Genomic DNA, 135,910 nt, shown 5'->3' on the forward strand with positions numbered 1-135,910 from the left:
TCTGCATTCACCTAAGTTGTTCAGGTCAAAATTTAGAAAGCATCCTTGTATTATCTTTTTCCCTTGAGTCGCTGTCCTCAAATTCTCTCCCTACTATTTGATCCACCAGCAAATTCTGTTGATCCTACATTAGAAATATACCTAAATCTATCTACAGTTCATTTCTCTGCCTTCCACTCTAATCTAAGTCACTGTCACTGACTATTCTTCTTGTCTCTAGCAATTCCTTCCTAACCACTTTCCCCGCTTCTATCTTGCTCAAAATTCCATTCTCCAAACAGCAAGATTGGACATAAAAAAGATATATATTTTGAGATCATGCTATTCCTCTGTTCAAACCCTCTGATAACTTCTCATCTCACTTAGAATAAAATCCAAATTCCTGCCAAAGCTCTGTATTAGTTTCCTATTGCTGCTTTAACAAAATTAACACAAACTCAGTGACTTACATAACAGAAATGTATTACATTGTCTTATTTCAGACCTTATTCAATTTGTTGTCGTATTTTATTTATTCGTTCATTTGTTTATTTTTTAGGCTGCTTCAAGTAGCATGTGGGATCTTAGTTCCCAGACTGGGAACCAAACCCACGGTCCCCTGCAGTGGAAGCACAGAATCCTAGCCACTGAACCACCAGGGAATTCCCTGTTGTCTTCTTTTAGACCTGTAACTTCCAGAATTCACTTCAAGCTGTCAATAGGGGTGGTTCCTTACAGACGTGCTAGAGAGAACCCATTCCTTCTTTCTTCCAGCTTCTAGAGGTAACTGGCATTCCTTGGCTTGTGATCACATCACTCCAAATTCTGTTTGTGTTGTCACATAGCCTTCATCTCCTTCTGACTTCCTGCTTCCCTGTGGGTGCTGTGATTACCTCGGGCCCCATCCTTAACTTATTCATATCTGCTACGTCCTTTTTACCATGTTAGATAACAAATACACAGGTTCTGGGAATGAGGACATAGACATCTTTGTCAGGGAGGGGGTATGACTTAGTCTGCCACATTCTATACAGAAACCATGAAAAAAACCATTCATCAATAAAATCTGGATTTGTTAAAATTGCTGTTAGTGGGGAGCACCACAGTAATAGAGTCCCAATAACATCTCAAAGGGGGTGATAAGGGAAAGATATTTACAGAATTGGGAAGGGGGCGGGTATTAATCATAGGGTGTCTTGGTGGTGGATATTAGGAGCCTGGGCAGAAATTGGTTAGAATTTGTAAGCTAACTGAATTACTAGAATCTATGAATCTGTGCAGAGTTACAGTCAAACCACTTCATATGTGGTCTTATATTGTAACAAACAGCGTAAACAAGCTGGTGTTAAACAGTAGGAGCTTAAATAGCTTTTGTTACATATCATGGAATGGTACAGTAGATCATTTCAGTTTGCACTTCATTTCACTTTGCACATAATGATCATTCTTGCCTCATTTCTCAGTCCTCATTTTGATCGGTTTTCACCCTAAACTGGGAGAAAGCCTTTTATTTTTCTGGGGATGGGATCAACGCAGATCTGCATTGCTATTTTGTAAGTTGCAATTATGTATTGAATTTTTCACCAGTCATATCGACCTCTACAAGCATCAGAGTTTTTTGTTCTTTTTGCTGGTTGATCATTTGTAAATGATCAATGTAAAGCCTAGTGCAGCAATGGCTGTGCAGCAGCATTTAAGACACTGAAGATCATATATCTGGTAACTGCAATGCAGATAGACACTAAGACAAAGATTGTTAGTTTGAAAGGCATTTCAAATCCATAGTCTTAGATTTTGGTGTGACATAATCTATTTGGATGTGTGCTAAGTCGCTTCAGTCGTGTCCGACGGTGCGACCCCATGGACTGTAACCCCCAAGGCTCCTCTGTCCATGGGATTCTCCAGGCAATAATACTGAAGTGGGTTGCCATGCTCTCCTCCAGGGGATCTTCCCAACCCAGGGATCGAATCTGCGTCTCTTATGTCTCCTACATTGGCAGGCAGGTTCTTTACCACTAACGCCACCTGGGAATCCAATCTATTTGGCTTCCTTACATAAGGAAGGAAGATCTATTTGGATCTTCCTTACATAATCAAGTTTCTTTTTTCCTTTAATATGGGTAGGGTTTATTCAACCTTACCAGTATATTAGGAATGTAAGTCTTAGGAATACCAGTAGTCAAGGCCACAGATGTCCATTAACTGTCTAGGACCTTAATCTAGAAGTTGGGGGAGAAAATAGCTGACAAGATAAACATGCAAAGCCAAGGGGATACATGCACAAAGAATAATATGGTGACCAATGGGGTCTTGTTCCAGTTGTCTTGGCTGGAAGCAGCCAACTTCATGCAGTTATCAGGTTGTTCCAAGGATCTAGGGTTGTTTGTCATGGGATAGCTACCTCTAGATGTTACTTAGACTCCTCAACATACTTTATGAAGCCGTTCATAGTCTAGTCATATCTCTGAGATCATTTCCTAAATCTTTTTTCTTTTCTTCACTCTTTCTTCAGTGGCCACACTGGCCTTACTGTTCCACAAACAAGTTAATCTTGTTCCTGTCTGAGGGCCATTGTTTTCACTGCTCCCTGCACACAAAGTGATCTGCCCAATATTTGCACTGCTGATCCCACAATTCACTCAAGTCACCATCTTAGAAAGACTTTCCCTTGTCATCCAGCTTAAGGTCCTCTTCCCCTGTCCTTCTTGATTCATTTTGCTTAATTTTTCCTCATAGCATTCTTCTCTCCCTGTATCTGTTTCATATTTATTTGTTCGTTATGTGTCCCACTTGAATATACACACAGTCAAGAAGGCAGAAAGAACACTTTCCCACTTTGTTCACTGATGTGTTTTCAGGGCCTAGAACACTATTCAGCATATATATGTGCTTAGTAACCACTTGATGATTGAATGAATAAATAAAAACCTCACATACACTTAATGTTTCAGCCATATATAACAATTTGTAATTCCCAAATGGCTCATTCTCTTGCATTTGTGGTTTTCCTCTGCCTGGAATAACTTTTCCTTTATTCCCTCACAATTTCTAATCACCTTCAAGACTGTTTACATGTCACTGTCTCTGATAAACCTTTATTGATCCCACCAGGAAGAACTAGGTGTCATCTTTCTTTGTTCTTATAGTACTGTAGGCTTACTTCTATCATACTACTTAATACAGTGAGTTGACTCTTGAAGAAGGCAAGAGTTACCCTCTGCCTTCCACCCCACTGCCAAGCTGAAAATCCAAGTATAACTTTCCAGTCAAACCTCTGCACTGTAGATTCATACTACCAAAGATTGTGTAGCCCTGTAGGTGTGTTGATCGAAAAAAATCTAGGTATAAGCGGCCTTGTGAAGTTGAAATCCATGTTGTTCAAAGGTCAATTGTACATTACACTAACATTTTGTCTAATCTATGTCTACCAGACCACCTGATCTGCCTCTTGAGAAATTTGTATGCCGGTCAGGAAGCAACAGTTAGAACTGGACATGGAACAACAGACTGGTTCCAAATAGGAAAAGGAGTACGTCAAGGCTATATATTGTCACCCTGCTTATTTAACTTATATGCAGAGTACATCATGAGAAACACTGGACTGGAAGAAGCACAAGCTGGAATCAAGATTGCCGGGAGAAATATCAACAACCTCAGATATGCAGTTGACACCACCCTTATGGCAGAAAGTGAAGAGGAACTCAAAAGCCTCTTGATGAAAGTGAAAGTGGAGAGTGGAAAAGTTGGCTTAAAACTCAACATTTAGAAAATGAAGATCATGGCATCTGGTCCTATCACTTCATGGGAAATAGATGGGGAAACAGTGGAAACAGTGTCAGACTTTATTTTTCTGGGCTCCAAAATCACTGCAGATGGTGACTGCAGCCATGAAATTAAAAGACACTTACTCCTTGGAAGGAAAGTTATGACCAACCTAGATAGCATATTCAAAAGCAGAGACATTACTTTGCCAACAAAGGTCCGTCTAGTCAAGGCTATGGTTTTTCCAGTGGTCATGTATGGATGTGAGAGTTGGACTGTGAAGAAGGCTTGAGCCCCGAAGAATTGATGCTTTTGAACTGTGGTGTTGGAGAAGACTCTTGAGAGTCCCTTGGACTGCAAGGAGATCCAACCAGTCCATTCAGAAGGAGGTCAGCCCTGGGATTTCTTTGGAGGGAATGATGCTGAAGCTGAAACTCCAGTACTTTGGCCACCTCATGCGAAGAGTTGACTCATTGGAAAAGACTCTGATGCTGGGAGGAATTGGGGGCAAGAGGAGAAGGGGATGACAGAGGATGAGATGGCTGGATGGCATCACTGACTCGATGGACATGAGTCTGAGTGAACTCTGGGAGTTGGTGATGGACTGGGAGGCCTGGCGTGCTGCGATCCATGGGGTTGCAAAGAGTCGGACACAACTGAGTGACTGATTTGATCTGATGTCTGTATCCTGAGACTCTAGTAGAGGGCTTTGCTCATAGCAAATTCTGAGTAAGTGTTTATTGAATGAGTTTATTTCCTGAGTAACAACTGTGTGTCAAGCACTGTACTAGTTTTTTATGTACATTTCATTTATTTTTTAAAATCTTTATTGGTGTATAGTTTATTTACAATGTGTTAGTTTCAGGTGTACAGCAAAGTACATCTCTTACACATAAACACATATCCACTCTTTTTAAAGATTCTTCTCCTGTATAGGGCTATTACACAGTGTTGAGTAGAGTTCCCTGTGCTATACAGTATATCCTTAATAGTTATCTGTTTTATATATAGTAGTGTGTACACGTCAATTCCAATCTTCCAATTCATCCCTCCCTATCCCTTACCCACTGGTAACCACAAATTTATTTTCTACATGTATAACTCTATTTCTGTTTTGTAGATAAGTTCATTTGTGCATACATGCAATGGAATATTACTCTGCCATAAAAAAGGATGAAATAATGCCATTTATGGAAACATGGATGGACCTAGAGATTGTCATACTGAGTGAAGTAAGTCAAACAGAGAGAGACAAATATATCGCTTATACGTGGAATCTAAAAAAGGCTACATATGTACATTATTTTAATCCTGACAAGAAATCTGTAAGATATCTGCTATGATTCCTGTTTTATATATGAGGAAGCTGAGTAACTTGCCCAAGTTTTGAACTTAAGTGTGTCTGACTCCAAATCTGATATTTCTACCATTGCCTCAAATGAATGAATAAATCTCCTTAATTTTATTGACACTTACTGGTCAAAATTTTAATATACTAATTTTATTATTAACATTGAAACTCTGATCTATTTTTGCATCTACAGCATGCAACATGATCAGTGTTGCATGCTATAATACAGTTTTACTTTATTCAGCCTCTTTAGATTACAGAGAAGAATGGACCCCAGGTACCTTAACAGCTCAAGTATCCTATTTTCATTCTGCTTCACGATTAGAGTTTTTGATGATGATTCAGGGTAAAGGTTTGGTTAGTCTTCCCTTTTAACAGAAGGATTATATTTAATAGCTAGTCCACATGTCATTTTCAAGAGGTATAAAAGGTCCCAATACACTGTAGTTCATATTGAGATTATATAATTAACATACCTGGAAGAAAGGAGAATGTGGCAGGAGTGGGTTAAAGATATAGTAAAAGATCCTCAGATACGTAGAGGAACCTGGTGGTCACCCTTATTACTGTCTTTTCTGCATGCTACGTGTAGCAGTGTGTACTAAAATTTTAATAAAACTTTAGAAGTACATAAAATAGTATCATGAGAAGCTCAAGCAGTGAGATGCCAGCCTCTAAAGTAAGACAGACCTGATATTTAACCCTTGCTTTCCCACCTAATAAAAGTGAGAAAGTGAAAGGTGCTCAGTCCTGTCCGACTCTTAGCAACCTCTTGGACTATACAGTCCGTGGAATTCTCCAGACCAGAATACTGGAGTGGGTAGTCTTTCTCTTCTCCAGGGGATCTTCCCAATTCAGCGATTGAACCCAGGTCTCCCACATCGCAGGCAGATTCTTCACCAGCTGAACCACAAGGGTGCTTAACTTTTCCTAAGCAACAATCTCTTTATCAGTAAAATGGAGAGAAGAGTATTTGGTAGGGTAGTTAATTACTACTGTGATTTTGTTGTTGTTCAGTTGTGTCCGACTCTTTGCGACCTCATGGACTGCAGCACACCAGGCTTCCCTCACCTCTCCCCGATTTTGCCCAAGTTCATGTTCACACTGCATCAGTGATGCCATCCAACCATCTCATCCTCCTTTCTCCTTCTGCCCTCAATCTTTCCCAGCATCAGGGACTTTTCCAATGAGTCGTCTGTTCACATCAGATGACCAGAACACTGGAGCTTCAGCTTCAGCATCAGTCCGTCCAGTGAATATTCAGGGATGATCTCCCTTAAGACTGACTGGTTTGATCTCCTTGCTATCTAAGGGACTACTATAAAACACAGCATCAAAATTTTAGAGGCGTAATTTAATAAAGTAAGTAAAATCCAACACAGGTGTTCCTGCTCATGCAGTTCTGTGGGGCAGGATTCCTCTAAAGATTAACTTGGGGCCCCAGGCTTCTATTTTTCCATTTTGACTTCCTCTAGATTCTTTGAAATCTTCATTCCGCTGGTAGGTAAATAAAGAGAATATGATGCACTTGCAGGAAGTTTTAGAGGTTTTGTGGGTTGAACCATAAATGGCTTTCGTTGTTTCTGTCCACACTCCACTGTGTATCAGGGCAGTCACATGACCCCAGCTAATTACAAAGGAGATTGGGAATCATATTATGTGTGCTCAGCAGAAAAGGAAACAGACTTTGGGGGAATTCAAAGGTGTCTCTGCTACTTTCCATCATGAGGTTGTTTCAGGGTTTCACTGAGAAAAAAAAATGTAATGTGCTTAGCACAGGCTAAGGAATCAACACAGTAGCATGTTATTATTAATATCACAAGGATGTAGGCTGAGAGCCTGAATAAGGAAGTCAGGTTGGAAGTGAAGTCCTTGCTTGGAGGTGCTAGCCAGAGAACTCAGTCACATTCAAAGAAAAGTACTTACTTTTGTGTAAGGTTATATAAGATTATAATCTTTAACTGATTCAGCAGCATCAGGAAGCATAAACATAAAAAGGCAAGGGGTGAAGAGGTTGCCAAGGTGTTCATGTCAGCTTAGCTAACAGAATGTCAAAAGATTATAATTTAGTTTACTGTTAATGTCTAAAAAGAGTGGGAACAGGGAACTGGTAGATTCTTTGGATTTGGGCACAGGCTTAACTGAAATAATGAAGGGTAAAAATTCTGGTTAATCTTCTCTTCCATATTCTTTTTCTCCTTCACTTTCTTACTTTAAAAGTTATAGACCTCATAAAGATTCTTTAGGTACAGCGTATTTTCTTCTCCCCACTTATTTTTCTCCTCTGTTGCTATCTAAAATAGTGTAAGAATCCTGAGAACGGAGACCATGTTTGCCTCACACATTATTATATCTTAGCATCTAGCAATGCCTAGCACAGATAGGCCAGCAAGTATTTGTTGAATGAACTTAATCTATATGGTAGTAACTTCAGTCTCAGTGAAAGGATCTAGATAAAGTAAAGGGAAAGACAATGAGGTTTGTTGTTGTTGGAATATAGTTGCTTTACAATGTTGTGTGAGTTTCTGCTATTGTTAAGTCACTTCAGTTGTGTCTGACTCTGTGCGACCCCATAGCTGGCAGCCCACCAGGCTCCCCTGACCCTGGGATTCTCCAGGCAAGACCACTGGAGTGGGTTGCCGTTTCTTTCTCCAATGCATGAAAGTGAAAAGTGAAAGTGAAGTCGTTCAGTCATGCCTGACTCTAGCGACCCCATGGACTGCAGCCTACCAGGCTCCTCCGTCCATGGGATTTTCTAGGCAAAAGTACTGGAGTAGGGTGAGTTTCTACTATACAGCAAAGTGAATCAACTATATGGATACATATATCCAATCTTTTTTAGATTTCCTTCCCATTTAGGTCATCACAGAGCACTGAGCAGAATTCCCTGTGCTATACATTAGGCTCTCATTAGTATTCTATTTTATACACAGTAATGTGTATATAAGACAATGAGTTTTTAAATCTTGCTTCTATCTTAAATCTTGCTTCACTTGAGTATTTGTGGAATTCTGAGACTTTTAAGATTCTTTTTAAGCAATAGAGTAAAATTGCATAAACATTTAAACTCTAAGACTTTTTCTCTCCTTGTATTAAGTGGCACAAAACTTTTTAGAGTTATAGTTGTTGTTGTTGTTTATTTGCTCAGTTGTGTCCAACTCTTTGCGACCCCATGGACTGGGTAGCCTGCCAGGCTCCTCTGTCCATTGGGTTTTCCAAGCAAGAATAGTGGAGTGGGGAGCCATTTCCTTCCTTTGGGGATCTTCCTGGACCAGGGATTGAACTTGAGTATCCTGAATTGGCAGGCAGATTCTTTACCACTGAGTCACCAGGAAACCCAGAGTTAATAGTAATGAGAGTTAAATGAAAAAATTCATGTAGTGTTCCTAGCACACAAAAAGCATTCAAAAAACTGTTTCTCCCTCCTCTGTCCCTCATACCTCTCTACAATATACTTTATAATTTAGGGAACCTTAGGAAATATCATGTTCTATTCAAATTCTTCCTTTCTTCTGTTTTTGGTTCTGTTCATTTATAATGAAAGCACAAAGACTTTCAAGTTGATGATCAAAGTTGAGTTATTAGTTCCCAAAGAATTAATGGGTTCTCTGTTAGAACAGTGCTCAGCACCCAGAACAGTGCCTTACACACAACAGCTGTTCAATACATATTTTTTGAAAGAGTGAATGAATTAATACAGTGCTGAAATATGGATGATGCTCCATATGGATAATGATAGGATGGACATAACTACGTTTTCCTGCTGCCCATAATACATAATTATTGTCCATAACCTAACAATTATGCTCTAAGTGTGAAAAAATGGGCAGGTTTTATTAAGTGAGAGGTTTGGAGTGGTGTTTCCCAATGGGCGACTTCAGAATGTTTTCATTCATTCATTCAACCAGCATTTGACTATATCTACTATGTGTCGGGCTTCCCAGTTGGCTCAGTGGTAAAGAATTGGGCTGCCAATGCAGGAGACGCAAGAAATGTGGGTTCGATCCCCCTGGGTCAGGAAGATCCCCTGGAGGAGGAAATGGCAATTCACTCTAGTATTCTTGCCTAGAAAATCCCGTGGACAGAGGAGCCAGGTGAGCTACATACAGTTCATGGCATTGCAACAAGAGTCAGACATGACTGAGTGACTAAAACAAACCTAAAAACCTACTATGCATCAGCCACAATGCTACCAAGAAGGTATCTCTGCCAGCACCCCTGCTAGTACAATCAGTGCTCAGTTACTCAGTGGCTAGTGCAATAAAAATTAAAATTCGATAGCAGAAGGATGTACAGAATACTACATGAGCAACAAAAGGAAACTGCTGAGTGCATGGCATATCCAAGTATGACCAGTAGTGTGATACTGGCTGGAGTGCATGTGGAGGCCTGGAAAGACATGACGCTCAATGAGCAGCAGTTAGGCAGGGGCTACTGATCATGAAGGGCCTGTATGCCAGGCTGAGAGCCCTGAATTTTTATCCTGTAGAGTAGCGACAAGGATTATATAGAAGGGTTTTCATGAAAAGAAAAGATAATCAGATTTTAGGTTCAGAATGATCTGGATTGGAGAGTTGAGGTATGAGAGAGATAAATCAGCTAGAATGGTCTACATGGGAAAGAGATCATAGGTTGGAACTAAGGCGACAGAAGTGGTGTAGGAGACAGAAGATGAGTTAGAGGGAACGGAAGTAGCTAGATGAGAAATAAGAGAGGAGAGAGCTGAGAACGAATCACAGTTTTCTGGCTTGGTCTTCAGGCCAGGTGGTGAGGCCATTAACAGAAACAAGGAATACAGGAGATCACTATGGATTCAGGATGTAAAATGGGCAAGGGCAAGAGAAATTCAGCTCTGGCCATAGTGGGTTTGAGGCACCCCTGGGACTTCAGGGAGAGCTATTTCTTGACTAGAACAAGGAAAGTGGAACATACAGAAAAGCATAAAAGAAAGAGTAGGTCAATAATTCCTATTCTTATAGCACTTCTCCACCATCTATATCAATTCATATAGTCCACAATTATACATCTCTCCAATGATCACTAATTATTTACATATTTGGAAATTTCTAAAATATATCCTTGAAAAAGAGTATGGTGATATTTCTAATAGAAGCTAGTTTATTAGTAAAGGGAATATGTCCACAGTTATTTGAATAAAGGCGCTTTGTACGAATCTCTTTGGTAGAAGTAATGGTGAAATACTTTGCTAGGATGTCACTCTTGGCGTGCAAAACAAAAGTGTTGCCTTCTGTGTGTTTAGGAATAACTTCTAGATTTTCCCTAAAGATGAAATATTTATCTACTGATTTAGCTCCTGTTGACCTCACTGTGGGAGAAGGCAATGGCAACTCACTCCAGTACTCTTGCCTTGAAAATCCCATGGGAGGAGCTTCGTAGGCTGCAGTCCATGGGGTCGCTAAGAGTCGGCCAGGACTGAGGGACTTCCCTTTCACTTTTCACTTTCATGCGTTGGAGAAGGAAATGGCAACCCACTCCAGTGTTCCTGCCTGGAGAATCCCAGAGATGGGGGAGCCTGGTGGGCTGCCGTCTGTGGGGTCGCACAGAGTCGGACACGACTGAAGTGACTTAGCAGCAGATCTCACTGTTGGTGTACCAGCACAGAGGCCATCCAGTAACTTATTAAATAGAACCCGGAGAAGAATAGCAAGGATGTCTTGAAAATTGGGTAACTCCATGGCCCAATGGACACAGGGCAGCAAACTGGGCACCAAAGCACAGGCGGATTGCAGATGCAGTGAAGGAAGTCATTACAGTTTTGAGAAATTTGGGTTGGCTCGACAAAGATGAAGCCTGCTGGTTTAAGTACTTTATGTTCTTGGCAAAAGCACAGTGCTGCAGAATTTCACCAGCCATCATGAAATAAAAGAGGGGAAAGGGAATGAGAAGAGACCACAAAATTCATGATGACACACAAAATGTTAACTATCTATTAGCTTTGCATCTTCTGAGAGTCACCAGACTGAAGCACAGTATTCCGGACTTGGCTGGCAGATGGTGTACACAGACTCTCGAGTATGTTAGCATTTCACATGAAACTAGCAAGACTACAAAGGACTACATGGTGCATTAACGTTCACAGAGGTTTAAAAATTTATCCTTAGTGTTGCAAGTGGGGCCCTAATAACATTTTAAGACTTTAAGAGGTCTGGATCTCATGTAACAGATTCACAGGATATAGTAACTCTTCTAAATGCCCACAGGACGGTTTAAGCGTCTTCTTTCCCTAAAAATCTGGTTTATGCAAGAGAAAAGAGGCCAAAGAGAACAAAGACTAACCAGGGGCAGATGCCAGGTGATGATGTCTGGGTTCTCTGAATGGGACGTCTCCATTTACCACCTCTCACTTCCTTCTATGGTCTGGACCTTTAATCACCACAGCAGTCAGCCCTTGTAGGGTCAAGCTAATCTCTGGTGACATCATCCTACTACTTCCCTTTTGAAATTCCAGTGAAGCTATGTGTTTCCTGTCGTATTTGACGCCCCAAGAGAACCCTGGTCCATTAGTATTCAAATATAGACTGGCAATCAACGCGTCGCGTTTTCAGAGGAGCGATAAACAAAAACAGGTGGTATTTCCAAGCGTCTCAAGAAAAAGGGTGGGGAAAGAAAAAAAAGAAACAAAACACAAAACCCAACCTTCCTGGGTCAGGAAGCAGGGAGAGCTTCAGTGCCCACTGAAGGGAGAGACATGAGAATGGGTCGACGGAAGCATTGCCCTTAAAGTCAGGAGAATGGCTTCGGAGGGGCGGCGGGGGGCATCACTGAACACCCCGTTCTGATTCTACAACGAAAAAAAGCCCCGGGAGCTCCGACACCCGCTTCCTCAGGGAGGGGCTGAGGAGGCGGCCGCACCTCCTCTTTGTCACACCGTCGCTTCCGACCCAACGCTGGGACACCCAGGAGGCGGGCGAGGGGCGCAGCCGCACGCCCCGCCTCCTCTCCGTGAGCCCGCCCCTCTTTGTGACCCCGCCCCCTCACAGTGACCCCGCCCCCTCCCTGTGACCCCCCGCGAGCCCGGCCTCGGGCGACCTGTTGGCAGGGAGCGTCACGTGACGCGGCGGGCCGCGCACTCCCCCTCCCCCCTCCCCCGCGGGCGGGCCTCCTGTTGCGCCCGCCGGGCGGGTTCCACCACGTAACGCGCGGGCGCCGCCCCGCTCTGCCCTCGCCGAGCGAGGGAGGGCGGGTGCCGAAGAGGACGGAGAAGGGAGAAAGGGGGCGGGAGGAGGAGGAGGAGGACGAGGAGGAGGAGGAGGAGGAGGAGGAGGAGGAGGGGCGGCGCCCGCGTCACGTGACCCGGGGCAGCCCGGAAAGCTCCGAGGAGGAGCCTGGCGCCGCCATTTTCCTGCAGCCGTCTGTGCCTCTCGCCCTGCCGGGCTCCAGCTGACCAGGGGAGGGCTGGGCTGAAACTGAGGCGGGGGCCGGCGGAGTAGACGACGCCGCGCCTGACCCCGTGGCGGACCGGAGCCGGCTCTTTCCGGTCCGGGTGGCGGCGCGCGGCCCTGAGCCCCGCCCCGGGCCGGCAGGCGGAGGAGGAGGGGGGCCGGTGCGGGGTTAAGGGGGTGCGGTGGGGGCGGGGGGCGGTGGGGGGCCCTCCGGCGCTTGGGGGTGCCAGTTCCCCGCCGGCTGCCGAGCGGGAGGGCTGGCGGAGGAGCCGCAGAGATGTCCGGCCAGAGCCTGACGGACCGGATCACCGCCGCCCAGCACAGTGTCACCGGCTCCGCCGTGTCCAAGACAGTATGCAAGGCCACGACCCACGAGATCATGGGGCCCAAGAAGAAGCACCTGGACTGTGAGTGACGGCCCCCGCGCGTCTCACGCTGCCTCTTCCCTCAGCTGCGGTCTCCTCGGGGCCCGGCGGGTCCTGGGTTCCCCTCCCGGAGCCGTGTTCTCTCTCTCTTTCTCGCCTCCATCACACCTGCCCTCACGGCTTCCGTTCCCGGTCTGGACCGTCCCTGACTAGCCCGTCGCCCCCCGGGTCCCCTGGGCCCCGCCGCAGCCGGCCGCCCGCCCGCCCCCCACCTCGCCCCTCGCCCCTCGCCCCTCGCCCCCCGGCCGCCTCCGGTCCTGGCGCAGCCCTCTGTCCTCTGTCCTCTCTCCGCGCCCAGCCGCCCGCTCCCCGGCGTCTCCCCGCCGCCCTCCCGGCCTCAGCGCCCCATTGTTCCCGCAGCAGCCTCCTCGGGGTTTCCGTGAGCGCCCGGACCCCCCCGTTTCTCCGCAGCCCCCGAGGGCTACCTTCCCTCCGAAGGGACAGTCCCCACTCTCTGCTCCGCCAGCCTCTCCCGTCCCTTCCCTCCCCCCCGCTTTCTCATCCACCTTTCCTCCTTCTCTCGGGTTACCTTTCTTCGCCTCCGTAGCTTAAGTTCCCCTCGTCTCATTGTAAATATTATAACTCAGTCCCCGACTCCCCCCCCCCCCACCCCCCATCTTCCCCTGGACTATTTTTCTTTTTAGAATCGTGAAAGTAAAGGGATTCCGTTGGTGTGGGGACAGCATTGTGGGAAATTCGGGATTTTTAATCACCCCTGGTGGAATTTAGCCATTGTGTTTTCTTGCTTCGGACTGGAATAAGTTGTGAATGTCAGGCGCACCCCCCGTCCCTTTTTTTTGGTCTGATGGGGATACAGAAAAATGTTTGCTGATTTTGGTGTCAGTTCGAGTAGAGCTGTTAAACCTGGCGGTTTCAGTTTAAACGCTTTAGTGAAGCGTAGACTATTGGAATTCAAAGTGGATTAGTAATCAAACCCACAAATAACATACGTCTTTTAAAAAACTGGTGAAAAGTATTTGGTGATGCTTGAGTTTGGACTCCGCTCTATTTTATGCTGGTTGTCTTTTGGGACACTAGCTTTTCTTACACGGCATAACATTACACCGTTCACTGACAAATACAGTTACTCCAGATAACTCCTCCCAACTTTTTCCAAACCTGGAAGCCACCTGTAATATCCTTTTTTATTCCACTCCTTTACCTCAAGGTACAAAGATCAGTGGATTACTCAATCTTTGACACGGTGGAGCTTTGACCTGAAACTTTAAGGGAAACATGGGCGAAAAGGCATAGTTAAGAAATAAGTTCCTTTTTTTTTTAATGGCTCTTGGACACAGAAGCCTGACTGACTTTTATCCTCGATGAAAGTTACTTTGCTTTACTGTTTGAAGCAAGAGTGAGCATGTCCTGAGAGAGAATTCACTGACGGGAGTCCTGTTTTGATTTCTCGCTTGGACTTTGGCCCTAAGGTTTGCGCTTTTATTAAAAAAAAATGCACAAAATGTGAATTCTTCCAAGACGCTTTGCTCGTGAAGTACTGTTAGAACAAGTTATTGCTACAGACAAACCCATTATTCATTGTGACTTGTTCCTTCCTTGTGGAAAAGTTTAAAAAAACATTATTACTGCTCGGTGGTTCTTTCTGATGTGCGGTTCTTGCAGGTTGCTTGTTAAACCATCAATCCTAGACTGTTTTAAGGAATTCAGAATGTTATTTGGTGACGCTTTCGTAAACGGAAAATTGTTTAAAATGCATTATGAAGCCGTAAGTGCTTTTTTGATTATCTGATATTTGGAATAGACATTTTTACTGTTCACTTCTCTTCAAATAACTACTTGGATTTCTCTATTCAATCTATGGTTGCCCTAACAGTTCTTTTGTGAGGTTGGTTTCTGTTGCTTTTCAGTGTTAAAGAAACTACTTGTGACTTTGTGAACTGTTACCCTCGTCTCTCATTTCAAAATGATAAATTATAACAAGAATAGATACCGGTTTTAAAAGTCCTTTTAAAGATTTTTGTCTTATTTCAAATGTTGCAGTTCTAACACATTGTGGAAAAGGTCAGAAAATAGGCTAGGTAAGTTTAGGAGAGTGAGACTTGCTTGTGGTTTTATGAATGTGAAATGTTGGCCTTTTCTCTTATAATGGAAGCTACTGCAGAATCGAACTGGGATTACGTTTGGTATGGGTAATGGCACATTTGTAGTTCTTTTTCTCCACCACCGCTGTGTTTATACATTCCTACTTGTTTAGAACTTGAATATTGCTGATAATGCTTGATTTTTTTTTTTTAATCTGTGTAGATAAGGTGCCACTACTCTTATTTCTTTCAAATGAAGTTTTAAAAATACACTAATACTGTCTTCCCTATATTGTTTAAAACACTTATATAACCAGTTCCATTAATAAAGTACACTTAACTAAAGTTTGACCAATGAGTGGCTTTTCTAAACACCCTCTTGCCTTACACACTTTAACATAGTTTGAGGAAATTCAAAAGGCTTTCACAAACACTTTTGGGTTTTGACATCATGGACTCTTTTTCCCCCCAAACTTTAAACTTTTTATTTCGTATTGGAGTATAGCCGATTAACATATGTAATTAAAAATTATGGTAGTTTCAGGTGAATAGTGAAGGGACTCAGCCATATGACACCATGGACCTTTAGGGCTTTAATGCAGATATAATTTTTCTTCTTTTAGGAATTTTTCTAGTGAAGGCTTAGTTCTGTTGTTGCACCTTTTAATATCCTGAGAAACTGTTGCCTAATTAGTTGAGCCTAATGAAAATGGTTTCATTTTTTAAATGTTAGTAGTTAATAAAAATATGCTTAGGACTGGTTTTTTTTTTTCTCTAAGCCTTTAGAGTGTGGAGGTGGTTTCTGTGCACCTTGCCAAGGTCTGTCCATATTAGGAAATGATTATTGTAATCCATGAATTATGGCCTAATGCATACTGCATTGTATATATGTTTAAGAAAGAGCTTTTGCTTTGCTTATAGAGGTCAATAGATAATAATGTTAACTAGTGTCCACTGTGGGAAAAGAGTTGTCAAACCTCTGAAACACATTTTTAAAAATAAACATGATTTGCATTTAATTCCAGGCCTCTAATGTCCATAATCAAGGTAGGAGAATAGCAGCCCTTGTACCTGAAGGACTTCTGTTTGCCAGGCACTTATTAACCATTATCTAATTTAATCCTCGCTCATAGCTATGGGATAGGCAAGTCATAGGCATAGAAGGTTGTCTCTTACTCCATTTAAAGAGATGGATGTAGAATGCTGAACACATTGATTGAAGTACACAGAACAATTTTATAATTTATAATTTCTTAAAAACATTCTTAGCAGATTTCACAGCCTTCACTCTGCTTTTGACAAGAACACTTTTCTTTTTTCTATACTAGTTTTCTTTCCTTGGGCATTTATGTTGTGACATGTTTCACTGAAATGAAATACTATGTTAACAGATCTAATGTCTACACTTTTATATCCATGTTTTTCGCGGTCAATTTCAAGAGGCATTTCATCCTAGCCACCATCTGCCTTCCATTTTGCACAACAAAATCAAAATCACATTCTTATTAAGTATTCATTGTAAGCATATCTCTAAGGTAGATACAGTGTGGGTATTTGTGTGTTGTGTACTGGATTTAGACTCAGCCTAATTTTAATTGTGAAATTTGTGCATGCTTTTAAAGTAAGAATTTGTGAATGCTTTGAATTTATAGAAGGTGTAATTTGTATTTGGGTTAGTGGTTTTTATAACATTGAAAATACATATAAAATATTGACATGCAGCTGAATAATGGTCTTTTAAAGCAAATTATTGGTTGATTTTTAATGTCTTAATGATATTCAGTGGGTACTTAGTTTTTGTATTATCAAGAAGATGTCTGGTAACTGAAATCTAATCTGCAAGAAAATACATGCGAAGAAGGTAGTAAGTGGAAGATCTGCCTTTGATGGCTCTTGTTTAGAAATTAGGAAGCTGAGGCTTTCCAAATGGACAGTTATTTTGTATTTATGTTTGGGCTTACTGTTCTTTCTCATAAGAATCACCATAAGAATTGTGGTTTATATTTTCATTTTCATTATATGACTTATTCTGTCCCTTATTCCTTTAATAGTTCTGAAATACAAAAAATGGTGATTGAGTCATCAAAGTGGTAATAGTAAGATTTGACTACTTCTGTCAATGCAGGAGGTGTACAGTAGAACTCCACAAATATAAGTTTTTTCCTCCTCGATATATTTAGTTCTATTTCTGGATAGTATGTATTCTAAAAGAGAAACCCAGAAAAGAATCTGATCTTTAGCCATTTCAGTACCTGCCTTATTTGTAATTAGCAAATTAATTATAAAATATCTTTGTAAAATAATTAGGCATCACTGGTGGACTTGTTATTTTAAGAAATAATGTTTAGATTTTATTCATCTATTTTTTATTCGTGTACCAGTGCTTTTTATGTTTGTGTGTATGTTTATTCTGTGTATCTGAATAATTTTTAAGATGTCTTTGAATTTAATTTTGACTCATTTGATTATCTCTCCTTTGATTTGTAGAGTACTTGTATTTAATTATATGTTTTATTTTTTTAGCTTTTGAAAGCTCTTCTACTTAATCCTTTAGTTTTTTGGCTGTGCTGAAGGCTTGTGAGATCTTAGTTTCTCAACCAGGGATTGAACCTGTACCTCCTACAGTGGACGCGTGGAGTCCTTACCACTGGATAGCTAGAGAATTCCCTAGATGTTTTAAAAATACATTAATACAATTTATTTGAAATAGTCAGAATTGCTTTAATTTAAATAAAATAGTTTATTTTGATTGATTATCACTTAGAATACTTAATGTGAAAGTTCACCTTTGTAATACATGGAAATCTCTTTTGTTCTGTGTTTTTTTTTTTTTCAGTTTCAAAGTGCCTAGTTCCATGATTTCACCCTTAAAATCAAAGAAGTAAGAAAAATAAAGATTTCTTGGCCAGAGGTTACAGCCCTACCAAGGAGAAGTAGGGTTAGATTTTCAAAGTAAAGGCTTACTATTTGCTCTTCCTGTTCTTTTGGTGGCTGAAGTGGCATTTCCGTTACTTTGTGTTCTGTCTCAGTATGTTCCCTGTTAAATGGCTTTATATATTTCTCTAGAGAATTGAAGTTTTGGATTTAACCTTTTAGAATTTTGTATATTCATTGTGTGTGTGTATATATATATAGTACTTTTCATGGAGAATTGTTTGTGGGCAGTTAGAATTTACTAATGATATTCCTTGAAAAGGGTATTTTAATGACCCTAAACCTTTGTGTTAAAAATTACTTTCAGGATTGTAGTTTGCCAGATTATAAGAATACCAAGGATTTTTGAAGTTACATTAGAATATAGTAGCAGTACTCATAGCTAGGCATGTGCTTTGTGCTTATGCCTGGATTGTGTTTATATTTATTTAACAAATGTTTATTTGTGCGTACTTTGTGCTGGGCACGCACATTACTGAACACTTTGTATTTATTAACTTGTTTATTCCTTTCAACAACTTTGTGAGAGAGATTTGTATTATTATTACCATTTTGCTGAAGAGGGAACTAAGGCATTGAGTTTAGAAATTTGCCCAAGGTTGCATAGAACTGGGATTTGAACCCAAGTGGTCTGGCATCAGGTCTGGGTTTCACCTTAGTGTGACTTTTTATGTAATGCTTTTCTATTCCAGGAAATGGATAAGCCATATTTATTTACTCAAGGCAGTGTTTTTCTTTTTCCTGGCCATGCATGTGGGATCTTAAGTTTCCCAACCAGGGATCAAACCCATGTCCCCTAATGTGGAATCACAGAGTCTTAACCACTGGACTGCCAGGGAAGTCCCTTGCAGTGTTTTTTGCAGTGTGGTCCTCTGCCTCCTGGGAGTCCCCAAGACCTTTTCAGCATATTTGTGAGGTCAAAACTGTATACATATGCTGAGACATTGTTTAGCTTTCCCATTTTCATTCTTCCACTATTGCACAGTGGAGTTTCCTGGAGGCTATGTGATATTGCAACAAGTTGAATGTAGTAGCAGATAGAAGAATCTGTTTTTTATTAAGCCAGATAGTAAAGAGTTTTGGAAAAATTATGAAACAGTGCTACTGTTCTAAATTTTGGTTTTGGAAAATAGTTATTTTTTATGAAAAATGTTAACATGATGAGTTTTATTATTTTAAAATGAATTAATCTTTAAAAATTTCTGAGTTTTAATTTCTAACCCTCACAGTAAATATCAGAGAAAAACCACATAAAAGCTCTTTGGAGTCCTTAATTTTTAAGATTGTAAATGTTCTGAGACTGAAAAAAAAATGCAACTTGAAGGAAGAGTGTATGTTAAGATGGGAGGAAAAGAAACTGAGTAACTAGATTTAAGTGGTCCTTGCAATTCTCAGAGTAATTTTGCATTTGATTTGATGGGTAACAGTGACCCAGTCATTGTTAAGACTGAGCAAGAGATGTGACATAATCCTTTGATTATGCCATACTGTTGAGTAGAGTGGAAAGAATGTGATGTGTGACTTTCAAAGGAGACTGCACTGGGGCAAAGAGTTCTAACAGTAATAATGTAATTTTTCCTAAAAGACCTTGATAAAGTCCGTCTTTAGTTGACACTCTCGATCCTCTTTTTCCTCACTTTTTGGTTTTGTTGTATTTTGTTTTAAATATAGCTGAGCTGTTTATTTTTCAGCTAAGCAGGTTGGGTACCAGTTGTGCCAAAGTAAGTTCTTGACTCCAAAACTGTTAGCCATCCTTTGCAGATACCATTCCTAGGACACAAAATATCTTTGCGCTCTGTGTCAAAACAGATCCATCCTTCCTCTTTAACCTTCTTTAAATTAACTTGCTTTTGTTAAAGTTCATGTTTTAAATCACCTCTTTCATAAGGACACTACTGAACAACTCCCCCTGGTTATTCTGATTCTCTGTATATTTTGGGTTCATGCGTATTTTAATTGTGAATAGAAACTGTTCTTTTTTGTACTGTTGTATATCTCTTCTCACAGTACCTAATCAGTGGTGCTTTGGGTACTCATTAAATACTGAATGCACGCTATCTCCTGTCACAGCTCAGGCTATTGAATGAACCACTTATGGACATAGTAGCATCGAGATCTATTCCAGTAGATATTTTAACAGTGTTTTTATGGGCATTATCTTAGTTCCAGTGAATGATAATCACTTGGTTACAAAATTATATATAAAGTCGTTCAGTAGCATTGATAAAAAACATATCAAATTGCTGTATTTCATGGGACCCATGAGGAATTGAGGTTTAGTTTTGTTTCAATATTTTGTGATTTTCCCAAAGTGGTGGTATAGTAAAGAAAAAAATTTCATGGTTACAGCTACTCAGTTTGAAAGCTCTTTTAAAATGCATGACTTTGAGGATGTGGTCTTAAAAGAAGAAATGAATTTTAAGAATTATATTTGAAATATGTATCAGAGTTGCTTCCTTGTACAGCTCCAGGAGGTGCTGATCACATTATAATCTATGTGGAGGCTGCTTCCTGTATATAACTGTATCGCAACTTCACTTTAGATATAGGAAAGGTTGCAGTACACATTAAGTAGATAATGTCAGAATGCAAAAGAGATGACTGTTTTAGAATGGAGGTTGGAGTGATAATAGTGATGGCTGTGATAGTAAGACCACTAAATCTAGATCATCAATCAGTTGATTCCAGGGGCTGGTACGAATTGCTGAAAGTCTTCTCTGAATGCTTGGAATTCCAGGAGTGATTTCTGAAATGGTGCTGGTATTTATAGTCATAAACTTGGTACTTGAAAGCTTGCTAGGGGCCCTGATTTACTCAAGGGAAATTTTTTCCAGGTAGTGATTGAAGTGCTTTCCAAACTTCTATCCTCACTTAAAGAGAGCAGGTGTACTTTACAAGTGACTTCATAGGGTCTACTTAGTTGCTGTATTTTAACGTATGGTGGTGGTTTAGTTGCTCAGTCCTATCCGACTCTTTCGTAACCCCATGGACTGTAGCCCGCCAGGCTCCTCTGTCCGTGGGATTTTCCAGGCAAGAATATTAGTGTGGGCTGCCATTCCCTTCTCCATAGCAACTTCCCAACCCAGGGATTGAACCTGAATCTCCTGCATTGGTAGGAGGATTCTTTACTACTGAGCCACCAGGGAAGCCCCATTTTAATGTATTGGTTCATCCAACAAGTTCAGCCTACCCAATACATTTTTCTGCTAATTATAGGTCTTTATAGGTCTCCTCATGTGATTTATAAGCTCTAAGAAAAAGCGTCATGATGTGTGTGTGTGTATTAAGATTTTTATGTGCTGGTAATAGAGTTGGACTGTGAAGAAAGCTGAGCGCCGAAGAATTGATGCTTTTGAACTGTGGTGTTGGAGAAGACTCTGAGAGTCCCTTGGACTGCAAGGAGATCCAACCAGTCCATTCTGAAGGAGATCAGTCCTGGTTGTTCATTGGAAGGACTGATGCTGAAGCTGAAACTCCAATACTTTGGCCATCTCATGCGAAGAGTTGACTCATTGGAAAAGACTGATGCTGGGAGGGATTGGGGGCAGGAGAAGAAGGGGACGACAGAGAATGAGATGGCTGGATAGCACATCGCTGACTCGATGGACATGAGTTTGGGTGAACTCCGGGAGTTGGTGATGGACAGGCCTGGCGTGCTGCGATTCATGGGGTCGCGAAGAGTCGGACACAACTGAGCAACTGAACTGAGTAGAGTTCGTTATCTTGTGAAAGCTTGAGAAATACAGAAGTAACATTTTAAATACATCTCCTGTGCAGAAATATTACTTTAGTTCATGCATATATCAAAAGTAATTACAGTGATATTCACTCTGGAAAGGGTTTGCAGACCTTTTTGTTGTATTTGAAACAATTCTTTACAGAAATTTGATTTCATGCACGGTATTGAACAATTTGAGATTTTGTCATTTAAGTCATACAGAGCTATTGTGAAAAGGGGGATTGTGAGGTAAAGGGATTCTTTTATGCAAAATTTTTGGGAAGTGCTGCACCTCATGGCATGTGGTATTTTAGTTTTCCAACCAGCGGTCAAACCTGCTCCCCGTGCAGTGGAAGTTGGGAGTCTTAACCACTAGACTGCCAGGGACGTCTCTTGTATGCAAGTTTTAAATTGAGATGTAGTTCACATAACATCCGATATTCACAATGTTGTGTGTAACCTTTACCACTATCTAATTCCAGAATATTTTCTACCACCTCAAAAAGAAAATAGCTATCTGTTCGCAGTCAGCTCCCCAATCTCACCACCCTCTTTCACTGGCAACCAGTAATCTGCTTTCTATCTATGGATTTTCCTTATCTGGACATTTCATATAAACAGAATCATACAATTCTTGGCCTTTCATGTCTGGTTTCTTTCACTTAGCATAAAACTTTCCAGGTTTGTGGATGTTGTAGCATGTAACAATACTTCATTTTTTCTAGAACCCCTAATAATATTCCCTTTATGGATAGACCACATTTTGTTCTTTCGTCCATTGATGGACATTTGGGCTGTTTACCCCTTTAAATCCACCAAGGATAGTATTGCTATGAACATCTGTATAAAAATGTTTGTGTTAACACGTGTTTTCAGTTCTCTTGGGTATGTACCAAAGAGAAGAATTTCTGATAGTTAAATGTTTAACTTTTTGAGGGTTTACCAGGTTGTTTTCCACAGCAGCTGTACCATTTTATATTCCCAAGAGCAATGTATAAAGGTTTCAGTTTCTCTGTATACTTTCTAACACTTATTATTTTCAGGGTATTTAAAATTTAATTAAATTTTTTTCGTTGTAGTCATCCTAGTTAAATACATACATACGTGTGTTTATGTGTGTATAATGATTTTGCTTGAAGTGAAGTGAAAGTTGCTCAGTCGTGTCCGACTCTTTGTGATCCCATGGACTATACAGTCGTTGGAATTCTCCAGGCCAGAATACTGGAGTGGGTCGCCTTTCCCTTCTCCAGGGGATCTTCCCAACCCAGGGATTGAACCCAGGTCTCCTGCATTGGCGGCAGATTCTTTACCAGCTGAGCCACAAGGGAAGCCCGAGAATACTGGAGTGGGTAGCCTATCCCTTCTCCAGTGGATCTTTCCGACCCAGGAATCAAACCTGGGTCTCCTGCATGGAAGGTGGATTCTTTACCAACTGAGCTATTAGGGAGGCTGGTAATGATTTTGCTTAACATTTTCCAAATGACTAGTGATGTTAAACATCTTTTTAATGATGTTGAGCTTACTGTCCATTTGTATATTTTTGAAAATATGTCTATTCAGATCCTTTGCCCATTTGAAATTTGGCTCTTTATTTATTTGGAAGCCCAGAAGAGTTCTTTGGTATTCTGGAGAGTAGGTCCTTATGTGACTTCTATGACTGTTTTTTCGCATCCTGCGTTTTACCTTTCTACTTTTTTGATAGTAATCCCTCTACACCCTGCCCTTTTAAAAATTAATTGAAGTATAGTTGATTTACAATATTTTATTAGTTTCAGGTATGCAGTATAGTGATTCATAATATTTTTATAAATGATGTGCAAACCTTTTTAGTTTTGAAGTTCAGTTTTTTGTATTTTCTGTTATTTGTGCTTTTGCTATTTCATCTTAAGAAACCGTTGACTAGTCCAAGGTTATGCAGATTAAGGCCCTAACTACTCCTGAGAGTTTTATGTTTTTTAGCTCTTTTAGGTTTGCTCAGTTTTGAGTTAATTTTTACATATGGTGTGTGGCGGCAAGGTGATAGTAAGGAAAATGGAGGATATTTGAGTTTTTCCCCTTCTTTTGAGGTTGACATGGGGTACAACTCTGCTTCTTCTGTGTGACATAGAAGTAGAGACTAATGAGGGACAAAAAATTTTCCTTAATGCATTCTCCAGTACTGGTATAATTCATTGACTGTGGAAAATTAATGTCAAACATTTTTAATTGGGTAGAGCACTTAATCTAATCCAACAAACTTTTTTTTTTTTTTAACGTTTTCAGGGTAGTTTAAATGTGTGAAGAGATAACACATAGTTGGATGAGGATCAATAAGCAGTTACTTTTGTTGACACAGAATGGTGTGTATGATTCCATAATATCTTACACTTACCCATAATGACACTTTTCATGTGATGCAACGCTCTATAGCTTCTATAATTATAAATTTATAATTGCATGTCTTCTTTACTGTGCTAAAGAGAGCATATAGCAAGTTTGTAATGAAAAGATGCTTAAAGAATGAAGGAGGGATAACATTTTCTTGGGGGATTGCTAATGTGTTACCAAACAATGTTTTAGGTTTTTTCTGTGAAGGAAGAGAAAGATTGTTGTAGGGGTAATGTCTTCACTATGAGTAGTAGTTGTTCGGTTAACCTTTTTTCTGTTTTCATAATGAAGCTACTTTTTATTCTTTATGGTTTGAGAACATGAGGAATTATGGATGTTAAGAAGTAGACTTCCGGAGTTAGATTATATAAAATTAGGGTAGTTTGACACACTTAAAATATTTATTCCAGGACCTATTTAATATTGATATATTTGACTTCAAATGTTTCTTATGCTTTTTTTTCCCCCCTATTATGAATTTTATTTGCTAACGTATGATTGTTGTGAGTGTATTCCTGGCAGCCTTTGACTTTAGACTCTGTGTTATCTGCAGTAGTTCACTTGACCGCAGAATGCTGTAAATGCTTTCCTTGCTACCTGCTTGTGTGTCTTGTTGTAAGACATTGGCAGAACATGTAAAGTGCAAAGGAAGATAGTTAGAAATGAAATATATAACTTTAATAGGCTATATAATGAATGAACTGGATGTTGACCTTGATTGACTTGTTGAAATCCAAATTAATTTTTTGGAAAGATAAATCTTAATTCATTTGTGTACCCACAGACTCAAGAACTGAGCATTTTGTTTGACTTTATGTTTCTTGGAGAAGGCCTTGAATGGAAAAAGAATTATATGAGCAGATTTTTTTTTTAAATTTCATATATTTTAGTAAAATTATCTAGTAAACTATATTATGATCTTTTGCTTGTTCTATGAGCAAGACTATGGGGTGAAGGTTCAGAGATTGAGTTGTGTTGAGTTGCACAGTGCCAGCAAAAACCCTGGTTAGAAAGAAGCATTAAGTGGGTGGAGTGGTAAAGAAAAGTGATTGAAGTCTAGGAAATATTGGAAAAATGAATGACACTTGGTCATTACCCTAAAAGGAACATGAGAGCTAATGGTGAAAATGTGTAAACAAATAACTAATACATTGAGATAAATGCGTAATATTATTTACATAAAGTATGAGAATATGGGATGGAGTAATTAATTTTGAAGGAGTTAGTGACAGCTTCGTAGAGGAGGTAACAGATATTTTAAGGATGAACAGAGATTTGCCAGACGGACAGAGAAATTCCTTCTAAATAGATTAGCACATGCAGTGACACAAAGGCAAGAAAGAGCATTTTGGTGTGTTTGGTGAAAACTGTGAGTAGTGAGTGTCATATGGTGGAAGGTAAACTGTTAATGAGAATGGGGGGTGATGAGATTGGAGAGAGAGCCCTTAAGTGTCTTGAAACGGACAGGAGTTACCTTGATAAACTGGTCTCTTCTGCCCAGATCTTCATTTTAGACTCCCTTTCCTTCTGTTAGCTGCTCTCACAGTTTTCCATGACAGTGTCAGAGAACTGCAGAAGTACTGAATGTTGTTATATGTGGTCGTTTGGGTTGCTGAATGAATAGAACCAGGTACACTGATTGAATGACTTTTGTGGGCTTGTCTGCAGGTAGAAGTTTTTTTGTTTCAACTTTATGAATGAACTTAAACACAAACTATCTTATTATCTGATGACAGTCAGTGTGAATAGGAAAAGTTTGCTAAGATTCTTGGGGGCATGTTTGATTTATGTGATGTAACAATTGATAGCAATTTGTTACATAGGATACATTATTAGTTTCTTTAGCTTTTTAAAGGTCAGTTTCTCACGAACAAGACTTTATTAGTCTAATGGAAATTAATACTCATTAGCAATTACGTGTTGTCTACTAGTATAAACAAGCTACTGTGTTGAGATTATTGAGAAATCTAAAAGTGAAATTATTTGTTTGATCATGTCCTTGGTCTAGTAAGGAAGACGACATATACAGATAGTTACATTATGGGGCAACAGTGTAAGATAAGCTCAGAATGGATGTCATTGAAAATTAGAGGGGAGAGAGATAATTGCTTTTGATAAAGGAGGAGAAATGGACCTTAAATGGCAATTAGGAGGGGTAGGCATTTCAGGTGGAGGAAAGAGCATGAGCAAACTTTGTAGGTAGCAAACCTGGAACTGTGTTTGGGAAACAAAGGAATCTAGATGGTAAACAGTAATCTACCTTCCTTGTAGATGATAAATGGGCTGCTTTGAGGCCAGAGGAAGGACAGGTCAGGCTTGAGGGGAAGTATAGTTGGAACAACTGTCTGGGATGAGATTGTGGAGAGAATATGGATTTTAATCCTGTGACCTTTAGATATTTCTCATTTCCTGGCTTCCCTGGTGGCTCAGAGGATAAAGCATCTGCCTGCAATGCAGAAGACCCAGGTTTGATCCCTGGGTGGGGAAGATCCCCTGGAGGAGGGCATGGCAACCCACTCCAGTATTCTTGCATGGAGAATCCCATGGACAGAGGAGCCTGACAGGCTGCAGTCCACGGGGTCGCAAAGAGTCAGACATGACTGAGTGACTTCACTTTCTTTCTTTCACTTTTGGCTACTGTAGGTAAAGTGATGAATTTGTGAATTAATGCCTTAAACCTTATTTTTATCCCTTATTTTTATTTCATAGAACTATAGAAATCTAAGCATTATTTTTGTTTCAAAGATTCTTTGTTTGATGGAGAGACTATTTCTTGAAGTATATGTATACTGTGAATATATATTGTGGATGGAGGTTGCATCCTGGAACTTATATTAGGCCAACACTGCATCCATTTTTGTGATTGTAGCTGCTTACTCTTTTTTGGTCTGCAACCATCTGTGTACTTGGGACCACCACTAAGAGAAGATCAGGGAGTTTCCTGGCTGTGAGGTTAGGACTCTGCACACTAATTGCTGAGGACCCAGGTTCAATCCCTGGTCAGGGATCAGCCAAAAAAAAAACACAGAGTTTGCTTTTATTTGCAGGTACATGTATGTATAGTTGCTCTTGAGCTAACTTTTCAAATACAGCATGAGCTATCTTTATTTTTGGCAATATTTTCACCTTTTGTGACTTTAAGCAACTTATTGGTATCATTTAGAATAATCCTTAGTTGTATACAATCTGAATTATATTAGGAAACTTGTAATATTTATTGTGCTGCCATCCATGGGGACACAAAGAGTTGGATATGACTGGGTGACTGAACAACAACAACAGTATTTATTGTACCTTTTTAAGTGCAGTTTGCCTATCTTCACATAGCAGTTTTGAAAAGGGAGGGGCAAGGTTTTGGAAGTGTGTACCATTTTTATCAGGAGAGTAGAAAACAAAACATCTCACTAATTGTAGTTCCTAGCTTTGTTTCAGGTGAGATACTGAGAAGTTGGTCTAGTTTTGATTTATAAGGCCACTGTGAAGATAAATACAAAATTGAATGGATTGCTCTACATGAATTTGTTTTTAAGAACTGAATATCCAAGAGGGTTACAGGATAGCTGCATTTGATCTTTTGAAGATCTGGCTTGTTCTTTACATGAAAGACATTATCTTCTGTTTTCAAATCTGGGAGATACAATCACATTATCCTTATTCCCATTTGTACATTTGTTTTTAGAAGTAAAACCACTCTTTAATAATCACTGAGAAGTTAAGGTTTAACAGGCAGTATTTCCTTTTTTATTTTTCTTTTCTCAACATTAGCTTTTATAACTTTTCTTCACAGAACTGTATAGTTGTATATTAGTTAGCAGGTTTGGAATTAGTGTTAGGTGTTAGTTTAGTATGAGGTTTTAGATTTGGTATAGGATAAACCCTCCTTTATTTTTGTTTTGCATACTCTTGCAAAAGGTTGTTTCGAATTGGTGACCTGGAGTGGACAAAGGCATTGTTTTCAGGTGACTTGGGTAGCACATCTCAGAGACACTGCATGAACATAGCTGAGTGGCAGAAACAAGAAGGATAAGTACTGACGTAAAAGTTAGTTATAGAAAAAGAAATGAATTATAGAGTTGCAACTGGCAGCTAAGTTAGAAAGGTATTTATAAAGCAGCTCAGGCGCCTGAGACACTCCTTGACTGATTGCAGAAAGAAAACCGCTTCTTCCTGTCAGGAGGTGGAAACGATTTTAAGAGTAGCTTAAGCTGCTTCTTATCTTTATGCTTGTAGACTTAACCTAAAAATGCTTTTTCTTTTATTTTCCTCATCAGTTAGGTTTTCCTAACTTAGCCAGTGACCAACCAAGAAGGTGTTGTAGCTTTTGAGGCCCTTTATAAACATAGTTTACTTGCTCTCCTATTATTTAGAATTAGTAATGATTACATCTCTGGGGCCGAAACCTTGGCTTTTTAACCTTGCATATAAATGAAGGCTTGTAGTAGTTAAGGCATTTTGAGATGGGAATACCAAAAATCTTGAAACCTGTTTCTTGTGAACTTGGGTTGAATATTATGATTCCTTCGGTATACCCTGTCAACTTCAGTTTATTGCAGTCAGAATGAAAATGAGGATGCCAATGCACAGAATATACATACCAGATAAGTGGTTACTGTCTGTACTAGAAATTAGGTTTGTGAGGGCTAAAGAGAAATGTGTGAATTTTAGAATAATTGGAGTAGGTGATGACAAGACTTGAACCATGTAGAATAAACAGAAGGAGAATTCAGAGAAAATATGTATATGTCTTCATCTATTCTCTAGTGGAAAGATTACTGTTTTAAATAATCAGCTATTGGTTTGTGTTAACTTAAGGTAGGCAGGTATTTAAAGTTTTTCAATGGAGATAACAGCATCCCTTGTCTTGTCAAAGTGTTAGTTGTTCTGTCGTGTTGGACTCTTTGCCACTCTGTGGACTGTAGCCCACCAGGCTCCTCTGTCCATGGAATTCTCCAGGCAAGAATACTGGAGTGGGTAGCCATTCCTTTCTCCTGGGGATATTCCAGACCCAAGGGTTGAACCTAGGTCTCTTGCATTGCAGGCAGATTCTTTACTGTCTGAGCTACCAGGGGAAGCTCTTTGCCTTGTCAAAGGCACCAGTAATACAGAATTAAAGGACTGAGAATTGAAAGAACTTTTTGGCAAACCCAATATGAAGAAATCCCCACATATAAAGATTTTGCCACTCTTAAGATTGAGTGCAAATATCTGGTTAACATTTCTCAGTGGGAAGAGGTTGGGCTTTATAAATTTTCTGAGGGTTTTGTAAGACACCTTTTGGAGGTGGTTTCATAGTACTATTGGAGAAGGAAATGGCAACCCACTCCAGTGTTCTTACCTGGAGAATCCCAGGGACGGGGGAGCCTTGGTGGGCTGCTGTCTATGGGGTCGCACACAGTCGGACATGACTGAAGCGACTTAGCAGCAGCAGCAGCAGCAGCAGCAGCATAGTACTATGTTGGAAAAGTGATGGAGGAATAGTCTACTAAAGTTGACTAATAAAATATGATACTAAATAAAATAAGTGATATCTAATATTTCATGGTGCTTTAAAGTTGTAAAGTATTCTGAATATGTTGTCTTACAATATATTCTTGTGAAAATTAATGACTGCTATCCCTGTTTTTAAAACAGAGAACTTGAAACTGGGTGAGTAATTAACCTGCCTTGAAGTTATAAAGGTGTAGAATAGTGACTCTAGAATTTGGTTCTAGAGCCTCTAGTTATTCTGAGTCACTTCATCCTGTAATAGTATAATCCTAGCACATGGAAATGGATTTGACCAAGCACGGAAGTGTTGGAGAGACAGTGTAGAGCAGAATTTTAGTGACGGGTGGAATTAGCATCCTCATGATTACTGTTCAAAGCAGATTGGAAACAAATTGGATATCTTAGGACAGACTGTCAAATAAGTGTGCGTCAGAGAAGGACTCTTAATAGGGAAAAATGAACTTCAAAGAAATAAAAAGAACTAAAAACCAGACACCCCCTTCTCCCCACCTGCCAATCAACCCTTCTGGAAGGTAGCCAGTATAGCAGTGAAAGGGAAAGCTAATGTTCTCCGGTATTTGTCAAATTTAGGCAAGGATTATGCTCTAAAAGTAGCAGTCTTCACAGTAGTAGTGTTTTAGTTGGGTAGAAGGCTATTTGGGGAGTCCTTGTCACTATAGCGGAATGAAGCAGGGCAAAGACTAAGAGTTTTGCCAAGAAAATGCACTGGTCATAACAAACACCCTCTTCCAATAACACAAGAGAAGACTCTATACATGGACATCACCAGATGGTCAATACCGAAATCAGATTGATTATATTCTTTGCAGCCAAAGATGGAGAAGCTCTATACAGTGAACAAAAACAAGACCAGGAGCTGACTGTGGCTCAGACCATGAACTCTTTATTGCCAAATTCAGACTTAAATTGAAGAAAGTAGGGAAAACCACTAGACCATTCAGGTATGACCTAAATCAAATCCCTTATGACTATACAGTGGAAGTGAGAAATAGATTTAAGGGCCTAGATATGATAGATAGAGTGCTTGATGAACTATGGAATGAGGTTCGTGACATTGTAGGGGAGACAGGGATCAAGACCATCCCCATGGAAAAGAAATGCAAAAAAGCAAAATGGCTGTCTGGGGAGGCCTTACAAATAGCTGTGAAAGGAAGAGAAGTGAAAAGCAAAGGAGAAAAGGAAAGATATAAGCATCTGAATGCAGAGTTCCAAAGAATAGCAAGAAGAGATAAGAAAGCCTTCCTCAGCGATCAATGCAAAGAAATAGAGGAAAACAACAGAATGGGAAAGACTAGGGATCTCTTCAAGAAAATCAGAGATACCAAAGGAACATTTCATGCAAAGATGGGCTCGATAAAGGACAGAAATGGTATGGACCTAACAGAAGCAGAAGATACTAAGAAGAGGTGGCAAGAATACACAGAAGGACTGTACAAAAAAGATCTTCACGACCCAGATAATCACGATGGTGTGATCACTGACCTAGAGCCAGACATCCTGGAATGTGAAGTCAAGTGGGCTTTAGAAAGCATCACTACGAACAAAGCTAGTGGAGGTGATGGAATTCCAGTTGAGCTATTCCAAATCCTGAAAGATGATGCTGTGAAAGTGCTGCACTCAATATGCCAGCAAATTTGGAAAACTCAGCAGTGGCCACAGGACTGGAAAAGGTCAGTTTTCGTTCCAATCCCAAAGAAAGGCATTGCCAAAGAATGCTCAAACTACCGCACAATTGCACTCATCTCACACGCTAGTAAAGTAATGCTCAAAATTCTCCAAGCCAGGCTTCAGCAATATGTGAACCGTGAACTTCCTGATGTTCAAGCTGGTTTTAGAAAAGGCAGAGGAACCAGAGATCAAATTGCCAACATCCACTGGATCATGGAAAAAGCAAGAGAGTTCCAGAAAAACATCTATTTCTGCTTTATTGACTATGCCAAAGCCTTTGACTGTGTGGATCACAATCAACTGTGGAAAATTCTGAAAGAGATGGGAATACCAGACCACCTGATCTGCCTCTTGAGAAATTTGTATGCAGGTCAGGAAGCAACAGTTAGAACTGGACATGGAACAACAGACTGGTTTCAAATAGGAAAAGGAGTTTGTCAAGGCTGTATATTGTCACCCTGCTTATTTAGCTTATATGCAGAGTACATCATGAGAAACGCTGGGCTGGAAGAAACACAAGCTGGAATCAAGATTGCTGGGAGAAATATCAATCACCTCAGATATGCATATGATACCACCCTTATGGCAGAAAGTGAAGAGGAACTCAAAAGCCTCTTGATGAAAGTGAAAGAGGAGAGTGAAAAAGTTGCCTTAAAGCTCAACATTCAGAAAACGAAGATCATGGCATCTGGTCCCATCACTTCATGGGAAATAGATGGGGAAACAGTGTCAGACTTTATTTTTCTGGGCTCCAAAATCACTGCAGTTGGTGACTGCAGCCACGAAATTAAAAGGCGCTTACTCCTTGGAAGAAAAGTTATGACCAACCTAGATAGCATATTCAAAAGCAGAGACATTACTTTGCCAACAAAGGTTCGTCTAGTCAAGGCTATGGTTTTTCCTGTGGTCATGTATGGATGTGAGAGTTGGACTGTGAAGAAGGCTGAGTGCAAAAGAATGGATGCTTTTGAACTGTGGTGTTGGAGAAGACTCTTGAGAGTCCCTTGGACTGCAAGGAGATCCAACCAGTCCATTCTGAAGGAGATCAGCCCTGGGATTTCTTTGGAGGGAATGATGCTAAAGCTGAAACTCCAGTACTTTGGCTACCTCATGCGAAGAGTTGACTCATTGGAAAAGACTCTGATGCTGGGAGGGATTGGGGGCAAGAGGAGAAGGGGACGACAGAGGATGAGATGGCTGGATGGCATCACTGACTCGATGGACGTGAGTCTGATCAACTCCAGGAGTTGGTGATGGACAGGGAGGCCTGGCGTGCTGCGATTCATGGGGTTGCAAAGAGTCGGACATGACTGAGCGACTGATCTGATCTGATCTTATCTGTCACTATAGCAAAAGAGAAATTGGTGCAGGGTTGGTATTGTGAAATGAAGGGAGAAAGGGGATTAAATTTTCCTGCTGCTTGTCTGGACCATTTTAAGATTTATATCATCTTAACAATCAAATGAAAGATACATTCTTTCAAATTTGAGGAGTTCCTCAGATACCCATTCAGAAACAGAATGTGAGTATTGAAAACTATTTGTGATATTGCTGCTAAGTTACTTCAGTCAACTCTGTGTGACCCCATAAATGGCAGCCCACCAGCCTCCCCCGTCCCTGGGATTCTCCAGGCAAGAACACTGGAGTGGGTTGCCATTTCCTTCTTCAATATTTGTGATATTATCTGTACCTAAATACAGATACTTGCATGAAAGAACAAACTTTTTATTCTTACTCTTTTATTATTAGTGTTTTTGAAGTTGGTACATAAAAGCAGAACTAAATAAAAACCTACTGTAATTACTATGTACAATATATGTTGTGTTAAATCCATTGTTTCCAAATACTGTAGTAGTAGAGGTCAGTTTATCAAAGTGTCTTATATTGAGAAATACTTAAAGTCTATATTTAGGGGAAATAAATCCATGATTAACTGTTCAATGTGCAGAATAAGTTATGATTATGTCAAATTTTAATAGAACTATCTTCAAAACACTGATTTTTGCTTTAAAATACTTAGGTTAATGACTTTTAAACATAGAGTGATTCAGATACCTTTATTTTGGATTAACTTCCCTATTCTCTTGCATAGTTCTGAGAAAAATGTTTTCAGATCAACAAACATTTAAACTGGTGGGGTTTTTTAATTCTTTAATATTACTGAAGCATAGTTTACATGGGATTTTTAAGTTGAAAAAATAATATCTTCAATTTTAGCAGTTTTATAAAGTAGATTTGAATCTCAGAATATATTATGCTTTGTATGAAATTCATTTGTCATGAACTTTTCAGATTCTTTTTTTTAATATGAGAAATGGGCAAACATGGGTTTATAGTGAATTTTATAAAAACAGCTGTATGGTTATGAAATGTATGAAAATGGAGATCTTTTGGCTGAAATGCTCCTAGTAATCACTAGGAAAAATACTTTGTCCTTAGTTTAGAGTGATTTATTAATAATGTATTATTTCCTCACATTTTTCACTTACAGAGCATTATTTCAAAACTTAAAGGCATGTAGATGGGCTGTTATTTGGTGGTTACTATTTTGGGTTGTATCTGTCATTACTGTTTATATCAGTTAGAAAAAAGATTTTTCAGAAATGGCTTTTACTCTAAGAAGGGTGCCTGCTTCATGAACTGTAGTAGATGACTGGTGCTGCTTTGACTCACTGAAGGGGAACATACTGCTCTGCTTTAATTTTGAAGTGTGTGAATAAATGAGATTCCCACCGTCTCTTACTGAACTATCTGGGTAATGCTAGAGGCTTTTGCAGGATCAACAAGGTTGCTGTTCATCAAGACTTAGGTTTGGCAAGGGTGAAGCAGACAGGTGATGGAATGAATGCCTCCGTACTTATGTGTTACGTGGATGATGGTAAATGATCATGGCAGTCAGTTCCATAGGCCTCCAAGCCACTGGAGTAACACTGTCATTGTTACTGTAATTTTCAGTAGTCTTTATCCAAGGCTCCTGATTATCGTATAAATAACAGCCTCCGCCTAATACTTGGCCCATTCTTTTTAAGGGCTAAGAAATCCTTTGCACTCACCATTTGACATGCTTTTGTTCGTTTATTGATTGTTTCTCTCACTAGTATATAGTGGCAGAAACTTTGTCCACTATTGTGTATTTCTTAAATATTTGGCATATTATGCAATGAGGGTTGTTGCTGTTCAGTTGCCCAGCCATGTCCAACTCTTTGCGACCCCATGCAGTGAGTATTATAGAAGAAATGAGATTTCTGTTCATACTGAGGTTTGCAAAGTTGTGGGAAGATGGAATATAAAGATTCTATTGTTCTAATTGCATTGGAGACATGAAACTTGTGTTTTCTGGATGAGGTAGATTCTGGCACAGAGGCTAACTACAATTTATTATTCTCTCTGTCTAGACAGATTTAAATTCTTAAGAGAAGCCATTAAAATTCTTTTGGATTCCTACTTTCTAGAAGTGGGCTTGGCTGTTACTGAGTAACATTAATCTAGCTGTGGGGAGGACTTTTTGCCTCCTCGTCTCTCCTCTCTGGATCTTAGGGTGGGGAAACGGACTTTTGTTTCACCTGTAAATCTACAAGTATTTATCCCATTATATCAATGCATGTACAAAATAGCATGCCACACATGTGAACAATAAAAGCAAAAAAAGATTACTGAATTTATTTTAACAAATCGAAGAATGAATCTTGATCACTTAAAAATGGTGGGACAGTCTTGTAACAGTTGAGATTATATTTCTGTTTTTTAAACATAAGATATTTTTGGACATAGAGGTGAAAATTTCTAGTATTTACAGTTTCCCAGAGAAGAAATCTGAGAATCATTTACATAGAGGTTTTTGTTGGGGATGAGAGGACAAAATAGACTGGAAGCATGTTTGTGTAGGAAGGCTAGGACCAGAATTTAGCCCTCAAAGAAAGAAAAATGCAAATACATTGGGGGTAGATGGTGATAGTGTGTTAATTCCTTAGCTGCATGTAGACTTATTAGGTCACTTATAACTAGGGTGACATACAATTTATATTCCAAACTGGGGCACTGTTGAGAGTGAAAGTATATGCTGTCTGAATGGAACACTGGGACAACGGGTGTAAACCAAGACTGTTTCAGGAAAACGAGGACATTTGCTCACCCGCTGGTAATAACATACTTTTCTCCAGACTTAGTCCCAGTTATTTGAACTTCTCCATGTAATTTGTTTTCTCCTTTAGTGAACTCTAACGTGCATTCACAGAGTCTCTTACGCTTTGGTTCCTTTTACCTGGTCTCGGTGGAATGAAAGAATTCTTTGCATATTTTCTGCAGCCCTGGACTGTTCTGACTTACAGCATTGGTAGAGGTAAGTACAGAGCTTGTTCTGTGTTGTTAGCTAACCTTTTATTCTGCTTAGGAAATCAGCTTTTGTGTGTTTCTGATCCAGTGTTTGATTGTTTTGAGAGCTGTGGTATGTCTCCTTAACTGGATTGATGAACTGTTATCAAGTTGTTAGAATGTAGTAAAAAAAAGAGTTTGTAATTTTGGCATTTACTCTTAAATTGCTTGGTACATATTTAATAACATATTGTTTTCTTTTCTATAGGTGGGATTGTAATTCTGAAATTTCAGATCTTCAGAGAAGGGAAGGAGAACACCTTGTGCTTATACCACGGACATGTAATTTTTTTTTATGTTGGAACACTGTAATGCTTTTGTTTTGTTTTCCTATTCAACTTAAATAAAAATTTTTATTCTTATATTAAGTGATGTGTTTTTATTCTATTAAGTAACTTCTTATTGTTATCTTACATTGTGTGGGAAATTAGACATTGTAATAGTACCTCTGAGATAGTGCTTACCAAAATGCGGTTCTCCTCACCTATGAAATCTTATTTGAAATCTGGGTTGGGACTAAAGTTATCTAGGTTTGGAAACCGCCTGAAATCCTAAACAGTCTAAAAATTAAGGTGTTTGTTTATAGCTAAGCTTGGAGCCATGACTGTTCTTGTGTGTGTGCGTGCTCACTCGCCCACTTGTGTTCAGTTCTTTGTGACCCGGTCCGTAGACTGTAGTCCACCAGGCTGCTTTGTCCATGGAATTTTCCAGACAGGGATACTGGAGTGGGTTGCCATTTCCTCCTTCAGGGGATCTTCCCGACCCAGGGATCAAACCCGTACCTCTTGCATCTCCTGCATTGGCAGGTGGATTATTGACCCTCGTGCCACCTGGAAAGCCCCATGTCTGTTCTTAACAGAGGCCTATTGTTTCTCTTTACAGTCTGCCATCTAGTGGTAGGAATGCAGAGTACACCACAACAACATGGTTTTCAGACTTTTCCTGTTACAAATGCTTTACATAGGAGGCTGAAGCATTTTCATAGGGGTGAAACGACTATTTCATTTGAAAAAGAAGGTAGTGGCTTTGAATTCTGAGAGTGTTCCAAGACCATGTTTTTCTATATAATGCTTTCATGACTTGAACTTTCTTCTGTTCTTGTGAGATTTTTATGTATTCATAACAAGTTGATGTCATAAAGAGACAAATGCCTAAATAATAATAGATAATTTTAAGAGGCAGTAGTTTGAGCTGATTTGAAAAATATGCTTTGTGTGTGATTAAAATTTTAAGGCAACTGTTTGATGATGGCATTAACAAAAACAATTTATTTTAAACTTTATGGACAGTTCAGCGAACTTGGCTTGTATAATCGGTGATACAAGAGGTAAATTTCAGCAAAGTATTAATGTAGAGTACCTTAGGGTTGGCTTTGTTTACCTAGCTCCATCTGAATTCTTTCTTCTCTTAGATATACCTTTGTTAGTTCTACTTCTTTCCTTTGCTACAGATGTACAGGAGACCAGTCCTTTCTATTTTTTAAAGTGTTCTAAAGATGCTAGTAAAGTAATGCTCAAAATTCTCCAAGCCAGGCTTCAGCAACACGTGAACCGTGAACTTCCTGATGTTCAAGCTGGTTTTCGAAAAGGCAGAGGAACCAGAGGTCAAATTGCCAACATCTGCTGGACCATGGAAAAAGCAAGAGAGTTCCAGAAAAACATCTATTTCTGCTTTATTGACTATGCCAAAGCCTTTGACTGTGTGGATCACAATCAACTGTGGAAAATTCTGAAAGAGATGGGAAACCAGACCACCTGACCTGCCTCTTGAGAAACCTATATGCAGGTCAGGAAGCAACAGTTAGAACTGGACATGGAACAACAGACTGGTTCCAGATAGGAAAAGGAGTCCGTCAAGGCTGTATATTGTCACCCTGCTTATTTAGCTTATATGCAGAGTACATCATGAGAAATGCTGGACTGGAAGAAACACAAGCTGGAATCAAGATTGCCAGGAGAAATATCAATCACCTCAGATATGCATATGATACCACCCTTATGGCAGAAAGTGAAGAGGAACTCAAAAGCCTCTTGATGAAAGTGAAAGAGGAGAGTGAAAAAGTTGCCTTAAAGCTCAACATTCAGAAAACGAAGATCATGGCATCTGGTCCCATCACTTCATGGGAAATAGATGGGGAAACAGTGTCAGACTTTATTTTTTTGGGCTCCAAAATCACTGCAGATGGTGACTGCAACCATGAAATTAAAAGAGGCTTACTTCTTGGAAGGAAAGTTATAACCAACCTAGATAGCATATTCAAAAGCAGAGACATTACTTTGCCAACAAAGGTCCATCTAGTCAAGGCTATGGTTTTTCCAGTGGTCATGTATGGATGTGAGGGTTGGACTGTGAAGAAAGCTGAGTGCAAAAGAATGGATGCTTTTAAACTGTGGTGTTGGAGAAGACTCTTGGAGAGTCCCTTGGACTGCAAGGAGGTCCAACCAGTCCATTCTACAGGAGATCAGTCCTGGGTGTTCTTTGGAAGGAATGATGCTGAAGCTGAAACTCCAGTACTTTGGCCACCTCATGCGAAGAGTTGACTCATTGGAAAAGACCCTGATGCTGGGAGGGATTGGGAGCAGGAGGAGAAGGGGAAAACAGAGGATGAGATGGCTGGATGGCATCACCGACTCAATGGATGTGAGTTTGAGTGAACTCCAGGAGTTGGTGATGGACAGGGAGGCCTGGTGTGCTGCGATTCATGGGGTCGCAAAGAGTCAGACACGACTGAGTTAGTGTCTGAAATGAACTGAAAGATACTCAACACTTCCTGAATCTTGTTACATTTTTTATTCCTCTTTCTAAAAAAGTTGATTTCTTTTGGTGGTCTCCATAAGCACCTGAAATTGCACTCATGAAGGTGTTTTCAGGTTAATATATCTTCTTCAAAAATTTTGTTTAAAATTGAGAGCTAGATGATGCGAGAATTTGTGAGGATTTATAGCAGCTTTTCTGTTGAATAGTTTTTAAGGGGGGGCAAAACCTCTTATATGATTTTTAAAAAAACAGTTGAAAGAAAAACTTACTACTCAATAACCAGATTAAATATAACTATACTGTCATGCTCTTAATATAGCTGTCAGTTCTGTTCAGTCGCTCAGTCGTGTCCGACTCTTTGCAATCCCATGAACCACAGCACTCCAGGCCTCCCTGTCCATCACCAACTCCCGGAGGTTACCCAAACCCATGTCCACTGAGTTGGTGATGTACTGATATATAATTATCAAACTATCAAGTCATCTTTACATTTTAGTTTTCGCCAGTATGAATCTTAATTTTCACCAGTGTGAGTCCTTAGTCCATTTATTTTTGCAGAAAACACACTGGCAGAAATAGCACACCTAGTTGTGCCAACAGGCTGATTTCTCCCTGCAGCTGCAACTTGTTTTTTTTTGTTTTTTTTCAGTAAGATGGGAGTTTGCCTTACTTTCTTTGTTGGTTCTAGAGTTTCCTCAAGACTCACCTACATTGGTGTGAGACTGAACTTGTATTCAGAGTACTGGTCTACCTCTGCAACAGGGGCTACCAGATTTCCAGCTGTTATACTTGCAGCTGTTGTGCTTATACCACCTCTTCCTCATCCTTGAGGAAATAAAGGAAGAAATCAATGCTGTCTTTTCTGCCAGTGATCATGATATGCTCTAAAGGGTCTGGAATTAGTTACAGTACATGTTTGCTGTGTGATGTGAGAGGTCCTTACTGAAATTTGTGAAAATATGGAAATAATAGTGATATAGTTCCTTTACATACTGGTTTTAACTAGCCGTTATACATGTAACTTAGTTGCTGAGTGATTTTGAAAGTGTTCAATTCTTTTGGCATCACCCCATATTTGGGCAAATATGCTATACATCAGAAAATGGAGTATATCTGAGATCTTAATGTTACTCTGCATTATTCTTTAACATGGTTTTGGTATAATATACCGTGAGCATTTTCCCCACTCAGCTTTTTTTCTTTTCTGTGTATTTGTTGGCCTCATAGTATTTCACTACCAGACTGCTGTCATTTAATGAGCTAGTATTCCTCCATTATTGAACGTGTCCACTCACATTGTGACTTAGGCACCTTAGCTTCATAGTACCCTTATCAAAACTTTTGGGATATCATTGTCATTTCTTTTTAGTGCTTTGAATGCGTCTTTCTCTCCTCTTTCGAGTTAACTCAATCCTTATTATTTGTACTGAGTGTTCTATATTATGTGAGTCTTTCCCTAGTTTTAATTTTAAATCCAGTTAAAATGTTGGTTAGATTTGTTTCTTAAGGTATAAATCAGTCTATAAAGGTTGTATTTTTGAATTAATGTGAAAGTCTAACACATTTCTCACAGAGGATCCCAGAAACTTTAAAGAAAATAGCTACATCTTAATTTGGACCATATTTTGTGACCGTTTACACAAAAAATTGAATGATGTAAGATGGTTCATTCTGTTTCCCAGACATCTTTTGGCTGAGGTCTGATTTCAACTTGCATGTTTTCTAAATACTTTCAGACTTTTCCTAAGTGAAAAAAACTGTGCTGATACTTTATAGCAAAAGTTCAGAAGCTTTATCCTCTCATTGCTGTTTCTTGGTGAATATTTGTTTGTACTCCTACCCAGGAAAAGTTTCGAAGATCTGATCAGCGAAGCAACATATGATGAACCACTTAATTTGCCTTCCAAATTGAGTGTGTCTCCAGTTTTCTAGATGATTGAAGAGATCAATCTTATGCTACTAAAATAATTTCTGAAGGCAGTTGCAAAAGGAATGTCTTTCGAAATGACCCCTTTGAAAGAGACAGTAATATGTGGCTAAATGATTGTGATGCATTGTGCTTTTTTAAAAAGACTAGCTTTAGGCAAGCTCTTTTATTAGAAAATCTACTTTGGGTATCAGTGTAGTTTTGATATAGCCCAGTGAGTGCCTGTTTAGATGAGAACTTGAGGCTTTTACATTCTGCTAATGGTGCATGTCACTGACTGGGTTGCCTGACTTGTGGAAATCTACCCTTCGACAGGTCAATACTGATCTGTGGCTATCTGGTAACTGGCTGTTCTTAATTTTTGTACTTTACTGAACATGTCCTGATGAATACAAAAATATATATTTGCATTTCACCGCTTTTCTTATTATTTTTAAATTAGCTAGAAATTTAGAACCTGCATTAAATTGGCTAGTTGGGTATTTGCTTTGTATATGTTTCCAAGCATCCTTATGTTTTACAAAAAATGTAATTCTGTTACTAAGTCTGGTATTTAGTAGTGAGCTCCTGTGACCTTACCTATGGGTCAGTACGTTACCTGTGTTAATGCAGTAAACATTTATTTTATCTACCCCAGACCTTGTTTGTTGGAGAGGCATATTAAATAATAAAATTGAGCATTTTGTTTTAAAAGTTTAGATTGGTTCCTTCTGCTGTCTCTGTGTGGAAAAATGCTCTTCATTTCCATAGTAGGCCTGTTTTCCTCTGCTCTTAAATACTAGAAATCCTCATGAATTCTCACCTATACTTAAAGCAGAGAACCGATATGCCATATAGTTTTTTTTTTTTTTTTGAGTGTAGAGTTTAGGATTTGTTACTAATGTAATATTAAAGAAGGTTTTACATTTTTTATATTCTCAAGGTAAACAGCTAAATGAAAATATGAGTTTCTACTTTGGAAGCCTTTTGATGGTAAAGGAAGTTTACTTTCAAGTTTGTGCTTTTTAAGAAATGAAATCTGAATTGAGAATGAGAAAAGCAGTAGCTATCAAGGTTTCCATGATATGCTTGATATTTGTTTGAAACAATTGGCTTTTGGTTGATTAGAGGTGTGGAAAACATTTTCCTTCCTGAATTGTTGGGGCTCAAGCTTAGAAGCATTTTCAGGTTACTACTATAGTAGAAACATTGTTCAGAGGAAAAATTACCCCTGCAGAAAATGACTGGTTGAGTTAAAGTACTACGGGCAAGTGTGTTCTGCAGGGTTTGTGTGACCGTGCAGTGTATTTTCTCCCAGAAACGTTTGTATATCTTTGGTTTTTGCATTTGGTCTACTCTGAATTTATGCATGAACTCTTATCCTATTTTTCCTGTTATATATGAAGTGTTACATTTTAGCTTCTGGAGTTTCCTTCCATTTTTATGTGGTCATTTCTAAATGCTATGAAATACAGTTTTCATAACATTACAATAAACCATTACTTGTTGGATCCCCTTTAACTTTGAAGTTGAGAATTTTCTCATGTGATGGGCTTAGGTCTGTTTTTAACCTTTTGGGGATTGCAGGTTGTGCAAAGAGTTGTAGATCATTGGTGTAATTTGTGTAAAAAATACATTTTGAAAGGTCATGTTAGGGCTGTTCAAGTGCATGCTAAAATAAATGTTATTTATTAAAAAAGTGTGAGTGACCATTGTATGCATTGCACTATTCTTAGGAAATCCAGCAGAGAACATAATAGAGCCCTCCCTACATGGAACTTATACTTTAATTAGGAGAGAAAGACATTAAACACGTTATAATGAATTAGGTGATAAGTGCTTTGGAGAGAAATAAAGCAGAATAAGAGGATATAGTGAGGGTTTGGTGGTAGAGGATTGCCTTAAGGCTTTGTTACTTTTTATAAATATTCAGAGATGTTCATCTGATAGGTGACATTTGAGCAAAGATCTATAGTAATAAAGGAGTAAGAGAAGTGTGGATATCTGGGAAAAGAATATTCTAGGCAGAAGGAACAAAATATTGAACACCTGAGGTTAAGAGTGCTTGGCTCGTGGAAGGCATTGCAAAGGAGACATTAGTGTAACTGAAGCAAAGTGATGAGGAGAGCTGATCACAAAGGGAATATACCATAGATGCAATATACGTAATCTACTGTATAACATGCTCATTGAAACTGAAATCTACACTTTTCCCTTCATTTAGAATCAGGCTGTCTCTGACTAATGCTCATTGAAACTGAAATCTACACTTTTGGCTTCATTTAGAATCAGGCTGTCTCTGACTAATCCAGCGATTTACTTACCTCCCTGATTAAGAATATGGAAAATTACCAACAAAAGTATTTGCAAATTCTTTTTAAAATCTCTGATTCTAGACGAGAGTGATGGGGAAGTAAATAATAAAAGTATAGAATTGTGTACCAGCTTTAGTGTCTGTGTGGTGGGTACCTTAGTCTGTGGAGAGGAGAATTTCACAAAGGAAAATACATCATTCATTTTGAGGAATGAGCAAGAATGGAAGGATTTGGGTGTGAAGCAGCAATATGTGTATGTGTGTGTGAGAGAGAGAGTCGCTCAGTTGTGTCCAACTCTATGGACTGTAGCCCTCCAGACTCCTCTGTCCATTGGATTCTCCAGGCAAGAATAATGGAGTGGGTAGCCGTTCCCTTCTCCAGGGGATCTGCAGGACCCAAGGATTAAACCCAGGCCACCTACATTGCAGGCAGATTCTTTACCATCGGAGCCACCAGGGAAGCCCATCTTGGAAGTTAAGGTTCAACAAGGAGGATGGGAGATCATTGAGGTTAGTCAGTGTCATGGCCAGTTTTTATTTGGGCATGTGGGGTAGGTGATACCCCAAATGAGATCTCATTAGAAGTGAAGAGGCCAGTCAGTCCAGCATTTTCTTAGTGGGGACGATTTTGGGTGGAGCAGCTTTTTTTCTTTTTTAATGTTTGTTTATTTTTGGCGGTGCTAGGTCTTTGTTGACTTGGGGGCTGCTCTCTGGTTGAGGTGCATGAGCTGCTCACCGCGGTGGCTTCTCTTGCTGCGGAGTGTGAGCTCTGGGCGTGCGGGCCTCAGTGGTTGCGGCTCCAGGCTCTAGAGCACAGGCGCAGTAGGTGTGGCGCACAGAGCCGTGTTGCCCAGCGTGGGGGAGATTTTCCTGGATAGGGACTGAACCCGTGTCTCCTGCAGGTGGATTCTTTACCGCTGAGCGGGGCGGGGCAGCTTTTAATTGCGGAGAGTCAGTTGTGCATGGCATGCCAGTCTCCCTCAACTTTGTCCTCACATGCCAGTAAAGCCCTTCAGAGGGTATGATAATTCCTCCCTAACTTGGTTCTAAATACTCCCAGGACTGGTTGACTTCTAGTTAGCGAAACATAGGATCTTCGCTCTGGCTTTGTCAGTGATAGTGGGGTGGAGAGGAGAAGGTGGGATATCTAGAAGTTCAAGAGACTTGGTTCTTGATGGGCTCTAGGGAGTGTTCACAAAAACATGTGGGTGTGCGAACACGTACACACATGTAGAAGTGCCCTTGGGCAAGTATTGTGACAAAAAATTTTGTGACAGGTTCAGTTTTGGAAAGTAAGATTCTGAGGAGTAAAATGATTATTGACATCATTGTGAGAAGTAACTGTTAAATGAATAACTTACAAAGATAATTTCTGGAAGGATAAAGAAAAATACAGATACATAAGAATAAATCCATGGGAAAACAGGAAGCTAGGAATATAATTTCATATAATTAAAATCAAAACTTGATCACTGTGCTTGACGTTTTAAAGGGTTCAAAATGAGCAGAACATAGATAGGGCTTGCTCCCAGTAAATTATATTTTGAGAGAGAATATCTTTGGAATAAGGCAAGTACAATATATTCAGTGTCTTGGGGCAGGTATAAAGTACTATTTAAGATCAAATTTAAAATAGGAGAAGTAAAATATCAGAAGCTGAACCATTCAAACCAAGTTGGATGAACTATTTAATTTTTGTTGCAAGTAGTCTCAATTGTGAAAGCCTTGTGTTCCATGGGCATTCTGTTTGACTGTCCTGTGCTTTGTTCTTCAGGCATTGTTGGCCAGGGTAACTGCTTATCTAAAATGCATTTGCTTATCAAATGTTACTTTGTACAGAAATTGGCCCTATTAAACAAACATTTTTGAAAGATTATAAGCAGATAAACGGTCATAGTTGCATTGTTTCTTTTTAGCAATCACAGCCAAGTTAGATCACTTGAGTTCATATTTAATCATTAGGTACTAAAGGTGAAAAGTGGACAATCTTTTAATGAGTCACAAATAAATAATATTTTCCCCCTTAATGGTACTTACAACTGAGGTAGTTATTATACATTTTGTTTTATGCATACTTTTAAAACAACTCATCTCTTGATCTTCTTCATTACATGTCTAAATTGGATCATTTTGTATTTTCTTCATTGAATTTGCCAATAATATCTGTGAAGCAGATATGAGGTGAAATTCTGAGAGGTATATTAACTTTTTCTTTTAGTTTTGGTGCTAGAACAATTGTAGATTAGACTATTTTATGGTAATGTTTTCCAGTTATTTATATTTTAAAATATAAAGTTAGAACTTACATTGTTTTACTTGTTTTCAGAATAATAATTGAGTAGAGTTCCTGAATCAGTTCTTTGGAAATTCGTTGCACTGAGAAACTTTCAGCCATTTTCAGTTTTGTCAATATTAGCTAGTTGCTATCAAGTGAAAACTGAGCTAACTCAGAACTGAAGGGAGAAAAGAATGAGAATTGTTTTCTATAAACAAACTGAGAGTTCTGTCCACTCACAGACCACATATCTGCTCTATTAGTACAAGCACAGCATTCTAGGGAGGATTTTAATAAAGGTGTTCGACCTTCAGCTTGTGTCTGTTTCTATATGTATGAGTTAACTGTAAGGATGAATATTATTAGTATTGTAGTTCTAAATTTTTATAAGAAGTAAGAGAACTGAGAGTTACTCGAGGCCTTGAAACAATAAAATGTGCTTCAGGGTGAAGGAAGTGTGATTTACTTTCTGGTATTATTGATTAATTATGTGATATTTATCAATGCCCTGTTTACTTCTCAGATAGAAGTTCTGTCTCAGTTGTTCTCTTGGGAGGATTTTTTAACAACTTTTCCAAACTATCCATTTTTGTTCCACTCTTGTTAAACGTTTACTCTATTAGTATGCAGACCTACCGTTAAAAGTAAAGCAGAGTAAATTAATCTTTTTTTTTTTTTATTGCAGACTTAATTCAGTGCACAAATGAGATGAATGTGAACATCCCGCAGTTAGCAGACAGTTTATTTGAAAGAACTACTAACAGTAGTTGGGTGGTGGTCTTCAAATCTCTCATTACAACTCATCATTTGATGGTGTATGGAAATGAGGTAAGCAGTATTTTTGGTTAACAAGTGTCCTGGGGGTGTTGACTGGTTCAGGTTGCTTCTCCCACTGACACCTCAGAAATGCCTATAGCAACTGAATAATATATATAGGTCAAAAGGGCAGAAATAGAATTGTAGACCCTACACTTTTTTTTCTGCCTTTTAAGTCAGAAAGCAGAAAGTGGGTCAGAGCACGGGGGACTTTCAGTAATGGGATCGAGAAGCAAAGATTAGTGCCTGGAGATGGGTTCTGTAAGCAGCTCTGGTTTTGCAGGCCTTTGTGTATAGCTTATATGTTTGTCTCTGTTCACTTGGTTTTTCATTACAGCCCAGTCAGGTTTCTCTCTGATCTCATATAGTTGTTTGTAGAAGCCCTTTGCCTAGTTCAAGGCTGTGATATTAAGGACTAAGATGGCATTTTGCTGAGAGGGTCTGATTGAAGAATACCTTCTTCAGCAGAGTTGTGTCTAAAGTCTTCATTACCCAGAAAGGGTAACGAATAAGATGCATAAACCTTTGCAATTTAACGTCTGGAGAGAATCATGTTGTTTTCCATGATAGCCCAGTAGCTAATTTTTGAGTTCTTGATTTTCTCAGCCTAGTATGCTTACTTGTAAAATTGTGTCAAAAGGAGTATTTAAAACTGTGTTTAAAGAAAGTTTGAATGGAATTAGATAAATCTAGGACCTTGGTATGTGCCTTAGAAAAATGCAGATCACTGATTGCTAGGAAATAGTTCCCAGTGAGATGAGGAAGGACTTGTTTGATTATATTTGTAGTTTTTAAATTTTAAAAGTTATTTTCAGGAGTGCTACCTGAAGTATGATTACTTAAGTAACACATGTGACCCATTTTTAGGACATGTTACTCAGTTGCTTTCTAACTCATTATTAGCAATATACAGAGTCAGTAGAAAAAATTGAATATACTAGCTTCAGTGTAACCTAAAACATTTTCATCTTAACTAGAATAATAGTTTCTATTTTTATTCGGAATGTTTTTACCTAAGATCATGATCATCTATTCAGAAGAATTTCAGGCTTGTATATATTTTTTTACCTTAAAGAATAAACTATGCAATGCTAAAGAGGCAGACATTCAGTGGTGACTTTCAGAGGTGAATAAGGTAATAATTTGCCCAGTGCTCAGTCATGTGCAGCTTTGTGACCCCATGGACTTGTAGCCTTGCCAGTCTCCTCTATCCATGGAATTTTCCAGGAAAGAATACTAGAGTAGGTTGCCATTTCCTGCTCCAAAGACGTTTCTGACCCAGGGATTGAACCAACATCCCTTGGGTCTCCTGCGTTGGCAGGCGAGTTCTTTATCGCTGAGCCACCTGGGAAGCCCCAACGGTGATAATACCAGAAACAAAACCTTTTTAAAAGGCAAAGAAATAGAAAGTTGACTGTCATTCCTTACAACTGACTGACAGGAAGAGAAAGGTAGCATTTCAGTAGTGGTTTTCAGATAAACTGTTTGCCTTCAGTAGCTGAGAGAAATTTGGCGCTCTGCTCTTTTTTGGGTGCTAGTTTGTACAACCCTCAAGTTTTTGCATTGGCAGGCGTTACTGGTCTGTGAGAGTATGCATAGAGTTTCACTATGCTGTGGTGATGGAGATTCTCTAGAACAGTTGTTCTGAAATAGGGCAAGGCAGGCAAGTAATTTTCACCCTCAAGGGACATTGGCATAACTGGAGGGGATGCTACTGGCATGTAGTAGGTAGAGGCTGCTGGCATGCTGAACACTTACAAGTGCACAGCACAGCCCCTCACAAAAAAGAATCATCAAAACTTACGAAAATCATAGAGTGTTACATTGTCTTAGGATTTTTTTTTTTTTGGGTCTGAGGATATTTGAATGCATTTTGAAACAAGTTGTTTTAGGATAAGTGATGAAACAGGAGTCTTTGATTGTCAAATTGTTGTTCAAAATCATGGTTGTTTGTGGTGATCTCTGATGAACACTATTGAGTCAGAGAAGTGATCATGTACATAAAATTGATAGTAATCCTCTGCATACATTTACAAAAGTAGTCCTTTTAAAATTTGTCCTACAAAGTTGAAAAGAGTTTCTTTAGCTGTTTTAGAGGTTGTGTGTAAAAGGAAATTAAGGTGGTGTTCTATGGTAAGCATTTCGGAGAGGGGCTTGACAGTATTTTGAGAAGATGAATTTTTATACACCTTCTGAGCCAACAGTTCAGCCCTAAGTGTATATCATGAGAAACCCTTGCATGCCTGCAGGTGGAGACCAGTACAAAGACGTCAGTGAAACATCGCTAATAACAGTAAAACTGGAAAGAACTTAAGTGTCCATGTAGAAATGGATATATAACGGATGCAGTAGTTTGTTGAAATACTCACACATTGTTGAAAATGAGTGAACTAGATGTGCATATATTAAATTGATAATTCTTGGGAAGAAGTTATTAAAAAACACATTGGAAAAGAATGAGTACAGTATAGAATTTCTGTAAATTTAGGATAGAAACCAAAATTATGTACTGTTTTTAGATCCTTATATATGTAGTAAAATTTTAAAAAACATTCATGAGAATGATAAAAACCTACTTTAGAAAAGTGATTGCCTTTGCAGAGGGAGGAAGAGAAGGGAATGGTGTTGAAGGTGTGTGTCTTTAGTAGTGTGTAATTTGATTCTGTAAGGGGATCTAAAGTGATCTTTAATATGGACTGTGGGTAAGAGGATGTCTGTTCTGTTATACTCCAGTATGATTACTGATATTCTGTTTTTAAAAAGAAATAATAAAAATTTGAATCACTAGATACCTGTTTTAAAATAAAGGCACCATCTGAATATGATTAGCTGTAGCTATAATATGCTATAGTAAAGCGCTTCTAGTTAAAAGTGCCTGTTTCCTTTTAACTTTAATACCATAGCTGTGGGCATTAGACTTTAATACATTCCTGCATGCTAGTGAAAAATATATTTTATGTTTTTGGGAGGACTGAAGATGATAAATTTAAACTAGATAAGATTAATGTGTTAACCACCACTTTCCCCCCTAATTCTCAAGTTAAAGTTTCTTAGATGGCAGTACTATTTGACATAATCATTTGTTGTCTTTTTTTCCCCCAGCGTTTCATTCAGTATTTGGCTTCAAGAAACACGTTGTTTAACTTAAGCAATTTTTTGGATAAAAGTGGATTGCAAGGTAAAGACACCTTATTCATTACAGAAAAATCAAGAGTGACCCCATTTGAGGATTACTGCAAAGTTGAACTCTGTTCTTTAGAACATATGCTATGGAGGAGCCTCATGTTTTAGTGACGGTTGTAGAGAAGAAAAAAGTATCTTTGCATAAGAAGATTGATTGACTTCACTTCTTGCCACCCAGAGCTCTTTGAGAAGCAGTATAAAGTAGCAGCTTAAGAGCATGGGTTCTGAAAGTGGACTGCCTGGATTGAATCCCATCTCTAACACCAATTGCATAAATTTGAGCAAGTTACTTTACCTCTCTGCATCTGTAAAATCAGGAGTAATGATAGCACCCACCTGTAGGATTATCATGAGGTGTAACCTAGTTATACGTGTAAGGTGCCCAGAATGATGCCTGGCACATAGGAAACACTACTTACATTCTGTTACAGTTGTTCTAAATCATATACAACTAAAGATTAATAAGTATGAAAAATACTAAATTGATTAATGATTTGAGGAGTAGCATTTTGGTTCCATAGGATGTTAAATTTGAGTTTGGTGTTATCAAGTAGTATAAGAAAACAAGTTTTTTAATTCCCAGCAAATAAAATAAATAAAAGGAATGTTGGTCGAATAAAACAGAATTATTTAGTGAAGTTCTAAGGGGAAAATTTTTCTAAGCCACATATGACATATCTAACTTTAAAAATGTAAACTTAGGATGTAACTTTACATATCTGTAAATGTAGAAAGTAACTTTTAACGTATCTGGTTTCGTTGTTGTTTTTGTTATTATTTTATACTTTATTCTAATAAATGTTGAGAATATCATACATTTTAGTAGCAAAGGTAAGTATAATATGTTTTTCAGATGAATTACTTATTAATACTTACCAGGTATTTTATTTATTTTACTTTAATTCAGTAACATGAAATTGCTGTAGTCTAGTACTGTAGCCCTCCATGTTCGTACTGTCTTAACGGGATCTGTTACACTTAGCCAGAGCGAGACTGTTAGCATTATAGAATAACTCTAGGAAGAGCCTCATAAAGGACATACTAAGACCATACTAAAGGAGTACTCAGCAGTAAGTTTCAGCTGGGAAATATCTTTAGAAAAGGTAAGATTTGTGCTGTGCTTTGAAAGATGGATGAGAATGTGAGCTGACTTAAACAAAGGTACACAGATGTATGTGGATGGTAAAGAGCATGGGTGTTTATTTATAGAGCAAATGAAAATGAATAGAGTGTAAGATGAGGTGTTGGAGAATATGTAATGGCAGATAACCCTTGGAAAGCTGTTTGGGGCCAAAATCACGCACAAAGGATTTTGATATATTTGGGATTTTATAATGCAGTGAGAAACCATCAAAGTTTTTGAGTTGAGGGAGGAGGAGAGAAGGAACATGTGTTATTAAAAAAACCACTCTAGCCTGTTGTATTTGAGTGAGTAACATCTTAAGGACCTTGAGACTGCTCTGGTCATTATTTTGCTCATTTAGTAGAGAGTTAATGAGGGCTTGAATTGTGGCTTCTGTGGAGATGAAAATCAGTAGAATTTAGTGAGTAGCTGTGTATGTGTTTATGAACTGTTCAATACTTCTTTACTTTTGGCAGTTGAAAGTACTAATTAGAATTGAATACTCAGTCTTTCAGAGATTCTGGAAGATCAGTAATCTGTGCATAGAACCAGCTGTTACAAGGTTGATTTTACTTTAATGAGAGATATCATGCCTTAAATAAGGGGGGAAAAATGAAGCCATGAAATCCCTTTTTCAAGTAAAATCTTCAGTAGAAGCTATCTGTATATATAATAGGTGAAACTGGAGCTGTTTTGTTTTCTGGAACATGGATAAAACTACCTCATCTTTTTATTTTTGCTTTCAGCCTTATTTAGTTCATTTGAACTGTAAGAGTCTGGAAAACAATATGCAAATCACTACTCTAGAGCAGAATATATGCATATGTTCCAAGTGGGTTTTTTGTGTCTCATTAACTACTGATTTTCTACTTTCTTGAGATGGAAATTAAGCACTTCTAGTGACAGGGTTTTAAGGTTTTCATTCATTTATGTAGAGAACAGTTTTTAGGCCTTTTATTTAAAGCTTATATTCAAAGATATTATAAAGGTTAGACTGAAATCATAAGTTATAATTCAGTGATGTTTTTGTAATTTTGATTGCTGATGTATTTTGTTGGGTGGAGTCTGGTATATTTTATTCAGTATATACTGGCTGTTATACTGGTTGTATATATTATAATTAAACTTAAAGTACGTGAGATAATTGTATACATCTAATGGCTGTATTTGAAGTAAGAATAATATGGGTACACAAAGAGTTCAGGGAAAGTTTTAGAGACCGAGCCTTGAAGGATGAGAGATGTTTCTCCCCTTAGTGAGGATCTAGTAGAATGTATTAGAGGGAACAGTATTAACTAAAGAGCTGAAAAATGCGAGTATATAACACCTTATACAATACACTAATAGCTATGAGAATATCTGAGGGCAGTGATTTCTTTCTGTTCACTGATTTTTCTCCAGTAGCAAGTTAGTGAAAGTGAAGTTGTGTCCGACTCTTTGCAACCCCGTGGACTGTAGCCTATCAGGCTCCTTCGTCCATGGGATTTTCCAGGCAAGAGTGCTGGAGTGGATTGCCATTTACTTCTCCAGGGGATCATCCCGACCCAGGAATTGAACCCGGGTCTTGCACATTGCAGGCAGACGCTTTACCATCTGAGCCAGCTACTAAGAAATATTTGCTGAATAAATGAATTGGTGATTATGTTAAATCCAGTCACTGTACTTTGTGTGTGTGTGCGTACTTGTTTTGGTGTTATATCTTTTTAAAGTAGCAGAGACCATCAACTAAAATTAAATTTGTTAGATGAAGATGAACTAGAGTAGAATGGATCTGCTTTTACAGTGAAGGTGAAAGTCGCTCAGTCGTGTCCGACTCTTTGCGACCCCATGAACTGTATAGTCCATGGGATTCTCCAGGCCAGAATACTGGAGTGAGTATCCTTTCCCTTCTCTAGGAGATCTTCCCAACCCAGGGATCGAACCCAAGTCTCTGGCATTGCAGGCAGGTTCTTTACCAACTGAGCCACAAGGGAAAGAGCAAAAATTTGTAGACTTCTTGAGCCAGGCAGTAGCTAAAACATAAGTTTGTTTGTTTGTTTTTAATAATATTGATTAGATTTTATGGTGCTGAAGTCTTCAAATCTCATGATTATGTTGAAGCAAAATCTTAGAATGATTTAGCTATTCACTTAGAAAGTTTCATTGAAAACTGTCATAGAATTATTTTTTGTTAGGCCTTAAATTTGCATATTGCCACTTATTTCATTGTACAATGCAGTCATTTTCTCTGCTACTTACAAGGTTGGCACCCATAAGTTGTGCTAAATCATATGCAACTAAAGATGGAAAAGTATGAAAAATATTAAATTGATTAATGATTTTGAGGAGAGGGATTTTGGTTCTGCAGGATGTTAAATTTGAGTTATGGGGTTATCAAGTAGTATAAGAAAGCAAGTTTTTCAATTCCCAATAAATAAAAGGAATGTTGGTCAGAATAAAGCAGAATTACTATTTTAGTGAAATTTTAAGGGGGAAGATTTTTCTAAGCCACGTAAGACATACCTAACTTTAAAAATGTAAAATATTATAGATGTTAATGTCACTTAATTCATATCACTAAATTGAAGGTGGAATATCAAGACATTGTGGCCACTGGATAAAATGAGTTGGTTTTCTAAGCTAATCGGGTTTTTAATATTTTATGAAATCCTTTTATGTTTCTTTTCTTACAGGATATGACATGTCTACATTTATTAGGAGGTATAGTAGGTATCTAAATGAAAAAGCAGTTTCATACAGACAAGTTGCATTTGATTTCACAAAAGTGAAACGAGGGTGAGTTAAGCTTTCTTTCATTCTTTTTCTTTTTGACATCTAATGAACTTGAATATTTTAAAATGTTAACTGCAGGCATTATTTGGCAAGCTCCAGGAGATGGTGAAGGACAGGGAAGCCTGGCATGCCACAGTCCATGGGGTTGCAAAGAGTCAGACACAGCTGAATGACTACACAACAATCGGCGTTCTTGATTATGAATTACAGAATTTCCAGCCAGTCTTAAAAAGATGAACTTCATGTTTTTTTAAGTATATCAGATACTTTTGCACTAGGATTTTCGAAGTTCTTATTAAATTTTTCAACAGCTTTATTGAGACAATTCACACAACATAAAATTCACCCTTTTAAAGTGTACATAAGTGGTTTTTTTAGTATATTTACAAACTTGTGCAGCATCACTGCTGTCTAATTCCAAAACATGTGTTTGCTTTTCTTCTGGACCTTGGCAGTCACAAATCTACTTTATATCTGTAAGGATTTGTCTGTTCTGAATATTTTTTAGGTTTATAAAAGTAATAAACTATTTTTTAAAAATTCAGGCAACATAGAAATCTGACTTAAACTGTTAATATTTTGCTGTATCTCATCTGTTTTCTGTGTGAAAATAGAAATAAAAATAGGTGTATGAAGACACATAGAAAATCACGTTTGGATCACACTATTTGAAGACTGCTTCCCTCCCCTAATAGGTATTTTAGATATTCTCAGTATCTGTGCACATAGAACCAGCTCGTTCTTTTGAATGGCTTTAGAATTATGTTCTAGATGTACCTTTGATTTATTTCGTTTTTTTAATCTTATAAAAGAAATGTATTGAATATTCTTTTACATATGCTTGCATTTTTTTTTTAAATTTATTTTTGATCACACTGCTTGGCATGTGGGATCATAGTTCCCCAACCAGGGTTGAACCCGTGCACCCTACAGTTGAAGCACGGAGTCTTAACCACTGAATCATCATGGAGGTCCCTGTGGTTGCATTTGTAAGTGAAATTTCCTGTAGAATAAATTCTTAGAATTGACAAGTCAAACTATATATATACATGTACCATTTTAATTGGAGAAGGAAATGGCAACCCACTCCAGTATTCTTGCCTGGAGAATCCCATGGACAGAGGAACCTTGCGGGCTGCAGTCCATCGGGTCGCAAGAGTCGGACACGACTGAGTGACTTTGACTACTTTGACTACCATTTTAATAGAAAACACCAAATTGCCTTGTATAAAAGTGGTACCAAATTATTGAGTTAAATATAGTTATAAATACCTCTTTCACTATATTATTCCATCATCATGAAAATGTATCTCATTAGGTATTTATTTTGTTAGTTGATTGACTAACTTTTAAATGGTGATATTGAGCCTCTTTCTCTCTTTGTAAAAATACCACTCTTGCTTTGTTAATTGCTTTTTAGTATCCTTTGCCCATTTCTCCATTGGACTTTTAAAATTCTTCTGTATTAAAAGCTTACTGGCAGTTTAGTCAGATAAATTTAGGTTGGATTTCTAGCTTTACTCCAATTAGATGAGGGATTTTAGTAAGATACTTCAGCCAGCTTGCTAACTTTTAAAAAATAATTTTATTTGAAATAATTCACTTCCTGAAATGCTGCAGGAACAATACAGATAGCTCCTATACACTCCACTCAGATTCATCAGTTTTTAACATTTAATTATTCTTTGTGTATGTGTTTGTTTACTTTTTTGTTTGACCCATTTGAGAGTGGATTATATATAGGGGAAGGGAAGTCGCTCAGTCGTGTCCGACTCTTTGCGACCCCATGGACTGCAGCCTACCAGGCTCCTCCGTCCGTGGGATTTTCCAGGCAAGAATACTGAAGTGGGATGCCATTACCTTCTCTGATGAATGAGTCTACCTATTTGTAAAAATGTGACTGATGAAAACAGTGCAATCACTAGGTTATCACACTGCGAGTTCAGTTGTCAAGAGGGAGCAACTCAAAGGACATCACACAATCTATAAACCAAGCTGGAAGGAGCCATCCAGACTTTGCCCTGCTGAACCCTTTCTGGGCGATGATTAGACAAGTGCTCATATACCTCATGCCGTTTTACAGTTTATAGCTCTTAACATTTCAGTGCCTATTTCCTAAGAAAAAATATCTTTTATTACATATCCATCAATTGGCTAACTTTTTCCACATCATGCCGCACAAACTGATGCTATTTTTACAGGACAGTATGTTACACAGAAAGGACTACATGAGACTACATGAGAAGGACTACATGAGAAGGGTTTGGGATTAATGTGCTGGCATACGTATAGCCCATTTGTACCATAGTAGTATGATGTGGCACAGTTGGAGAGCGTTGACTTAAGCTTCAAGTTAATTCATCTGTGAATTTTTAAAATTTTATTTATTGTTATTGTTGGTTGCACTGGGTCTTCGATGCTGTGTGTGGCATTCTCTGCTTGCAGTGAGTGGGGCTACTCTCTGTTGCAGTGCAGGCTGCTCATTGCAGTGGCGTCTCTTGCTGTGGAGCGCAGCTCTAGGTGTGCGGGCTTCAGTGGTTGAGCACACGTACTCAGTGGTTGTGGCTCTCAGGCCCTGGCGTGTATGGGCTGCGTTAGTTGTAGCACACAGGCTCGGTAGTTGTGGCCCATGGGCTTCGTTGCTCCATATCATGTGGGATCTTCCCGGACCAGGGATTGAACCCATGTCCCCTGTGCCACTGCAAAGTTTTGTAAATATTGTTTCATTTGTAGAATGGTGATGTTAATAGCATTTATCTATTAGGATTTTTGTGAGAATTAAATGATTTATTGTGTATAATGCTTATTAGCACATGACAAACTGACAAGCTTTTGGATTTATTGGGAAAATAAATTGTCACAGGTTATAAATACTGCCCCCCCTCCCTTTTTTAGCATTTATTAAAACTTTTGAAAAAATCTATGTGATAAAAATTGTTATCTTTATTTTTATGGCTACGGTCTTTTAAGCAAATTCGAGTGGGGTTTTCTACCCCGAAGTGATCAATTGACTATGTTTTCATTGGATATTTTTATGGATTCAGTATTTTTATTTAAATCTTAACATTCATTTAGAATATATCTTGATATTAAAAAAGTGAGATGGAGATTAACTACAATTTCTAATAGAAATATGGGATATTCAAAAATCAAAATGAATCATTACCCTGTATGGTTAAGTGGGCTTCCCAAGTGACGCTAGTGATAAAGAACCCACCTGCCAATGCAAGAGACATAAGAGTTGTGGGTTCAATCCCTGGCTCAGGAAGATCCCCTGGAGAAGGACATGGCAGTTCACTCCAGTATTCTTGACTGGTGTATCCCATAAACAGAGAAGCCTGGCATGCCATAATCCATAGGGTCACACAGAGTTGGGCACTACTGAAGCGACTCAGCATGCATGCACTTGGTTAAATGACTTTTCACTTAAATACACTTACTTTAGCCTCTTTTTGTTATTCTGGCAAATTCTTAGTCATTCTTCAAGATTTCACTCAAATATTTTTTTGAGGAAGCCTTTTTTTTCTGTTAGATTTTTTTATGACACTCTCATCCATGAAGACAGTACAGTCTCAGATTCTTATTTTCAGGACTTTCCACAGTGTCTAAACATAGTAGATGGTTAATAGTTTTTGAAAAGATTATTAGATGAGTTTCTAAATAGTACATTAAATGGTTCTATGAAAAATGGATACAGTAAATTGCCCATTAATGTATCTTTTTTAGTTGGTTGTGTTAAACATTGATCCCTTCATTTTCTTTTTGTTTAGCATTTCATTTTTTTGATAGTGTTAACTTGCCGTGTAGAATATCTTGAATTCTAAATTGGTACAATTTGAAGTGGTAAGACATTGTTAGTAACTAGCAAAAGAAAGAATAATCCAGATATTGTCTGTGAGTAAGAGTATGGATGATCAGCCTTTAATTCATTGCTCTTATATTTGGGAAGTATATGAATTTAATTACACTTGATTACAGAAGTAATAAATACTTGTGTTCTGCATGGAGTATGAATTGTCATGCATTTGGTTTGAATCATATTTGAGCATTTGGGTTTGTGAATTGAGTTTTTTGAAGTCAGTTGCTGATGTAGCTTGTGATAACTGTTTGGCTTTTTCTTAATTGAGAAATTTAAAGTTCTCTGGGAAGAAATGATGTGGAGGCTAGTGAGAGAGAGAAGAATAAAAAATGTTCCCATTGTTTCTGTCCTAAACCATTGGGGAGATGGCACCTTTTACTGATAAGGTTTTTGGAAGCAACATAGGGTAGTGGTTAAAAATTAAGAAATTAATTTTGGAAATACTAGTTTTTAGATATCTGTGATTTTTCTAAGTTAAGATATCAAGTAGGCAATTTGACAGTACTAACTAGGACCTTTGAGAGTTCTGGTCTGGGTGTATAAGTGGCGGTTTGGTAATTTCTGCCTGGGGAATGACAGTATCCTAGGGAATAAGTATAGAATGAGAGGGGAGGGCCCAGAAACATCTTGAGATACACAGCATTTATTTTAGAGAATGAGTAGAGGATGAGGAGACAAGGAAAGAGACTGAAAAAGTAATGGTGTGGGAGGAAGAAAACAAGGAGTGACGGGTATCAGGGATGCTAAGAGAGTAGAGAACTACAAGAAGGAGGAAAAAGTTTGAATGCTGCTGAGAAGTCTAGTCAAGTAATGTTGGCCTAGTATCCACTGGAGAGGCAACATAGAGGTAAAAGTGGAGCTTACACTAGAGTACGTTGAATAATAAATGAAAATTGTGAATTTGCCAGAAGAGTGCAAGGGAAGGAGAGGTGCAAGAGGGTGAAGGGTATTTGCAAGGGCATGATAATACTTATCTTTGGAATTAAGAGCTAGATGAAAGAAGGGAAAACTAGAAGGGATCAATATGGGTAGTGGTAGGGTTGATACATTGGAGTTTATGATGAAGTCAAATAGTTTTTGTCATGGGACACTTGACCAAGGTAGCTAGAAAGTTAAAAGGTGATTTGTCAGGATGAGATGTCTGAATCTTGGCTTTTTCTTACATTGAGGGTAAGGGAGTGGTAATGGGGGCTAGGGATAATGTGGTTTCTTGGCAGGCAGAAAGGTCCGTCTAGTCCAGGCTATGGTTTTTCCAGTGGTCATGTATGGATGTGAGAGTTGGACTGTGAAGAAAGCTGAGCACCGAAGAATTGATGCTTTTGAACTGTGGTGTTGGAGAGGACTCTTGAGAGTCCCTTGGACTGCAAGGAGATCCAACCAGTCCATCCTCAAGGAGATTAGCCCTGGGTGTCCTTTGGAAAGAATGATGCTAAAGCTGAAACTCCAGTACTTTGGCCACCTCATGCGAAGAGTTGACTCATTGGAAAAGACTCTAATGCTGGGAGGGATTGGGGGCAGGAGGAAAAGTGGACAACAGAGGATGAGATGGTTGGATGGCATCACCGGCTCGATGGACGTGAGTTTGGGTGAACTCCGGGAGATGGTGATGGACAGGGAGGCCTGGCGTGCTGCAGTTCATGGGGTTGCAAAGAGTCGGACACGACTGAGCGACTGAACTGAACTGAACTGATGGTCAGGACATGACTGTGAGAATAGGGGATGTGGTTAAGGGCCTTTGAGATCAAGATGTTGGATTGATTGTGCATGTAAGATGTTGAAATTAACTGAGAAAAACTGAGCCAATGTTGAAGTCTTTCATGATACAGGGGAAGTGACCAGAAGGTCAAAAAATCACTTAGCAAGGAGAGGGAGGGAGAACTAAAGGGACCGACAGTGACTGATAAAACAGGGAGTGTGACATGTGTGGGGATAAAGAAAGGGCTGCAAAGAGGGGGTGAGGTCCTCATCCCAAACCCCTGAAGCTGGTACCAGTCAGTGAGGACATGGGTATGTATGAGTTAACACATCTTATTTGCGAGGGTTGTTGGACTAAAACTGGTCAACAGCTGCCTACATAAGGCAGTCCAGTGTTTGTTCTTTAAACTCTTGTCCTGCAAAGAAAAGAACTGTTTTTGCTTTTCATAGCTTAATTGTTTTTCTGGTATCTGGAGTTGTGTTTTAAGAGATAGCTTAGGGTAGAACAGCTATTTCTAAGTATGGATCATCTGTAAATGAGGGAACATCCATACATTTTTTTGAAAGGGCCTTGTTCCTCTACCAGAAGTTTATGAAAAGCTCTGCTTTAGAGTCTTATACACTTGGGTTTACATACACACTGACCCTAAAATCAATTTGTTTTCTGACGTTAGATACTCTCATAACCTCAATGAACCTAAAATTTCATTGTCTATAAGATGGGACAAGACCACCTGCAGGATTTTTCTGAAAATTTGAAAAACATACACCAAGCCCATAAGACAGAAGCCTGGTCTATAATAAACATATTGGTGTTAGTTGTGTGTGTTAACTCTATTGCCTCTTATTTAATGTTTTTGGCGTCAGTTTCATAAAATTCTAATTTATTTGGTACTGCTGATATTTATCTTTCTTTGGAAATATGTAACAGAATATTTTATTAAAAACAATTTCTCTTAAGCATCACTTATTTCAATGGCCCGATTAGAATGACTTGGTAAAACTGTCCTTTATATTGTAATAAAATTTTTTTAATTGTATATATTTGAGTATATAACTTCATGTTTTATTTATGGCTATGCTGGGCCTTTGTTGCTGTGCACAGGTTTCTTTCGTTGTGGAGAGCAGAGGCTCCTCTTTGTTGTGGGGCACGGGCTTCTCGTTCCGGTGATCCCTCTCGTTGAGGAGCGCTGGCTCCAGGGCCCGAGGCGTTAGTAGCTGCTGCACTTGGGTTCAGTAGTTGCAGCTCACAGGCTCCAGAGCGCAAGCTCAGCCGTTTTGGCACAGGGGCTTAGTTGCCCAGTGGCAAGTGGGATCTTCCCAGACCAGGGTACCAATCAGCATTCCCTGCATTACAAGGAGGATTCTTAACTACTGGACCACCAAGGAATCCCTAAAATAATTTTGATTTCAGCACAAATAAACTACTTTAAATAAAGTGGTACTTACCAAGACTTGTATTCAAGTGCTGTGTCCTCTTTAGTGATTTGAGGGAAATGCCCTTTAGATGAATGAGTAGTGTGAGCATCAGATGATTTCCTCATGTGAAAAGTATAGTATAAACCTGGTTATATATTGTAAGCTTTTATTTTTATGTCTCATGTTCTACATCTTTTTAGTTTGAAATGAGCACCTTGATATTGGACATACGATATTTTCTGTTTTTGTTTTTCTATATGATTTCTACTTGAGGTTTCAGGTTCAATAATGACATAAAAACGTGTGAAGTTTGGTAACAACTTGTTCTCTGTTTAAATAGAGAACCAGTTGGGAATTTGAAATATAGATTTAATAACAAACTCAATTGTTTTTTTCCTTATACAGGGCTGATGGAGTTATGAGAACCATGAACACAGAAAAACTCCTAAAAACTGTACCAATTATTCAGAATCAAATGGATGCCCTTCTTGATTTTAATGTAAGTTGATTACATAAATGCTTTTGTAATTGGGTATTTTAAAAATTTCATCATTTTAATTAGATTTTTTTATCTCAAGTTGTCATAGACTAATTTTTTCACACTATTATCCTATTTGGCTAAGGATTTTCTGTAAATGTAGCCCCAAATCAGATTACTTTATATTTTAATAATTGCTTAAGATTTACTCTGATTTCTTGGTGGTGCTTCCATAATCCCTGCTCTATTATAGGGTATACAAGCCAAAGAAACGCAAGTAAGACGGTAGGTGTTGCAAGAGGGCATCAGAGGGCAGACACGCTGAAACCATACTCACAGAAAACTAGTCAGTCTAATCACACTAGGACCACAGCCTTGTCTAACTCAATGAAACTAAGCCATGCCCACAGGGCCACCCAAGATGGGTGAGTCATGGTGGAGAGATCTGACAGAATGTGGTCCACTGGAGAAGGGAATGGCAAACCACTTCAGTATTCTTGCCTTGAGAACCCCATGAACAGTATGAAAAGGCAAAATGATAGGATACTGAAAGAGGAACTCCCCAGGTCAGTAGGTGCCCAATACGCTACTGGAGATCAGTGGAGAAATAACTCCAGAAAGAATTAAGGGATGGAGCCAAAGCAAAAACAATACCCAGTTGTGGATGTGACTGGTGATAGAAGCAAGGTCCAGTGCTGTAAAGAGCAATTTTGTGTAGGAACCTGGAATGTTAGGTCCATGAATCAAGGCAAATTGGAAGTGGTCAAACAAGAGATGGCAAGAGTGAATGTCGACATTCTAGGAATCAGTGAACTAAAATGGACTGGAATGGGTGAACATAACTCAGATAACCATTATATCTACTACTGTGGGCAGGAATCCCTCAGAAGAAATGGAGTAGCCATTATGGTCAACAAAAGAGTCTGAAATGCAGTACTTGAATGCAATCTCAAAAACGACAGAATGATCTCTGTTCGTTTCCAAGGCAAACCATTCAGTATCACAGTAATCCAAGTCTATGCCCCAACCAGTAACGCTGAAGAAGCTGAAGTTGAACGGTTCTATGAAGACCTACAAGACCTTTTAGAACTAACACCGAAAAAAGATGTCCTTTTCATCATAGGGGACTGGAATGCAAAAGTAGGAAGTCAAGAAACACCTGGAGTAACAGGCAAATTTGGCCTTGGAATACAGAATGAAGCAGGGCAAAGACTAATAGAGTTTTGCCAAGAAAATGCACTCGTCATAGCAAACACCCTTTTCCAACAACACAAGAGAAGACTCTACACATGGACATCACCAGATGGTCAACACCGAAATCAGATTGATTATATTCTTTGCAGCCAAAGATGGAGAAGCTCTATACAGTCAGCAAAAACAAGACCAGGAGCTGACTGTGGCTCAAATCATGAACTCTTTATTGCCAAATTCAGACTTAAATTGAAGAAAGTAGGGAAAACCACTAGACCATTCAGATATGACCTAAATCAAATCCCTTATGATTATACAGTGGAAGTCAGAAATGGATTTAAGGGACTAGATCTGATAGATAGAGTGCCTGTGAACTATGGATGGAGGTTCGTGACATTGTAGGGGAGACAGGGATCAAGACCATCCCCATGGAAAAGAAATGCAAAAAAGCAAAATGGCTGTCTGGGGAGGCCTTACAAATAGCTGTGAGAGGAAGAGAAGCGAAAAGCAAAGGAGAAAAGGAAAGATATAAGCATCTGAATGCAGAGTTCCAAAGAATAGCAAGAGATAAGAAAGCCTTCCTCAGCGACCAATGCAAAGAAATAGAGGAACTCAACAGAATGGGAAAGACTGGAGATCTCTTCAAGAAAATTAGAGATACCGAGGGAACATTTCATGCAAAGATGAGCTTGAAAAAGGACAGAAATGGTATGGACCTAACAGAAGCAGAAGATATTAAGAAGAGGTGGCAGGAATACATAGAAGAACTGTACAAAAAAGATCTTCACGACCCAGATAATCACGATGATGTGATCACTGACCTAGAGCCAGACATCCTGGAATGTGAAGTCAAGTGGGCCTTAGAAAGCATCACTATGAACAAAGCTAGTGGAGGTGATGGAATTCCAGTTGAGCTATTTCAAATTCTGAAAGATGATGCTGTGAAAGTGCTGCACTCAATATGCCAGCAAATCGGGAAAACTCAGCAGTGGCCACAGGACTGGAAAAGGTCAGTTTTCATTCCAATCCCAAAGAAAGGCAATGCCAAAGAATGCTCAAACTACCACATAAGTGCACTCATCTCACATGCTAGAAAAGTAATGCTCAAAATTCTCCAAGCCAGGCTTCAGCAATACGTGAACCGTGAACTTCCTGATGTTCAAGCTGGTTTTAGAAAAGGCAGAGGAACCAGAGATCAAATTGCCAACATCGCTGGATCATGGAAAAAGCAAGAGAGTTCCAGAAAAACATCTATTTCTGCTTTATTGACTATTCCAAAGCCTTTGACTGTGTGGATCACAATCAACTGTGGAAAATTCTGAAAGAGATGGGAATACCAGACCACCTGAGAAATACCATTTCTTGCCTCTTGAGAAATCTGTATGCAGGTCAGGAAGCAACAGTTAGAACTGGACATGGAACAACAGACTGGTTCCAAATAGGAAAAGGAGTATGTCAAGGCTGTATATTGTCCCCCTGCTTATTTAACTTCTATGCAGAGTATATCACGAGAAATGCTGGGCTGGAAGAAGCACAAGTTGGAATCAAGATTGTCGGGAGAAATATCAATCACCTCAGATATGCATATGATACCACCCTTATGGCAGAAAGTGAAGAGGAACTCAAAAGCCTCTTGATGAAAGTGAAAGTGGAGAGTGAAAAAGTTGGCTTTAAAGCTCAACATTCAGAAAACTAAGATCATGGCATCTGGTCCCATCACTTTATGGGAAATAGATGGGGGAACAGTGGAAACGGTGTCAGCCTTTATTTTTGGGGGCTCCAAAATCACTGCAGATGGTGACTGCAGCCATGAAATTAAAAGACGCTTAGTCCTTGGAAGGAAAGTTATGACCAACCTAGATAGCATATTGAAAAGCAGAGATATTACTCTGCCAACAAAGGGCTGTCTAGTCAAGGCTGTGGTTTTTCCAGTGGTAATGTATGGATGTGAGAGTTGGACTGTGAAGAAAGCTGAGTGCCGAAGAATTGATGCTTTTGAACTGTGGTGTTGGAGAAGACTCTTGAGAGTCCCTTGGACTGCAGGGACAGCCAACTAGTCCATTCTGAAGGAGATCAGCCCTGGGATTTCTTTGGAAGGACTGATGCTAAAGCTGAAACTCCAGTACTTTGGCCACCTCATGCGAAGAGTTGACTCATTGGAAAAGACTGTGATACTGGGAGGGATTGGGGGCAGAAGGAGAAGGGGAAAACAGAGGATGAGATGGCTGGATGGCATCATCGACTTGATGGACGTGAGTTTGGGTGAACTCTGGGAGATGGTGATGAACAGGGAGCCCTGGCGTGCTGCGATTCATGGGGTCGCAAAGAGTTGGACACGACTGAGCGACTGAACTGAACTCAACTGAAGCTGAAGAAAGTGATGGAGAGGTGAAGAGATTGATGTGAAAATCTGCTTTTTTTGATAATGGTTTTTAGATGTTAAAAATGTACAAAAATTTTCCTTATGACTAACTGTCTTAAGATTTCACTTTTTGTCCACTTTGCGAAACTCAAAGCATGACAGTCATTAAGAAATAAAGGGAAGTTCAAATATACTTGTAACAATGTATCGTATAGCTATTGCCCAAGGACTCTGTTTTCCCTGGGATTTTTGTTTTAATGACTGCTACTTGAACTGAGTTTCTAGCTTTGTTATTTGTTTGTAGTATGTTGGGTGTTGGAAGGAATGATGCTAAAGCTGAAACTCCAGTACTTTGGCCACCTCGTGCGAAGAGTTGACTCCCTGGAAAGGACTCTGATGCTGGGAGGGATTAGGGGCAGGAGGAGAAGGGGACAACAGAGGATGAGATGGCTGGATGGCATCACTGGCTCGATGGACGTGAGTCTGAGTGAACTCCAGGAGTTGGTGATGGACAGGGAGGCCTGGCATGATGCACTTCATGGGGTCGCAAAGAGTCGGACATGACTGACCGACTGAACTGAACTGAACTGATGTTGGGTGTTAGCATTTTCAAGTCGTCTTTTTTGGTGCATCTAGCTTAAGATATTTTATTTTAGACCTTGTAAGTGTAAGTTAGTGATTGAAACTGTGACAATTTTATGCTGAAATTGATTTTCCTTTAATGCTGTGCTGTTACTTGATAATCTTTAACTTCTGGAGGCCAGGGACCAGCTTTGCTTTTCTCTGCAGTGTCCCTGTTGTCAGTACTGTGTGGCACATAGATAGTGTTCAATAAACATTGAGTAAATGCATCCCATAGGTACTTTAGAGACTAGAGCAGATTCTCAAGGTACTGTTTTTTTATGTGGCTTGTGAACTGAGAACATTTTTAAATGGTTGCAAATAATAGAAAAGGGGTATTTTCACATTTTTGAATGGTTGCTAGTAATAAAAGAATTTTTTAAATAGGTGAAAAGTATATGAAATTTATATTTCAGTGTCCACAATAGTGGTTTTAGAACAGGCTCATTGGTTACATGGCTGCTTTCTTTGCGGTAATAATGGGGCCAAGAAGTTGTGACAGATCCTGTGGCCTGCACAGTCTGAAGTACTGAGTCACGCCCCTAGTTTGCTGGCTCCTAGTCCAGAAGACGGGATTAATGTGACTGCTAAACTTTATTTTGATTTTTATAGAGAAAACATCCAACCATGATTTTTTTTTCCACTTGATTTATTGTGGGTATCTTTATAAAATTGCATGTTCTTTTCAATGTATTATACTTTGTTGTATGTAATAATTTATTGCTTTCCAGATGGCTCAGATGGTAAAGAACCCGCCTGCAATGCAGGAGACCTGGCTTCAATCCCTGGGCTGGGAAAATCTGCTGGAGAAGGAAATGGCAATCCACTCCAGTATTGTTGCCTGGAAAATCCCATGGACAGAGGAGTGTGGCAGGCTACAGTCCATGGGGTTGCAAAGAGCTGGACACAGCTGAGCGACTAACACGTTACTTGTTGATAAATGTTTAGGGCATTTGGTTTTTTAGTTCAGAAAATGGGAGGAAAAAACAGAAGGGAGGGATACTAGATACTCCATGTGTGTATTAGATAATAGTGTATCTATACATTTATACGGAGAAGACAATGGCACCCTACTCCAGTACTCTTGGCTGGAAAATCCCATGGATGGAGGAGCCTGGTAGGCTGCAGTCCATGGGGTCGCTAAGAGTCAGACACGACTGAGCGACTTCACTTTCACTTTTCACTTCCATGCATTGGAGAAGGAAATGGCAACCCACTCCAGTGTTCTTGCCTGGAGAATCCCAGGGACGGGGGAGCCTGGTGGGCTGCCGTCTATGGGGTCGCACAGAGTCGGACACAACTGAAGCGACTTAGCAGCAGCATACATTTGTAAGCCTATTTATATAGAATTAATGCCCTAGACAAAGAATTAGTTGGTCAAAGGCCATAAACATTTAAGTTTTTAATAAATATTGCCAAATTATACTCCAAAAGGGGTGAGCCAGTCACTAGTCAATAGGTACCTGTTTTTCTTTGTTCTTATTGGTGTAGAGTAATACCTTGGTTTTGACTGTCTTGATACCTACTAGTCTGGTAGTCAAGAGAGGATAGTTCAGTAATTTAATTTGATTCTTTTAATTTGCGTATTGGTGAAGTTGAACTTCTTTTCACGTTATCAGCTATATGTATTTTTTATTTTGTGAATTGTCTTATAGAATTCTCTCTATAATGCAGATTGATCTTGTCAGATATTCTGAAAATATTTACCAATTTGTTGCTTACCATTCAGCTTATATTTTTCTTTACCTAACAAGTTAATTATCATGTACTTAGTTGTCTAGATGGCAACCCAGTCTAGTATTCTTGCCTGGACAATCTATGGAATGAGAGCCTGATAGGCTAGAGTCCATGGGGTCATAAGAGCCAACACAACTTAGCAACTGAACCACCACCACCACAGTTATCTTAAAAGGAACTTAAGTAACTTGTTCTATCCTTTTGATTATTTTCTTGTTAAGCTAAAGGTATTTCTCATATATCTTGGTAGACAACTGCTTTTTTTGTTTTATTAAAACATGAGTCACTAATAATATTGATCATTGTATACATGTATATATATGGGTGAGTCCCTTCTCTTTTCATTTGAAACAAGCACAACATTGTTAATCAGATATACCCAATACAAAATAAAAAGTTTAAGAAAAAATAAATATTGAACATTTATATGTAAAATACTGCATCAGACTCTACATGAGTATGTCAGTTAATTCTCCTGTAACCATATGAGGTAGAATATTATAACCATTTTGAAGTTCAGTTTGTTTGTAATATTGGGAAAATTATTTCTTTTAAAAAAATATTTTCTACCTAGCTTAATTCAGTTCTTTGGTGATTATAGTAGCCATTTAATAAATATTTTTTTTATTTAGAAACATTCAGTAAATTCTTCATGACTGAAGTGAACTTAGAAATGGGCTTTATTTTGTAATTAGAAGTATTTAATGTTGAAATGAACTTAAAATACTTCTGAGATGTAGCCTAAGAATTTCAAGAGTTGAAGGGTACTTTTGTTCTCACTGACTTATTTCTGAACTAAATTCAGTGTTATAGGGTTTGTGTTGTGGCTTTTAAATAAATCTGAATTCTTCGATTAATATTTTTGCACTGTATGGCTGTGACTCTGATTGCTAGAGATAAATGTCTTTTTCTGTCCTACACCTAAGTGTTTGAATTCATTGTATTTTACTTTGAAGGAAGTCATTGTCATTTTAGAACAGAACATTAGCTAATGTGTTTTTTTTTTCCAGGTTAATAGCAACGAACTTACAAATGGGGTAATAAATGCTGCCTTCATGCTCCTGTTCAAAGATGCCATTAGACTGTTTGCAGCATACAATGAAGGAATTATTAACCTGTTGGGTAAATATTTCTATCGTTTAATAAAGCTTTATTTCTTATCTTGTGTCATTGATAAATAATATTGTCTTAGTTATTACTTAAAGCTGCCTTAAAATTCATTGAGATATAGTTATTCATTGAACAGTTTGGAGAAAAGAATTTTATACCTGACTACACATGCTAAGTGATTAAATAATTATACAATTAGAATGTTCAGCCAGATGAACTATGCACTTTTTAGATACATCTGTATTTTTTTCTATCAGTTTTATTTTCAGAAATAGAAAAATTTCTTAAAAATTAAGTTGGAATTTTCTGTCTCAGGAAAATAATTTCCTCAGTTTATTCCAAAATGAATTTTTAATTGTAAAATTGGTACTTTTTTCGAAACCTAATTTTTAGATTGATAATTATTTTAAAATAAATACTTTTTTAAAGGATGTTTTTTACATTTGAGGCATTTTAGGAGTATGTGGTGCTTTGTTGTGTATTAGGTATATAGGGCATTCAGTTTTGCCTAGAGATGCTAATTTTTTTCAATGGAGTTTGAATGGAGTAGAAAAGTAATACTGCAAAGAGTGTCAAAGTATCAAGTGTCAAGATGTCAGATATATTTACTCAAATATATATGTTCTCCCTTTTCAGTAATTTTTTTAAAAGAATTTATTTAAATTTGATCTTCATAGGCAGGGGTAATACAAACTCATTTAGGGATGCTTTAATCCATGGAGATAGGGAAACTTTTTTTTTTCCCCACAAGTGAAAAATGGAAAGTTTTTTACAAAGTTTTAGAAAGTATAGTCTCCCACCTTGGTATAAATTAAGCTCTTTACTGCTGTTTATGTAGGTTAAATTAGTTTTCCAAGTGACATCTGGACTTAGAAAAGTTGCCATCTTTCTTAATATTATTTAGAGTATTTGGAAATAGGCATTTAGCACTGTTTTAAATGGAGTCAAATGTGATCTATATTAACATGCAAATTATACTTAGAGAATTGTTAGGGAAGAAGTATTGTAGGAAAAACTGGTAATAGTAAAATCATAATTTCTTAATTTTTAATATAGCAGCATCTCTATTTTAACTTGCTTTGAATACCTAAGCTAATTTAACACTTTTTTCTGTAGGGTGAATGTGTTTTCTGAGACATCAGTATACCATCGGCTGTTTTAAATCTTTTTTCTCTTTTGAGTATTATATTTTGATATGAATAAAAGTATGTTTATAATCTGTTTTTGGCAGAAAAATATTTTGATATGAAAAAGAACCAGTGCAAAGAAGGTCTTGACATCTATAAGAAGTTCCTGACTAGGATGACTAGAATCTCAGAGTTTCTCAAAGTTGCAGAGGTAAACTGTGTTTAAATGACTGTATCTCTTAACTTGGTTTCTTTGTCTTTAAGTGTACATTTCAAAGAAATCAGTCTTTACCCAAGTGAAAGAAGTGTCTTAAATATAGTAAGGTACATATTCAGTTATAACACTACACTATATCGCATTCTGTGCTGTTATGAATACATTATATGTATTCATACATAAATACATATACGTTATACGTATACATATTCATGTTATTGTATGAATACGATGTAACATTGAGTATTACCCTGTGTGTTTAATTTAGTATTGAATACGAAAAAGTAACCTAATTTTTAAATGCTTTCTCTGTAAAATCAGGTAGATGGTGGTGATTTTTATGTTTGGAATTGACTATATATCGTAGAAGATTTATTCTATTAAATGTGGTAAAGAATATTCTATGTTAGTGCAGCTCTCCTTCCTTCAGTAAGACTTGCAACCAGAGCCATATGGTTCAGAATGTTTTCTTCCCTTCAGAAGTGAACTTAATGCATTTATTGTTTGTCATTGTTTATGAAAGCTATGAATGTAGGTTATAGAATAATTAATTTTGTAAATCTTTTTGAAAAATGAGTTTCTGAGAGTCACAGAAGGTAGTTGTGGTAATGCTTATAGACATCATCTTGCTTCCACAAGGGCAGCACTTAAAGAGTTTTTGTTTTCCCTTTCTCTTCCATCTACCTATTATTACCAGAGGTGTCTTGTTAGGGTAATTCTAAAAGATGAATACATTATATTATTGATCAGTAATATCGAAGTAGTTCATCTGAAACTGGCAAGTTGGTGATTTTGCCTCTATTACCGTAGTGATGTTTTATTCTGTAGCAGGTGGAGTAAGATATAAAAAGATGATGAGACCTTTGAAGAAAATAGCTTTGTGGTGTTAAAACTATTTTATGAAGTATACTGAAATTTATTTTGATTTAAAATATCTCTCAAGGAGAAATCAATTTTTCCCCCATATCTTTAGGGTCAGTCACGTGCAAAAACCAGAAAGAAGTTGTATTTATGATGATTCTAGTAAATTCTTTAAATACGTTTACTTTGTTGACCTTTCCCCTTTGGCTTTTGTTCTTTGCATTTGATAAGTTGTATATACTGACTTAAGTTTTAAGCCTTTATTCGCCTCCAGATCTGCTGGTCGTACCCTGCAATGTAATGGACCATCCACTCCATAGGAATACTCCCCTACCTTAAGAATATTCTTTGATGAAGTGGTCTTTGGGCTCACAGTTTCATTATGAGACCTTAGTTCTTGAAGTGAAGACTCAAGTAACTTTTTCAAATGTGTTTGAAGATGACAAATATATCATTCAGTGATTAGCTTTGAAGATCTTAGTATGAATTATTTTATCAAATTTTCTACTGATACCATTCTGGAATTGGCCCTTAAAAGGTTGAGAAAAGAAAGGGAGAGTGATTAGAAAATGAAATAGTCATATAGCATAAATATGACTATTTTCACTGGAGGGAAAAGAATTTTTAAATTAGGGTTTTGGAATAAATAAGAACGGTTTTTGTCTTCTTTGCTGGAATTTGCCTAGTACCTGAGCATCATGAAAGTGTGTTGGGATTGCTTTGTGGGGACAGTTATATCCTGGTTAAATATCACTTGGTATTTGTATAAAACCTGTCCTGCTTGAGTGAATGTAGGTTTGAAATCTGTGGTGACTGCAGGGAAAGTGTACTTTATGGTGAAAGAGTGAGTCATTGTTGTTAGGTTTGTTCCGTAACTTCTTCTTATGCTCCAACAGGCTTTTTCATGGTCAGCCTTTCTAACTCTTGGTGTAGTGTTTTTGTCACAGAAATGATGAATTTTTCAGATTGTGACAAGGTAGCTTCTTTAGGTGTTTTGAGGATGTGGAGATGGTAACTTAGTAGCCTTGTTGAATTTCCAGCTCTCCTTCCCCTCCTGTTAGAACTTTTAGAGCCATCACATAATACCTAAGTCTTTAGAAGTATTGAATGATATCTGTGGGGATTAAAGAATTCTTCCTAAAATATTGCTTATAGTACTAGTCATAAATGTTATTTTCTAAATTTTACTTATGAAACCCCTTATTGTAATTTTGTCTATTAAATATGATGCTGCTTCTTCTTACAGCAAGTTGGAATTGACAGAGGTGATATACCAGATCTTTCACAGGTAAGTATTGTTGTAATGTCAGTCTGTGTCTGCTGTGTTCTACTAGGTCTGAAGGGTACAAAGATGAATAATATGCAGCTCTTGCTGTCAAGATCAGTGTAATTTTTCTTGATTTTTAATGTTTTGATATATTGCTGCTGATTGTTCTAACATTATAACCATATAAAAGTCTACTCATTTCTTCTTGGTGGAACCAGCCAGTACTCTGCTGTTCTTTTAGTTTATTCCCTTTTAGTCTCTGTTTCTCATCATCATTACCATACCCGCCCCCCTCCCCCCCAAAAAAAGTAAGAACTGAACTTAGAGAATGGTGTTTTAAAAACAGAATCTTCACTGTACTATTGGTAGAGAATTATCTTACACAGGATTTGTTTTTCCAGTTTGAAACCTTCCACTTTGGCTCTTTGACTCAGGTCGATAGATTCAGTTCAGTTCAGTCTCTCAGTCGTGTCCGACTCTTTGCGACCCCATGAACTGCAGCATGCCAGGCCTCCCTGTCCATCACCAACTCCCAGAGTTTACCCAAACGCATGTCCATCGAGTCGGTGATGCCATCCAGCCATCTCATCCTCTGTCATCCCCTTCTCCTCCTGCCCCCAATCCCTCCCAGCATCAGGGTCTTTTCCAATGAGTCAACTCTTCGCATGAGGTGGCCAAAGTATTGGAGTTTCAGCTTCAGCATCAGTCCTTCCATTGAACACCCAGGACTGATCTCTAGTCCAGGATGGACTGGTTGGATCTCCTTGCAGTCCAAGGGACTCTCAAGAGTCTTCTCCAACACCACAGTTCAAAAGCATCAGTATAAACCTCAAAACATTGCTCTTGAGTCCTGCCTGTTGCACCAGCTGGCCCTGTGATCTAGGGAAGTTACTCTCTGCTTCAGTTTCATTATTTCTAAAATGTAGATATTACAATACCCACCTGCCTCAGTTGGGAGGATTAAGAGTTAAGACCTAAAAAACATTTAGCACATTAAGCACTCAGTGTTAGCTATTATAATATTATTTTTTATTATCCTTATCTTAAAAAAATTTTAGGAAGGAAACTTTAAACCTGCAGTTTTTTCTGGCCTTTTCTGGTGTTTGTTTATTGAGTATTAAGAATGAAAGGACCTGGCATAAACTACCCTTATGTATTAACTCTCTCCTCAGTAGTTATCTCTTTTACCTTATTTTCAGTCATTCTGGGATTCTTTTAAATACTTTGCTTGTTAATGGTTCTTACTGTTTTTCTCTGTACTCACTTGTTCTGATTCATCTCTTTGATCTCCAGGCTAAGGGTATATACTAGATCTAGTTATGAATTGTATGCAAATAAAAATTTTTGTATATGCCCACATGAAATAATTGACCTGATTAAGATTGAGCACATTATTGCTATAGGCTAAGAGTCATTGTTTGAACAGTATAAGCTGATTTGACAGTTTCAGATGGGAAGGGAGTTTGGGTGAGAATGGATACATGTATATAATATTGCTGAGTCCCTTTGCCATCCACCTGAAACTATCACAGCGTTGTTAATGGGCTATATGCCAATATAAATAAAAAGTTTAAAATAAATAAATTTAAAAGTAAAAAGATCAACCTCAGGCCATACTATCATATGTGTCTGTACTTTAGTATGCATGGTATTATACTTTAGGAAAGATGGTAGTTATACACGAGTGGAAATTTTTAAAAAGTGGAAATAGTTGGGCTGCTGATTTGTTGGGGTTGAGGGATTGCACATGTGTCCTCAGATCAACACAGAAGTTCACGTTTCCTACCATGTCTGTCTTGTGCTAAGGGCTTGATATAGAGAGAAAATACAGGATGAAGGAAGTTGTTCAGGTCATAGTTGACACAGAAATTAGCTAGCACTGTCTCTTCCAACTGCTTTTGGATACGTGTAATTCAGAAACTTTGTATCAAATCCTAGAGAATATTTGGTGTAAGTGAATGCCACTGATGTATTTGCTTCACTTAAAAAGTAGTGCACAGTTCCTTTTCAGCTCACTGAAAAGGTTTCCTTTGGAAAATAAGTAATTAACTGTTCATATTCAGTTGAGATTTGACATATAGACGGAGGGTTTCAAGCTAGTCTTTAAAAAAAAATTGAGGTAAATATCTGTTTGAATGAGGATTGATAACCGTAAGCACTCGTATAATCAACACACCACTTAAGATGTAAATTGTTTCCATCAGCCTCTGTCCCCCTCTAGTCACCCCTAATCCGCTCCACACAAATCACTATTTTGAATTCTAATAGAGTAATTTTTATCAGTTTTTGAATTTAACATAAATGGAATCATGTGACTATTTTTATGTGTGGCTTCTTTTGCTCATCATGTTTTGAGAGCTGTCTATATGTTAGATATACCATTAATTAATTCTTTTTAATTGCTGAATAGTATTCCATCATGTGAATTTACCACAGTTTTGTCTCTTTTCTAAATTGGAAAATTTGGAAATTTTTGGATTATTTACAGTTTTTTAACTGTTGTAAATAAAGCTGGAGCTTCCCTGGTGTCTCAGCAGTAAAGAATCCACCTGCAGTGCAGGAGATACAAGAGACTTGGGTTTGTTTCCTGGATTGGGAAGATCCCCTGGAGAAGGAAAATGGCAACCCACTCCAGTATTCTTGCCTGGGAAATCCCATGGACAGAGGAGCCTGGCAGGATATAGTCCATTGGGTCGCAAAAGTCAAACACATCTTAGCTACTAAACCATCAAATAAAGCTGCTTACAAGTCTTTTCTTGTGGAGATATGCTTATCTCTTAAATAGTTAGAAATGGAATTGGGTAATTAAGGTAGGTGTATATTTAGCTTTCTTTAAAAAAAAAAATCCATGTCTTTTTTCAAGGTAGACATATTCCCACTAGCATTGTATGACAGTTATATTTGCTCTGTATCCTCAACATTTGATGTTGTTAGTCTGTGTAACCATCTAGTGAGTAAGAAGTTGTATCTCACTATGATTTTTTGTTTCCTTGATGTTAATTTTCACTTTCATTTGTCAGTTTCAAAACAGTGTTTGGACACTTTGAGTTACTCAGTATTTATTGGAGCTCACTCAATGATATGTCCAGCTTTTAGGATTGTTTTTATTTAAAATTTAAATAAGTTAAATATTAAAATATTGCGGGATTTTCTTAATGTCTTATGTTCACATAGACTTAGTTTTTATAGCTTTGATTGTTTGTTAATACTCTTACCAGATGATGCTTATGTAATAAAAAAATAGTGTCATTCTTAGATAGCTAAAATGCCGCTGTTAATTCATTCATGGGGAATATACCTATTTTTCTTTCTTGTATTAGATGATTCTTGATTTACTTTGAGTAACTGTGTGATTATCATGAAAGTCTTAATATTTGTACAATTTAGGCCCCCAGTAGTCTTCTTGATGCTTTGGAACAACATTTAGCTTCCTTGGAAGGAAAGAAAATCAAAGATTCTACAGCTGCAAGCAGGTACATTATTATTCTTTGTGGGGCAAAGAGAGGTAGTGCTGTTTCTGAGAAAGTAGTAGATGAGTCTAGCTGAAGTTACAAGTTATTTAATTTTTCTTTATCTTGATTTCACCATTTATAAGTCAAGTTTATTAATAGTATCAACCTCAGAGAGTTGCTCTTAAAGATTAATACATGTAAATTTTTGTGGCAGTTTCTATTTTCAGTAAATGTCAGCATTTGTTAAGATGATGACAGTAACTGTGGTTTAGAATGATGTTCATAATGTTAGTATTTCTCTTAAAGATGAAATGCATGGGTTCATAATGGTATATTATAAGCCTCTTTTTACAAATTTGATTGACCCTCACAAATAACCCTGTGAAGTATGCAGTAGTAATTCAGGGACTCAGAACTAGGATGTCCAACATAAGATTTCACCATCTTTCTCTAATGCCAGTTCTTGGGGGTGATTGGTGACATATTTTCATCATTCTTTTAAACTTTTAGCTGATTTCCAAGGCTAAGACCAATGAACCTGGCAAATCATAACTAATATAGATCATCTCATTGACCTTGTAATGTTGTTATTGTATTGGTTAGTAGAAGAAAAACTTTTGTATAATAGATTTTTAGAAATATAAGGCCCAATTATTTGAGAAAGTAATGACAAAACATAGCCAAGTAGCTTCAGGTATACCGATTTACCTTGTGTGTTTTTTTAGTCTCTTAATATTTTCAAATCTCTTTAGAACAGTATTATTCTTCCTTTGTCTTCAGAGTTTTATCTTTATATTGGCTTATTTATAAAATTGATTTTTATATAAAACTTAAGTAGTTTTTCTACTTGTTTACTTAGAGTAGAAATTAATGGTGTTTGGTGTGTGATAAAAAGAAAATTAATAGCAGTCACTGAGGAGTAGTTTCAGGTTAGAATTCTTTACCACACATGTTTATTTTGCCTAGAATTAACATATGGAAATTAAATGTTGGGGTTTATGATCTTGGTAAGTTTTTGATCTAAGGGAAAGGAGATGGCTTGCTGTGAATCCGCTAGTGAGGAATGAGGAATTACATATGCATGTGCAAATATAGTATGTTTGAAAAGAAAATTCCAGCTTGGCAAAAGGGTAGCAGATAGAAAGGAGGTGCCAAATGGACTGGTGACTGGGATGACATTAGTCTTCCTTTGGGAGAAAATGTGGGTCCTCTGGGAATGACATCTTTGGGGGATGTTATAAGGGAAGCATATCTACATATGCATTATTTACTGCCGGTTCTAGTATTTTCATGTTCTGTAGTAGTACTGCCAAAACCCAGGTTGTAAATTAGTGGAAGGTCACTTCTTAATGAGAAATTCACTATGTTTTACTTGTCAGGGTTTTCCCTGAAGTATGTGAACTCTTTTCCAGTGCATTGGATCCCTCCCTCGGGCTTGAAAGAGGCACTGTCCTTCACCTTTATTGTGAATCCTTTCCAAATCCTTTCCAAAGTCTACCATTTAGTTAAAAATATTAATAAATGAATGTATGTGTTAATCAGCTAATTTCTTAATAATCCTCTAGATGAGTGGGTAGAATATTTCTTCTGAAGTACTGATGTTGACTCCATAGGTTTAGTTCATAATTACAGTATCTACCCATGGCTAGCCTGCTAAACCATTTTGTAACCAGGATGTAATGTGAAATGTTTGGCCAAAAACTGAATTACTTTTGTCTGATTATCCTAGGGCAACAACACTTTCCAACGCAGTCTCTTCCCTGGCAAGCACTGGCCTGTCTCTTACCAAAGTGGATGAAAGGGAAAAGCAGGCAGCATTAGAGGAAGAACAGGCTCGTTTAAAAGCTTTAAAGGTAGGTGTATGCATTCTCTTAAATTATTTGGAAAAGCAAGTATAAATGCTCATAAAGTAATTGGGACTTACATACAGACTAACAGTATTTAATAAATATTTGTACAAACGAGATGAAATTTAGTAGTCTTAATTTTTCATCCTGACATTGAACAATTGACAATACAGAGAATACCTTTCTGCTATCAGAACAAAATTAGAACACTTTCTTTCAAAGGCCTTACAGATCAGTCTGGTTTCTAGGTTCCTTATGGTAGTGCCCTTTCTCAACAGGAGCAGCGCCTAAAAGAACTTGCAAAGAAACCTCATACCTCTTTAACAACTGCAGCCTCTCCTGTGTCCACCTCAGCAGGGAGTGTAATGACTGCACCAGCCATTGACATATTTTCTACCCCTAGTTCTTCTAACAGGTAGGTGGAGTAGTTAACGCTTACCTTTGAATGCCTAGGTTTAAAGATTTATATCAATTGTGCAGAGCTTTTCAGGTTTAATTTGATACCAGATTTTCATAATCATGAATTCACACAAAGAAGGTAGTAGTAAACGGTGGTAGTGAATAATAGCTAAATACAAAGTGATGAGAGTTTATATTTTGAATATTTAAAAAATGGAAGATGGCTAAATGATAAATTTATACCAGTTAGAGAGTGGAGGTTTTTCTCTTGGCAAATGTTTCATTGTAAAAAAATGAAAATTAACTATTATACACATTTGTGAAGCTTCTAATGGTTCAAGACCTTGTGTATAACTCTTGGATATGTATGTATGATATGTAATTTCAGAATATCCTTTCATTAGATACTTATAAAGTTTTTCACTTCTAGTCCCTTAGGTAACGTGAAACACAGTAAGAGTTAGTTGCCAGATTTCTGTGGTATTGAACCCTATCAACCCAACTTCAGTAATCCTGTTGCCTAGTTTAAGCTACTTAACAATAGAAATATTTTAATTCCAGGCAAATTAAAATAATTGGCTTTTTAAAAATCCCTCCTGTGTTTTACCTTAAAGTGATTTAGAGTATAAGAATCCTGGTTTGTTTATTTCTTATATCTCTCTTTTTTTAAAATCTCAGTTTCCAGACAAGATAATGTACAGATCATGGTTCTCAGTCTTAGACAACATCAGAATCACAGATTTATGAGCCCCACCTCTAGAGTTTCTGGTTCAGTAGCTGTAGGGTAAAGACCAAGAATTTTCATCTCTGTCAGGGTCATAGTATCACTAATATAGGGTTTAACATGGTGCTTGTTGTTCATTTGCTGTCATATCCGACTCTTTGCAGCCACATGAACTATAGTATCCCAGGCTTCCCTTTGTTTGCTATCACCTGAAATTTGTTCAGACTCATGTCCATTGAGTCAGCGATGCCATCCAACCATCTCATTCTCTGTTGTCCTCTTCCTGCCCTCGGTCTTTCCCAACATCAGGGTCTTTTCCAGTGATCAGGCTCTTCGCATCAGATGGACTAAGTATTGGGAGTTTCAGCATCAGTCCTTTCAATGAATATTACGGGTTGATTTTCTTTAGTTAGGATTGACTGGTTTAATCCCATGGACACAGTGCTTATTGCATGGTAAATGCCACATGGAGAGTGATGCTTGCTTGTTTTTCTTTGATTTTGTTGTTGCTGTTTTAACTTATTAACTTATCCTTAAACGATCTTCCCTTCAACTTAGCTACTCCTGTCACAGTTCATTGTAACTTAACTCAACTGCTGCCTGCTCCCAAAAGTCTTAGTAGATGTTGTATTTCATTAGGTGTTTTTCTTTCTTTCAGTTTTGTCTTTTTGTTTGTTTTGATTTTTGTATAATACTCTCCTTAATCCCCAATAACATCAAACCCATTAAGTGTTAAGTTTTTGTCTTAGGGATCTTAGAAGCCTGTCTAAGCAGGGTAAGAGGATGCTGGTAAATAGAAAAGAATGTTAAATATTTGAGGATAAAAATCATTTGATAAAGATCTAATATTTTTATTTCACTTAATACATTCAACATTTTCACCTTTTTAGTAGTAATTAAGGGCAAATCTTACAGCCTATTACGTAACACTTACTGCATAGTCTGTATTTTTCTCCAAAGCACTAAATACATTTGTATTTTTATCTACTTATAACACTATGTTTTACATCTAAAAGATACATCTTCAAAACTTTTTATTTTTGAATAAGTGTAAGTAAAAAATAAACTATGCTGAAGTACAAATAATGCCTCAGTTCTTAGAAATTGGAATCTTATTTGAGCTGTTTCTTAATCATGTAAAAGTCTCATGGTAAGATATATATAAGTTGTATTGTGTAATGGAGTGGCTCTGTTACAAGTTTATATCGTATATGCATGTTTAATTTTTTTCCCTGTATTACTGATATGCTTGATATTTGAAGCAATAGAGGTAATGTTAATAGGTATTTTATTTTGTGGGTGTTTTGGTATTGAAAATGTAATTGGAGTCCTTTAAATATTAAAAAACACATTTCTTTAGAAAAACTAATTTGTCATGTATTTCATAATTTAGAATTATGTTGTTTAGGTTCTAGGTTCTTTTCAATAAAGAGACTAGTTTTTTCCTGGGCAAGACCTTGATTCTTTCCAAAATGGCTATTATTACTTGAATCCTCTCTAAACTTGATACGGTACTTGAATCATTTTCTAGGTCTCCTTTGAAATATGCTGTTATATGAGGGATGTGCAACTCTTATCTTGCTGAAACTCTTCTCCCTTTTGAGATTTATATTATTGGGACTTTTTTCTCACTTTAAAAAAATGTTTTTATTTACTGGAATGGGTGAGAGGAGTGACTAATACAGCAAAGTCTAATAAATAAATCATATTTTCAAAATATCTTTCTAGCACATCAAAGCTACCAAATGATCTGCTTGATTTGCAGCAGCCAACTTTTCACCCACCTGTACTTTCAATGTCAACTGCTTCTCAGGTAGCAAGTACATGGGGAGGTAAGCATGAATGAATCTACTTTGTATATTGTATAGGCATCTCCCTTCCCCATTTTGTGGGATTTACTTGCTTTCACTTGACACATGAGAACTTGAAAAATATTAATATGACACTGAAGTTGTTTTGCCCCTTGAAGACATTTTCATTTATTAATAAATACAATTTTGGAATATATGTTCAGTTAAATTACGAAATGAGATTTAATGCAGATGAAGAAGGACCAAATATGTTTAAGTGTGAAATAATTGTTTCCATGTTGAATTTCTGTTCTGTTACCAAGAAATACATAATGGGTATTTTACTTTTGGTATAGAAAAAAAATTTACTTGCAGAGGGGAAAACTCATCTAATGAAGTTCTAATTAAGTTCAGGTAGTATTATGAGGCAGTGTACTATCTTCTGTAGAGGAATGTCATGACAAACTTTTGCTAATTATATTTAAAATGTTCATTTAATTCAGATTTTGGTATTCAAAGAATTTTCCCCTAGTACCAACAGGAAAGTTTGCTGCCCTTGAGTAGTTCTTCGACCTTAAGGTGAACATACTATGTTCATGACCTGGCATTTTTGAAGAGTGAGCCACGTTAGTTTTTAAGTTAGACATTTAGTATGTTTTCAAATCATTTCCTTTGTTTGGTTTTGGTACTTCTGTTTGTATTTATATAAATAGTATTTTACAAACACTCAAAAAATTTTATGAGAGGGGAAGATAATTCTGAGAAAGGACATTGTCTAGAAAACTGTTAGAGAATGGCAGACTACCTTAAACTTTGTGCTGGCTCACATGTAAAGTCTAACTTGAGTGGCTTACCTCTCAGAGCAGGGATTCATTGTTCTAGTGGGGTTTTATGATATATTAGACTTTTTTCCTTTATTTTAATAATTTGAGTTAATAACTTTTTTGGGTTTTTTAATAGTTATTTCTTAAGACCCAATTTTATATAATGGAACATAAACTATGTGAAGGGAGGAGCTCTAAAATACTATGTTGAGTGATATGTCCCCAATGGATTGAACATTTCTTGGTATAAAGCAGGTACTTTGTAAATGTTTTTTGAGTCAGTAGATGTTTTCCTTTTAGGAGGCAGATTATTTCTGGTTCAGGACAGGACAGGGAAAAGGAATAGTAAAACACTAAAATACTAAGGTTTTAGATGAATTTTGTGAGCTATCACTTTATTTTAAAAACTAATTGAGCTAAATCTTAAGATCTGGGAGTAATTTCTAAAAGGAGTAAGCTAGTTCAAAGTCAGTGAATTTTTTAGAATTATTTAAATGATCTGTAGATAGCATATTAGGGTTAAGAGAAAGGAATTTCTTAATAGCCTAATGATAATTCCAATTTTAGGATTTTTAATCTGGCAAAATTTGCATGCTTATTTCCTGCTTATTGTGAAGTGCTTATTAATAGGATTAACATGACCATTCAAGCAGTTTTAGTTTGCTTACCTTTAAAAAAAACAAACTATAGGTTTTCTAAAATTAAGGCTGAAAAGTTGTATTACTGGAGAGATGAAAAATTTTACAGAAGACTTAGTGAGAACTAATATAATATTTTAGTGAAACTGAACTGGGTGTTAGTTTTATCTGGATACCATATACAGTTGTAGCGTTTGGAATCATTGAGCTCACATATGAAAGCAGATAGACTGTTAGTGTGGGAGAATAATTTTAAGTAATTTCAGTATGTAAAAATTGTTTTATAATCTGTTAGAAGAATTATCTGATAGCAGTTTGTGAATAGAATGTTGGAGTACATTTAATTATGTTTTACTTTTCTGTTTTAGGTTATTTTGGTTTATGTACCATTTTTGTCAAAATTTCCCCCATATTTTAACATTAGGCTTGCTATCTAAATGTGGCACTGTAAAAATTGTTTTGAAAAAAAAAAAAAAGTATTATCAGGTATAAGGTATAGTTGGGAGCAGAGGCAGTAGCAATTGACTACAGTTTTTCCAAAAGCTTACAGTTATATATGAGGAAAGCATGGTGATCTTACTATAAGCCCTTCAATTTAAGAAAAATGAAACTTTGTCTTGTATTTGGCTTCTGAGTTGGTAATAACTTCAAAGTTTTGACTTATACATAGATAGCCAAAGAGTATTTTAAGCCAAGAACTCTTAATACTTACTCATTGTATTGTCATATCCATGACATTCAGATTAAGATATTTTCCTTTGTTTTTAAAATTAAAGTTACTAAGATAATAAGTCCTTTATATAAAGCTTTGATCATAACAGTAAATTCCAGAAGGTACTTTTTGAAGTTAACCATTTACCTGAACATTTGAAATATGTGGCATTTTGTATCATGCTTTTATAGTATGTGACAAAACAAAGATTAGATTTTTTTTATAATTCTAAAATATTATTTAATGCTTTTATTGCTCTCATTTGCTGAAAATGAATGTCAGCAACAGATTTGTTATTTAATTTAGTTCTTATCATAAGCACCACAGAAATGATGTGTATTTCCAATCACAGCTAGGTTAGTGATAAACAGAGTTAAGAGGAAGTAAGATTTGCCTGTTTATATGAGAGGTATGTAAGTAAGATTGTACCTAAAAATGAACATTGAAGAGAACACAAGCTCGCTTGTTTCTTTCATTCCATTATTAATGAGCTTTTGATTTTTCAAGAAATGGTCTGGAGTTGAACACGCAATTGCTATTGAATACTAATAGCTGAGATTTCAATTTTTACCACCTTAAAAACTGAGTTGCAGCAAATCTAGAGATACACATTATTTTCAGCTTAGTACACTGTTGTATATTTTAAGCAAGATTTCAAAATTTATTTCAGGCAAAAAAGAATGACCCATTCTTAAGTTTAATTTATTTCTTTCTCAGCTGGCATAAAACACACATTATGAAAACACTCATTAAAAATACATTATGAAAACACTCAATTTTCTGTGTGCAAATGTAGATATCAGATATTTATCTCAAGACTAAAAAAATGACTGGTACTATTTTAATGTTTATTTTAACTTTTTGGATTATTTTTCTACATAAAATTAAACATTCAAGTGAATAATGATAAAAAATAATAGAAAAAAGTATTTAATTAAAACATACAGAATTTTAGAGTTGCCAGGCTGATAAAGTTTAAGTTGGAATAACTGGAATATTATTACTATTTTTTTATCTTTAATGAATTTGAATTAATTTTTGTGGTATAATTAAATCTAAATGATGTTAATCTACTATACCATAGTAGAAGTGTTTTGTCAAGGTAGATTAAAAGCTGGTTTTTCTTATTGTGTGATTGATCTAAATATACAGATGCATTTACATTTTTCTGCATACTCTTTAGGATGTTTCATGTAATAGAAAATGATTGATATTAAGTGCTTAGGTAAAAAGTATCAGTCAACAGAGTAGCAGATAACTAGTAACTTTTTCCAAACATGTCTTTTCTCAAAAACCTAATGAATCTGTTGTAGAAATGTGCATACTCTTTTTGAATGACTTCTCTCATGGTTGCTTCTGCAGGGATAACTAGAGAGAGTTTTTGTGTTACTTGTCCAACAAAGTATAATGTACTTTTAAAGCGCCATGCCACTATCAGATATTTCAGAGTAGTATTAATACTTTGAACCGAACTGATCAACTCTAAACTTAATGCAGCTCCTTTCTTATACAAGAAGGAGTTAGAGTGGTCATCATCGCATTTGTATTTTAGTACAAAAAGTGAATCTTATTTCTGACTCTTTTCTACTTTTGTTTCTGAATTATTTTTTCTGATTCTTTCCCCCATTTTTCCATTTATTGAGGATTTGGAGAGATGGGAAAGATGTTTATGATCATTTGAGTTAGAATAGTGTATCAGTGAGTTTTGGTATGTTTGTAAGATTCAGTACAGTGACCTCAATTTTATTTTGATGTTTTTCTTTTTGAAGTTACAATTGGAGGATTTGCAGTACACTAGCTTTCAGTTTATTGACTTTAAGGATAAAGTGTGCCTGTATTGTACTGCAGAAGCTGTTTCTTTGGCCATTGCCTCCTTATTGTTCTGCCTTAGAGCCTTAGAGTAGATTAATAGTGAATACTGTATTCTTAAATTAGGACCACAAACCAAAATACACAAAAATGGGCTACTGGTTAGAGTACAGGAGTACCTTTCATTTTTAGTTGTGCTAGATAAAATTATGAGAGTTTATTTTTGCTGCTCTTTATTTTTGCTTCTCCCCATACTTAAGGAATGATGAATGACTTTCAGTCATTACAATGTTGGCTATCTTGAATGAGGAATAGATACAGTAAATATGTGGTTCTAAAATAACTTCAATTGTAGGACTTGATGATAGTATGTATTTGATACATTCTAGTAGGGAATAGTACATTTGTTATTCCTGCCAAATCGTTTAGGCTTTAAAACTTACAGCCAGGCCTTCAAAGCTAATCCCAGTCTACTACACGGCCAGTCTTGTGTCTTTGTTCTTAATTTTTCCAAAATTTCTTTTTCCATCATTAGACATTTGCTTCATCTTTATTATTTTGTTTCCTACATCTGAAGCTGTACAACAGTTATATGGACATGTTAGAAACTCCTAATCCCTTTTGGCTTTTTGAAATAACTACTTATTCCATATTCATATCAATTATTTATATCAATTATTTAAGTATGCATAGCTATGCCCCAGTGCCAATACACTCCCATCTTGGGTGGGGAACACGGTTCAGGTTAGGTGGCTCATTTATAGAAACATTTTGTTGTTATTCTCTTTTTAAACTACCTGACTTGTCTTTCTGATGTTGTAGAGCAGATCCATCCTTAGTATGCTGCTGTTGTTATGGACACAAAAGTATTTTTTTTCTGAGGGTTCATTTTAAAATATGTTAAATGCATTTCTTCCATCTTGGTGATTAGATTTGATCATTTGCATTTGGATTAATAATGATAATAGCTACTACTTTTCACTTTGCCTCTTTTGACTAATTACAATACTAATTAATTTACTTCCTTTCTCCATTTTGCTGTAATGCACTTGGACTGCACAGATCCTTTCTCTGCTACTGTAGATGCTGTTGATGATGCCATTCCAAGCTTAAATCCTTTCCTCACAAAAAGTAGTGGTGATGTTCACCTTCCTATTTCTTCAGATGTATCCACTTTTACTACTAGGACACCTACTCATGAAATGTTTGTTGGTAAAGTACCATTTAACCTTTCTTTCCAATTAATGTTTATACTGCCTAAGTATTTTTTAACGTATCCATTATTTTTAAAGCACTGCAATAATTACTTTGGATTTTAATAACAAACTTTAAAATAAACTAGCAGTAGTGTAGTGAGGTTTTTTTTACACCAGTATCCCTGATTTTATTTGATGCAAGTTTTTAGGACAGAAAATTTCCTTTGAAATTGAATTTTGTTTTGTTCTCTGTCATATTGTAGCATCACATGCTACATCCTGTTTATAGTTCAGAGAGTTGGTTATTAGAGTTGGATGAAGAGTGACATCTCCTGAACTTACTTGTTTATGTGTGCTTACATTTTTCTCTTTCTGTTTGAGAGAGAGGGTGGTTATCACCCTTAGTAGCTTTCTTAATCTTTTTCCCCCTTTTTAATTTCAAATAATGGTATAATTTTATATTGTCTAAAACCTGTACATACCCTCTGTCTAATCTTAAGGGTCTTCATTGTTAGCCTGGAGGTAAATGAAAAATAGGAAATGAAAAGCAACTTGACTGAATAGCTTTAATTGTGATATAAAAATCTATTAAAAAAGGCAAAATTTCATACCAAAGTTATACTAGGAAGAGTAAGTTTTTAAATATATACTAAACTGAAATAAATGTTTTTGAATCCTGCTAAAATGATGCTAAACCCCCTTAAAAGATGATGAAAGTGCTTTTATTCAATTCATAGATACAGCGTAAGGTGACACAAATTTAAATCTTTGATTGAAGCAGCATGCATAAAGTCATCTGTGTACTCTAGATAGAGCAGGTGGCCACATTCTGAATACTTAGCTATATCTGAGAGAGAAGAAGGGAAAGTGACTGGAAAGCAGTAGTTGGAGATTTGAGAAAGTTTCAAGGCAGGTGCTCTAATTACATAATTAGTCTAATAGTTCTAAAGGGTTATATTTGGTGGCTGTAATTCCTTTATTGTAATACATTTAAAATTAGATTAAAAGCAGTTGAAACTAAATTATACATTTTGTTACTCTTAGAAATATGTCAGATGGTGTACCTTTTTGCTTGGTAATAAGGGGTAACAAGAGTTATCTTTGGAGTGTTCTGTCAATAGTCTTTTACAGGTTGTATCTTTTCTTCATATTTACTGAATATCCATGGTATGTATTTAGTAAATATAACTATCTTTTTAAGTCTGTTCCCTTAGTTTGAGAATATGAAGCAGATATGACTTTGATTTGGGCTGTATATTTCTATCTTTTAAGTCAGAGCAGTGCATGGGCTTCAAGATGTCACATCTGTGTCCCCTGAAGACACAGGGGACTTAACTTCCTGTTAAATACTTTTTCTTTGTATTGTTACGGAGTATTGTTAAATACTCTTTCTTTCTAAAACTTATTGTTACGTACTTTTATGAAAATACAGAAGGGGAAATTAAAAACCACTGCTATCAACCAATTAGGCATCTAGAGTAGGGGTCAGCAAACTTTCTCTTAAAAGGTTGTTAGATTGTAAATGTTTTTGGCTTGTGAGCCACACAGTCTTTTTCACAGCTACTGAACCTTGACATAGCATGAAAACAGCCATAGGCAAGACACAAACACATGAGCTTGGCTGTGTTGCAATAAAACTTTATTTACAAAGACAAGGAGCTATAGTTGATTCCTGTCATAGAAGAGGCCTTTTAGTAAGTCTTTCAGTGCAAGTTGAAAGTTCCTAAGAAGTACAGTTGTGTAATAAAAATTCCATTAGTTTCTTACTCAGTAGTAAGAGCATGAAAGGACCACCCAAGGTGTGTCATTGCTTACACTGCATCATCTAACTAGCCACATGTCATCCTTTAAGGCTTGATTTATTAAAATTAAGTGTTAAATACAATTAAAATTTTTCTTTCTCACTTGTACTAGCCACAGTTCCACTCCTCAGTGGCACAGTGGCTACCATAATGTACCGTATTCACATATCTGCATAGTGTGCAGATTTATAAAGCACTTCTGTTGCTAGAAAGCTCTTTTGGATCATGCTGCTCTAGAATAGTGATCAGGAAACTTACTGTAAAGAGCCAGGTAATAAATACCGTAGGCTTTTATATGATGCATAAAATCTGTGAGTCATCATCTTTTCTCTCTTTTTTTAAACCCTTTCAACATGTAAAAACCATTTTTAGCTCTCATGCCATATAAATAGGCCATAGGCTGTAGTTTGCCAGCTCCTGCTCTGTAGAGTTAAGCATGACCAGGAAAAATCAGAGAGTTAGATATGTAGATACCTTCCAGATCTTTCAGAGCAGGACCTTGATTTGATATAGTTCTCAGTGTAGTTTGTAGCTTGCCCTCATTAAAGCCCTAGGGATACTGGGATGTGTAAGTCAGGTGAGTGGGTCGTGGTCCCAGCCATGCCTCCTTCCTCATCTGCAGAAGACGACATTAGAAGAGATGTTAGTATTGGCTAACGAGCCAGCTGGTTCATGTTTTTTCATCTGAGGATATGCAGTGTTGGTTGTTTTTTAAAATTTGTTGTGAGTATTATTTATATATGTGTTTTAAATATAGTACTCATAATGGAGCCTTAAGTTAAGTGCTTATTTTTAGTAAGTTGTAAATTAAAGAACACCAAGGGCTTGTACTCCTCTGTTTTCTCTTTTGTTTTTGTTCCTGTTTTTGCTTTTAATTACTTCATTCCACTCTTAGCTGTTCCTCCTCACTTTCTCACTTTTCTCTCTTTTTCCTATCCTTTCTTTTCCTCCCTTATATGCCTTGTCAGATACTTTTTGTGGCACTCAAGCTTATCGTAATACTACCTTTATGTGCCATGAGCCTTCTACTGTAGCTGGTTTATTTGGAGGTAGGTAACAATAATCTCTAAAATTTATTAGTTTGTTTATGCAAGAGGTATTTCTTTTTGTTGTTTTCCTTAAAATGAGTTGGTAAGAAAATAAAAACTTGGTTTAATAAATAGTAGAGTTATTTTCTCAAAAAAGTATGAGGCCTATTTGTTACCGAACTACCACCAAAATCTACTAACAATCTAATTTTTCTCAGAGGTGTTTGGAATACCTCTCTGTCCCCAACACTTGTTCATCTTGTACCTTTCAGTCAGCTTATTATTTTCCTCTTGAGATTGTTCCTACAGTGCAGTATTAATAAGTGTTAATCTGTGAAGTGGCCAGTGACAGACTTTACACTGGGTTTTGTGAAATGAAAGTTAGGCAATTCAGTTTTCATCAAGGTAACCTTAACTTGGTGAGCCTATTTATCTTTTGCAGGGAATCCCTAAATCTTCTCTTTTGAAATGGTGATATTTTATAACTTTGCTTTAAGTCACTTTTAAAAATTAAAGGTTGACAGTCTAATCAGCTATTATAATTTATTAAGAATTTCCCTTTTACTTTTTTCCTCTGCTAGTCGAAGCTGTTGAAATTTGAGGTACTAGCTGCTCTGGATTACTTCGTATCTTTTCAATTCTTTTATACTTTTAGGCAGTAACATCATAATTTCACAGATTGGTGCCCCTAGGGACCTCAGGAGATGGCTCCTCTCTTTACAGAAAGTTATGAAGTTGTTTTTGTATTATTATGAAGGATAGGCTTATCTCGGATACGAGCAAAACTCTAGAAAGAATTTGGGACAGGATATCAGAGGAAAATAGAAATTTGATATACTGTCCTAGTTACAAATTATTGTTCCCTTTGTTTTCTTATTAAATGATACCATAGCTCAGACATTGTTTCCAGGATTTAAAGAACACTGTAAGCTTCTTACACTGTAATGGTGTAGCATGGGGATGTAATTATAAAGCATGATAGATTTTTGTCTTTCTTGAGTAGATACATCTGTTCCTTTTGTAAGGAGCTTTGAGAAGAACTGGCAAGCCTGTGGTGTATTTCTTAAACAGTTTGTATACTTCAGAGAACTGTTAAATCAGTATATGTAATTATATTTTGATAATGTTGTATTCTCATTGTATGGTCAGTGTCTTTGAGTTAAGAGTATTTTACAGGCTAAATGACTATGGCATAAGATCAAACTTGTACATTTAAAAATCTTTGCCTCTGCAGAATATTGATACTCTGATGTAAAATGCTACTTTTACAGTAGTATCATTGATGTATACCAGCTTGTGTGAGTCACTGTTAATAAAAAGTCCTTTCTGGCTTCTCTGACTTTGAGGACCTTCTTGAACTTCTCAACAAATCTTGTCCTAGTTTTTCTTTAAGATCAGTCTTTTTAGTACAGTGTTGTTATACTTCCTTATATCCTGGTCATGTGCATTAAGAGTTCAATGTGAGATTCTTATAGACTGAAATTGCCTTTAGCAGAAAGATGGGACAGGAAGAAAGGGTCTATGTTTACGGCTCAAAAGTTTAATTTCTCTCTAATATAGTTATTAATCTTCTAATACCAGATATTTAAAACTTTTTAACATTATGAGTTTATAAAATTTAGAGATGGAAGAGAATTCCTTCCACAAGGAAAGAATTTATTATTGCCATTTATTCCAGCCTTCCACAAGTGAAAGAATCCCTTCTTTGTGATCCTTGCTAGGCTGTTCTCTACTTGAATATATACTCAGTGATTGAAAGCTCCTCAAGTCACGTGACAGCCATAATAGGTCTAGATGATTTTAGTTCTTCTAGTTATCCTGTAGAAATTCAGAACCTCACTTCACAAAAATAAAACTTTACACAATTGAAAATCTTATATTTACCTCAGCATTACCTGGTTTCTCTATAAACTGGATGTCTTGGCTGAATGCCACTAGCATCAGTGTAACATTGACAGAAGAGAAAAAATTTTCCCTTTCTGTTCTTGTGTTTCAGCGTAGTTAAATCAGTATATTTGATGACATATGTGGCGACCCCCTATGGAAGTAGTTAAGTTGAACTTAGAAGATGGTTGAAAATAGTCCTTTTTTTTTTTTAATATTCAAAAAACACCTGGACACAAGGGGTTCATAAGGATTAGTGGGTTATAACTTTTAAGAATCCTGTTACTTTGCAAATGAACTTAAACCGTATAGCTTTTGATTAACCATCGAAGGAAGGGAGGCGAGAAATATGGAAGGTGAGTAGGTAGAGGGAGAAAGACTTTTTGGGATACTAAGTTATTTTTTTTTTAAACACCACAGAATTCTTATTTTATTCCCAGATGATCCTTTTAAATTTTGGTTTCGTACAAGATCCTAGAATTTTAGATGTGTTTGGTTTTTTAAAGATCATTAGCATAAAAATTTAAGGTAAAAAATAAGCAAAAATGTTATTTTGTAATGAAACAAACTAGTAATTCAACTTTACTTACTTTTTTATTTTCTTAGTGGGGTGATTTTGTTTTGGAAAATGTAATCACTACAAGGAGATGTGGTAGTCTAGGAAACATTTTGCTGGAAGGGTTGGCTTTGTTTTTTGTTGTGGGAATTTAGGGCTTTTTCCATTCTATTTTCTTCATTATTAGATATTTATAAATGTAGAGTTACTAAAGACTGAGCTTCTTCCATTTTGGTTTCTCTTAGGGTTCACTCCTTCTCCAGTTGCACAGCCACATCCTTCAGCTGGCCTTAATGTTGACTTTGAATCTGTGTTTGGAAATAAATCTACCAACATTACTGTAGATTCTGGGGGTAAGAAAAAATTACTTTATTACCTTTACTCTAGTGTTCTAGTTTAGAATCTGTGTAAGGACAGATAATGGTACTTTTACCATGTGTAAATAGATGGAGTTAGGATAGCCAAAGAAGTGGGTCCTCTCCCCTCAACGACTGGAAGAAAATTTCAAGCGACTATTAGCCTTTATTCTTTTCTTAGTGGCAGTTTTGATTCTGGGAAGATCTGTTTCTCCCAGAGCTGTTAAGAGAGAGAAAAAAGAGATTTTCCTTAGATTAGAGTTCTCAATTACTAGTGACTATGTGTAGAATGCTCTGTTTTTTACTCACTATAATTTTTACTTTTACTGAAATAAAATTGGCTTTTTTGAAAACTAGGAAAGTATTACCTGTGGTACCTTGACGTATTGAAATAGTCTGTGTAGTGAACAGCTGGAATAATTAAATATCAGAGCTATGGGTGCAGGGGCTTTTTTTTTTTTTTAATCATTTTGTAGTATGCTTGTTCATTTGTCTTAAGACAGCTTTATAGACCTATAGAGCTAGGTTTCCATTTGGTATCTTGTTAATTTGAAGTTTGTAAAAATTGAATTCCTATAAAGTTGACACTAAATTATGTTCTTAATCGTAGAGTGGTAAGTGTAGTAATTAAATTCAGACCATTTAAACATTGAGATAACTCTTAATTTCATAATATACAGTTATTAATAGTTATCATAAGTGTTATACAAAAGTAAGAAGCAAGCTTATAAAGAGTATGTATGGACTAGAAATTCATTTTTTTCTGTGCACTGGTAGGTTTACAATGATTTTTGATGTATTTTGACTTTTTCCTCTTGAGTTTGTCTTACTGGGAGGAAGGATAAAGGATATAGAAACCAGTTCATAATTTCTAAGCCCCCATTTTTGGTGACTTTCTTTTTCAAATTCTCTAGTATTCCTAGGTTATGCTATTGAGTCGTTTGGTGGCTTGGTTGATTGGATTTGTTTTACCTTTTACCCTTCAGGAGAGAACCTTAAGGGATTTTATTTTTAAGCAATGTCCTAATTCACTACATGATTCTGTACAATTAGAGTGTAGTTTAGCTACTTCTTAGGTATAATTTAGGCTGTTTTTAGACAGAAAAAAAGAAATAAGCTAGTGGTTCATTTTCACTTGATTCTAATATACTGTTTTACATATACCTTACATTCTTTAAAGAGTATAAAAAGGTCTATAAAATACAGTTCTTAAAAGAAACGTTTTTCCAGAGATGTATTTTTTACTTGTATTTCTTCAAGTGTGAGTGAGTCTTCAGAAGACTTTGTTGGCTGAGGGGGGAGGATTAATTCCATCCTTCTCATCCCAGTTTTGGAATACGAGTAGTTTACTTGAATGCTTCTTTCTTCATTCCCTTTAACTTTAATGTAATTTTGTTATGACGTAAGACAAATGAATTCTGCCAAAGTACATGCAGCCTCCTCAGTCGATTTACTTTGAAATGGTGGATTTCTCCTTTTTCACTTAAGGGCATTTATTAGTGCCCATTTTCTTAAAGGATTTTCCCATTAAACAAACAAGGAGAAAACGCAGAGACCTCCTTTAGAAAGCTGTAGCTCTATAAAGTTCCTTACAAAATCCTATTTCATCTGTTTGTAACTTTAAGGCTTTGATGAACTAGGTGGACTTCTCAAACCAACAGTGGCCTCTCAGAACCAGAGTCTTCCCGTTGCCAAACTCCCACCTAACAAGTTAGTATCTGATGACTTGGATTCATCCTTAGCCAACCTTGTGGGCAGTAAGTATTTTTTGAATTCTTGAATCTTCTTTACAATAAGTTGTTTTATAAAAGTGAGTCTAGTTTTTAAATGCTTTCTTTTTCTCGTGTCTTAGATCTTGGCATTGGAAATGGAACCACTAAGAAGTGAGTGTTAAATTTGCTTTTTTTTTCCCATGTGCCATCTAGAGGTTGGTTTGGCTTTTATCTCAAGAAAGTATGTGTATAAATGTCATCTGCATCTTAAATGCTCTGTTCAATCTAAATTTATAGTAAAGAAACTTCATAATTACAGACATTTATATCTCACTTGTGTTTATTTAAAGTGATGTAAATTGGAGTCAGCCAGGTGAAAAGAAGCTCACTGGAGGATCTAACTGGCAACCAAAGGTTGCACCAACAACTGCGTGGAATGCTGCAACAATGGTGAGTTGTAAAATCTCATGATATACTAATATGAATAATTTAGGTGAATATGTACTGTGAAAGTGTGTTTAAAGCAGTGATAAAGCGTAAGTGCAAAGGTCGTTACGAAATTTAAGAAATAAAAGTAATTTTTATTCCTTTCATTCAGCTTCTAAAGGAAGCTGGGTTGACACTATTTGCCAGGTACATTTTTGTAGCTAACATTTACTTAAGGGTTATTTTGTGCCAGGCATCATTCTAACATAATACGTGGTTTTGTTTTATATAATCCTCAAATTAACCTTATATGGTAGTAACTATTATTATCCCATTTTACAGATAAGGAAATGGAAACATAGGATTATTAAGTAATGAGCCCAAATAAAAGAGATGGGGTGGGTTTTTAGAACTCAGGCAGTGTTACCTCAGAGGCTGTGTTCTTAACCATTATTCTCTATTGCTGGTTTCAAATCTGTTATTTATTTGTCTGACACTGAATCGGTTGCTGATTTCACACATACAGTGTTTCCCCTAAAAATGGCTCAGTGTTCACTAATTCAGTGTTCTGGTGACTTTAAGAACCTTCAGTTCAGTTCAGTCACTCAGTCATGTCCAACTCTTTGCGACCCCACAGACTGCAGTACGCCAGGCCTCCCTGTCCATTGCCAACTCCTGGAGTTTACTCAAACTCATGTCCGTTGAGTCGGTGATGCCATCCAACCATCTCATCCTCTGTCGTCCCCTTCTCCTCCCTTCAGTCTTTCCCAGCATCGGGGTCTTTTGAACCTTAAGTGCAGCAAATAAGGAGAATCAGCTATAAAAATTAGATGACAGTATTAACAAAAACCAAGCAGGTATAGTTTCAGCTGTGTATGTATACACACACACACATCTCACATAGATTATAATCTTAAATCCTAAATAAATTTATTCTAGTAGATGATATATTCTTTTATTTTACAAAAGAGAAAAGGAGATTCAGAGGTGTTAAGTTGACCACCCTGCTAATTGGTACCTAAGTTGAAACTCCAGACCTGCCCACCTGGCCCCAGAGCCAGAGCGTCTTCAGGTATTCCGCATTGTTCCCTAGTTCTCCATCCTCTGGTTATTTCTTGTCAGAACTGGATGTATCCGGTGACAAATTCTTCACTGCTTTGCACATGTATATGAAAGACTTCAAAAGCTTCACAAGTATTGATTTGGGGATTACAAATAAATTTTAGTTTGTAACAAATTTGCAAATATAGAATCTATGAATAATGAAAATTAATTGTACGATAATTAATGTCCATGAGATTCTCCAGGCAAGAATCCTAGAGAGGGTTGCCATTTCCTTCTCCAGGGGATCTTCCCAACCCAAAGATCAAACCTGGGTCTCTCCTGCATTGCAGGCAGATTCTTCACTGTCTGAGCCTCCAGGGAGGACCAATGAGTTAGAATCTAATACTAAAGAAGTTCTAATGGTTTTAATTACCCTAAGGTATGGTTGTCCTTGAGTAGTTTGTGGCTGTACCACTACCCTTGGTCAGCTACTGTTTTACCAATCCAATATGTCTTCCTGGGTCAGAGAAAACCAGTTTCTTTTTTGTAGAAAAATTTGAAACATGCTTTCTTGCAAACTTGGGCTAACAAGCAGCATTTTGATTATGCAAGCTGCACAGTGTGTCCTTCCTGTTGTTAGAGACCCTCACACCCTTATTATAGCCACTTTTGTTACTAAAGCTCTTCCAGAGCATCCTGCTGTTTTGCTGTTTTCCTTGGGTTAATTGTAAAAATTAAATATAGGGCTGAGATAAAAATAGTGTGCAATTAAAGTTTTCCATGACATTATCTAGAGAGTTCTATTAATCTCAGTCTTCATTAGTGGAAATTAATACTAAAATTTAGCCACCTTTTAAAATCAGTACTTTTTCTCTGGGCTTCCCTGATGGCTCAGCAGTAAGAATCTACCTGCTAATGCAGGGGATAACGGGTTTGATCCCTGGGTCAGGAAGATTCTCCTGGAGAAGGAAATGGCAACCCACTTCTGCCTGGGAAATCCCATGGACAGAGAAACATGATGGGCTCTAAAGAGTTGGACATGACTTAGTGACTAAACAAGAACTTTTTTCCTGGTAGTGGTCACTACCATCACCAATAATAAAACCTTACATTTTAAATAGTTTACATTTTACACACACACACACACTGTCCTGACTCTATAATTAGTGCACTCTTGGGAGCAGCTGTTGTCCCAACTGTAGGGGTAAACTGATTTTTTTTTTCCCCTCAAGTGGAAAGCAGCTCAGAAGCAGATTTAAATTGAAATCCATCCCTTCTGACTCTGAATCCAGTGTTTTTCCCACTGTAACATACCTCTAGGTGTGAATCATACATTGATATAACATATGAACCATGATATAAATCCGCATGCTGATAGGAAAATACAATGACTCTTTTCTTATTTTGTATTAGTATTAATTTATATGAAATAGTAGAAATTTGCAAATAGCACTTGACCTTAGATTGACTGTTAGAATGTAATAGGCATCTAACCATCTAGAATGTTGATAAGAAACCATATCTATGGTGCTGTGTTGTATATGGTAAGGTGTGTCATCTCTTGAGGACTTGGTTAAAATATTTGTATGTATGTATTCCATAGAGGTTCTTTTTAATGACTAACATTTAGGGCTGGTGATGTGATTCACTACCTAGATAAAATGCTGCTTATGACATTACATTTCTAACCTTTTTATTAATCTTTAAACACTGTCAAGGTTTTTAAACTTTTAAAAATTTAAAACAAATTTATTGATATTTTATTAAAATATATAATGATGTTACACTATCAACTCTTTTAACTGCTTGCTTTTTTTTCTGTGATATTCATTGTACAGTGCATCCCGGTTTATGGTATGCACTGAACTTTACACAGTTCATACTACTGATAGGTTTTATATTTTAATGACACTTGTAATTCTTACGTAAGTAAGGTGATGATGCCAAAGACTAAATTTCCCTTGTCAACCTTGATAGTGTTTTGGTATAGATGTTCTTCCATTAGATACTGGAAATACAAGGAATTCTAGGTAGTTAATGAATGTACATGTGAACTAAAATGCTCTCTATGTATTTTCTGTTGTGTAAGTACTTGTTCTAATCCAGTGTTATTGCATTATGTAATTGTTCTCCCTGGGAAAAACAGAATGGCATGCATTTTCCACAATACGTAAGTGACCAAAAACTAGCCTTTTTTGCAATAAATTGGCATGCTATTAACCACTGCTGTAGCAGAATCTCATAACCTTCCAGCTATTACTTGTTTTCACATTCAAATTTTCACTGTGCCAAAAATTCTTCCTAGCATCTACTGATTTCATGGGTTTGTTGTAGAATTGATTCTGATGATGGTAGCATGGGAAATATAAATTTTTTTTCTTGCTTAATATTCTGCCATTTGCTGCCAGATGGCTGGGCGTCTGTGTTTGTATCTGTGCTTCCACTATGCACTTGATGACTTCTGAATGAAGGGAAATGGTGATTGTGGTAATGTTGAAAATAACAATTGCATGAAATCTTACAGGCTTCTGCTGTACTTGGCAGTTTGTCTACTGCTCTTGCAGCTCTTGGTTTTTAAGTAGGGAGAGACCAATAAGTTCTACATGCTCACACAAATACTAAACTTTTAACTATTCACTTTAGTTATGCTTTATTTAACTTCTCCATGTGTATGTTCAAATTGCCATATAATTTATGTTTTATGTTTTAGCAGTGTTATTGGTCTTTCACCTGTATTCATCTGAAGTTTTTATTAAAAGATAACACATAGGGGAATGTTGTTAAGACAGCAAATGTATCTAAAATGATTCTTGCTGAGGTCGTATATTTCAAAGCATGAATTGAAGTAGGAAGAGGAAGGACCTTAAACATCTTAGTGATAGATCATTCTTTTAGACATTTAAGCATAAACAGACTTGAAAATGTATTACTCCTCTGAATTGGTGCTTTGCAGAACATATTTTAAATAATTTACAGAATAAATTAGAATATTAATATATATATTCTACATACAAACTTGAGTCATACTCCATAGTGGTTTGAAATCTTTGGGCTTATTTGAAAGAAGTGAATGAGATCCTTAGAAACTAGTCTTTTGGAAGATCAGATTGTTCACTGATTTGAAATCTTTAAGTTTTGTCTTTGCTGCAGAAGTGAAGCACCTAGGAACATTCACTCTGCTGCTTTTTCTGGGCAGACATCTTTATGGGAGAGACAGACGCTACATTGCAGGATTTGAGTGTTTCTAAAAATCTGAATATTTTTAATGCTGTAAAAGCACATTGAAATCTTAGATCACTGTTGCATATAAGTTTAAATGGTATTTTTTCTTTCTAATAATTCTGCTTTTCTGCTAATTTCAAGACATCTTTTGTCATTGAGCTTGACACAGTTATTAATGAACACAAATATCACCTTTAATCACAGCTGTCTTAGCAATTCTTTTTAGCTATTAATTGCCTGGACTCCATTGACATATGTGGGTTACACTTGCTTGTTTGTTTTTTCTCTTACCATGTCAGGCCCCCCCTGTAATGGCCTATCCTGCTACTACACCAACAGGCATGATAGGATATGGAATCGTAAGTATTTTTCCCAACACAGCTTTTTGAAAATCGATTGACCTGCATTTAACATGTATTTATTTCCAAACTTAACTGAAAAAAGAGTTAGTGCCACATATACCCTTAGTAACTAGCACAGAACCTTGCACCACAGCGTAGGTTTCATAAGTATTTCTAAAACAGTTATTACACAACAAATATCATTTATTAATGTTAACTGTATTACTTGGCTTATTTTTCCTCTCATAAGTTTTGTTAGGCATCTATGCTTCATTGTGAACTCATTTAAACATTAATGTTAACTCCAAGTCTCTGTTGCTTTGACCTTATATTAATACCAGTGAGGTCTTAAAACCTTAATACTACTATAGTGGATGTGGGGAGTTGATATTTCTTGCATTGTGTAGGGGGTAAATTTAGTTTAGTAAAGGCCAGAGAAATTTTCCTATGACATGATTGGTATAGTACAGAAACAGTGTTTAAACTTTTAAGCTGCCCACAACCCACATTATAAACTGCTCTTACTCTCCCAGCTCTCTTAATATGCAGACTCAAATAAAAATGAAGGTGTAGTAGCTTCAGCCCACTACACATTCTGGGAAACTGTTGCTGGTGGGAGGCAGTGTTCATCCATTGGTATTGCTGTTGTGGCTACTTCTGCTACTTCTTTATTTATGTCTTAGTGAAAGTAGCTCTTTCCCTGCATATGAAAAAGTTTCATAAAAGCTTTTGGATTAAGTAGTCATTACATAAAAAGGGTATCTACACAGAAAACTCATAAAGTGAATCACTGAAAATAGGAGTCATCTTAAAAAGTTAAGTAGAACTTGCAGAAAGATAAGATTTTAGAATATTGCATTTTAACCAAAATAATGTAATGGTGTGTGTACTCTGTTCTGTCACTTATGTTAATTTTATATTGTGGAGTGGTAATTTCTAAAGAGATGGTTGTTTGAGATTTATTTTCAATTACTTAAGAATGAACTAACCTCTGTGTGTGAATTTAAGCCTCTTCTTGGTTTTCTTTAAAAATGTGTTAAGATAAAATGAAAGAACTGTTGAAGGTAAACTTCTTCAAAGAATCAACTATTTTCCCTTGTGCTTACTTGCATTATGGTATAAGAACTGGATTTGATGAACAAAGGCAATTTACTTTGAAATGTCTTAACCATTTTATAGTTTTAAGTTTCCCTATGTCTAAAGATGGCAAGTTTGGAAATTTTTTTTGGTCTAAATTATTTTGTATGTTTATTGTAGTTTGAATTTTGCAATTCATACAGAAAAAGTTGAGTTTTTTGGTAAACGTTAAAAAATAAGCACAAGAAAGATTTTCCATACCAAAACAATTCTCTTAAAATTTTTAGCTGTCAGTCTTATTTGCATTTATAGACATTTCCCCTTTGAGTTAATTCAAATGTACTAATACTAGTACATCATTATCATCCTTCTTGTTTACTTACTCATAATAAGGAAAATGTGAGTCAGCATCTTTTAACTTGAGAATTTCTGTTTTTTGTTTTTTTTAGCCTCCTCAAATGGGAAGTGTACCTGTAATGACACAACCAAGCTTAATATACAGCCAACCTGTCATGAGACCACCAAACCCTTTTGGCCCTGTATCAGGAGCACAGGTACTAATTAACATGCTTGCACGTAGCTTGTACTGTGCTTGATGTGGAAGAAATATAATACCGAAAAATCCTTTTATGCAGTTCAAAAAAACAAGTTGTTAGCATTTTTTCCCTTCATGGAGGATGATACTTTCTTCATGTATCTTTCTCATGTTAGAGCTTTTAGGAATGTTGACTATTTGGAAAGAAAGGATAAGCGATTACAAACAGGTAAAGATGGAAAAGTCTTGATAACTTATAGTTGGTAGGGCCAGAGGTTAAGAAACCGTCTTTCTGATAACACTTCTGATGTGCGCTCTCCTGTGTTGGCCTTAGAAACCTTGAGCTCAGAACTCAGTTCTTGGCTTGAATGCCACAATGAAGTGTTGCCGTTGAGATGTCTGTGAAACTTGACAAGTCTTCAAAAGTTGTGAATGCTATTTTTTCATTAGATAACTTTCTCCTGCTGAAGATCATATTTAAAAACAGATAACCCTCTCCCCACAAAAGAGCAAAAAAGCTTGAAATGCCATCCTGACCTAATTTCTTCACAGGAAGGACTTTTCTCTTCAGATGTTTCTAAGGCCTTCTTCAGTTCATGAAAATTCACCTGGATATTCACTCTTTCTTTTTCATCTCACTATTGTTAGCATCAGGGAAATCTGGATTTTTTTTTGAAAAATGCTTCTCCCATTATGGTTAGGAGAGGAGATAAGAAGTTTCTCTGTTGTTTACCTCTCTGATGACATCTTGTGGGACGAGACCTTTGTAAAGAGATAGGTTGGCTTATCCCTCTCTATTACCCTGCTCATATCATTTAACAGTTGGGAAGTACTGACATGTGATTGTAAAAGTCACCCCCTTTCGTGGCTTCCAGTGCCAACTGATTGATTATTTTATGTATTTCATGCTGTTTGAAAGCATTCATGAGCATGTTTGTTGATGGACTTGTTATTCCTTTTCCACTTGAACACAGGTAGTTTTATACTTGACAGTGTATACAGTGTTATATTGCAAAAATTAGTTTGTATTGATCCAGTTAAGTTAGTCTATATGTATCTCATAGACCAGTGAAGCAGAAGAGACCGTTTCATTTTTCAGCCTTTTTGAGTATTGACCATTTAATAAATTTGAGTATTTATCATTTAATAAATTGATTACTTGGGCAGTGCCAGTGACTGGGAGTGGATAGTGAATTTAATTCTGATTGAGAGGTAAAATCTATGTTCTTTGAATTTCATGTATTTCCCCGGATGCCTCTTTTATTCTCATTTGTCCATGTTAAAGTGACCTTTTCTTCCTGCTCCTCAAACAGTTAAGTATTCATAATGAAGTTACTTGGTAGATGAGGTAATTGATGTAGTTATCTTTCTTATGCATTTGTTTTTATAAATTAGATTATGGGTATTTATAGTTTTCTTTCTTTTCCATCTTTTACCAGCAGCAGTTCTGAATATTGGCTGAATACTGTTAAAGAAATGTATAGATTTTGATAACATTAAGCTGTTGATGATTTCCTTAACTTTTGATGTAGATCCTTTAGTTTATATGTCTTCCTGTTGTTTTTTTAGTTTTTTCTTTGTTACCCACATTTTGAACTTGAGGTACATGTAGTTTATTTTTTAAAATTGCCTTGGGTTTTTTACTGTTACAAGACCAAGTGATGAAGAACTTAAATGTATTTAGAGGAAAAAAAAAACAACTGTATTTTGGGGCTGTAAATTTACTGGTAACCACTACCTACCTGATTTTCCCTGATGCATAGCTAAAACCCAGCACCTAATGTGGGTGTTGTCTTGCAAGCTCCTAGCTCAGAAACAGAATATATTGTTACTAAGCTTGGGTGCTACCTGGCAGTTTGCAAACACTTTCACATACATTACCTCATTCTCAAAATAATGTTTAAGGTAGATGGGCCTCCTGTCACTAGTGTCACCATTCTTTATTTAAAAAAAGTTGAGATTTGGAAAGATTCTTCAACTAAACTAAACAAGTGGTGAAATGCAACTTAGCTCCTTCCTGGCCCGGTGCTCACTTGTGCCACGTTACCTCTCTCCTGCTCCTCAGCCCATGTGGCCACTATGGCACCACTGTCTTCCTGTGCCCGTAGTGAACCACTCTGCTAATTCCTTGGGTTTCCTGTTGGATTATAAACTATATTTATGTATCTAAGATATAACTGCTGTAGTTGTCAAGAGCATCCTATACAGTTTTGGATAATACTTTAACCTTGAAACATTATGCATGAGGGGTTTTGGTGTGTGTGTTTTTAATAAAGTTTAAAACAAATCTTAGTAAAAAAGAATCTGCCTTAAAAATTGCTAGCCCCCTGGCATCAGTTCTTAACACAGGTTTTATATCTTGTTTCCTTTTGAAATCCATGTTAACTGTCACTAAAACACCAAAACAATGCGAGAATTTCCAAGTGTATAAATGAAATAGTGATAGAACTGCACTTCTCTAATTACTTGCTCCCAGAAGAGAATGAGAACATTTGGGAACAAGCTTCTAGTTGAGAAATCAAATTTGAAGTCCGTAGTTAATTTTAAATATTACTGGTTGAGAAAAGGAAATGAAGAAGGCAAATTGATGACGAGGAAAAGACTGGGTGGCAGTGAAGTGGTTCAAAGAGGCTTTGGACTTCTCCTTACAGAGTTATTTGAACCAGTTGAAAGTCAGAGTCTTAAATGTTATGTTGTTGCTTTTGATTCCTTTCCCCTCTTTGTTTTCCCTGTATCTTGTGATGGTGTCCCACTAACCATTCCTCTGCTATTCTTAGCCCCTCCCTTTTTGCAGTCTATAATCCCTGATCCAGATTGGAACCTTTCTTGCCTTTCTAGTTTAATCCATGTGTAGATACTGGAGTAAACTTCTGTAGGCAGTATTTGTAGCATCTTATCTCCAGACTCAAAAATCTAAGGAGATGAATTTAATATAACTGAACATGTAAGATACACCCTCAGCTTTTCTTTTGTCTTAAAAACTTCCTCACAGAATTTCCCTCTTTGAAATAATAATGAATAAGCAGAACATTCATGTTCTTCCAGCTCCATGCATTCACGATTCTCAGTAATTATCCAGTGTTGTTCTGCTGTCTTGTCTGTTCTAGAAGAACTTTGTCTGTCATAAAGTGGATTTACTCTTCGCTCGTTCTAAGTTATCTCTCATCCCTTTTCAGCTCTCCTGAGATGTGAAGCTCTTTTCCCTGTTCTGCATTACTTCTCTTTATAGAATTTGTCACTGCTTAGCATCCATCACTTCGTCCTTTTGTCCACTTATTGCTCCTCCATCCATTTGATCTAGTGAGAGTTGCCTGTATTAGACTGTAACCCTCACAGAGGCAAGCGTGTATATTTTATGTTCATGGTTCCTAAAATGGTGCCTGACTCAACAGGTTTTGAATATTATTTGTCAAACAAGAGAATTTGGTTGACAAATAATTTTCCATTGTGTCACTTACTCTGTTTCTCATTGATATATCTTTTTACTTACTTATAAACATTGTAGTAATTTAAAGCAGTGTGCAAAATCGGTTTAAATTCTTCGCTAATAGACTGTAAGCTAAAATGTTAGGTGACTAACCTGAGGAATGAAAATGCCTTTAATTTCATGATTGAATATTTTTAATCATTTAAGAATTAAACTGTCTTTGGAGTAGGAAAGATTTTTCTCATGCTTTAGTTTTTAATAATTCTTAGTTTCTTCTGGTCCCATCACTTCAGGGCAAATAGAGGGGGAAACAATGGAAACAGTGACAGATTTTATTTTCTTGGGCTCTAAAATCACTGTGGATGGTGACTGCAGCCATGAAATTAAAAGACGCTTGTTCCTTGGAAGAAAAGCTGTGACCAACCTAGACAGCATATTAAAAAAGCAGAACCTTTTTATGCCAACAAAGGTTCATCTAGTCAAAGCTATGGTTTTTCCAGTAGTCATGTATGGATGTGAGATCTAGACCATAAAGAAAGCTGAGCGCCAAAGGATTGATGCTTTTGAACTGTGGTGTTGGAGAAGACTCTTGGGAGTCCCTTGAACTGCAAGGAGATCCAACCAGCCCATCCTGAAGGAAATCAGTCCTGGGTGTTCATTGGAAGGACTGATGTTGAAGCTGAAACTCCAATACTTTGGCCACCTGATGCAAAGGCCCGATTCATTGGAAAAGACCTTGATTTTGGGAAAGAGAGAAGGCAGAAGGAAAAGGGGACGACAGAGGACGAGATGGTTGGATGGCATCACTGACTCGATGGACGTGAGTTTGAGCAAGCTCCAGGAGATAGTGAAGGACAGGAAAGTGTGGCGTGCTGCAGTCCATGGGGTTGCAAAGAGTTGGACATGACTGAGCAACTGAACAACGGCAAAGCTAGTTTCTTTTATTAAGTTTGGCTGTTCAGTGGTAGCAGTAAACAGAATAATTTTTCTTAATGTTTAATTTAAACCTTTTAGTTGTTCTGTCATTGCTGTGCTTTCTTTGTTTAATAAAAATTCTTTGAGGCAAAGATGTCTCTTTATACAGTATAAAATAAATGATCGTTTATAAATATAAGCAAACCATCAAAATAGAATCTTTTAATCAAATCCCAGTTCTACTATTGTCAGAAGTCTTCCTATTTCTTGAAGTATTTCTTTTGGGAGCCATTACTTACTAAAGATGTAACTTATAGCTCCTGGTCTCTTACCTACTTACTATGAAACCAAGTTAATACTCTTTTTTTTTCCAAGTTAATATTCTTGAGGGTACCTCAACCCTGCCATATATATTTATCATATTACCATTAATGAAGTATTCCAAACAATGTGTTGTGTGTTGTAAATTATATTTAGCTTTCTCTTAGTGCTATGTTAGTGCCTGCTAGCAAGAAAGTAGGTAATACCTTCCACGTGGCTGTTAGCTCAGACTATTTTGTTCTTCAGTATATTCTTAATTTATTTAATAGACATTACTGTAATGTTCCTATAGACCTATACACTTACTCTGTTCTGTTCACATTTTGTGCTAATTCTATATTTTTTAAAATATTATCACACAGCTTAAAGATGTTCTGTTTCATGACTAATGTCGTAGCCTTTTTTTTTTTTTTAATGCTCTACATGAGTGCATATTTCTGTATGTTTGACTGTATGGAGAATACTAGAACCGTATGGCTAATGCTTTTTTTTCTTCACTTCTGTGCTTCCTCACACTATTTGATTTCCTGTTACCAGTTACTAGGGTGTTTATTAACTTGGGGAGAATGGGGACTCTTACTGTCCTCTCTTGCTTGTGCTTTATATAAACACTGGTACACACTGGTATATAAATTGAAATGTACATTGCTGATTAACAGTTTGTAAACTTGTTCCACTGTTGCAGTAATGCAGCAATTATGTTACTAAGCGTGAAGACAGTTAACCTGGTTTTGCTTTCTTTTTTTTGTTTAAGTTAACTGTGATGTGAAGTAACAGTCTCTTAATGAATGTTCATGAAACAGTTGAGATGTTGAAGATTTGGTGAGGGGGCGTTGTGCTTATGTTCTTACCACTTTTTATATGAGAATCTCATACTGATCCCCGTATCAATCTGTTTTCCAAAAAGCAATATGAAAACCATAGAGTGTTATATTTGCAGATCTGATTTTTAAAATAAGCATATTAAAAGTTTTACTGTTTTCCTGATTGGTATTGGGAGGCTTTGAGGGTTTTTTTAGTAGAGGATATGGATAAAATGTAAAATGGCTGCTGTGTTTTTGTTTGTATCTGCCAGATCTAAGAAAGTATGACATCAGTTGAGTGTCTGAAAGGACACAGTGGCTGGTTGTGAGTGCCTTTTACCAGCCTAAATGGGGGTACTGTTAGCTTTGGCTGTTGGAATAATTTAAGTCTTACCAAAAACAAAAAATGGCCTTTTTAATGACTTTCTTGTGTGTGAGAACTAATAGCTCTCTTTGCTTTTAGGCTTTACGTTTTTTGTTTGTTTGTTTGCTTTAACTTTCTTGGTGTGTTAATTGTGGGTGTTGGCAGTGCCTCTCTGTCAGCTGATCTGCCCAGCTGCATTTCTGTGGAGCCTTTTGCCTTGTCAGCAGTGTGTTGTGGTCATTCATCCTTGCTTAGTAGAAGATCCCATGGCGGGGATTTACTTTGGGAATTGGGATTTAGTACCATTGGTGAGACTGTTTCTGTAGTCTCCTGGGCCTACCTGAATCAGTCAAAAGAAAAATTGGAGGAGTCCCATCTGCTGACCATTATCATTAATAAGACAACATGTAGAACCAGGCCTTTTTGCTGGATTTGTGCTGAGGACATTTTTTTCCCTAAAAGGTGGAAATCTAATTCTTGTTTTCAACAAAACTGGAACATATCCATAAAGTCTTGGGTGACTGTGAGGTTCTACAGAGTCTTCCTGATGAACGTCAGTGACTGTACAGCACTGTGAGTACAGAAGCCACGCAGTGTGCACTGACTGACAGAGACTAGAGAAACCCTTTCTAAAAAATGATCTTTCTAATGTTAAACTTTTTTCTGTATATTAAATATAACCATAAATTCTAGCTGAGTGGAGATTAATAGAGACAGCAAGTTTTAGAGAGGAAGCAGTCATACTGCTTTGGGAACTGGGACTGCTTCAAATCTGTTACTGGTGTCTTAGGGCTGCCATAACAGAGTGAACCGCAAAGTTGATGGCTTCAAACAACAGGAATTTCATCTCTCGCAATCCTGGAGGCTTACAGACCAGTAATAGGGTGTCAGCAGGTCATGCTTCTCCCCTAATTCTCTAGAGGAGGACCCTTCCTTGCCTCTTCCAGCTTTTAGCAGCCCAAGTCATCCTCTGCCTCTCGCACGTGGCGCTCTCCTTGTATCTCTGTCTTCATGTGGCATTTCCCTCGTAGAAAGTCATTGAATTAGGGCCTACCCTAATGACCCCATCATTACTTGATTACGTCTGCAGAGACCCTATTTCCAAATAGGTCACTTTCATAGATTCATTCATAGGGGTCAGGACTTTAACATATTGATACCTTTTGGGAGGATAGTTCAACAGATTCGTCAGCTCAACTCCCCACTAACCAGGTGTTTCAGAGAAAGTTGCCCTTGGAAATTTGATGAGCCTCAGTTTCTTTATCTATAAAATGATGATTTTACCTTATGTATTTTAGCATTTGTGGAGGTAGTGTTACCATAAACTACCAAACTTGATTTTATATTAAAATTTTTATTTGGTCCAATTTAGTATAGTTTATATGCCCCCTCCCCCCGCCTTTTTGGTGGAGGTAGCGAACCTTTTGTGAAAATGTCCAAGTCTAAGGAGCTCTCTCCTTAGATGTTTTAAATTGAAGCTTAGTAGATAAATCAGGTAAAAGCATAAATCAGGTAGTGGATAAATCAGGTAATAGCCTCAAGCTCATATATGGAACACAGTTTGAAAGTTTTTTTGACTGAAGAAAAGTGCCATATTTTCAATAAATAGCAAATAAGTGGTGCATTTTAGGTATAATTACTATTTTGTCTCCTTATGTACCAGTTAACATAAACCTAAGCTTTTCATTTTCTTTGGTTTTCAAGGGATAAGAAGTTAAAGTCTTATATGAATGAGCCATAAACATTTTATTCACATAAGCTAAGCCAGCTTTTAGGATTTCCATCCATCAAATTGAACTTTAAACAGACTTCTCTTACCCTGGAAACACTTCTTATATATGGAAATGTTTATTTTTAGCTTTAGCAGTTAATATTTCCTTCCATGAGTTTAAGAAGTCTTGCGATCCATTTCCCTCTGCAGTTTGGTTTTCTATAATTCTTTGTCAATTTACGTTGCCATGATTTTAAGGAGATGTCTCAGATGCCGTTTTGCAGTAACATTACTTCTATGTAAAGAGGTTTAGAAACAACATACATTTAAAGAGAAATCCTCTTAGGTCACTGTTTTGTGCCCCTAAAACAAGATGAGTAGCACTTTGAAGGCGACAGAAATGTTGGCATTACTTTTTGGTGTTACTGATGGGCCAAAGCCCATGATGGGTTTGTGTTGAACATAAACCCAGGAAACAGTTATCAAAGGTATTTGACTCAGCCTCCAGGACAGGCCCTTTACCTTGTGCAATAGAGAAGTCTTCTCTTTGTAGCCATACTTCTCAGAGGCAGCTGAGAATAGCATTGTCTTTAATATAAAATATTGCAGTGTAATACTGTATGTTTATGTCTTACTCATCTGGATTCAGTAACATTCAAAATCAGCATATCTTTCTGTGGGTTAGTTTTGTAGGTAATGTCTCGGTAAAATCATATTAAGTAGGGCTGAGGTTTCTAAAATGTTTTGATTACACAGCAGTATCAGGAAAGTGGTCTTTAAGCATGTCCCCTCAGTGTATTTATACTTCTGTATTCTTATAGCAGTGTTATGTACATTAAAAACGTGGAGAAATAGACATTTTAAGAGGGTAAAAATAGGGAAGTTCTAATACTTTCTTCTAATACGCCACTTTGATGATCATTTTTATACAGAGCTTGTTTTATCATCAAAAATCATTTTAACTTAGCATGTTATAGAATGTGTAAATTTTACTTAGTTTTACTTTAAAATATAAGTTTTATATTTTTAACTTAGCATGTTATAGAATGTGTTTACTGTGTGTAAGTCACTGCTAGTTGCTGAACAAGAGACAAAATATATTTCTTATTCTTAATGTTTCTGTACATTTGAGGAGCCTGAAGGTGAGTGTAGTATGGAAGCACAAGTGACTGGTTGATGGTTAAATAAAAACTCTTAAAAGAGCAATGCAGATTCAGTGAGATTTGAGCTGATCCTATTATATAAAATTAGATGAATATTTGATTGTAGTGGGTAAGGAAGGCTGAACTAATATTTGAGTGACTAATGTATGCCACTCAACGAGCTGGGCGCTTTTTGTATATTTCAGTCCTCAAGGCAGCTGTTAAGGGAGGTTTGGGTATTGGGTTTTTCTTAACCCCATTTTACAAAAGAGGCAGGATTAGATTCATCTCCATCTTTCCATAAAACTGCTCTCATCCTTGGCAAAAGAAGTACACCCATTTTTCTCCTAACTTGCCTCTTGAGCAAAGACAAAATGAGTCTTTACAGTGTTGCTATTTGCTATCCAGGCTTTTGAATTCAAATTCAGATGTAAAGATGTGGCAGAGTTGCTCCTTCTCTAAGAATTTTAATACATACACACAGCCAGTATGTATTTCAAGAAGTTTGTCCTAAAATGCCCAGTCCTTTATTCTCCTATAAGCTTTCAGTTGCCCTAGGCTCACTTTCTGAGACTGATGCTGTTTTCTTGTTCTAACATGAAATTTTCTTGTTTGGTGTTGAACATTGTAGAATGAAGGAGTAGTAACCATTTTTATTTTATGGTCTTTAGTATATTGATAGAACTCTATTTTTCAAAAATTCCTTTATTAGAATATTTGCTTTTTTTTGAAGTTAACTTACAATTTCTGTACTGTTGTCTTTACTATGCTAAACACACACTACAGCCAAAAAGGGGGAAAAAAAACCTGCTTTTTTGCAGCATTTTTATAAAGGTTGATTTAGGTGGAGAAAGAGGGTGAAGGAGTATCAGCTGAGTTGCCATCATCAATTACATGTACATTTTAGTATTTTAATTTATATTCAGCTCTTATTTCATTGTTCAGTATTTCATTTTCATATAAAATGAGAAAAAACTTAAGTATGTCTATTTTAGACTAGTGAGACTGACCATTTGTTTAAATGGCATATTTAGTTGTGGGATAGGTCAGTTTAATTTGAACAAACTGGTGGCTGTACTAATTTTTTTTAGCTCTGTGGAAATTGTGGTATAGAGAATGTTACTGACATAAATAAGTGAAAGTCTGTCTTTTGTTTGGATGTGTGTGTGTGTTGGCATATTTGTAGTGGAATATGACTGCAGGGTCAGTTGCAATTTGTCTTATTGCTACCTTGTAAAATACAGTGATTTTGCAGTTAACAAAGATCATTGGATTTTTCTTTTTTTTTTTTTTAATTCAAAAAAAAATTATTTATTTATTTATTTTTTGGAGGCTAATTACTTTACAATATTGTATTGGTTTTGCCATACATTGACATGAATCAGCCACGGGTGTACATGCGTTCCCCATCCTGAACCCTGTCCAGTACGTAGCAGCCGTACATATTCTTTAACACACTCTCAAGAATGATACGTAAAGGAGAGCTAACGCTTGTAGTTTTGGGTGACTTTCTCAGGCTCCTTAAATCCTGCTGGTTCTCAGCCACCAGGATCCTGTTGCCCTTTGGTGCACTCCGTTCTTCCTTCTTTCCTTGAGCAGTGACTGGGCTTTTGCAGTGTATTTCCTTTCCTTCAGCTTCCTTACTTGCTCTCTGAACTGACTGCTTTCTCAGCAGTGCATGATGTGCGTGTCCTTTGGTGTGGGTGCTGGAAGGGTGGGCCAGGCGGTGAAGGACTGCTGCGCGGCCCAGCCCTGGGCGCCCTGTGCAGTCAGCCTGTCCAGTCTGGGCCGAGGTTCCGTCTGCTTGAGATGGGTGTTGCTGATATGCAACTTAACTGCGGGGCTATTGAGTCTTATTTTCTGAAGTTTTAATGTAGCTACATATTTTTTAAATAGGTGTTGAAGACTTATGTATGTGTTTATTTTGCCAGTTTAACAAATAATAGAAGTATTAGAAACTAGCAGTTTTTCCCCCAAAGAAAACTGATGCTCTTCAACATTATTATTAAGCCTCTAGGACTTTTCTCTAGCAGTGTGCTCACATATGGAAAAGAAAAGAATTCTGATGTTCCATTTTCCCATATTCTTCAGAGTGCGTTTTCCTCTCAGACTGCTGCCGTTATGAAAATGTAATACAAGAATATGTTTTAGTGAGAGGCTTTCATACAGGACTGTAGATTTTGGATGATTGGTGTTCTGCAGTGAGCAGGGACTTTTGTTTTAACATCAAATGAAAAAGAAAACGTGTTTTGGAGAAAAACCCAGTTAATCTTTAACTCCCAAGCTCAGTGATTACTTTACTTAAAATCATTTTGCTTCTGAATGGTTGTCCTGGTTGGTATGAAAGGTGGAGGAGAAGCATTTTTCCAATTAAGCTTCTCTGCCTGGAGAATCCCAGGGACAGGGGAGCCTGGTGGGCTGCCGTCTATGGGGTCGTACAGAGTCGGACACAACTGAAGTGACTTAGCAGCAGCAGCCTGGATGATACTTGACTCTCCAAAGCCAGACCTACTGTCCTGTCTTCCTGTCCATAGCTGCTTGTGTAAATTCCATCAACTTTTCCATTGTCTCTTCCCATTGTCTTTGAACATTTATTTCTGAGAACAAGATCTGGATTAAGAAAATGACTCAACCACTAATATAACTGGGCTTCCCTGGTGGCTCAGAGGGTAAAGTGTCTGCCTGCAATGCAGGAGACCTGGGTTCCATCCCTGGGTCAGGAAGATCCCCTGGAGAAGGAAATGGCAACCCACTCCAGTACTCTTGCCTGGAAAATCCTATGGACAGAGAAGCCTGGTAGATTGCAGTCCATGGGATCGCAAAGAGTCAGACATGACTGAGCGACTTCACTTTCTTTCACTAATATAACTGAGAATGATTTCTAAACCTGTAAATTAATCTTGGCACCCAAAACAACAAATAGCATATGCTTGAGGTGTAATATTAATATTTGTTGAAAACTCACTGGCTATTCATGCTCTGTAGTGCTAAAAAAAATAAAAGGCAGAAATGGGATCACTTTGAGCCAGCAAAGACAGATTTTGACCCATGAAATCCTTTACATGAATTCAAATGTTGAGGTATGAATTGAAACTATTTCTACTTAGCTTTGATTTAATGCTCAGTTGAATATTCCTGTGCTTGTGTGCCTCTGCAATCTAATGCAGGTGGAGGAAAAAAATTAAAAGTTTGTTCCAAAATATTCTTGCCTGGAGAATCCCATGGACAGAGGAGCCTGCAGACTACAGTCCATGGGGTCGCAAGAGTCGGACATGACTTAGCAATTAAAAAGAGAAAAAAATAGCTTCATATTTGGTTTAAAGTACTGTTCAAGTAGACTTGATGAAGGAGATATGGATGGTACTTCAGGAGTTGTCTTTACTTGAGGAAATACTAAAAATATTTTATTGATTTCAGCAGTCTATTTACCTTACTGTATATTTAAACAATAGGAGCAAATTCCAAGAATCAAGTAAATGTATTCTAACAGGAAGCTGAATCAAGAATCTTAAGTATTCCCTGTATTCCGGGCAGTATGTGGGTAGTTCGACTATGGTAGATAACCTCTGAGCTCATTTCTCCCTCCGGAGTATAAAAGCATCAGCTGCAGCTTCTCCATATAAACAGGCAGGAGACAACTCCTTGTCCAAAGTGTGAACACTGAGTAGGACAGGACTTTCCACCTCTGATGAGGAAGGAAGGAAAGAGTATTGCAACTAGATGTGTTGGGTCTGGACAGAGGTCAGATTTTGCACACCATTTGACAAACAGCCTCCACCCCGGAAGCCACCATCTGCAGCTCACAATTGTACTCTGGCTCCCTGCTTCCCCACTCCCACTCACACATATAATAGAAGTCTTAACCATGGGTCAGCTCATTTTGACCTTTTTGGGTAAAAGACTTTATTCCTTTGGAATTCAGAAACAAGAATTTGTTTTCTGAAAAGCACATGCCATTGGATACCCTTTAACTTGACATGTGACTGAAACTTTTGTTTTAATGATTCTGCTTTCTGCAAAGGCTGCCATTATATATTTATTAAAGATGACAAACAAAAACCACCTCCTCTTTCATTACATTTTCTGCCTTCATGTTCTGTCGTTCTGAGATCTTTTTTCTTTCCCTCTCTCTGTCTCTTTCCCCCAGCTGTCGGCAGCCTCCAGCCCCTCCAGTCACAGTCCTCACAGAGCTTCAGGAAAGGACCCTTTTGCAGAGCTCTCTTTGGAGGATTTCTTATAAATCACTTTAGGTATTGCTGCTTGTTGGGGGAGACGGGGACTGAAATAACTTTTAAAAATTACCAAACATTAAGCACAAATGGCTCTTCTCTTTTGTTTCTAAAGGAGTCTAGGTTCCCCCTCTTCCTCCTCTTCTGTTCTTGCAGTGAAGAGTAATAGATCCAAATAGGGCATGAGGACAAACTGCTTTTGGAAAATGTCTGTAACATTGTTAGAAGGTGTGAAACCAAAGGACTGTCTCATGTGTACATATAAGCATCCACTGCTCACAGCAGATGGATGAGATCAAACACCACCCATTAAAAACTGGGTGTTTGTATTCAGTCTTAAAGGATTTATAGAGAACAACAGCAATTTTATACATTGGATTCAAGCTTAATAAGGAGCATCTTTAGTTTTAATGTAAAGGCCAGGATTCATTGTGAAGAATTCATTTTTAACAGTTTCTTTAAAGGGTTATTTTTTTTTATGTATGCCTTTTCACTTTAAAATGGTAATATTTTCCCCCTCCCCCAAAACCAGCTTATTATTATTTTTCTAAGGTAAGGGCAAGTGAATATGCAATGCCCTTTTTGATAGAAAGATTCTGCTTTTAATCCACACCCCCTCTTTTCCTGGAAAGCAGTGTCATTTTTCTTCTCGATGCTGGAGCCCCAGTGTAGATACACCTTGTGGATCTTTGAGAGTTTGTACTCTTCTGATTTCACAACAGTTCACTAGCATATCTATTCCAGTAATTTCTTTGGATGAGCAGTTTAAAGGATATTATGAGTGAAGAATCTGAGTGAAGAGAAAGTAGATCTTTCAGATTTTGATTTATATTAGTAAATAAATTTTTAGCAAATATCATACTGTTCCCTTAATTATCTCTAATTTTGCTATAATCTTTAGAAGTAAAATTTCAAATTTTGCTTGTTGCCTAAATGAGATTTTTATGTGGCATATTTGTGTTCATGGAGAGATTTTCTGAACTTGTCATGGAAAAATTGTTCATTCATCTTCCTTCTTTCCATACCCCTTGGTTTTTAGTAGTTAGAAAGAAACTTAGAAGGCCCTGTAATTTTGCTTCAAATACTGAGTTCTGGCTCATGATAAGCTGATTATACTGACTTTGTTTTGTAATCAGGGTTTGTGATAAGCATGCTATGAACACTTCCAGGCAAGTTGAATGGTAAAAGACACAAAGCATTTTCACTTATGAGAAGGTATCTCTTAATGCAGTGAATTAACTCACACTCTTTTTTTTTAATTTTTTTCCAGATACAGTTTATGTAACTAGATGGAAGAGAATGGAATTATTCCAAAAAGACAAGTGCTCAAGCGGCAAATACTTACTTCCAGCAAAATCCAAACTGCTGTCTCTTAAACTCTCTTCTTCCATTAGAATGCTACAGTAACCCAGTAAAGGCCCATGAAGGAAACTGGGACTAGTCTATAGGAGAACGTATCAATACAGTTTATAAAGCCAAGAAATGCCATGATTTCAGACTAAGAGCTGTCTTTTTGGTGACTAACCCTTCAGTTCTTTGAACTCTTATTAATACCCATAATCAGTAACCTACCAAGAAAAGCCCTTATTTGGAAAGTGTGAAATTTGTATTTGGAAAAGCTGCCTGGAGAGAAGAGCTGTGTCCTTTACGCTAATGCACCAGGACTCCTTTGGGGGGATCAAATCATAATTCTTCATTATGCAGTATCTTTCTTTTCTCCAGTCCTCACAGATACAGAAACAGTAACTAAAATTAACTTTTCTTTTTAAAAAAAAAATTATATATTCAGTTTGCAGTAGACATTCCTTAAGTATTTGTATTTATTTATGATTATCAATTTACGTAACATTAATATTGTATCAGACCTCCTTATGAAAATGAGTATGGATGTACACAGTATGTGTGATTGTTATCCATAAGAATGAACCTGATTCAGAATGCTTCTCAGCTGACATACAGAGCACTAAATATTTTAAGGCAAGTCCATAGGTCTGAATCGCTTAAGAATTCTCAGTCTCTATGGGATTTAGGGAAGCATTATAAATGCATTAATCCTTATAGTCAATTCTGTGCCTAGGATTTTGCAAGGGAACAGTTCACTGAACTAGGAAAAGCACTACATTTTAAATTCAGCATTAGTGCATTGGGAAGGAACTTTACTGCTTTGTGCTTGGCATGTCATTATTTTCCATTTGACATTAGGGCCTTTCCAAAATGAATGTGAGGAATTGCTTTCACTTCAAGACTTTCCTTCTTTTCAGTAAAACTCTAGGAGGTATTATAGGGGGAGGGGAGGGGACAAAATCCTTGAACCTTTTATTTGGCTCATGCCATGTTATGATCATGTACCTTTTAAATAAGGGGAAATAGTATCTTTAAAATTAATGTCTAGCCAAGAGTTTAGTTAATGAAGAATTAAACTGCACTGTTGATCAGTGCTTTGTGTAAATACATCTTAACATTTGGGTTGAGAGGGGCCTTAAGAAGGACAGTTTGTTGTAGGAAAGCAATTCTGTACATGAGTTTAAGCATACTTGTTGCATTGTCTCTGCAGATTCTATTTTTGTTTACAATATTAAAATGTATGTTAGCAAAAATGGGTGGATTTTCAAATAAAATGCAGCTTCCACAAAACTTTTGTTATGGTATTCTGGTCTGAGGTGCATTTTCTTTTTTCTGTTTTTCTTTATCATTGGTATTATTATTTTTTGCTAATAAAAGTATATCCCAGTGATTATATTTGATGATTTAATAAAATGTAAAATTTATTTCTGTTTTAACTTAATTTCCAAAAAGCTTTATCTTTGTACTTTTGTTACCTTCTAGACATTGATACGCTGAACTATTTATTAAAATTGTTCATTTTTGCATTTTGATCAGATGCCTTCAGTCAGGTAAGTTTAAGGGAGAAAATGCTGTGAATTTGACGTATTGATGCATGTGATCTGTCTGCCATAAAAGTCTCTGACTGTATCGTGTTTCGTAGTGAATAGTAAGTAGGATTCAGAATACATGGTAGAGGGACCAAAAGCTTTGCATTGATAAATGTGTCTGCATACTATTTGCCATGGTTGGAAAAAATAAGTCTTTAACCGATACACTTTGTGAATATTACCACTTTTTTAAGTTTCACTGTTATTAAACCATTTTCATACAAACTGGAAAATGTACTTTTGTAAGTTAACTTCCTTACCATTATGACGGATTTTGATTTGTCTCTCCTGGTGTTCGAGTGGATGTTATAGTTGAGGTCTATGGCTTGTTCCTTTTATACTGTGTGTTTTTTTTTTCCCCCCACTATATTCAAGTTTGTGAAATGCTTCAGAAACATTTCCATCTTATGGTTCAAACTTTGGGGCTTGTTGGGTTGGTATTATCTCCATTATACCCAGTTCACAGATTGGAATTAGAGCCTTGCGCAGGTCGATTAGCTAATAGACCTTGGAGTCAGGCCTTACATGAACTGAGAGGGGAATTGTTTCCTTCTGTGGTCTAGCCTGGTGACCGCTGTTTATTCTCAGATGGAGCACATTTCCCACTTCCTGCTCTAATGTCTAGATGTGATTGACAAGGAAAAGCACAAACCACACACCCATGTTAGCTTTCTAATCAGAATGTAACAAGTGAGGTAAATCAGCTGTTGAATACATAAAAAAACACAAAACTGAATCAGGTTATAAACCTGTATATGCCCACACCATCTTACAGTCTAGGTAGCAAGTTGGAAGTGGCTACAGAGATTGTTAGCAGAGGGAAGCTAGCCCATCCCAAATAGTTTTCAAAATTTTAGGCTTTAACATCTCATTATTACTATTCATTACATTAAGATACATTTTTCTTAATAAGTGACTATGAGAATCCGTATTTAGGAAGAGGCATTATGTTAGAGCAGGAATTGTTTACTTCTCCACAAGCCACCGAAACATTAGTCCTAGAATATAGGACTTTATGGGATAAGTTTCTCCTTGAACTAAAATAATTGCAAGGTTCTTCTGTTGTTTAGATGATAAAGAATCAGCCTGCATTGCTGGAGACCTGGGTTTGATCCATGGGTTGGGAAGATCCCCTGGAGAAGGGATTGGCTACCCACTGCAGTATTCTGGCTTGGAGAATTCCATGGACAGAGGAGCCTGGCAGGCTACAGTTCATGGGGTTGCAAAGAGTCAGACACGACTGAATGACTTTCACTTTTTTTCCCCCACGTTCTCTTGCTTACCGTCACTAATAAGCATGTTTCCAAATTCTTAAGAATTCAGATTACTGATGTCATGCCTGTTCTCCAGCACTGCATGGAGAAAACCAGAATGTCTTGTCAAGGTGAGGGTGGCTCCTGTGTGTGCAGCAGTGGTTGGCTCACAGTCTGTGGAGAGGCCCCCAGCAGTCATCCAGGTGAATAATCTTTTTCCTTGAGAAAAGATGACTTCACAACTTGCATGAGTCCTTTGCACCCATCTTCGATCTTTTGTTCTGTCGCATTTGCTACCTTGCATGGATCTGACTAGACCTAGAATTCTGCAGTCTGAATAGACTCTGAGTGGAAAGGCTGCTGTGTTACCTAACATGCAGTCTCTCTCAGAAGAGCTCAAGCTTACTCCTTGCTTTTACTAAGCAGTGGCATTCTGTTCAGTGTGTCACCAATCAGGTTTTCTAAGTCTCTAGCTAGTGTTTTGGTCTAGTTTTGCTAAAAGCACTTAGGAAATGCCCCATTTGTTACTGATGTAGCAGGCAGGTGTCGTTTTTATGCTATATGGAACTCCCCACATTGTCAAAAGTTAAGGTCTTTCTGTGGTCATTTTGGGGGCAGATGTGATGGTTTTGTGGCAGAGTAGGGTAGGCTGGTTGTAGGCATTCAGCTAGAAGAAGCAAAAAGAGAATGTTTTATGGAAGCTTCGCTTCCTAATAAGTTCTCATTCAGAAGAACTTTACTATAAAAGCTGATTTCAAAGTTGGTTTTGAAATAGAAATCTCTGCATGAGAGTCACCTGGGGAGCTAAACGTCACCCTGTCTGAGCTCCTTCTGTCTGCCTGCTGTGGTCACGGGCACTTGGCAGCCGTCTTGTACACTCCCCATGAGTGAGCAGCAGGCTGTTGTGCCGTGCCTGGGACTGTAGGCAAAGAGATGCCCAAAGGGAAGGAAGCAGCCCCCTCTCTCCTTCACACACCGGGACTCCAGGGTCTGCACTGGTGTGCAGAGCTTGCAGTTAGTGTACCTGACGTTTCAAGAGCACTTTAAATGGAAGAGTCAGGCTCGCTGCACTGGTACTGTCACCCAGCCTAGTGGCTGTCTTAAAAGGCGCGGTGAAATCTGCTTTTCTAATCATCATGTTTTAAATTTTAAATTATTTAATTGGAGGCTAATTACTTCACAATATTGTAGTAGTTTTTGCCATACATTGACATGAATCAGCCATAGGTGTAACATGTGTTTTGTCTTGACGTAGGGTAGGAACTGAAAAGCTCTTTACTCCCATGTAATTACTCATCGGTGGCAGAGTTGAAGTACCCAAATGAGGCAGAAGCACCGCAGTAGGAGGGATAAGACTCAGTGAGAGATTCCCCAGGGGCCCAGCCACAGGGTTGTCAGAGGCAGGTGCGGAATGGCCGCACCACTGGTGCTCATAGCAGCTCTTGGGAGGAGCCAGTCTTCTGACAGCTGTACTGATAGGTAGAACTTGGAATTCACAATGGACAGAATTGACAGCACTGTAGGTCCAAGGTGCAAAGCAAGGCATGACAGCTGCATCTGAAAGCAGTAATATAGATTAGTGTCATATTGACTTAAAAGCAAGCCAAACAGAATAGGATAATGTGAAACGACAGAAAATACATGTAGCAATAATAGTCTGTGCCCCTGGTTCCTGGCACAGAGCTTCTAAAACCTCTGTTATTTCCCAGGTCATAGGAGAGCACTAAGAGCGTCTTTTGTTCTAATAGTTGGTCTTTGGCCTAGTTCCTCACTCAAAGTTTATAAATCCCTTGGCATTTCCTGGGTGATGGGAGTGCCTTCTGTTCTAATGGGGCAACTCTTGGTAGATTCCCAGCTAGCTTCAAGATGGAGCTAGTCATCAGAAAGACAAAGCCATGTTTAGAAGTTTGGAAATTTCAGCACCAACCTCATCCTCCAGGAAAGGGGAGGGGAGGGGGCTAGAGACTGAAGGATCAATCTTGTCCGTGTCATGAAGCTTCCATAGAAATGCTAATCTGAAGGAGTTTAGAGCTTCCAGGTGGTGAACACATACATCCATGTGCCAGGAAGCTGGTGCACCCCAACTGCATGGAGACACAAGCTCTGGCACTTGGGACTCGTTCAGAAGACTTTACCCTCTGTGAGTCCTCATCTGTCTTTTCTATATCCTTTATCATATCCTTTTAATATAATAAATTGGTAAAATTTAAGTGTTTCCTTGCATTTTGTGAGCTGTTCTAACAAATTGTCAGGACCACATAGGGGGTCACAGAAGCCCTGATTTATAGTTCAGTGGAACTACAGGTGACTACCTGGACTTATAATTGGCCTGTGAGCGAGGGTAGGGAGAGGCAGTCTTGCGGGACTGAGCCTGTAATCCATGGTGTCTGTGCTAACTGTAGTTAGTATGAGAATCGTAGGAACCCTGACCAGTGTCTTAACTGGTGTGGAAAACCTGTACATCTGGTGTCATATTGTGTGAGAGTAGACACTCGAGAGTTTTTCTTATACAAATAATATGCCTAATAACCAAGGTGTTTATGTGATTGAGAGAGAGCATTTCAAAATATATGTCCGTTCTACTAGCACGTATCTATTTGGGTAAGGAGGGTGGAATTGCCTCCAACCTAGTACCAGCATAAATTCCAAATGAGTTAAAACGTAAAAATGTAAGGAGGTAAGGTGACTTACCTCAGTCAAGTAGAAAAAGGGAAGGATATGATAAACAGTTCACCAAAGATCTAATGACCAATGAAAAAATGATCATTAACACCTCGGGTTGGGCACAGTCCTTGGCCTGTAGAGTCTGGCTCCAGAACTGCCGTAACCACTGTGCCGTATACTGTGATAGTGGACCCATTCATAGCGGATGCCTGCCTATCAGACTGCTTCTGTGTGACACCATGGGCAAGAGTACAGAGTGTGATGGCTAATCTAAAGCTGAAGTGAGTATATATAAACCAGTACAGCCTTTTTTTTTTTAAATTGGTGAGATGTTGCCAGAGCACTTGAGATCTTATCCTGCACCTAGTAATTATACTTTCAGAAAATATGTCTGGGTAAATCATTTGGGGGTGGGATTTTAGCTGGGTGACTTCAATTGTGGGGGTGTGCTAAGTCGCTTCAGTCGTGTCCAACTCTGTGACCCCATGAACTGTAGCCCACCAGACTCTCCATGGCATTCTCCAGGCAAGAATACTAGAGTGGGTTGCCATTCCCTTCTCCAGGGGATCTTCCTGATCCAGGGATTGAACCCTTGTCTCTTAAGTCTTCTGCATTGGCAGGTGGGTTCTTCACCACTAGCACCATCTGGGAAGTGCTCAACTGTTGTGTAGTAAGTTTAAAAATAGGAATTGTCCATATCACAGACTAAGAGGTCAGATTAATGAATTGTGTTCTCCCGGAAGCCACCCCACCACCCCAGACCGTCCCTGCAACACACAGCAACCTGAGTCTCATGGTTGACATCAGCAGACAGTGGACAATTGGTGACTCAGACCTTAACTGTTATCGTTCCAGATTAGAAGCCAGTGTATACCACTAAGCTCTGCCAATTCCCAGGCCCACCAGCCAAAGGTAACAGATGGTTTCAACCCTCAGGGGAGGTTTGGACTGCTGATAACAAGGCAGAGGGAAGGTGTCTCCACTGAAGACAGGAGGAATACTGGTCTGATGTGCTTAGGAGAACAAGATTCCTTACCCATCACTCAGTAGAGAAGAGGGGCTTCCGTTCATCAGCATGGGTTCTACTTTCATGAGAAATTGAGAAGGTAAGTGGAACCCCCCAGGAAACTTGTCCTATGTTAGGGGCAACTAGAGGGCCCATAAGGCATTTTTAGTTTCACACTTAACAAGTAGCTTCTCAGGCATAGTCTCTCAATTGCAAGCCTTAGTGTACATGTTTCATAAAGTTTCCACACTTGATAATTTTCTCCTCAATGTGTAGCTTCCAGAGATGGGTGGAGTTTACCCAGTACTTGCTGGATCCATCTGTCGGTTGGCCAGCCTCTCCCCGTCAGTCCTGCATGTTAACTGCTGGAACCCTTCAGTCTGCCTCTGTGGCTCACTGCTCACCAAGCCTTAAAGTCTATGTCACTTCCCACCTTTCTCACGCTTCCATTCTGGATGTTTCTGCTCAGGATTTTCCACTGAATAGAACTTGAGCTTTCTGCCCCTTTGCGTTTATATGGTTAACCGATTTTGACTGTTCAAATTCTGTCACTCCTGGGAGGAAAAACTAGCAACTCTGGTCATTTTTAGGGGCTCTATAAATCAGGCAGCCCTTTCAGAAAGCCATGAAAGCATTTGTGGTGTTTGCCCTGTTATCCCTCTTCTGGAAATCTAAAGAAATTAACCCAGAGTGTGGAAAATACTTTATGCAAATGAATACATTACAGTGATCGAGATTACCAAAGGAACAACTGAGTCAAGTAAGAATAAAGTCAGTGACAAGTCCTGAAGAATATTTCCATTAGAGGTTAGTAAAGAATTCACCAGATGGTCAACACTGAAATCAGATGGATTATATTCTTTGCAGCCAAAGATGGAGAAGCTCTATACAGTCAGCAAAAACAAGACTGGGAGCTGACTGTGGTTCAGATCATGAACTCCTTATTGCCAAATTCAGACTTAAATTGAAGAAAGTAGGGAAAATCACTGGAGAAGGAAATGGCAAGCCACTCCAGTGTTCTTGCCTGGAGAATCCCAGGGACGGGGAGCCTGGTGGGCTGCCGTCTATGGGGTCGCATACAGTCGGACACGACTGAAGTGACTTAGCAGTAGCAGTAGCAGGGAAAACCACTAGACAGTTCAGGTATGACCTAAATCAAATCCCTTATGATTATACACTGGAAGTGAGAAATAGATTTAAGGGACTAGATCTGATAGAGTGCCTGATGAACTATGGATGGAGGTTCATGACATTGTACAGGAGACAGGGATCAAGACCATCCCCATGGAAAAGAAATGCAATAAAGCAAAATGGCTGTCTGAGGAGGCCTTACAAATAGCTGTGAAAAGAAGAGAAGCAAAAAGCAAAGGAGAAAAGGAAAGATATAAGCATCTGAATGCAGAGTTCCAAAGAATAGCAAGGACAGATAAACTCCTCAGCGATCAATGCAAAGAAATAGAGAAAAACAACAGAATGGGAAAGACTAGAGATCTCTTCAAGAAAATTAGAGATACCAAGGGGACATTTCATGAAAAGATGGGCTCAATAAAGGACAGAAATGGTATGGATCTAACAGAAGCAGAAGATATTAAGAAGAGGTGGCAAGAATACACAGAAGGACTGTACAAAAAAGGTCTTCACAACCCAGATAATCACGATGATGTGATCACTGACCTAGAGTCAGACATCCTGGAATGTGAAGTCAAGTGGGCCTTAGAAAGCATCACTACGAACAAAGCTAGTGGAGGTGATGGAATTCCAGTTGAGCTATTCCAAATCCTGAAAGATGATGCTGTGAAAGTGCTGCACTCAATATGCCAGCAAATTGGGAAAACTCAGCAGTGGCCACAGGACTGGAAAAGGTCAGTTTTCATTCCAATCCCAAAGAAAGGCAATGCCAAAGAATGCTCAAACTACTGCACAATTGCACTCATCTCACACGCTAGTAAAGTAATGCTCAAAATTCTCCAAGCCAGGCTTCAGCAATACATGAACTGTGAACTTCCAGATGTTCAAGCTGGTTTTAGAAAAGGCAGAGGAACCAGAGATCAAATTGCCAATATCCACAGGATCATGGAAAAAGCAAGAGAGTTCCAGAAAAACATCTATTTCTGCTTTATTGACTATGCCAAAGCCTTTGACTCTGTGGATCACAATAAGCTATGGAAAATTCTTCAAGAGATGGGAATGCCAGACCACCTGACCTGCCTCTTGAGAAACCTATATGCAGGTCAGGAAGCAACAGTTAGAACTGGACATGGAACAACAGACTGGTTCCAAATAAGAAAAGGAGTTCGTCAAGGCTGTATATTGTCCCCCTGCTTATTTAACTTCTATGCAGAGTACATCATGAGAAACGCTGGGCTGGAAGAAGCAAAAGCTGGAATCAAGATTGCTGGGAGAAATATCAATAACCTCAGATATGCAGATGATACTGCCCCTATGGCAGAAAGTGAAGAGGAACTCAAAAGCCTCTTGATTGAAAGAGGATAGTGAAAAAGTTGTCTTAAAGCTCAACATTCAGAAAACGAAGATCATGGCATCTGGTCCCATCACTTAATGGGAAATAGATGGGGAGACAGTGGAAACAGTGAGTGTCAGACTTTATTTTTTGGGGCTGCAGAATCACTGCAGATGGTGATTGCAGCCATGAAATTAAAAGATGCTTACTCCTTGGAAGGAAAGTCATGACCAACCTAGATAGCATGTTCAAAAGCAGAGACATTACTTTGCCAACAAAGGTCCGTCTAATTAAGGCTATGGTTTTTCCAGTAGTCAAGTATGGATGTGAGAGTTGGACTGTGAAGAAAGCTGAGCACTGAAGAATGGATGCTTTTGAACTGTGGTGTTGGAGAAGACTCTTGAGAGTCCCTTGGACTGCAAGGAGATCCAACCAGTCCATTCTGAAGGAGATCAGCTCTGGGTGTTCTTTGGAAGGAATGATGCTAAAGCTGAAACTCCAGTACTTTGGCCACCTCCTGCAAAGAGTTGACTCATTGGAAAAGATTCTGATGCTGGGAGGGATTGGGGGCAAGAGAAGGGGACAACAGAGGATGAGATGGCTGGATGGCATCACCGACTCGATGGACGTGAGTTTGAGTGAACTCCGGGAGCTGGTGATGGACAGGGAGGCCTGGCGTACTGCAATTTCATGGGGTCACAAAGAGTCTGACACGACTGAGTGACTGAACTGAGCTGAACTGAAAGAGTTCATGGAGACCAGGAAAAACCAGTCAACTAGAGAGTAACCAGGGAAGAGACGTCAAGCATATAGATGAAGAAGTCAAGAATGATCCACTCAAGTGAAACAAAGCTCAACCCTGCCTATTGGACTGAGCAGGTAGGAATATAAATGTTACCCTAGCTACACCCAGGCTTTGGCAGGGACAGAAGCCAGAGTGCATGGACCTGAGGAGATGGGAAAAATGCAGAGGCATTAAGCAGCTCGGTTACGAACTTAAAGCGGTCAAGGACAATAAACAGGGCATACAGGCACAGGAAGAGTTTTCTTTTAAGATGAAGGTAAATTTACTTTGTTCATGCACTTGGCACTTTGAGTGCCTTCTATGAGCATGTAGTTCGAAGTGTGAGAAACTATCAAAGTGGGATTTGTGGGCTGTGATGGGGCACTCAGCTCAGCATACAAGTCTCCCCAGGTCTCGTGGGGAGAAGAATGCTCTTTATTTAATTTGGGAGAGGAGGGAAAGGATTTCTGACCTAGATGCCAACAGCTTGGGTGGCCATCAAAGCAGGATCGCGGGGAGCAGTGCTGACCTGCCCAGCCTCCACTTGCCACCACTTCCTGCCTGTCATTCAAATAAACAGTGTGCCTGCAGCAGGGGAAAAAAGAGTTTTGCTTTTATGGAATGTATTTTCCTGTGAGAGTAGTGAATAGACAAAATTTTATGACGTGAAGAGTACTATAGGAAAAAAGGTGACGAGATAAGTGATGTGATCATAGTATGGTTGGCATTCAGTCACTAAGTTGTGTCCAACTCTTTGCAACCCCATGGACTGCAGCACGCCAGTCTCCTCCGTCCTTCACTATCTCCCAGAACTTGTTCAGACTCAATGTCCATTGAGTCGGTGATGCCATCCAACCATCTCATCCTCTGTCACCCCCTTTTCCTTCTGCCCTCAATCTTTCCCAGCCTCAGAGCCTTTTCTGGTGAGTTGGCTCTTCGCATCAGGTGGCCAAAGGATTGGAGCTTCAGTTTTTGTATCAGTCCTTCCAATGATTACTCAGGGTCGATTTTCAATAGGATTGACTGGTTTGGTCTCCTTGCTGTGCAAGGGACTCTCAGGAGTCTTCTCCAGCACCACAGGTAGCACTGCTGCTGCTGCTAAGTCGCTTCAGTCGTGTCCGACTCTGTACGACCCCCGTGGACTGCAGCCTACCAGGCTTCTCCGTCCATGGGATTCTCCAGGCAACAACACTGGAGTGGGTTGCCATTTCCTTCTCCAATGCATGAAAGTGGCAAGTGAAAGTGAAGTCGCTCAGTCGTGTCCAACTCTTAGCAACCCCATGGACTGCAGCCTACCAGACTCCTCCATCCATGGGATTTTCCAGGCAAGAGTACTGGAGTGGGGTGCCATTGCCTTCTCCCACAGGTAGCGCAGAGTATGGTAATACTTTTCTATAAGCTATCAAGGAAAACCTTGGATGAGATGACATTTGAACCAAGACACATGACGTGAGGAAGCAAGATGGTACGATGTGGAGACTGGCTGCCTTCTCCACATACACAGGCAAAGGAAAAGACTGAAGATCCTAAAGGAGACGGTGCTGGGCTTCTCGGAGCAGCATCAACGATACCAGGAAGGCTTGAGCAGAGTGGGTGAGAGGGAACGTGGTGGAAGCTGAGGTCAGGGAGATGGCAGCAGGCCATGGCTTTCTAGGTCACCCTGAGGTTTAGACTTCATTCCGAGATGGGATGCTGCTGCTGCAAATGTTGAGCAGAGGATTCTTTAAGACCTTTTGTTGGCAAAAAGAGCACTGTGGTTGTGTATTGAGAGAGAAAAGAAGGAAATGGCAAATCATTAGGAGACAATCGTAATAGTCTCTAAAGCATGAGCAAAACTTAGGCAGTGTGTAGTATGGCTGGAAAAGCTGGCCAAAGATAGGACACAAACAGCAGAAGGAGAATGTCCTGGAAGTTGACCACGGTGACAGGAGACTTCTGAACACCCCTCCTTCTGCGGGCACCGTGAATGTACAGCAACACACGGGGCAAGCACCTCTACAGGAAATCCAGATACAGCTGAGCAACGCTTGTGTGCCAAGTCGTGTCTGACTCTGCGATCCCATGGACTATATAGCCCAGCAGGCTCCTCTGTCCATGGAATTTTCTAAGCAAGAATACTAGAATATTCAAGCAAGAATACTAGAGTGGGTTACCATTTCCTCCTTCAGGGGATCTCCCTGACCCAGGGGTCAAACCTGCATCTCCTGTGTCCCCTGCATTAGCGGATTCTTTACCACTGAAATACCATAGAAGCCCTCTGAACAACTTTACACATCAGGTAAATGAGGAAATACTCACATCAAACAGGTAAGGCTGAGACACAGTTTCGCCATAAACTCCACCCTGGCCAGCACAGTACCATACAATCGAAATTTTCTCTGAGGAGCGAAGGGTTTGCATCCCACATTTAGCACCTCAACTTATAAGATTCCTGTGCAAGAGATGGCTTTACTAGTGAGTTCTGCCAAACATTTAAAGAATGAATACCAACACTTTTCAAACTTCCCAAAAATAAAAGAGTAGAAAATACTTCCAAACTCATTTTTTTTTTTTTTGAGGCTATCATTATCCTGATACTAAAACTGCCAAGTCACTTCAGTCGTGTCCGACTCTGTGCGACCCCATAGACGGCAGCCCACCAGGCTCCCCTGTCCCTGGGATTCTCCAGACAAGAACACTGGAGTGGGTTGCCATTTCCTTCTCCAATGCATGAAAGTGAAAAGTGAAAGTGAAGTCGCTCAGTCATGTCCGACTCTCAGCGACCCCATGGACTGCAGCCTTCCAGGCTCCTCCATCCATGGGATTTTCCAGGCAAGAGTACTGGAGTGGGGTGCCATTGCCTTCTCTGGATACTAGATAATGGTTAATATCCAAAATATATAAAGAATGCATGCACTAAACATCAAAAAAAAAAAAAAAAGCAATTTAAAAATGGGCAGAAGACCTGAATAGTTCTATTTTCAAAGAAGAAATACAAATGGCTGACAGGTACATGAAAATGTGCTCAGCATCACTAATCAGGGAAACAAAACCCAAAATCACAATGACATCACCTCACACCTCTTAGGATGGCTATTATCAACAAGATGAAAGATGACAAATAGTGCTGAGAAACTGTAGAGAAGGAAACCCTTGTGCACTGTTGGCTGGAATGTAAACTAGTACAGCCACTCTGGGAAGCAGTGTGGAAGCTCCTCAGGAGATTAAAAATAGAACATGGTGCAACAATTCTTCTTCTGGGTGTGTCTCCAAAGGAAACAGAACCATTATCTTCAAGAGACAGCTAACTTCTCATGTTCACTGCAGTATTCTTCTCTATAGCCAAGGTATAGAAACCACCTCAGTGTCTGTCAACAGATGAAGTGACCAAGAAACGAACTGTGATAAATGTATACACACAATAAAATATTACTCTATCTTTAAAAAGAAGGAAATCCTGTCATTTGTGACAATATAGATGAGACTGTTAGGTCATTCTGCTAAGTGAAATAAGCTAGAAAAAGAAAATTACTGTATACTATCCCTTATATGTGGAATCAAAAAAAAAAAAAATAGGAACAGAGAAGTAGAAAATTGATTTGTAGGGGCTGAAGGGTGGGGGAAATCGGGAGAGGTTAATAAAAGGGTAGAAAGTTTTAGTTATAAGAAGAATAAGGTCTGCAGATTTAATGAGTAACCTGGTAACTAGAGTTGATGACATTGTATTGTATAATTGAAATTTACTAAGAAAGTAGAACCTAAATGTTCTTACCCTTCCCCTCCCAAAAGGTAAGAATGTGAGGTGATGGATATGTTAACTTTATGGTAGGAATAATTTCACAATGTGTAATATATCAAATCCCCATACTGTACACTGTAATTATCTTATAATTTTTTTGTCAATTATATGTCAATAAAGTTAAAAGAATGCTAATAGCATTAATTACTTAAGAGTAGGAGTTAAGGAAGTTTAAAAAAAGAGGAAATAAGCTGCAAAAATCAACAGGAGGAAGGGAAGAACTGAGTGGTCAGGAGTGGAGGTGGAAGAAAGGCAAATGGAGAGCCTGGAATACAGGCACATACAGAGGGCACTCTGCAGAAAATGTCTTTTTCAAAAAGCATCTTTCCTTTCTGAAAGCATCTCCATCGTTGAGGGAAGCACTGGCCGCTTGATGAGAAAATGGAGCATAGCAGTAGCTGTGAACTCTGCAGCCTTGCTGTGGGTTTAACCCCGACTTTACACAAGTAGAGGATTCCATCGACAGAGGAGCCTGGTGGGCTACAGTCCATGGGGTCACAGAGTTGGACTTGAGTGAGCGACTAACACTTTCAACCTTTTTCAACTTTGGACAAGTTATATACTCTCCCTGTGCCTGAGTTGCTTCATCTGTGGTGGTGGTGGTTAGTTCCTAGGTCGTGTCCGACTCTTTGACACTATGAACTGTAGCCTGCCAGGCTCCTCGGTCCATGGGATTTCCCAGGCAAGAATACTGGAGTGGATTGCCATTTCCTTCTGCAGGGGATCTTCCCAACCCAGGGATCGAACCCAATCGAATGGATTGGGATGGATTCCTTACCACTGAGCCACCAGGTGGTATAATGGTGCCTACCTCATAGGACTGTTGTATTTAATGAATTAATAAATGGAAGCATTTAAAAATGGCCTGGCACACGATAAAGGTTTAGTTCATAAGTACTATTCTTACTGGGATGCAGAATAGCTTGTGACTGATTAAGAGGCTAGATTCTGGAGACAAAACCCCTGTCAAATCCCGACTCTGACCTCTACTCGCTGGGGAAATTCGGGAAAGTTACTAAATTTCTCTCTGCCTCTTTGGTTATGTGTGAAGTGAAAATGATTAAAGATCCTTCCTCAGAGGATTATGTGAAGGATCAACTAGGTTAATATAAGCAAAGTGCATTTAAATGCATTTAAGAGTTTGCTCTTATTAGTGTTACCAAAGAACTTTGAAACTATCAGTGTTTGTATCTATCTACCCTGCTTTGTTTGAGTAGTTGATATCAGCCCAGTGCTCGTGGAGGTCTCATGAGCTGCTTCTGGAGTGGAACCCTGACCCCCTTACTCCTCATGACCTCAAGCAAGGAGCCTTTGGTGCTGAGGCAGCTTCAGTTCAGTTCAGTCACTCAGTCGTGTCCGACTCTTTGCAACCCCATCGACTGCAGCACGCCAGGCCTCCCTGTCCATCACCAACTCCCAGAGTTTACTCAAACTTATGCCCATTGAGTCAGTGATGCCATCCAACCATCTCACCCTCTGTTGTCCCCTTCTCCTCCTGCCTTCAATCTTTCCCAGCATTAGGGTCTTTTCCAAGGAGTCAGTTCTTCACATCAGGTGGCCAAGGTATTGGAGTTTCAGCTTCAGCACTTCCAATGAATATTCAGGACTGATTTCCTTTAGGATGGACTGGTTGGATCTCCTTGCAGTCCAAGGGACTCTCAAGAGTCTTCTCCAACACCACAGTTCAAAAGCATCAATTCTTCAGCACTCAGCTTTCTCTATAGTTCAACTCTCACATCCATACATGGAAAAACCATAGCTGTGACTAGATGGACCTTTGATGGCAAAGTAATGTCTCTGCTTTTTAATATGCTGTCTAGGTTGGTCATAGCTTTTCTTCCAAGGAGTAAGCGTCTTTTAATTTCGTGGCTGCAGTCACCATCTGCAGTGGTTTTGGAGCCCCCCAAAATAAAGTGTCACTGTTTCCATTGTTTCCCCATCTATTTGCCATGAAGTGATATTAAAAAGCAGAGATATTACTTTGCCAACAAAGGTCCATCTAGTCAAGGCTATGGTTTTTCCAGTGGTCATGTATGGATGTGAGAGTTGGACTGTGAAGAAGGCTGAGCACTGAAGAATTGATGCCTTTGAACTGTGGTGTTGGAGAAGACTCTTGAGAGTCCCTTGGACTGAAAGGAGATCCAACCAGTCCATCCTAAAGCAGACCAGTCCTGGGTGTTCATTGGAAGGACTTATGCTAAAGCTGAAAGTCCAGTACTTTGGCCACCTCCTGCAAAGAGTTGACTCACTGGAAAAGACTCTGATGCTGGGAGGGATTGGAGGCAGGAGGAGAAGGGGACAACAGAGGATGAGATGGCTGGATGGCATCACTGACTCAATGGACGTGAGTCTGAGTGAACTCCAGGAGTTGGTGATGGACAGGGAGGCCTGGCATGCTGTGTTTCATGGGGTCGCAAAGAGTCGGACACGACTAAGCGACTGAACTGAACTGAACTTATGGAATCAGGTGCCATGATCTTAGTTTTCTGAATGTTTTCTGAGGCAGCTTCAACAATACTATACTTTGAGGTGGCAACACTGTTTTGAAAACTGCAAGCCCCACAAATCTAACCCTAGGTTTACTTAGGTTGGCAGTTTCAGGTGCCCTCAGATAAAGCAGAATACTTTCTACAGTAATTTGTGTGCATGTGTGTTCAATTGCTTCAGTCATGTCTGACTCTTTGTGATCCCATGGACTGTGGCCTGCCAGGCTCCTCTGTCCTTGGGATTCTCCAGGCAAGAACATTGAGTGGGTTGCCATGCCAGGAATCTTCCTGATCTGCCTCTTCCTGACATCCAGGGAATCTTCCTAACCCAGAGATCAAGCCTGCATCTCCTGCACTGGCAAGTGGATTTTTTTACTACTGAGTCACCAGGGAAGCCTTAAAGTAGTTTGAGCCCTTTTTAAAATTTGTGACATTTATACAATTTGTAACAATAAATTTATAAAATTTATAAGAATAGATACCTTGAAGCCTTATTTAGTGTCCTGGAAACTACACGGTACTATCGAAAACATTGACTTCAGCGAGGTGAATATTCATGTCAGTCTCTGTTTTTGGATTAGGTTTGGCTGTATGTAATAAAAAGTTCACACTGACAGTGATTCAAATAAGACTTTAATTGGAGTGACCATATTCTCAACTCAAACAGCTAAATGTATCATTATAGGAGCATGGGGATAATAGATTTGAAGGAAAACCAGCAGCAACTATCATAGTCACACATTAACTATTAAAAGAACTGCCAATTTCTTGAACCTTTTCTGCTCAATGACTTTAAAACCCTACCATGTCACATGTTGTAACTTGAGATCTGAGATATCTTCAAGAGAATTACAGCTTCTAGCTTTAGAATTTAAATATTTCAAAGGAGTTAAATGCAAAAAAAAAAAAGTTAAAAGCTTATAAAAGGAAAACTAAGCTGATGGAAACTGCTTGTGCTCAGCCAATGTTACAAGGCGTGTTGAAATGTGTACCCCAATGTTACAAGGCATGTTGAAATGTGTACCTTCTCACCAGATTTTAGGCCCAGCTGTATCCCACGTTGACATTGTTCCATAAATAGCAGAGAAGCCGCAGAGGACACTTTTCAAGTGGCTAGGAGAAAATGACCCGTGCAAAACGACATGGAAGAGGCAAAGAATATCAGAGATCTGAAGTTAATTGCACACTTGAAACCAGAAGCTCAAGTGAGGAGAGACTGCCATGCCTCTGATTTGGTATCTGAGGGCTTGAAGGTAAAAGTGCCTTGCTGGCCTCTTAGTCATGCCGAGGGGAATCCAACAGAGTTCATTTCCATTCCTCTTAGGAAGGGAATGTTGCAAGGCCTAGCATATTTTTATAGCTGAGACTATACAAAAATATGGCCCCAACCCAAGAAGGCAAGAGGTCAGTGAGCTGAGCACAGGATTTGAGGAAGGAAATGCTGACAAAAGCTTTTACTAAGAATCTTTGAGGATATCTGAATCTGCAGTCCTTTGAAACTCGTTTGCTGGCTGGAAATCTGAGAACATTTCCATATGAAGAATTTTTGAGTATCTTGACGGGTTTTTGCCCTTACGCAGATTGTAAGAACAGAGTGAACTAAAACGTAACCAACCTAAAGAGTCACGGTCCAAAAAGCAGCTTTTCTGGGAACTTGAGCCTCGCAAAGTCACAGGAGTAGGAAATGGAAATACTTAATCGAGTTAAAGTCACTAATGTTTAGAAAGCCTCCGCTGCTCAAGGGCACGGTTCCTTGCGTCTAGTGCAAAAGCCAGTTTTATTCCAAGAAAAATACAGAGAGCTGTTGTTTTGAGATCTAGTAAAGCAAGCATGGATCAAGCAGGCCTTTAACAAACAGCCCTTTACTGCCACAAAAATCCCCTGATCTCTCTGACCCTGAATTGCTCCAGTGTCCAACTCTAGGACTCAGAAACAAAAATGTTACCACTGACCCACAATGCAGAATGCCCTCCCTCCCCCGTACTCAGAAGAATTTTGGAACTGGGTTTACTATTTGTCCCTACAAGCCTGATTAAATCAGCAGATCCAGGGGATGACTTCTTGGAACCCTCACATCAGGGAGTCTCTCTCTCCAGACACCCTGAAACCAGTCCCCTGCTAAAACTGAGTTCCTCTGCTGAATTTCTAGTTACCCGCTCTGTCCAAAACTATTGTATATTCCCTTTCTCATTCCACATTTGCTCTCCCTCAAGACAGAGGAGCTTCAAAGGAAAAGGGAGCCTGTAACTGAGCAGGATCCTATGAGGCCTTCCCACGACAGACCCTTCCTATGTCTCCCATCTACATCTTGTTTGTAGAAAAACTAGACTCCTAGGCTCTCCCAGAGTCCCAAAGAGTACGAAGAAGTGAGAAAATGCAGAAATAAAGGAGACAGTCAAGCAAGACAAAAGAATAACTGGTCAGGCATTAAACAAAGTCAAGGAACTTTAGCTCCTCTTCAAGGGCTATAGATAATATTCTGAGCCACATCTTTGAGCTGTTTGGCAGATACTGAAAGTCCTCCCAGATGGAAGAAGTTAACTGCATGTTGACCACAAGCATGTTGAACCCAGACAGGCTGGAACCAGAAGGTTGATAACGTTGATTCCCAATCACCATCCCAACAACCCATCAGAAGAATGTCCACAAGCTGGTCACAAACCCTGCAACCCTGTCCCTCACCCTCTCTTTTAAAACCTTTCCTGAAAGCTATCAGGGAATTTGAGTCTCTTGAGCGTTAGCTGCCCATCTTCCTTGTTTGGCCCTGCAGCTAACACTGTACTTCACTTCGTCACAGCCTAGTGTTAGCAGATTGGCTTACCGCACCCAGGTGAGTGGACCCAAATTTGGTTTAGTAACAACCTCAGGACAGAGTGGGCCCCTTGCTACAAGCGTTCAGGGCCCAGCTGTCATCAGAGCTCTGTTGGTGCGTTACAGCATGTGATGGATCAGACACAGGCACTCCCTATGCGCCTTGGGTGGATATACTGCAACTGGCAGGCGTCTTGGGCCTTCCTCCCAGAGACTGCTATTAAATGTCAGTTATCATTTCACCTGCCATGCATTGCATTTTTACTGTGTGCAGGTTACAGGCACTCTCCGTAGTCCTTGAAACAATCCTGCAATATAGGGATTAGGTTCCATGTAATACGATGAGGAAACCAGGCTTGAAAGAAGTGAAGGTGACGACCCAAGGTTCAAGGCGGCCAGCCTGGTTCCAGAGTGTTTCCCCATACTCCACTGTCTCTTCACACCTTCTTAATTTCTTCAAACTTATCTCATTCCTGGGCCATAAGAAGTAGCTTATCAGCCTGTTGCTAAAGCTGCCACCACCCAGTCGCTACTTCCCCAATCTTGAAAGGCAATGTAGAAAACTCACATGCTTGTTTACTCTGAAACCTACAAAAAATTCTCCAAAACTCATCTTGTTTCTTTTCCAAACCTACTGCTGTAGGTGTTAAAAATTTAATATTTTGAGTTAAACACAAGCACCTAACCACCTACAATATCCTGTTCTGCCATCTTCTACTTTCCTTTCTTCCTTCTCTGCTGTTAGAGTTCAAGTGTAAGAGCAGGTTGTACCAACCCAGAGAGGCTCCTTTGCCCGTCAGGCACTTTTCCTGGATGAATAACTTGAGGAAAGGGGCAATTTTATTTTGCCTCCCTAATGTCCTATGCAGGAACTTTCTTGGTGGCTCAGTGGTAAAGTATCTGCCTGCAATGAGGGAGACACGGGTTTGATCCCCGAGTCGGGAAGATCCCTTGGAGAAGGGAATGGCAACCCACTCCAGTATTCCTGCCTGGAGAATTCCAAGGACAGAGGAGCCTGGCGGGCTACAGTCCATGGGGTCGCAAAGAGTCAGACACGACTGAGCGACTAACATTTCACTTTCTTTTACTAATGTCCTATACACACAGTGCCTGGATACAAGGGCTCATTTCATAAATGTCTTATTGAATAGTTAAGAGTGATAGGAATTCACAGGGGGTACAACTTTATTGAGATTTGCTTTGTAATGTAGTCATCTAAGAAAGCTACTACACTAAGCTGTTAAGAGGGAGAAGGCTATGGCACCCCACTCCAGTACTCTTGCCTGGAAAATCCCATGGATGGAGGAGCCTGGTAGGCTGAAGTCCATGGGGTCACTAAGAGTCAGACATGATTGAGTGACTTCACTTTCACTTTCCACTTTCATGCATTGGAGAAGGAAATGGCAACCCACTCCAGTGTTCTTGCCTGGAGAATCCCAGGGACGGAGAAGCCTGGTGGGCTGCAGTCCGTGGGGTCGCACAGAGTCGGATACAACTGAAGTGACTTAGCAGCAGCAGCAGCAAGCTGTTAAGAATCTGGGTTGTCAGGAAGATCCAGATGTGTTTTAGAGATACCACTATCTGCAAAGTCTAAACACACACACAAATGATATTAACAGAATAAAAGAACATTCTTCCCTTTCTTTTTCCAAAGAATGCTTTTTCCACTCTGGCATCTTGGCAGCAAACAGGAGTTTTAGTCATTTGATATTTTCTTCTGATTCAAATTCACATTGTGAAGGAGAAACTGCCACAACTAACAAATTAATGCTGGAATCCTACCATGTTATGCCTGGCTTGTTTTAATAATCTCATGTTCTGAACTTTCCAAGTGTGAGAGAAAAACAATGTCAGTTTCTGCTGACCTACTGAAACCAGTGAGCTGTCACACAGGCTATATTTGTTAGTTACTGGAAGTTCTTTGGTTTGTCCCAGGGGAAAGTCAGTCAGTTTTTTTTTTTTTCCCTACTTGAGAAATGTAAAGATAAATCTTATCTATAAAAAGTTTACCTTTCTTTTGCAAAAAGAAAATTGGCCAGTTCACTCCATATTGTTATTAACTTTTTCAAGGACATTTCTGTTTCTCTTGACCTTTGAAAGATTGTCCTAACAAAGTATTCTGTCTTCCTGTCAGGAAGCTCTTGCTGCCATTCACTCTGTCAAGTTCATGAAATAGATTGGAATATGGTTATTTAGCGGGATACCTTTTTTTTTTAATCTTTTTGAATTATACAACATATCAGTCTAGCACACAAATCTTAAGTGATGAATGTTTGCAAAGTGAACACATTCATGTTAACTGCCATTCATTAAAATGAGCAGAAAACTCCTTCATATACCCTTCTCATCATTCCTCGCCACAGAAGTAACCACTCTTCTGTCATCAGGGTTAGCATGCTTGTCCTGTTTTTGAATGTTGTGTAAATGAAGTCATACTGGATATGCTCTTTTCTATCTGCCTTCTTTCACTTTGATGTTATGTCTATAAGATTGATCTCTATATTAATAGCTACATATGGAAGTTGTTTATTCTTGCACTGCTATTTACTCAACTGAGTGAGTATCACACAATTTACTTACATCTCCTACTGCTGATAGTCATTTGGGTTGTATCAAGTTTTTGGCAATTATCAGTAAATCTGTTAGGAACGTTCTTATTCGTGTCTTCTGGTAAGCACAAGCACTTGTTTCTGTTCCATATTACGATAAGAGTGAAATTGCTGGATTGTAATGTGTGTGTATGTGTATGTGTGTGTGTGTGTGTATGGATACACACACACACACACATATATGTTCAGCTTCAATAATTATTGCCAAACATATTCCAAAGTGTTTGTGCCAGTTTATGCTCCTATCACAGACTGTGTGGTGGTAGTGCTCAGTCGTGTCTGACTCTTTGCCACCCCATGGACTGTGGCCCACCCAGCTCCTCTGTCCATGGGATTCTGCAGCCCAGAATACTGGAGTGGGTTGCCATTTCCTTCTCCAGGGCATCTTCCCAACCCAGGGATCAAACCCGCATCTTCTGCATCTCCTGCATTGGCAGGTGGATTCTTTACCACTGAGCCACCTGGGAAGCTTCAACAACCATGAGGAGTTCAGATGTGTATCCTTATCAATATTTACTAATTTCAACTTGACAATTTTAGCCATTCTAGTGGGTGTGTAATATATCGTGGTTTTAATTTGCTTTTCCCTCATTACTAATAGTGTTAATCTCCTTTTTAGTTATTTAGATATACTCTTCTGTGAAGTGTCTGTTCAAGTCTTTTTTTCTGTTGATTTGTTCAAGTTCTTTATATATTTAGGATATGATTTTTTGTTAGATACATATATAGGAAATATATTCTCCCAGTATGTGGCTTGCCTTTTGACTTTTAACAGTGCCATTTAACCAAAAAAGATATTTTTTAAAATTTATTTTTAATTGAAGGATAATTGCTTTACAGAATTTTGTTGTTTCCTGTCAAACATCGCATGAATCAGCCATAGGTAAAAATTGCATAATAAAATGCAATTTATCAATCCTTTTATGAAGAGTTATTTTCTATTATGACTTCTATTTTCCCCAGGAAGGTGGTTAATTTAGGGAGCAGTAGGCTTGGTGGGACCTTGTGGAACATTGCTAAATCCACATTTACCCATGTACCAATGTTGTTTAAAATTTCAAGCATAGGTTTTGTGGATCTATTGGATATGCATGGGGGATATGAAGATATTGTTTTATTTTCTACTAAAAGCATTGTTTTACCTTCCATATTTAGGTCTCTGGTCCACTTTGAGCTGATTTTTACTTACAGCAGGAGGTAAGAGTTAAGGTTTATTTTTTGCCATACAGTTGCCTAAGCATCATTTATTATTAATATTAAAAAGACCACACCCCTAACTGAATTATAGTGGTATCTTTGCAGAAATCAAGTGACTGTAAATGTGTGGATTTGTTTCTAGACTCTTTATTCCGTTCCCCTGGACTTATTCTTCATCCTTGGACCCATGGGGTGCTGTCTTAACTAATGAAATGTTATATGAGGCCTTGAAATTTGGTACTGTTAAGTGCTGCAGATTGTTGCTTTTCTTCAAGATTGTCTTGGCTAATGTAGGTCTTTTGCCATGTTATAAATTTCCATAATAATGTCAGAAACAACTTGTTAACTTCTATAAAAAATGCTTTAATTTTGATCTGGATTCACTGAGTCTACAGATCAAATTGGAAAGAACAGGCTTCTTAACTATTTTAAATCTTCCACTTCATGATAATCGTGTATATATTTATTCCATTTAAGTCTTTTATCTCAACAATGTTTGTCTTCAGTATAGAAATTTGGCTTATTTTTCATTATAAGAATTCCTTGATATTTGATGTTTTCATGCTATTATATTTTATTGTTGCCAATTGTTTGTTGCTGGTATAAATACATTAGATCTCTACTGACCTTGTACTCTGTGACCTTGCTAAACTCACTTGTAAATTCTAATAGTTTGTAAAATACTTTGCACTATCTACATACAAAACTTGATATCTATAAGTAAGATAATTTGCTTCTTTATTTCTAATCTCTATGTTTTTAATTTCTTTTTCTTGCCTTTTATTGGATGGGTTAGAACACTTTAGTGTTCAAGTCAACACTGTTGAATACAAGCATGATGATGAACATATATGTCTTGTTCCTGACCTCAGTAGGAAAATGTTTAATATTTCACTATAAAGTACAGTATTAGCTATAGGTGTTTATTTAAAAAGATACTCCTTGTTTGCTAAGAGCTTTATCATATTGCTTTAAATTTTTATCACAGTCTTGAATTTTAGCAAATGCTGTACCTACTAAGATG

The 135,910-nt window shown here is 38.0% G+C and overlaps 1 protein-coding gene across 24 annotated transcripts; it reads left to right on the forward strand.

Annotated features, from left to right (window-relative positions):
- Window positions 1-12,403: 12,403 nt before the first annotated feature.
- PICALM (phosphatidylinositol binding clathrin assembly protein) lies at window positions 12,404-113,538 on the forward strand. Of its 24 annotated transcripts, none has more exons than XM_061406038.1 (23): window positions 12,690-12,902; window positions 45,466-45,608; window positions 48,699-48,774; window positions 52,575-52,677; window positions 60,053-60,146; window positions 67,047-67,158; window positions 68,378-68,484; window positions 70,598-70,639; window positions 74,006-74,091; window positions 75,800-75,923; window positions 76,196-76,332; window positions 78,769-78,872; window positions 83,876-84,025; window positions 86,780-86,860; window positions 89,525-89,632; window positions 91,261-91,392; window positions 91,488-91,518; window positions 91,698-91,797; window positions 94,964-94,987; window positions 96,339-96,398; window positions 97,907-98,011; window positions 110,823-110,925; window positions 112,175-113,538. In XM_061406038.1, the coding sequence occupies exons 1-22, from the start codon at window positions 12,773-12,775 to the stop codon at window positions 110,913-110,915; spliced, it is 2,142 nt and encodes a 713-aa protein (XP_061262022.1). In that variant the 5' UTR covers window positions 12,690-12,772; the 3' UTR covers window positions 110,916-110,925; window positions 112,175-113,538. The 24 variants fall into 24 exon arrangements, with proteins under 24 accessions (XP_061262036.1, XP_061262042.1, XP_061262043.1 ...); XM_061406039.1 differs by having other exon boundaries at window positions 91,276-91,392; XM_061406041.1 differs by lacking the exon at window positions 110,823-110,925.
- Window positions 113,539-135,910: the final 22,372 nt, after the last annotated feature.

Source organism: Bos javanicus, chromosome 29 (genome assembly GCF_032452875.1).
Source record: "Bos javanicus breed banteng chromosome 29, ARS-OSU_banteng_1.0, whole genome shotgun sequence".
NCBI classification, from domain to species: Eukaryota; Metazoa; Chordata; class Mammalia; order Artiodactyla; family Bovidae; genus Bos; species Bos javanicus.

What these genes read in the sequence shown, in the direction of transcription:
- PICALM (XM_061406038.1), top strand. Translation starts at nt 12,773, where the DNA reads ATGTCCGGCCAGAGCCTGACGGACCGGATCACCGCCGCCCAGCACAGT. An exon ending in CAAGAAGAAGCACCTGGACT is followed by an intron (nt 12,903 to 45,465) that starts GTGAGTGACGGC and finishes TTTTTATTGCAG; the next exon opens with ACTTAATTCAGTGCACAAAT. An exon ending in ATATACCAGATCTTTCACAG is followed by an intron (nt 70,640 to 74,005) that starts GTAAGTATTGTT and finishes TGTACAATTTAG; the next exon opens with GCCCCCAGTAGTCTTCTTGA.